This window comes from Plecotus auritus (assembly GCF_963455305.1).
Source record: "Plecotus auritus genome assembly, chromosome: 8".
In the NCBI taxonomy this organism is placed as follows: Eukaryota; Metazoa; Chordata; class Mammalia; order Chiroptera; family Vespertilionidae; genus Plecotus; species Plecotus auritus.
This window is the reverse complement of record NC_137782.1, coordinates 111,304,486-111,410,194: the sequence shown is the minus strand read 5'-3', so window position 1 is coordinate 111,410,194 and position 105,709 is coordinate 111,304,486. Positions and strand designations below refer to the sequence as shown.

The following is a 105,709-nucleotide window of genomic DNA, read 5'->3' as shown; positions in this document are numbered from 1 at the left end:
GAATTACACACAGAGAGCACTGCTTAACAATTTGACGAGCTTGCTCCCGAGAAATATTTAGTTACTTCATTTTGCCCTTCTTAGAGGCCAAAACCTTCATAACATTTAAAGTATATTTATTAATTTTTATTTGATAAGTCTCTTCACGCAATTTCAAGTATATTAGATCTATTAAATTTAAAAAGATTTCCTTTAAGAAGAGAGAATAGATTTCTTGTATTACTCCGGGCCCTTGGAGCTTTCCAAGAATCATCTCTGTTAGAGCCTTGAAATTTTAACATGGAAAAAAACCATAAAATTTATATATATCCATATATGATTTAAAGGTTATAATACTTTTTATAATTATCTTAAGATATCAATTAGATTTTAAACTAGTTTTTGCATAGAAAAATTTTGGTTGGGATCCGGAATTAATCCTCTTTTTTAATTAGACCAATAATAATCAACTTATTTTGAATTCCTAATTATTTTCAGAGAAACATTTGTTTTCAACAATTTTTTTATACTTTAGACATTTAATTATCACAACTATATAATTTCTCCCAATTTAATTTGCACTTTGAACTTTTAAAGCTGGCAGGTCAAATATATTTAGCATATCCTAGATTAATAACACTTTACATTTTTAAGAAAAATACAAAACATAATCAATTAATAGCTTCAATTCTGTCCTCTAGGTTTTTTATGAGGTAAATTTAAACTTTAATTTTTATTTGCCAGTGGCTCTGGAAAATCAGGTTTGGTTTATTTGAATGTAAATTACATTTTTCAAAGATGGTTCCTGGCAGGAAACTAGATTACCTGCCTGCTGGGGGAAGGGCGTCTACCCCTTCCTCCATTAATCAAAGGGCATAGTTACCTGGGCTATTTAGATCTTTATAATCAATACATTTTTTTATCTATATTTCAACAATTTTTTGAGATTCAAATCCAATTCCAATTATTTTAAGGCATTTACTTTGGATAAATTCTATAAGAGACAAATTTACTTATTTTCTTGAAGGCCTTAAAAGTTAACTTTTTAAACAAGGTTCATTAGCATTTTGAAAACTACTCTTTATTATGGAAATGCGAATCCTGTTGCTGGAATTAGCTTGAATTTCTTCCGAGAAGACTTTTTCTCCGTTTTTCTTAGGAAAAAGAACCAGTTCTGGGTTTCTCATTTTCTATAGCTTTTGCAGAGAGATTCCAGCTGAAGACAATCTAAATGTCTGAAATCAGACCATGCACGCATTCTGTCTTACAGCTAGGTTCTCTCCCCACGAGCACAGAAATTCCAGATACATTTCTAAGTTTTTAAGACTTTTTCATGGCGAGAAAGGAAACTTTCTGGGAGAGTGGGCGTCCATATTGGCTCGCCACGTGTTTCCCTTCCCCCACATCCTGCTTACTTTGGGGGAATTTTCAGCAACAGATCTGGCCGAATTTCTTTTAAAGACAGATCTTAAATTTTTTCTTTCTTTTTCGCTTTCTGAAGTAATAACTAACACCCAATTTGGCCAAGATTTGCATTTCCCTGCCACATTCCTCCACTCCCCTTCTGGAGTGGGCTCTAGGCAGTACCGAATCAGGGACCACAGACTGAAAGTAGAGGCAGGCATTTCCTCTGGACCTTCAGCTTTATAATGATCACGAAGTTGTTTTCCTACCTTCTCCCATGCCTCTATATTTACCTTTTCTTCCTCAGAAAACCATGGGCAGGTTTTACTCACAAAATCCAAAAAATCGAAAAGCTGTTCATACCTCACAGAACAGCCCCTTGCTTGGAGCATAGCCTTAAGCATGGATATGCATACATTCTTTTCCTGCGATCCTAAATTTCCCATGTTTTACACCTAGCTAGTACTACACCCCTTCCTTACTTACTGCATGCACACGCCTTGGGGCCTCCTTTCACCTGACAATTGCAGTTCCCTCACACTCAGGTCCGCATTGAGTGCCACTTGGGCTGAACTCAGCACCGCGTTGGGCGCCACTTGAGCTGCGCCAGCACAGCCAAGGATTTGGGGAGCCTGAGGGAGGGCCGGTGAAGGATGAAGAAAAAGACAGACAAAGAGAATAAGCTGGGTCTGGATCTTCTGTGCCTTGTTGAGGCCACAGAACAGATCCAGACTGCAAAGCTGATGCTTTATTTATAGTCAGGGGAAAACAAGGTAATTTACAATGTTCTTGTAAGTTTCACTTGTTTTGGCAGCACTTGCTGCCCCTCCCACAGCTCATTAGCTACCCAGGAAAGATCTAGGGAGCAGTCACAAGATCAAGCTTAATTATGCTTAGAGGACTGTGCCTTCCAAGCTGGGACTTGTTTGCGACTTTGCCAGCAGGTCAGTCCGAGGCTTAACCCTATAACTGCTCCCTACAGAGAAGGTGTTTGAAGAAATAATGGTAGGAAACTTCCCTAATCTGGTAAAGGAAAAAGTCACACAAGTTCAGGAGGCACAGAGAACCCCAAACAAGAAGAATCCAAACAGACCCACGCCCAGACACATCATAATTAAAATGCCAAAAATTAAAGACAGAGAATCTTAAAGGCAGCAAAAGAAAACTGTTACCTACAAAGGAGTTCCCATAATGCTGACACCTTATTTCTCATCAGAAACTCTACAGGCCAGAAGGAATGACATGAAGTACTCAAGGTAATGGAAAGCAAGGATCTGAGACCAAGATTACTATATCCAGCAAGGCTATCATTCAAAATAGACAGTCAAATAAAGAGCTTCCCAGACCAAAAAAAAAAAGCTAAAAGAGTTCATCACCACCAAGCCAGCATTACAAGAAATGCTAAAGGGATTACTGAGAAGAAGAAACAGAAAGAAATCTATCCATACAGAATTTAAACGGCTATAAATAAGTACCTCTCAATAATAACCCTAAATGTAAATAGATTACATGCTCCAATCAAAAGGTGCAGGGTACCTGAATGGATACAAAAACATGACCCAACTATATGCTGTCTACAAGAGACCCACCTCAAAACAAAAGACACACACAGGATGAAAGTGGAGGGATGGGAAAAAATTTTCCATGCAAGTGGAAAAAAAAAAAAGCTGTAGTAGCAATATTCATATTTGACAAAATACACTGAGTGGCCAGATTATTATGATCTCTGAATGCATAATAATCTGGCCACTCAGTGTGTATATGAATCATAATGTAAATATCTGTGTTTTCCGATGGTCTTAGGTGACCCTGCTATCGGTTCTCAACCTGTGGGTCGCGACCCACAGGTTGAGAACCGCTGCTGTAGAGCCTAAGACCATCAGAAAACACAGATATTTACATTACGATTCATTAACAGTAGCAAAGTTATGAAGTAGCAACAAAAATAATTTTATGGTTGGGGGGTCACCACAACATGAGGAACTGTATTAAAGGGTCATGGCATTAGAAAGGTTGAGAACCACTGGCCTAGAGGAAAGGTGGGGGTGGGAGTGGAGTTAGGCAGTGCAGAGAAAGGAGGCAATTCACAATTCTGAACTATTTCCAACTAACAGAAAGCCTTCTCCGTAGTGGGATGTTAAAACCATAGTGCCTGCCCTGCAATGGCAAGCATGATTCATTAATAACAGTCTACTCTCCCTCTGAACCCAGATGCAACTTCACAATCATTTTCTCCATCCAAGACATCCAATGGATTAGAGTTGGCCATCTCTTCTCTATAACACCTCTCCTTCCTCTGATATCCTGTAGGATACACTTGGCCTTCATTTATTCACAAATATTTCTTAAGTCCCTACTATGTGATATAAGTACTGTGCTAGGTGCTGAGGATATAGCCTACTTCTTTATAATCTACACTAGTGGCCCGGTGCACAGATTCATGCACATTGAAAGGAAATTAATTAGAAAAAATAAAAACATGATATGAAACATTAATATAACAACAACAAAGACATGATATAAAAACAACACAAACATGATATAAAAATAAAAACATGATATGAAACGCTGATAAAAACAATGACTGATAAATTGATTAAACTTATTCTAATCTCCTTGCATACCACATTAAGAGTAAAAACATTTTCAGAGTGCTTGACTAATTTCCCTTGTGATGAAGTATTTACAACTTTAATGTCACACATTCTTCAAACTCTAGAGAAAGCAACATATAACTATGTCTGAAAACAGGTTCAGGTAGGAATATTCCTACTTTGTCTAGATTGGCACCAGCAAGAGCTTTACTAGTTAGTATATGTATCATGCACATGTGAGTCAATGTTTATTTTTAAATTGCCAGTGCCATCATATGTGAGTCATATGTACCGGCCGGATGGTCGGTTGGACGGTCAGACGGTCAGTCACTTAGCCTTTTATATATATAGATAAATAATTATTTAATTTATAATTGTGATAGTAAGGGCTAACATTTAGAGAATACCAAATAAACTCTAAGTGACATAAATTATTTACTTCATTTAACCTTCTCAACTCCTAGATTCTATTGTAGTCATGTCCAGAGAGGTAAAGTATCTTTCCCAAGGTCACATAGCTAGTTAGTATCAAAGGCAGAACTGGTACCAGGCAGCATGGCTCCAGAACCTAGGCATTTAATCCCTCACAACTCCTATGGCAATAAGGAAAAGTACAAGGTAATGAAAGAGAGTAAAACAGTAATCCAGCCTCGGCTTGGGTGATGGGGAAGATGTCCCTGTGAAGGTGACATTGAAGCTGAAACCAACATCGGAGAATGAGTGACATGGTAGAAGCTGTGAGAAAAGCTCTCCAGGAGCAGAACAGCAAAGACAAAGGCAATGAGATATAAAGGAGCTTGATAACAACAACAACAAAAAAGGTGAGGACATTGTAGCTTGGAAGTAGTGGTCAGTGAATGGAGGAGTGGAGAGAGACGAAGTTGGAGAGACAGACTTAGACCAGAGCCTGCAGGGCCCTAGATGTTCCTGTAAGAACTGTGGTACCGGTCCTGGCTGGGTAGCTCAGTTGGTTAGAGTGTCGTCCCAATATGACAAGGTTGCAGGTTCCATCCCTGATCAGGGCATATACAAGAATCAGCCAATTAATGCATAAATGGTGGAACAACAAATCAATGTTTCTCTCTTGTTCAAATCAATAATTAAAAACAAAAGAATTTTGATATGACTATAGACTGCTTGTGTTAACTTTCCTTTTTGTTTTGTAAAGAGAGCATAAATCCTCAAAGTCAGTGATTCTTTGTGTCCTTCATGGAACATAGCTCAGGATATAGTGGCTGTTTCCTGTGTTGACTGATTAATGATTGATGAATTGGTTGACACCAACATGAGACATAGTTCAAGATGAAAAAAATAAATCTTTACTGCTTCACATACATTAAGATGGCTAAAAAATCATCTTCAACAACAACAAAAAATGATAAGTATTGGCAAGTATGTGGAGAAATTAAAATCCTTATATGGCCCTGGCCAGTGTGGCTCAGTTGGTTGGAGCATTATCCCATGCACCGAAGGGTGGCAGGTTTGATTCCCAGTTGGGGTGCATGTGGGAGGCAGCTGATCAATGTCTCTCTCTCTCTCTCTCTCTCTCTCTCTCTCTCTCTCTCTCTCTCTCTCTCCCTTTCTCTTTCTCTCTCTCCCTTCTTCTGAATAAAAGCAATTAAAAAAAATTGGGGGAGAAAAAAGAATGCCATACATTTTTTAAAAACCCTCATACGTTGCTGGTTGGATTGTAGAATGGTACAGCCACTTTGGAAAACAGTCTGGCAATGCCTCAAAAAGTTAAACATAGGGTTACCATATGACCCAGCAATTCCACTTCTAGGAATGTGCTCAAGATAATTAAAAACATATATCCAAGTATACAAATGTTCAGGGCAGCATTACTAATAATAACCAAAGATTGCTAACTACCTGAATGTCCATCAGCAGATGAATGGATAAACAAAATGTGGTATATTTATACAATGGATTTATTAAGCCATAAAAAGGAATGAAATGCTGGTACATGTTACAACATGGATGAACACTGAAAACATGCCAGTCACAAAGACCAGATATTGTGGCCCTGGCCAGGTAGCTCAGTTGGTTAGAGCATTGTCTGGATATGCCAAGGTTGTGGTTGATCTCCAATCAGGGCACATACAAGAAGCAACCAATGAATGCATAAAGTAGAACAACAAATCGATGTCTCTCTCTCTCTCTATGAAACCAATTAAAAATATTTTTAAATGACCATATATTGTATGATTCCATGTATATGAAGTGTCCAGATTAAACACATCTATAGAGACAAAAAGTGGATTCATGGTTTCCAGAGAGAAATGAGCAGTGACCACTGATGGATATGAAGTTTTATTTTCAGGGCAATGAAATATTTTAGAATTAAATAGTGGTGATAATTGCACAGCCTTGTGAATATATTAAAAGCCTGAATTATATAGTTTAAAAGACAGAATTTATGGTATGTGAATTATACCTTAGTACTGCTGCTCTGAAAGAAAAGAAAAAAAAAAGCTTTATTGTTTTGAGCCACTGAGGTTTTGGGTTTGTTTGTTTGTTACCTCAGCATAACAGAGTCCATCCTGACTGACACACCCAGCCAGATTATCAGTCAAATGTAAGGGCAGAATAAAGACACGTTCAGACCTGCAAAGGCTCAAATGGTTTCATCAACTAATGTGCATTTTTAAACATGCATTAATTTTCACACTAATCACTGACTGGATAAGATGTAACTTATATAATGTTCAAGCAGAAAAAGCCTTCACGTGGAAGACAAGAGCAAATGACACAACTCCATCCTCAGCCAAGAGGCCTTGAGAGCAGTCAAAATTGCAATGGCATTGAGACTTTTCTTTAACTTTACAAACCCAGAGGGCATAAGAGCTAATTTCTTTTGTTAAAGAGAGACTCATATCTGAACTTAGGATTCCTTCAGAAGAAAGAAGGCCTAAATGTTTGCTTACACATTAGGCAGGACTTCTACTAAAACATGATTGAAATAGTCTTTTACTTTCCTATCCCTTTGCTCAGATTGCCTCGCTTCCCTTATTTTCTCATCTAAATTGTAAGACCTTGGCAACGGTTCTCTGCAGATAACTTGCTTGTATAAAGAGAAAATATTATCCTTATATCTGATCTTGAAACCAGAAGAATAGAATAAAAGAATAAAGAAAAGAAAGAGGAAATGAAAAGTCATATTGTTTTGTTGCTAGGGGCCTAGTCACCTCAAGCCCCTGACTTCATGCCCTGATTTCTTCCTCCTCTCATTCCCCTTGATTCTTCCCCAGAACAGGGAACTATCCACCTTTGTGACATCACCTCTATTGCTAAGCAACAGACTCAGGCGTCCACTAGCCCCATAAGCCCTGGGGGAAGCTTTGGACAAAGGTGCTCGAAGAAGGAAGCTTTGGAGGAAAGAAGTCGCCAACATGTTGCGTGTTGTAGTGGAGTCGGCCAAGATTAACCCGCCCTTAACCCCCACACCCAGACCCTGTGTGTCTGTCTACTTCAGAGGTAAGCACCAGGATTCTGGATGGAAGAGAGACGCCCCAAGAGGCAACATGTATTCAATGAAAACAATAGGATTATTGGTGCCCTATTATGTGAAAGATGCTCTGTCTGACAGAAAACTAAGGTGGACACCCTCCAGTTCTTTCATAACTTATCATCTTTATTACCATTATTTCTTTTTTTTTAATCTTTATTGTTCAGATTATTACAGTTGTTCCTCTTTTTTTCCCCCATAGCTCCCCTCCACCCGGTTCCCACCCCACCCCATGCCCTTACCCCCCACCACTGTTCTCATCCATAGGTGTATGATTTTTGTCAAGTCTCTTTCTGAACCCCCACACCCCTTTCCTCCCCAAGGATTGTCAGTCCACTCCCTTCCTATGCCCCTGATTCTATTATATTCACCAGATTATTCTGTTCATAAGATTTTTTTATTCACTTGATTTTTAGATTTACTTGTTGATAGATATGTATTTGTTGTTTATAGCTTTTATCTTTACCCTTTTCTTCTTCTTCCTCTTCTTAAAGAATACCTTTCAACATTTCATATAATACTGGTTTGGCGGTGATGAACTCCTTTAGCTTTTTCTTATCTCTGAAGCTCTTTATCTGACCTTCAATTCTGAATGATAGCTTTGCTGGGTAGAGTAATCTTGGTTGTAGGTTCTTGCTATTCATCACTTTGAATATTTCTTGCCACTCCCTTCTGGCCTGCATCGTTTCTGTTGAGAAATCAGCTGAAAATCATATGGGTGCTCCCTTGTAGGTAACGGTTTTTCTCTTGCTGCTTTTAATATTCCCTCTTTGTCTTTTGCTCTTGGCATTTTAATTATGATGTGTCTTGGTGTGGTCCTGTTTGGATTCCTTTTGTTTGGGGTTCTCTACACTTCCTGGACTTGTAAGTCTATTTCTTTCACCAGGTCAGGGAAGTTTTCTGTCATTATTTCTTTAAATAGGTTTTCAGTATCTTGCTCTTTCTCTTCTTCTGGCACCCCCATAATTCGGATGTTGGTACGCTTGAAGTTGTCCCAGAGGTTCCTTAACCATCTTCATATTTTTGGATTCTTTCTTCTTTTTGCTTTTCCAGTTGAGTGTTTTTTGCTTCTTTGTATTTCAAATCTTTGACTTGATTCTTGCGATCCTCTAGTCTGCTGTTGGATCTCTGTATATTATTTTTTATTTCAGTCAGTGTATGCTTAATTTTTAATTGGTCCTTTTTCATATCCTCGAGGGTCTCGCTAAATTTATCGGCCTTTTCTTTTTTTTTTTTTTTTTAATATATTTTATTGATATTTTACAAAGAGGAAGGGAGAGGGATAGAGAGCTAGAAACATCGATGAGAGAGAAACATCGATCAGCTGCCTCCTGCACACCTCCCACTGGGGATGTGCCCGCAACCAAGGTACATGCCCTTAACCGGAATCGAACCCGGGACCCTTCAGTCCGCAGGCCGACGCTCTATCCACTGAGCCAAACCGGTTTCGGCAATTTATCGGCCTTTTCTAGAAAATTCTTAAAAAACCTTATAACCGTGGTTTTGAACTCTATATCCAGTCGTTTGCTTTCCTCCATTTCTTTCATTTGTGACCTGTTTCTTTATCTCCACATTTTGGCTGCTTCCCTGAGTTGACAGAGTGGCTTTATGTGCTAAGTGTCCTATAGGGCCCAGTGGCTCAGCCTCTCCAGTTACCTGAGGTGGACACTCTTGGTGCACCCCTTTGTGGGCTGTGTGCACAGCCTTGTTGTAGTTAAGCCTTGATTGTTGTTTGTATCACTGGGGGGAATTGACCTCCAGGCCAATTGGCTGTGAGGATCAGCTGTGTCTACGATGGGAGAACTTCTGTGCTGGAGACACCCTTATGAGGCAAGATTTGCTTCAGTGGGGCTTTGGTGCTCACTGAGTCTGCCCCCTGAGTGTGTCCCTTATGGATCTGAGGAGTTGTAATCTGGATGGTCCTACTCTGACCCCTGGGTACACTGGCTCTTGGATCTCCAAGGAGGTGCAAATTTAGCCTCTGCCTGAGGCCACCCAGCAGGAGCTACAGAGAGATCTGCAGATTCCTCTTCTTTGTTTGGGTTTTGGAGGTGCCCACATGAGGCCCAGCTGTAAAGCAATGCAAGCTCCTGTGGGGTCTTGGGCCTTCTTTTGGATGTTCTGGGTCTCTCTGACTCAGCTGCAGTTTGTTAGGTAAGTTTAGATTTCAAAGGACCAGGCCATTCATATGCAAAAGCCTCTGCGAACAGCTTGGATGGGGCGGAATCTCAGGGCCGAGGAAACAGCAATGGCTTCCTGTCAGCCCTGCCCTAAGAGGCCCCTGGGTCTCAGTGTCCCACGGTAATCGCTGCAAGCACCTCTGAGAGAAAGCTGCCCTTGAGTTTTGCCCGCTGCCAGACAGTCCAGTTTCTCCCTGTATGAGTCTGGGTCCTCAGAGTCTCGCCCGGAACTGGAGTTCAGAGCAGTAGGAAGCTTGTGTCTCCCTCCCTCTTGAAAAAGACAGCCACATACTCAGTTGCCAGCCCTCTCCGCGCACGCCTTCGTACCTCTGCACTTTACTTCCGCAGCTCCTCTGAGTCTCATTGTGCTTTTCTCTTTCCTTCTAGTTGTAGAATTTCCACTTAGCCAGCCTTCCTGTGGTTCTGGATGATGTCTGTTTTGTCTTTTAGTTGTAGTTTTAAAGTGGTTGTGCGAGGCAGCAAGTTCAGCTGTTTACCTATGCCACCATCTTGGTTTCTCTCACCATTATTTCTTTTATTCTGACATTTTTACTAAGGCATGGTTATGGAAAAAAGAGAAGGTTAATACTTTTCTCAAATTATTTATCTCAAGCTTCCGTGAAATAGGGTTACGCCACAAACTCAAGTTTAAAGAAAAAAAAAAGTACCTGCTTCATAGGATCAATGTGAGGATTTTATCTTATTATTTTTTAAATCATTTTTTATTTTCAATTACAGTTGACATACATTATTGTATTTGTTTCAGGTGTACACCCCAGTGATTAGACATTACATACTTAATAAGTGATCATCCTGATAAATCTCACATCTATCTGACAACATACATAGTTATTATACTACTAGGGGCCCAGTGCATGAATCTGTGCACCTTGAAAGGAACTGTGGGTCGTGAGGCTGCAGTGGGCACAGGGGCGGGTCTTGGCCCATCCTCTGCGCCCCTGCCTGGCCCCTCCCCCCTGGCCCCCGGTCCCCTGTCTGCCTGCAACCTGGCTCCCCGCAGCAGCGGGTGCGAGCACCCGGTGGGACTGCAGCATACAGGAGCAAAGAATTTTCAGTAAGCAACAGAGGCTCGCCCCGATGACACCGACCAGCATCCCGCCTTGGTCTGGTGCCCCCGCTCACTTGCTCCACCATCCTGCCGCCGATGCCCGCCACGTTCCGTGCACGCCCTCTGGTGGTCAGTGCATGTCATAGTGACCAGTTGTTCGGTTGTTCCACCGTTTGATCTATTTGCATATTAGGGTTTTATATATATAGATTATTGAATATATTCCCTATGCTTTACATTCCCATGACTATTCTGTAACAACTAATTTGTATTTCTTAATCCCTTCACCTTTTTCACCCATCCCCCCCACAACACTCCTCCCATCTGGCAACTGTCAAAACATTCTCTGTTTCTATGATTCTGTTTCTGTTCTGCTTGTTAGTTTATCTTGTTTTTTAGATTCAATTGTTGGTAGCTATATATTTATTGCCATTTTATTGTTCATATTTTTTTATCTTCTTCATCCTGTAACACAGACCCAGAGCCTCCTCTAGGCAAGTTACTGCCCAATAACTGAGCCAGAATGGGTCCAGTGGGTCCTACCAGAATGTTTCTCAGTTCTTCCTTCTCATCAATAATTTTTAACTCGAGGTTATCAAATGGGTCTTCTTCACACTCAAAGTGAGCAGGCTTGAAATCTGCCTTTGTGTGGCGTGGGCTGAGAACTTTCTGTTTCATGGCACTGCTGCTGACCCAAGTCGGGTGAGGCTGCTATTGTGCTGTGAGGTGGCAAGGATGGGGTTAATAGGAGGTGGCATTGTAGCTGTACTGTGAATGTTGGAGAAGCTCATTTTGTTATCGCCCGCTGGGGCCACTCTTAGAATTCACTTTAACTTCTGCTTCCTCAGCCTTACACGCTGCTTCCTGCTGGGTTTCTTGGATTTTCTTAATATCTGCAGCCCACTCAATGGTTTTCTTGTCCAAGGAGAAGTCATACTATACTTCTCTGACAACTGCAAACAATCAGGCAGGGAGAAGCTAATAGGTAGACCCACTTTAGCTGGTGTTTTGAATTTGTCTCCTATTTTAAATGGGACATCATTAAGGTAAACTGAAAGTCCCATGAAAATCCTCATCCAACTTTTTAGAAGCCATTTAGAACCTGAATGCCACTGCCACCACCGTCCCAGAAGCCAAAAGATGCTGGCACCACCAACCTCAGTTCTGGCTGATGGCTCTTAGGGAGAGTGAACACCACCACCTTCAACTCTGCCTGCCCCAGGCCAGGCTGTCACCTTAGCAGAAGCCAGTACCAGAGCCACCATGTTGAAGTCCTACTTCCCTCTCATTGAGCATTCTTATAGCCAGTGTTTTTAACTCTTCATCTAGTAGATTTCTTGCCTCCATTTTAGTTAATTGTTTTTCTGGAGTTTTGTTCTGTTCTTTCATTTGAGCCATGTTTCCTTGTCTCCTCATTTTGGCAGCCTCCCTGTGTTTGTTTTTATGTATTAGGTAGAGCTGCTACATCTCCCAGGCTTGGTAGAGTGGCCTAATGTGGTAGGTGTATGTTAGGGTCCAGTGGCACAGCCTCCTCGAAGCTGAGTACTTGAGGTGCACCCTGCCCCTGTGTGGGTTATACACCCTCCTCTTGTAGCTGAGCTCTGATTGTTATTGGCATGTCAATGTAAGGTATTTATCCAGGCTGATCAGCTGCAAGGACTGGCTGTGACTACTGACCACCGACTTCTACCCACCTTGCTGTGCAAGGGTCCACCCTACAGAACAAGACTTATTTCAGCAGGACACTGGTGCCCACTGAGTCTACCCCTTGGGTGTCTTCCTTGTGGAAGTGGTTGGTGATGGTGCTTCAATGTGATCTGAAGCTATCCACTGGGTGTGCTGGCTCTGGGCCCCCAGGATGTGCAGGCCAAGGTCAGCCACTGCCTGTGTCCTGCTTAGAGCCACTTGGCATGAGCTACAAAGCAATCTGCAAATGGCTGCCACTTGTGCTGGGCTTGGAGGTACCCAGGGGAGATCAAGCTGGGAACCAAGACTGGCTGCTGCTAGTGCCAGGCCTGGGGCCACTTAGCTAGAGGTACAGGGATCTTTGAGACCAGATGCTGCTTGTTTTAGAGAATTTAGGAAAATCTGAAGCATGAGCCAAGATAGGCCATTTGTATGGAAAAGCCACTGGAAATAGCATGGGTGGACCTGAAAGTTGGGTTGGGCAGGGCCTCAGGGAATCACCAGTATGTGTGTGGAGGGAGACAGTGTTAACAAGGTTGATCGAGTCTCAGATATGGCATCTGCCTGCTCTGTCGGGGGGAGGGCTCATCAAAGGAAAAGGCCTCTGCCAGCACTTCTGTTTGGAAGAAAGCTACCCCTTCAGCTCTCCCCCTGATACCAGACAATTAAGTTCCTCCCCATAAGTCTCTGGTGCCTTTCAAGCTGCTGCCTGCCACCCCACCCTACCACTTCTCCTGCCCCCAGCTCAGAGGAAGGAGTCTGAGTAAGGCAGTGCATGGGCCCTTTAAGAGGAATGCTGTGGACTCAAGCAGCCTCAGTCTCACTCAGCTTCAATCCCCACTGGTTTTTACAGTCAGAAGTTATGGGGACTTCTCTTCTCAGCACTGGAACCCTGGACTGAGGGGCCTGCTGTGGGGCTGGGACCCCTCGCTCCTCAGGGGTGACCTCCACAGCCAAGATATTCCTCCAGGTTTTTATCCACTACATTTGGGTGTGGGACCAGCCTGTTCTGTGTCTCTGGCCCTCGGATCAGTCTCGATGTGGCTTCTTTATATCCTTATCTGTAGGACTTCCATTCAGCTCAATTTCAGGTAGTTCTGAATGATGGCTGTTCTATAGTTTAGTTGTAAATTAATGTGGTTGTGGGACAAGGCAAGATTGTGTGTACTGGAAGTCCCAATGTAAAGACTTTAATAGATAATATATGAACTCTTTCTACAACTTCTGAAAATTGCCCAAGAATACTAATTATTTTTATAATCAACAAAAATTTATATTTTCATAAATATATTGATTTTTGCTCCTCAAAACAAATGCATGAGGCAAATAAGGGAAGTTTTATTGTCTCCATTTTTAATAGATAAGGGGAAAAGTCCAAGGAAGGTGGGAGGGAGGGGTTAAAGCATTTATGAGAGGGAATGAAAGAGTTTAAGTATCCTATATAATAAAAGAAAAACGTGTAAATTGACCATACCTCTGCTATGCTCACCAGCCAATCAGGAGTGAGTATGCAAATTAACCCAACAAAGATGGCAGGTTAAATTGCATACACAGGCGCTGGGCGGAGAGCAGAGCAGGAGAGCCAGCGGAGAGTGGAGCGGCTTGGGGAACTTGTCTCCCCAAGCTGCCAGATGGAGATCAGAGAGGGAGAGCTGGCAGTTTGGAGGACTTGGCAGAGCAGGAGGCTGTGGGACAGAGACAGAGCAGGAAGGGAAAACCCAGAGTGCAGGGAGCACCAGGAATTCTGGGAGTAGTAGTTCTGGTGGCAGCCCCAGGACCAGAAGCGGAAGCCCAAAGCGTGGGGAGCGCCAGGAATGCTGGGAATCATAGTTCTGGTGGCAGACAAATCTCCTAGACACTGAGCCTGGAGCAAGTTACTGTTGCAGTGGGGGATGGATGGAAAGCAAAGGTGAGAGACATAAGTAAAATCAGAGTGTCTAGGAAAAATTAAAGGGAAGATATTCTAAAACTTCCAAGAAATCTCCACCAATGAAGCAAAGAAAAAAAAAGCCTCTATTATTCTGTGAGCAACAAACCAAACTGGGTTGGGTTCTCAGACAATTCACTCACATGATTGCAAAGACAGACAGAAACTCCCGGATTGGAGAGGGCTCCCCTGAGGGCTCCCAGATTGGAGAGGGTACAGGTCAGGCTGAGGGACCCACCCCCCGTGCACGAATCTTTGTGCACCGGGCCCCTAGTCTACATATATAAAAGGCTAAGCGACCGTCTGACTGTCTGACTGGCCAGTAGGTATGATAAACACTGACCACCAGGGGGTAGACACTCAACGCAGGAGCTGTCAAGCTGTGGTGACTTGGCAGCGGCGGTTCTTGGGTGACACACCCCAGAACCAGAGAAGAGGGAGCCGGATTCTGGGGTGCGTCACCCAAGAACCGCCCTCTCGCATCCAGGACCCCTCGGAGGATGTCAGAGAGCCGGTTTCAGCCCAATCCCCACAGGCCAGGTTGAGGGACCCCACTTACTGGGGGGACCCCACTCACTCCACAGATGCCCTTCAAACTGCAGTGCTGCCCCAGGTGCAGCTTCCTGGGGAGGGACCGTGGGAGGTTAGCTCCAGGGTGTGTCCAGCCTGTCTTGCCTAGTCCTGCCCCGCTGGCCACCTTCTAATTAATTTCCTTTCCATGTGCACAAATCTGTGCACCAGGGCACTATATCTTCATAACAAAGAGCTGGGATTAAAAGGGAAAGAAGAAAAATAAAAATGAACCATTTATTGGTGAAGATTATGGAAAGGTAGCTACAGGCAAATGAGGTTTTCCAGGGTACATGGGGAGTGAGAAGACTTTCTACGAGAGACATGAGGCAAGCATGCGATTCCTTCCATTTCTCTCTCTCTCTCTCTCTCTCTCTCTCTCTCTCTCTCTCTCTCTCTCCCCCCCTCCCCCCCCCCCACCATGAGAAGAATATCAAAGTAATGTAACAAGTAATATAAGAATTTAGAGTTTCTTTGCAGGGCTACAGACTGTTCTTTGTTAAAGATATTTCTGGAGGAGGGGGATTTTAGCAGCTAAAGAGCTTTTAACCCATTATCAGTGTTTTGGGATGTCTCTTTGGGTACACTAGGCTTTGCTCTGAGAATAAATAAACCCTTGCATCTCAGTGCCAGAACACAATAAAAGTTAATTTCTTGCTTACATCAAGCCCTGTGTGGATGGCGCTGTCAGGCAGCTCTGCTGAGTGGTTTAGAGACCAGCTGCATGCTTCTGTGGCTGCAAAGTACCCCTGCCAGCAGGTCGTGAGTGTGGATTTGGGCAGTAGGGAGAAGGAGGATGGAGAACCTCATGGGAGATTTTAGGAGCCAGGCCTGGCAGTGGTGAATGTCCCTCCTATGCCCCTTTGGCCAGAACATGGCCCCACCTGGCTGCAAGATGGCTGGGAACTATGTACTCAGGAAGAAACAGAAACAAACACAAAACATAATCCGTCCCCAGGGCTGATGTCACACTTACAAAAAGTGAGAAATTCTGAAACCCTTGAGGAAGAAGGAATCAGTCCCATTTCACACCTGCCATTATAGATTTAAAGATTTATCTTTTGTGTGTTTTTTTAAATCCTCACCTGAGGACATGCTTTTATTAATGTTATAGAGAAAGGAAGGGAGAGGGAGATAGAGAGAAACATTGATATGAGAGCGAAACATCAATTGGTTGCTTCCCACATGTGCTGGACTAGGGATCCAACCAGCAACCTGGGTGTGTGCTATGACTGGAAATCAAACCCATGACTTTGTGGTGTACAGGACAACCCTCCAACCAACTAAGCCACACTGCCAGGGTGACTTGAAGTTTTTTAGAGCTTCCCACCTCTCTTTACCCCACTTGAACCTAGACTTTGAAATATTTCCTGTCCCCAATACCAGCCACTTCATGTCTTTGCAGATGTCAAGAAGAAAACTTCTGAGGGGGAAGGAAATAACCCCACATGGAACGAAGTAAGATGTATCAGGGCAAGCCCAGAAGAGGCAGTGACACCCAATAGTGAGGGAGAGGACATGGAGCCTCACAAGCTTTTCCCAAGGCTGGGCATCTTGGCCTGGGAGTAGCCTCTCAGCTGACAAGGCTGTGAAGGCCTGAGGGCTGCAGCAGCCACATTTGCCCACTGCTGCTCTGGCCCTTCTTCCCCACTCTGGGGATGGACCATGGTGTAGTCCGTCCTGTCCAACCTGGCCATTCTGATGTCCCCAGAAACCTGAAGCAGAGACAAGGCTCCCTGTGCAGGATCTCTGCTCACTTTCCATCCATCCATGTTCCCACTACCCCTTGGTCCCCAAACCTCTTAACTAACATGCCCACAACACTGCCGTTCAAGCTATGGAGACCCAGGGAGGATGCCCAGCACCCTGGTAGCAAATGCCATCCTCTGAGGAAATTAGACTTGACTGAGGGTCCTCAGGTTGAGAAAAACACTGTGCTAGCCTGTTGTCCTAGAAGGATGGGAAGGGGAGGGTAGAGAAGGGATGCTGACTTCTCTGTGCCTCCCACAGACCCTAATTTGGCACCTCTGGAACCACCCCCTACGGAATGACTCTTTCCTACAAGTCATCCTTCAGGACTTGTGCTCAGAAAAGAAAGAAAGGTAAGATAGAGAGAGGCACAGGAGCCTGACTCCCTAACAAAGCTACAGCAAGTCTCCTGGCTTTAATCCAAAATTCAATCACATGGACCTGAACCCACCCCAGCCAGCTACTTCAAAAAAGGAGCGGGGGCGGGGGACAGGGGACTTGTGGAAGGGCAGTGAGGCTAGGAGTGAAGATCAACTAGAACTAGGAACCTAGGAGCTCAGGAGCAGCCTGTCTCTTCTGAAGCCACAGGATTCCCAAATCTCTGCATCTCTCTGTCTATTCCTCAAGGCCCCATTCAGCTGAGACTGACATCCACTGAGATGGAAGCTATGGTATCATAGATCAATATTTCTACAAGAAAGAATCTAATTGGCCTAGTTTCAGTCAGGTGTCCACCCCCAGTCCAATCAGTTGCCCAATCAGCTGTTATTTGGCATAGTTCCCATTCAGGATGAGTGTGGGAGCAGAGCTTCTGGGAAGGGGCTTGGCAGGCAGAGCCAGTAACTAGGGTGCCCAATGCCCAGAGAGCCCCAAAGCCAATTCCCAGAGACTCAAGATCCTGTGTCCTCTCATGGCTGTTCCCCATCACTGTGTTCTTCCTTCGACCCCTCTATGGAAAACACAGCCTCTAGGAGAGAAAACCATCTCTAGATAAAGTCCTGCTTGGGACAGGGAAGGACACCCCTTCCCCTGGCTCAGGCTCCCATACCTGCTCCTTATCTCCCAGGTTCATTGGCTTGGTCACAATACTGCTCAAGCCCTTGGTAATAAAACCAAGAGAAGTTCTTTTTGTGAAGGACCTGACCCTCCTCAACCATTCCATGAAGCCCACAGATGTGAGTTGGGTCCCAGGAAGGGTAATTGGAAGATTGGGGACAACCCGAGAAACTGGGCTACTCTGCTTCAGCAGAGGGCCCGTGACCTCATCCAGAGACTGCATCCTGCCCTCAGGGGTCTCATCACAATGCCATCTTCTCCCGGACTTCCCTACTTGCCCGCCCACCCACTTAGACTATTTAGGTGATCATCCGCTGGATGTCTGCGACTGTGCTAGGCCTGGATACTATAGTGAATGAAACCCACAGTCTATTGGAATAGGCACCACTCACGATCACAAGTGCTCCAGCACAGTGCACAAGAGTGAAGAGAGCTAGGTCACTGAGGTCAAGAGGGGATGAATGATTCTGCTTGGAGGTTGAGGAAGGCTTTACAGAGGAGGTGGCTAAGCCATGTGGAAACAGATGAAGACCAACCAGATGAGAACCAGCAAAGGCTATGTATTCAGAATTGGCTATAGCAAGGGAGTCAGCCACCATCACGTGTGTTTGGCAGAGACTCGAAGGCAGGCAGAGGAGGGGGAAATCTCTACAGCAGAAAAAGGGGAGACTCCTGGTGCTTGTGGATGGGAGGTTGTTGGCCTGGGAAAGCTATAAGTGACGTCTCTAGAAGCTGGGCATCCTATGTGATTGGTTAGGGTGCACATTTGGCTTTCTCTGATTAGTCCTAAGCTGGAAGTGGGGACAAAAATTAGGGCAGTTGCAGTTATTAATCAAGTCCAGGCTATTTGGGGCTGATCACTATTGTTTGCTTCCTGGATTGTTGCTAGAGCTAGTGGTCTGGCTTCCTGTAAGTCTGATTTATAGCACACTGGCTTTCTGGGCTGGTTACTGTAGATACTGGTTTGGTTTCCTGGGCTGAGTGCTGCAGATTGTGGGGCAGAGTTCTATTTGCCTATATGCTCTGGCTATTGTCCATTTGCCTATTCCATTTCTCAGTTTATAGCCACCAGTTTATAACCTCCCTGCACCCTATACTGCACAAGGCCCCATGGTGTGGCATTGCATTATGTCCAGCACCACTCCAACCTGGAGAACTGGGCATGAGCCCACCAGGCTGGACTGGGTTTCAGTGCTGGGACTTGGCCAAGGATCACATGGTCTGGCGTATAGCCCCCTTGTCTTTGCCTTGTAGTGCACTATCACTCTACATGTGGCCCATATGACCAACCAGGATATTGAGAAGACAGGTATGGTTTTTCATGGAGCTTACCCCTACCTTTCCCCAAGCTATAGCTGGATGGGCATTTTGGGACCTTCAAGACCCAACCCTTGAGGCCTACAGAAGGATTGTGACCAGGTTAGGGTCTAGAGGCCAGATCCCCAGACACAGCTGAGGCTATCTGTCCCCTTAATATGTCCATTTGTCATCTCTACACATGCATCCTCTATGGGCTGCAGGGAGTGCTAAGGATGGCCATTTCCAAGAGCCCTCATGTGTGGAGAGTGGGGCCCAGGGTTACTAAGGATAGGTGGGGGTCCACGGAATGTTCTGGGGCAGACATGTGTCCCTATCAGGTCTTGGCCATATTTTCATTCAGAAACTAGTCTTTGTGGGTAGAATAATAAAATGGAGAAAATACCTCAATGTCCTGAGCCAGCCCTGAGAGCTCACCCTGGACTGTGTTTCCTCAGGGGATGAAGACCTCCTGGACGTAACTGCACTAGAAGCAGCCAGGCAGAAGCTGATGGTTCCCAGCTATGCTGTGCACAAGGAGCTGTCCTCAAAGCCGCAGCACTTTCAGGTTGAAAGCCCATGGAATTTGCATGACACCTCATGGTGTTCCCAAGTTATCCCACCTCTCCACAAGGTTGTGGCAGAGAGTTGGAGCTTCAGACCGGGCTACAGGTCCTCAGATTCTCACTGCATCCCTGCTCATCCAGGGGCCACTCTGGAGAACTTCTGCACATAGCTGAAGCTAGAGACAGTCCCAGTGGAGCAATAGGAGGCACTGATGGCTATGCACCAGCAGGTCTTGGCAGGTGCCGGGGAAACAGAGCAGAAAGCCTGGGCCCTGCCCTGCAGGAGTCCACGGGATTCTTGACAACATAGGGCTAGCCACATCCAAGGTCAAATTAGCTGAATGGGAGAGGTTGAAGGAAGTTTGAGTGGATCCGTGGGAAGGTCCATGGGTTCTACTGTGAATTCTGCAACCCCCAACTTCCCTTCAATCTGAAGCCTGTGACCTAACATTTCTGCCATGGTTTTGCCTGCCTCAGCCGGTTGAAGGAAGTTTGAGTGGATCCGTGGGAAGGTCCATGGGTTCTACTGTGAATTCTGCAACCCCCAACTTCCCTTCAATCTGAAGCCTGTGACCTAACATTTCTGCCATGGTTTTGCCTGCCTCAGCCTTCCACTTGCTCAGGAGGCTGGGATTCAACCTTGACTACTACTCTTCCTCACCCCACTCCCTGCATCCAGCCTCTGGCCAAGGCCAACGCTAACTAACTTAATGCCATCTGACTGCTCCTACTTCTCTGTATCCACTTCCATTCCTTGGCTTGAGCCATCACTTCCCTGGACCAAACACCAGTCTTCCAGCTCTCTCCTGTTCATTCTTCAGTCAAAGTGGTCTTTCAAAGATGTCATTCTCATCAGCCACCCACCTGCTTAAAAATGTCCTTAAAAATAAGTACACCCCAGTGTCCCCCGGACAAAATCCAAACTCCTTACAATGGCTTCCCAGGTCCTAGATACACCAAGCCTGCCCTTCCAAGCTACCCTCTCCCCTGCCCCTGCCACGCTGCTCTAACATCCTGGATAACTCACAGTCCCCATCTCAAGCCTCTCTCTAGCCGCCAGGCCTTTGCACGTGCTGCCTTTGAAATTCCTTCCTTCTCCCTGTTGGCCCCATCCTTTTTCACCAGGCTAGTTTACCACAGGAGAGAAGAATATCAGTGTGCCTATGTCACTCCCCTTACTATGGCATAGTGATAAGGACAAGATGCTGGCATGAGGACTGTTAGCCTGGTTTGGCCCACTCTTGTCTCTGGTGCTCAGGTAGCTGTGGATGTGTTAGTCTCTGAAAGGCTCCTGGAGTTGATGGAGACACAGGAGACCTCATGGAGAGTGATTGGACCCACAGCCTGGTCTGGGACTCCTGTATACTATTTACTACCTATAGTTAGGTGGCAAGCTCCCAAGACTGTGCACTGCTCTCCACTGCCATCACTATTTCCTCTCACCCCGCCTCAGCCAGCCTGGATCTTATGTGGCTCCAAGTTGCTCCTACCCCTCCTGCTTCTAATTCTAGGCTCAGATGTCACAGTCTCTTTACTGAATCTTGGTAAAGTACATAAAAGCAGAGATTACACCACAGATTCTAGATTCAACTACATGAAACTTAAAAATTTAAATTCCTTAAAAAGATCATAGATAAATAAAATCAGCCCTGGCCAGTGTGGCTCAGCTGGTTGAGCATTGTCCCATGCACTAAAGAGTCACCAGTTCGATTCCCAGGCAGGGCACATAATCCAGATTGTGGGTTAGATCCCTGGCCTGGGCGTGTATGGGAGGCAACCAATCAATGTTTCTCTTTTGCATTGATCTCTCTCTTTCTCTCTCTCTCTCTCTCTCTCTCTCTCTCTCTCTCTCTCTCTTCCTCCCTCCCTCCTTCCCTCCCTCTCCATCCTCTCTCTCTCTCTCTCTCAAATCAATAAAAAATTATAAAAAAGAAAAATAAATAAGTAAAAATCAACAAACAGAGCCCTAGCTGGTTTGGCGGTTTGGCTCAGTGGTTAGGGCATCAGCCTGCAGACCAAAGCGTCCCGGGTTTGATTACGGTCAAGGACACATACCTTGGTTACAGGCTCCTCCCTGGCCCGGGCCCTGGTTGGGACACGTGCAAGAGGCAACTAATCAATGTGTTTCTCTCACGTCAGTGTTTCGCTCTGTCTTTCCCTCTCTCTTCCACTCTCCCTAAAAATCAATGGAAAAATATCCTCGGGTGAGGATTAATGAAAAACAACAACAAACAGAAACATTAGACTTTTTTTCTTATTCTGTAACAAGCACATACCAGTGGAGAAGAAAAAGGAAAACACAAGATGACAACGACAAAGCAGTGGAGGTGACAGTACCCAGAAGGAAACAGAGTCACGGCCATCGCCAAGCTTGTCTCCAGGCAGGCGGGTCCAGCTCCTGCCAGCCTTCTCCCTGTGGGCTCTCCTTCTCTCCACAGCAGATGTTTCTCATCACAACATTTGGATCTTTCAGAGAGAATCCCTGTGGGAGAAGGGGAGCCCAAGTCCCCAACATCAGGGTCTCATTTTGTCCCCGGTAGGTGCAAGTGAAGGTGTTTGAAGCCCGCCAGCTCATGGGCAACGACCTCAAGCCATTGGTGAAGGTGGTCATTGGAGGCCATCAAAACCACACACGTACCAAGATGGGAAACAACCCTTTCTTCAACGAGGTGGGCTGCACGTGCCCTTCAGGGCTGAATGGGGCACTTTGGCCAATTGAGCCTGTCGAGCTGGGCATTTCCTGCAGGCAGGCAGCCAGCTTGCTCCTTGACTGGAGTGTTTTCATGTGTTCTACAAACACTTACTGAGCACCTACAGAGGGTGGAGTACTGTGCTTGGCACTGGGACCACAGATGGATAATTTGCAGGAATGATTGATAGAACTGTAGATGAGGGGAGGGAAGCCTGCACAATGCACTGGAGTCTGTCATGAATGGCACTTGGGAGCCACAGAGGGACTGAAGCAGGAGAGTGACAGAGCCAGGTTTGCATTTGGAAAGGAAGTTCTCACTGCAGCAGGGAGTGGTGGTGGAGAGGACTGACAGGGCAATCTAGAAGGAGACAGAGGCTCCACTGTTCACTCCAGGGCGCTAGCTGGGCCTCCAGCTGCTCACAACAGGTTCTCTGGAAATCCCCATCCCTGCCCTTTATCCAGGCAGAAAACTCTCCAGGAGCTGGCAGGCCTCTGCTTCCTGAGGAGGAGCGTGAGGGCAGTATATGCTGAGAGATATTGAAATGGGCACATGACAGGAAGAAGCCTACCACTCTGAGCCTTTGGGCTCACTGAGAACTAACTCCATCCCCATCCTGTCCTTCAGATCTTCTTCCAGAATTTCCATGAGGTTCCTGCAAAGTTCTTTGATTACACCATCTTAATCCAGGTAAAGAACCAGAAAAGATGGGTCCACTCTCTTGTCCCACCTCAATCCAGGGAAGCACTTCAGTTCCCCCAGCCCCACCCTTAGAGCCAGGGTCACCTCAGATGGTCTTTCTGACCCCAGGGCAGCATCTCCACCACCTTCTTCACTCTCCTGCAGTCCAGACCCACATTCATTCATTCATTCATTCAGCAAATATGGAATGCTAACCGCTAGGCCCTGACCTGGACACTGAGGTGAACAAAGCAACATCTCCCCATGTGCCAGGGCTCTCATGCCACCAAAGGACCCCCTAATATCCTCTCGAGGGGGCACATTCTACTCTTCTACCAGAGGGAGCCCAGGAACAGTGGTGAACATGTGTTTATCAGATGCCTCGTATGTCCCAGCACAGGGCTGAAGAGAAAGAGGAGGCCACCCCCTCAAAGAGTTTCCACATTTGTGGGAACACAGGCACATAGGAAACAACCAGGACAGCAGGTGGTGAGAGTCGAGTGCGACACTTGGCTTTGTGTTGATCTTTGGATTGAGCAAGTGAATTGGCCTCTTTAATCAATTTCCTCATCAGGAAAATGAAGCTAAAAACCGGAACCCTCACAGGGTTTCTCTGAGAACGAGAAGAAACATATGTGGATGTACAGAATCAGCTATTGGGATGTGCCCTTGCAGTTCCTGCCCTGGGTGCGGAGGAAACTGGGCTGTGTAAACTGAACTCTTTCTGGCCGTTCCCCTGCAGGTGCTGAATGCCTCAGTGATAAGAGCCAATTCGGAGATCGGCAGATTCCAAGTGAGCACTGGAGGAAGGGGGTGGTTTGGGGAAGGGTCATAGAGACCCACCTACCCTGGGCTCCACCCACAAGGCCAGGAAAGGACTGGGATTCTCAAGTGAAAGATCCAGCTTTGAATCCATCTACCTACTGGGTGACTTAGACAAGGCATTCTGAGTCTCTGCTTCCTGTAAATGAGGATGATAACTTACTCAGCCACAGGGTTGTTGTGAGGATTAAAGCACATAACATTCATGAGAACACTGGGTGCCATGTTGACGTCCCCACACTTATAATGAGATACAGTTCAAGCCTCTGTCTCCAGGAAATGGAAACAGAGCATCCAAAAAGGCCAACCTAATTGTCGGAGAAACCAGAAAGGCTGCTACCTGTGAGGACAGAGTGAAAGGTTTGCTTTGGAAAGACACAGGCTGAGATGAGGAAAGTTTACACATCACAAAGGGCTATGCAAAGATTCCCCAAATCCAGGAAGATCAGAAAAGGTAGGGTTGCCAGGTTAAAGACAGGATGCCCCATTAAATCTGAGTGTTAAACAGCAGGCACTTTGTAAATAGAAGTATGTCCCAAATACTGCATGGCTCCTCACAAAATATTGCAGGGGACAAACGTATACTGAAAAGTAGTCATTGTGTATGTGCAATTCAAATTTAAGCAGGCATCTATATTTTTATTCAAATTTAAGCAGGCATCTGTATTAAACCGGGCAACCCACAAAAAGCGCTTCACCTGTTAGTGTCGCTGCAGGAGGAACACATGAGGCCGAAAGTGGTAAAGATTCTAAATTTATTGTTACATTTGTGACAGAATGTGATATGCTGAGAACAAAATGCCATCAGCAGGCCAGAGTAAGGGGAGTGGGATATTTATGTCTACCGTAAAGGTCAGAGTAACTGGTAGGACCAGGTGCAGGTGGGAGGGCGGGTGTAGGTGGTCCATTGGAAACAGGGTAAGGCTACTGATGTCTTTCAAAATCTGTAATGAGAATAAGAGGAAAACAGCTGGGAAGGGCGAGAGCCGTAAGCTGGTTATAATGGAGCACAGAATAAAGAATGTGCCTAACATTCCAGCCGATCTTGTTTTTTCCTGTAAGCTGGGGTTCCTATAAGTTGGGCTTCCTATAAGCTGAGGTTGATGAAGGAAGCCGATCTCGTTCTTCTGTAACTTCTTCATGCTTAGGTGAGATGTACTAGTAGAAATGTCCCTATTTAATCGGTGATTGAGGAAGGGGATGATATCTAGTGTAGATCTGGAATAGCATCATTTCCCCTATAGATCTATTGGCAATTGTCTGAATGTGGTTTTGGAGGAAGGAGGAAAAGGCTCTTAGGATGCCTGGGCCAAAGATGAGTGCCAGCAAGAGCATTAAGAGGGGTCCAACTAGAGGGAGAAGCCAGGAGGTCCAGTTAAGGTTCTGTAGCCAGCTGCCCAGGATTCCAAAAGTTGCTGTCAGATTTTTGAGGCCCTGTCAACTAATTTCTTGGCTCCATCCCTTACTATGCTAGACCGGTTGGCATAAAAACAGCATTTTTTTTTTTTTATATAAATTTTGTGTTTTATTTTTTTCATCCGTCACTTAGGGAATTAGCACCTATAGGATTCTGAGCATATAATAGATACTTAATAAGTCTTTTAACATTTTTAATGCTGAGATTTTTAAAATATATATATTTTACAGAGAGGAAGGGAGAGGGATAGAGAGCTAGAAACATCGATCAGCTGCCTCCTGCACACCTCCCACTGGGGATGTGCCTGTAACAAAGGTACATGCCCTTGACCGGAATTGAACCCGGGACCCTTCAGTCCGCAGGCCGACACTCTATCCACTGAGCCAAACCGGTTTCAGCAAAAAAACCCAGCATTTTTAAAGTACTGAGTGCAGGGGAAAGGTAGAGAATATGCCCAACATCACCCTTGGAAAAGGCAAATTTAGGACAAATTAAAGTTAGGTTACTTTCTCACTACTTGTAATAAGGCAAGTCATGAATTGCCTCCCCCTGCCCCCCCCCCCCCCCCCCCCGTCTTACTCTCCAAGCCACAGTGCAGGCTTAGAAATTAAGATTCTAATCTAGAGAGTAACTAGCAGGAGATCAAAAACGTTGTGCTTTTGACAAAGGCCACTGTGAAATTTTCAGAGAATAACCAGTCATATGAATTGCTGAGTAAAATACAGAGGACGGAAAAAAACTGAGCTTTTAAAAAAAATACGTCACTTTTTTGGAAATTTTCAACATACACAGAAGTAGAGAGAATAGTATAAATTTCCACCTTCTCATCACTCAGCTTCACCAATTCATTGCAATCGGGTTTTTATCCACACCCAGCCTATTTCCCCAGCCCCACTGAATTACTTTGAATCAGATCTCAGACATGACAGTTTAATTTTAAATATTTCAGTGTGTAGTTCTAAAACATATCTTATTAAGCATAACAAATATGACTATCACATTTAATTAAAAACCTTTCTAATTCGGTGTTCAAATTCCCCTAATTGTCTTGTGAATTCCTTTTACAGTTTGCTCAAACCAGGAATCAAACTAGGTGCATACATTGCAGTTGCTTAAAATGTATTATCAGGACTCTTTTATTCTGTTGGTCCCATCCCCCTTTTTCCTTCCAATTTATTTATTAAAGAAACAAATTTGTCCTATAGAGTCCCCCTCCCGCTGCCCCATCTGGATTTTGCTGATTGCATCTCCCGAGGACCAGTTCTCAGGTCCCTCTGCCCAGGTATTTCATCTCGAGGAGGCTTCACCAGACTTGGGTCAATTATTTGGCAAGATGGCTTCAGCAGGAGGCACAGAATGTCTGTTTGTCTCTCTTTTTATGTTGGTAACAGCTATCGATGACCACTGCCCAGATCTACTGCTTCATTAGGGATGACTGAAGTTTTGGGTATTTTTTTTAGGGGTGACTGAGTTTTGTTTCCTTCCAGCTTTATTGAGGTATAATTGACATACAATGAATTATACACATTTAAAATATACACTTGATACATTAAAAAATACATATACACCCGTGAAACCACCATCATAATCAAGATAATGAACATACCTGTCATGTCAATCATCCCCAAAAGTTTCCTTGTGCCCCTTTGTAGTTTTTGCTTCTAACCCCCAACTCACCCCCTTCCATCCCCAGGCAACCAATGGTCTGCTTTCTGTAACTATAGATTGCTTTGTACTTTCTAGAACTTCATATAAATGGAATCATACAGCATGCACTTTTTTTTTGTTTGACTGCTTTCACTCAGCATAATTATTTTGAGATTCATCCATGCTGCATATATCAATAGTTCATTTCTTTTTAATGCTGAGTAGTATTCCATTGTATGGATATACCACAGTTTGTTTATCCATTCATCTGTTGATGAACATTTAGATTATTTTCAGTTTTTGGCTATTACAATAAAGCTGTTACAATATATATATATAAAAGTCTAAGTAACCGTTATGACCGGTCAACCGAACAACCAGTTGACCGGTCGCTATGCTATGATGCGCATTGACCACCAGGGGGCAGACGCTCAATGCAGGAGCTGCCCCCTGGTGGTCAGTGTGCTCCCACAGCCAACCTCCCGTGGTCCTTCCCTGGCTGGCCAGCCCAATCAGCCACAATCGGCCACAATCACTGGTCAGGCTGAGAGACCCCACCCATGCATGAATTCATGCACCGGGCCTCTAGTTGATGTATAAATCTTAGAGTGGATATATGCTTTAATTTCTCTGGAGTAGATATATAGAATTAGAATGACTAACTCTAATGGTAGGTGTAACCACCGTCATAATTAAGATAATGAATAGAGGGCGGAAAAAATCTGAGCTTTTAAAAAAATAACTTTGTTGTTGTTTTTGTTAATCCTGACCCAAGGATATTTTTCCATTGATTTTTAGAGAGAGTGGAAGGGAGGGGGAGAAACAGAGAGAGAAACATCATTGTGAGAGGACACATCGATTGGTTGCCTCTTATACATGCCCCAACTAGGGCTGCAATCGAGATATGTACACTTGACCGGGACCCTTCAGTCCACAGGCCAACGCTTTATCCACTGAGCCAAACTGGGTAGGGCTAAAGAAAATTCTTTATGGTGTTTTTCTAAAATTCCATTCAAGCTTTATCATTTTATATTCCCATCAGAGGTATATTAGAGTTCCAGTTGCTCCACATTCTCATCAACATTTGATATAGTCCATCTTATTTTATTTTAGTCATTCTAATTATGTGTGGTTGTATCTCATGGTGATACACTTCCCTGATGACTAATGATGTTGAGCATCTTTTCATGTGCTTATTTGCCTTGAATATATCTTCTTTATCTGTTCAAAATGTCTGTTCAAATTTTTTACTTGTTTTCATTGGGTTGTTTTCTTACTATTGAGTCTTGAAATTATCTTCTATGTTCTTAAGTCCATTATCAGATATATGACTTGGAAATATTTTCTGCCAGTATATGACTTGTCCTTTTATTTGATAGTGTCTTTCAGAGAGCAGAAGATTTTTAAATTTCAATGAAGCCCAATTTATCAGATTTCTTTTATGAATTGTGCTTTTGTTGTTGTATCTAAGAAATCTTTGCCTACTTGATCCAAGGGGGTATGGTTTTAAAGCAGGCCTAACATGCAGGATCTGGGGACTGCTCTGTGGACCCTTTAGATGTGAGCTCCAGGGGTGGCCTTGCTCCATAGTACATCAATGCTGTACCACATCCTCCAGCCTCAGTCAGAAACCTTCTCACAGGAAAAGGGAAAACTCATAGTCTCTCTGCCAACAACTCTCTTGACCATTCTCTTACCCAGACAAGAGGAGCCCTTCCCACACCCAGGGCCAATGCTGTGTTGCCAGGCAGTGCTGCTTGGTGGTTAAGTGTCCTTCCAATCCAGGCCTCCCCATTTACTAGCTGGAAGACTTTGAGCACTTCCCTCAAACTCACTATCTTCCTCTGTAGAATAGAGGAGACATGGACCAACTTCTAGCTTGTTGCAAAGACTTAAAAAGTTAGGGCAGGTCAAGTGGCTAATATTGTCATCAGCGTAGCTGGTATTACAAATCTTGGCTGGAGGTGCTAATTAATCTTTATTCCACTCTTGTCTTTTCAGACAGATATTGGTTTTATCTACCATTCTCCAGGTAGGTAAATAGTTGTTGCAAATATGTATGCCTTCCGAGTAAAACCAGGCCATGTGTCAAAACATCACAAAATCTCTGTATGTTCAACATATGGGGAGAGTAGTCAAGGGTGTGAATTATCTTCCATACTTGATAATATTTAATGGTACTTCATGGCATTTTATCTTGTTTTATAAGAACATCTTTCTCTTTAAAACTGAAGAAATCCTTTTGGGTCAAATGTTAATATTTTAATGCAGCCTTGGGCTGACTTTCTTTTTTTAATTTTTTTTTTTTTTATTTACTGAAGAGAGAGAGAAAGGAAGAGAGAGAGAGAGAGAGAGAGAGAGAGAGAGAGAGAGAGAAACATTGATTTGTTGTTCCACTTACTTATGTATTCATTGGTTGATTCTTATATGTGCCCCGACCAGGGATTGAACCTGCAAACTTGGAGTATCGGGATGATGCTCCAACCAACTGAGCTACCTGGCCAGGGCCAGCCTTGGACTGACTTTCTATTTTTTAGTTCATTGGGGAATTGAAGTTTGAGCAGAGATTTCCTCTGTGACCTGGCCATAACATAACAGGTTAATGTTGGGACTTAAAGTTGAGGAGAATTCTTGTCTTTCTCAGACCAGGATAGTAACAACTGTATGTTCCCAGAATGAGAAAGAGGGGTCCCTGTTTTCTAACGGCATTAGCTGGCAGCCTGGTGAGTGCACTATCTTGGCTTAATGATAGGAGTGACTCTCATTGTCCTACTACTGGATAGCAACCAATATATGAGACATGTTTGCACACCCCTCTCACACACAAACAAAGCCTGGTTTCAGGGGAGAATAATGGAGACTGGAAGCTGGTCTCCCATGGACCCTCTGCCTCTCCAGGTCACGCACTCCAGAGGAGGTGGTTAGGCCTCTGCCAGCCAAATGAACCCAACAGTGGTGTGAGAGGCTACCTGAAGGTCACCATCTGTGCTCTCGGTGTGGGAGACCAGGCCCTGGTGAGGCTGCCCCCCATACCCAAGTAACATTTCCTACCCTGACTGCTTCTGTGGGGCACCCCTGGGCCTTCACATCCTTTCATTTGTCCATGGTGTCACTTCAGAGTTGTCCACTTATTCCCCTCAGTAGCCTTGGCCGTGACCTCCCTGCAACTTTGACCCTGTCAGCTCTCTGGTCTCTCCAGGTAGATCAAAAGCTGCCCTATGATGCTGATGACACCAAAATTCACATCTTGAAGTCAACAATGGTCCCAATGAACCTGGCCTACTTACAGTTCTTCATCTACTGTGCAGAGGACCTTCACCTCAGTGAGAGTCAGGGTGGCAGGGAGGAAGCTACTCTGAGGTGCCCTACATGGTGGCACCCTAGGTCCCCATGGGGTTTGCCTGTTCCATATGGACACTAAGATCTGGGGTGAGGGAGAGGGTGAAGCTAAAATCCACCAAGAGTAGTTTTATGGAGGCCCTATCACACCCATTAAATTGGGCCGTATATTCCTGACCTGTCTTTGATGCTCAGGAGCAGAGGTTCACTATGCCAGCCCCATCCCTCTGCCTTTATGGGTCATGACATAGAATAGCACACACAGAGACAATGAAAATGGGAGAGGTCTTCCCAGGGGGTGCCAAACCACATTATGGGGGAGGGTTTTAAGTTGTTCTATCACCTCTCCATTTCCTTGTCCTCAAAAAAAAAAAAAAAAAAAAATGCTGTCTCAGAAATCTTTTAACTTCTTGTTTACAGAGAAACACCATTTAGTGAGTCCAATGTTGGAAGTGGAACTAATTGGGGAAAAGGTAAGTGTAGAAAGGGTGTGTGGCTTAGAGAAATGGTCACCTAGAAAAAAATAGTGTGGGGGTAAGACTCGGTTGGTAGGCAGGACCCCAGGAATCATCTCCCAGTTCTTCCATTAAAGGGCCATGTGATCCCACTGGACCAGGAACTCTGTGGAGGTGGAGCCATGGCTTAGCCACTGTCTCCCAGAGCTGTGCCCAGTGCCCAGCATGGAGAAGATGCCCCCTGAAAACCAAAGATACAAATGCCTGATGAGTGAGTGACTGAATGAAGCAACATGCTGCAAATGAACCTTACTGAACCTGGTGCCATCCCTTCTGAGCCTCTGTTCCTTCATTTATAAACTGAGGGTTTTAGCAAGAGAGTTTCTGACATTCCATGAACCTCTATGAACAGAGCAGCATTTTCCAAAGTGTGCTGATGGATGCTTTGTGCAAAAAGGATCCTATGTTCAAATTCGGTGAATGCTGGGCTAACAGGTTTGTCTCAGAATTTAAAAACCATCATTTCCACCATGTTCTACCTATTAGAAGTCATTAAATCCAGCCCATATATAAGGGAAGGGGTTAGTTAGTACTCACCTTTTGAAGGAAGTAGTGCCAAAAAACCGGTGGACATACCTTAGAACCACCACTCTGAGCAGGGTTTGGATTCAGGATCTAGATAAGATGATCTTGAGCGATAGATGAAACATATTTTTCAAAATCTTTAATATGTCAGTGTTTTTCTGAGTGTGTATTACAAAGTTTAACCAGTCCCACTACCCTTTGAGTTCTCTGACGTGACTGCTTAGATTAAGACTAGATTTTAAAGTGATGCTTTGAGAAGAGGTGCCACGTGTGCTGCTGCGGTTGGAGCTGTTTTGATCACTTTTCTGTTGGGATCTTAGAGTTTATCTAACACAATCTAATGTGTTAGGAGTCGGAACCTGGGTAGGTGCACAAAGGACTAAAGTTGTAGCTGATGAGAAGTTGTCCAAGTGTCTTTAGGCCAAGGGAGTCCCATGATTAGCCCTGGGCTACAGACAGCGTCCTTCTGTGGGCAGACCCGAAGGGCTGGAAGGTGAGGCCTGTGGAGGGAGCAGGGGACAGACGGGCACTGACACTGCTTTGGGATATTCCCAGCTGAAGACACAGGTGAAGATTCAAACCGAGAACCCGATCTGGAACCAGATCCTGACCTTACAGATTCAGGTATTACCATCCCATCATGCCTGCCCTCCTCCCCTGCCCCACAAACGGAAAGGATGTTTGGGTGTTGGTGTGTGTATCATTGTGGTGGGAGGGGGGGCCAAGAAGCACCTGAGGGAAGAAGGGCTCTGCCTGATAGGGAGCACGAGGAAGCCCAGGACTATTGTGGAAAACCTTACTACATTCAGGATTAATAAGTGGGCCATTCAACTGACCATTCCAGAAAACTTAAATGTGTCCTTTCATTTACATTAAATAACAAAACAATCACTTTAAAGACTCGTTCTAAATTGTAGTATGAATTATCTCCTAGGCCAAATGCTCAGAATAGAATGTCGGCTCTTTGTTGATGGCCTAGAGCAGTGGTCGGCAAACTGCGGCTCGCAAGCCACATACGGCTAGCGAGCCATGGTTTGCCGCTCTGTTGACTAATGAGTTTGCCGACCACTGGCCTAGAGGTACCATGGGCCCATATTCTGGGCTACATGTGGTTGGGCTATTGGTTCCTACACTAAATGCCCAAGAGGCTCTTCAGTGTGGGGTTCTGAGGCCTGCTTTTTATAGCCTTGCAGTCTTTCTCAGTCACTTGTCAATGGTGTGGATGCCGGTTCTCTTCAAGCCCTGGCAGCCAGGCTTCCAAGAGCCGTGTGCACAACGAGAGGAGGCAAGTCTGAGAGAACTTGAGCACTCTCATGAGCGCAAGGCACAGAACTCTGGGTGCCATCTATTCGGCCACCCAGAGAGTGTTTGGGTTCCTTATCTTACATTTGTGAGACATGAAATTAACTAAAGAGCTCCCTTCTTCCCTCCTTTGGAACCTCCTGGCTCTCTTAGAAGCTTCCCCAGTCTGCCTCCTAGTGAGTCATCATTTTTAACCATTCCACATAATCCCTACCTCCTTAGGTGATTTTATAGACAAAGTAGGATGAGAGTTTAGAGGGCCAAGTTCATCCCCCACCCTTGTCAAGCTCACCCTCACTTGTGATGAAGCAGGACCCTCAGATGCTCAGCTGCCATTAGGCTCAGAACCAGTGGCTCAGGACAGGCCTCCTCCATCCCTGAAGAAGCCTTCCAACAGTTAAAGGCATCCGTGCATCCCCTGGGCCCTCACCCATTTCTAACAGGACACAATGTCCAGGACTGGGACCACTTGGATACAGGCCTGATTATTACTGGTCCTCTGGAAATGCAGCAGAAAGATGTGAGCCTCACTGTGATGTGGCAGGATGTAGTCACCTTACACAAACGGTAGCATCTGAGGCCAGCTGGTCAGGGCCCCAGCAAGGCAGACAGCAGGGGGAGTGCTACTGAAATGGGGGTATGCCACTTTATAGTCCAGGGGCCCCAGGACAGGAGGGGAGCCAAGGCAAGGAAGTGAAAGGAGAATTTCCAACAGGGAAGATGGAAAGGTGGTTTCCCATGAATTTGAATTTGGTGGATTCATAACTTTGGAACACCTGGGTGCCTGCTGGTGCTCATGTCTCCACTTCCAATGTCCTTCCTTAACCTGGGTAATTTCCTCATTTCTTAATATCCAGCCATTCAACTGGAAAGCCTTTCCCTACCTCCCCTTGGCCCCCAGCCTGCACAGCAAGGGAGGAATGAACGGGGAGAATGGAGAACTGGAAGGATCCCAGCAGGGCTCCATGAACTGCTATGAGGGAAGAGGAGGCCCTGGCTGAGAAGATAGGGGACCTACTCAGGCCTCAACCTGACAGCTGTTTTAAACATGGACTTTTTTGTTCTCTTAATTAAAGGAACCCTGTAGCAGAGTAGAGCTATGACTCAGAAGCATGGGTTCCAATCCTGACTCCACCCCTTACTGTGTGACCTTGAACAAGTCCCTCTGCTTCTCTGGGCCTCATTTCCTGTCTGCAAATAGGGACAGTCCCAGCCCTCACCGGACTTTGGCAATGTTGTTAGGAGCTCTGAGGCTGCCTCAGCCCTCGCACCTAACATGAGAACTTCAGGAACTCAACTTCTCTGTGCCTCAGTTTTCCTGTCTGAAAATGGGACTAGTAATAGCACCTAGCTAATAGGATTGTTGGGACTCAGTTGGTACAGGAGGTCATTCAGGACAGGTTGGGGACATGGGACACCTCTCCCCCCACCCCCTCCTCCATGCATAGCCATTGTTGTTTACTCTTTTTTTTGTGTGTGTTTTTTTTTTTTTGTTTACTCTTTATGGAGATAGATGACCCACTGGTTGAAGTTAACTGCTGACATGATGGAGACATTATAGGCTCAAGACTTCCCCCATGAGAGGGTTTGGTATTTAGACTATGCCGGGCTGTGTGAGGACTGTAGTCATGAAATCCACAGTCCCAGAGGACCCAGGTCTCACGGGTCCTGAGCTTATGCAATTAGGGGGCCATTTGAAGAACAATAATACAAAATTATCATGAGACACATCCCTAGCCTCTCCCAGGGCTTTGCAAGGACCCATGCAAGTAGGGGTCCTAAAGCTTAGGGTCCAGAAGCTCCCATGGTAAATCCATCTTGGCTGTAGTTAATGGCTTGTTGGTAACTAAGCCAGGCCTTGGACCTGGACCCAGGACTTCCAAGTGCTTGTGGTCTCTGTGAGGACTGGGACCCTCCAAGCATGAACACACACCCACTGTATCTCTCGCCTCCTCCTGCAGCTGCCCTGCCTCTCCAGCTACATCAAGTTCAGAGTCTGGGACTGGTGAGCAAGCGGGTGGAGGCTGGAAAACATGCCGGGGAGGGGAAAATTGGAGCTGGGTCATGGGCTCAGCGAGCAGTATGCGTTTCTCTCCAGCCCCAAGGGCAAATTCTGGAGTGAAATCGGGACTGTCAGCCTGGTACTCAACCAGATCTCGTCCACTGGAGCAGAAATGGAAGGCAAGCAACCCCCTAACCCCTCTCCAGTGCTTCTCGCACCTGGCCGCCCTCTCACCTTCTCTTCTTACAGGAATGTACTCTGGTTTCCTACCCTGCTTTGGCCCCAGCTTTCTGACTCTCCATGGGGGTAAAAAGGCCCCTTTCCAGATCCAAGAAGAAGGCGCTGTAAGCCTCTCATGTCAACTCTAGGGAACAGAGGAGGTAAAACCAACCATGTGTGAGGCACTGGGGCCTGGGAGATGCCTAGGGAGGATGCAGCCCTGGTTTCTGTCCACCACATGCTGGTAGAGAACATGAAGCTATATGTAAATGGCCGTGAATGTGTGGGACGCGTGCCATGGCACAAGAAAGGAACAGATGGAGGGCATTGAAATGGGACCCTGGGTAAGATTTTCAACAGGTGGAAAGGACCTATGAGATAAAAGAAGCAGCAAAGGTAAATGTAGAAAAGCACTGGGGTTATTTAGGCCTGGTGACAAACGCCAGAAAACCAAGTCCAATTGACTTACAAGAGGGAATGGAGCTGGGAAGGCCTCTGAGTGAGGAAAAGGCAGGCGCCAGAACTTCAATGCCATCAGAAGACTCTCACGCTCTCTCCATCTCTCATCTCTGCTGCTGTCTAGCCCTGGCCTCATTCTTTCCCACTGCAGTCGGGTTTCCATGCTGGTATTGTGTTCCCAGGACTCTCTAACAGGGCCAGGGAAGCATTCTCATTGGTGTCCTTAGGTCACATGTGCTTCCCTTGGGCCAATCACTGTGGCCAAGGCGTGGGACATGCTCTGATTGGCCAGGCAGGGAGAACACACACTAGTTATCACAGTGCCCTCCCAGCAGGAAGCATTTATGGGATCTGCAGGCCAAATGCATGAGGGGAAGGAGCAAGCTGAAGGGTGCAGAAGAGTCAGGGCCTAGAGCAAGCATGTCAAACTCGCGGCCAGCAGGCCACATACTGCCCATAACAAATATTTTTTGTGGCCCAGCCAATATAACAGTATGTAAGAAATGTTTTAACAAAAAATTCATAACTTAATTTTTACAATATCCTGTTATCATTATTAATAACGAACTACAACGTTCATGAATGACTGATTACTATAATCGTGTTGCATTCATTTCCCTTACGCATCTTACACACAGGCACACCATTTCTCTCCACTAATACTAGCAGTGAATATTTTAGCAGCTGATGGCCATGTCATTAGTCTTAGACTGACTTGTTTGGTGTGCGCAACAGGAAATATTTTGCTTTCGGAGAACAAGAAAAATGTGTTTATTTGCCTTACACTTATTAATCTGTGCAATTATTCAGTGTCTGGTAAGTTAATGTTCAAGAAAAAAATGTTAATTTTTATTAAAATGTTCTATGATTTTATTTTAATGGTTACTCATTTATTGCAGCCCTTTGTATTCAGCATGTCTCTATCAAAATAAACCTACATTACTATGAAAATTGAAGCTTTTGCTTTTTTGTGGCCCACATAAACTTCAACCTTGTTTATTTGGCCCATGTTAGCCTTTGAGTTTGACATGCTTGGCCTAGAGGTTTCCAGGAACACTGTGTCTGGGGTCTGGAATTCCTCCCTGGGGTTGAAGTTACCGGACAATTCTGTCTTTACTGCAGAGGTGTTGGGAGATTGGCCTCCTCTGTTTCTCTCATCCCCTTTCTCCCCACTTTCCTCTCTCTTATCTTAGAGTATCCCCAGCTCTGTTAAGGACGGTTTGGAGTATCGAGGCCGGGTCTTCCTGGAGTTAGTCACCAACATCAAGTCCCACCCAGACACTAGGATAAAGGATCTCTCCCAGGAAGTGACCAGTGTAGAGGTAACCCAGGAAGAAAGGGGCCCTCTGCTCACCCCAATCAGTGGCCACAAGCTGAATGTGGTAATGGGTGCGTGAGGATGGTGATCAATCCACCTGAGTCTTTCCTGAGCCTCTAGACTAGAGCATCCTGCTGTGCCAAATCCCAGGTGGCCAGGAGACCTAGTAAAGACAAGATAAGGCTTTGGCTTGAGAAAGTGTCATCTAGTTAAGCAGGAAGATTCTAAGAAGTATTCTAAGAAGCTTGGATTTCTTTCTGAAGGCGGAGGAAGGCCATTGAAGCAGCAAAGTGTTGAGAATAGTCAGGAGGGAGTAAGGTGAGTCACTCACTCACTTAAGAGAAATGGTCTAGTTACAGGGGAAGAGAGCTTTACAGGAGAGAGCTGATTCCAAAGGAACTCTGAATGATCAGAGCCACCAACTAACAGGACATAAGAAGTGAAACCCATTCCCCTGAGCTGATGTCCATTTTCTACCTCAGGTGGGAGAGAGAAGTTGCAGATGGTGCATGGAGACAAGTGCATAGCAACTTGGCTGGAAAGTGGAGGGAGACAAGATCAGGTGGTAGCTGAGGGGAGAAAGAGGGCTATGTTTAAGACAGGGGAGACCCGAGCTAGGGAACAGACTGGGAATATGCAAGAGTAGGGCAGAGATTGGCAACAGAAACAATAGAGGAGCTAAGATGATAGAAAGAGGCCCCTGAGCAGATGGGAGGCTTGGTGGGAGGAGGGGGCTTGAGAAGGGTCAAGAAAGGATGTATGTGTGCAACCTCTACCATGCAGCCCTGCCCATACTCAGTCTCATCTGAGAAGAGCATTTAGGCCAAAAGGAGAAGAGTGGTGTGGTCCAACACAGGTGTAGGTAGGTGGCCCAACCACAGCCTCACCTGACCATCAAGAAGACCATCCTGCCCAGTTTCAGGAAGGGAAGGAACCAGGGTTGTCTGGGTGGGGGAGGGGGCAGGTGATGGAGGTCCTGGAAGGAACTGCCTCCTTGATCAGCCAGGTGAGTAGGAGTCAAGGCAAGGCATTGAGTGGGGGTGGGTTTCAGGGATGGTCTAGCTCACCTCATCCTTGCCCCTTTCTGTCTTTATAGCCTTGTTCATCTTGGCTTATGTGCTGGGGGTATGGGGGTTATTGTTTTAGAAGCACAAGAACCGCCTAAAGTATGGGCTGTGCATCATCTTCCTTTCCTGTACCATGATGCCCAACTTTAAGGACCTGATCCAATTCGAGGTCAGCATCGGCCACTATGGAAACAAGATGGACCAGAATTACAAGCCTCTCATCTCAACTACACAGTACAGCCCAGTGATATATGATGGTAATAGTCAAATGCAGCCAAGAGGTGGAGAGCATCCACTGCATGCCAGGCTCTGTACCCTTGTAAGGGTATTAGCTCATGGAACATTCACAGGCATTGTTCACCCATGTTTCACACATTAGGAAAGTGAGCTTCAAGGAGGTGAAGTCACCTGCCAAACATTGCACAACTACTGAATGGTGAGCCCACAAGAGTTGAAACCAGGTCATGGCTTCAAGTTCTCCTCCACACTACAACTCCCCCAACCCCATTTTCTCCCCCACTACCCTGAACCACCCCCGTCCATCCATGCAACTTCCACCCACTGCTCATCTGCATGCCTGCTATCCATCCATTTCTCTTCATCCAATATCTACGTATTGGACACCCATTTTGGGCACTAGAGAGAAATGGTCCTCAAAATGCTGTGCCTAGACAGCAGCATCAGTATTGCCTGGGAAGTGTGAGAAATGCAGATTCTTGGCCCACCCCAGTCCTAAAGAATCAGAATATCTGGGGATGCAGCCCCACAATCTGATTTAGCAAGCCCTCCAGGCAATTCAGATGCTAATGTTTGAGAATCGCTGCTCTGGAGGAATATGGGCTCCCTTTCACCTTCATCAGCTTCATCATCTCGTCACCCATTGAGAGGCTTCCCTCTCAGCTAACAGTCACTGTATTCCTCTTCTCTGCCTGTTCTTTTAAGAACAGCTTTATCGCCCTAACCGGTTTGGCTCAGTGGATAGAGCGTCGGCCTGCGGACTGAAGGGTCCCAGGTTCGATTCCGGTCAAGGGCATGTACCTTGGTTGCGGGCATATCTCCAGTGGGGGGTGTGCAGGAGGCAGCTGATCGATGTCTCTCTCTCATCGATGTTTCTAACTATCCCTCTCCCTTCCTCTCTGTAAAAAATCAATAAAATATATTAAAAAAAAAAAAAAAAAAAAAAAAAAACAAAAACTTCTCATAAAAAAAAAAAAAAAAAAAAAGAACAGCTTTATCTATATATATAAAAGGCTAATATGCAAAGTGTCCCTGCAGGAGTTTAACTGGGAGACCGGGAGTTTTATCACTCACTATGATGTGCTCTGACCACCAGGGGGTGGCATGGAAAGAAGGAAGGCCGACAGCAGCCGGCAGCCGGAGAAGGGAGGCTCCAGCCGGCAGCTAGAAGGCCCCAATCAGCCCTGATCACCAGCCAGGCCTAGAGACCCTACCTGTGCACGAATTTCATGCACTGGTCCTCTAGTTGAAATATAATTCAGAATACTATACAAAGTATCCATGTAAAGTAGACCATTCAGTGGTTTTTCGTATGTTCACAGAACTGTGCACCATCACCATGGTCAATTTTAGAGCATTCATCACCCCAAAAAGAAATCCTGTACCCACTAGCCGTCACTTTCTATTCTCCTATCTCCCCAACCTTAGGCAACCACTAATCTATTTTCTGTCTCTATAGAGTTTCCTATTCTGGACCATTTCCCCACCCCACCCCCACCCCCAACCTGGACCTTTTATATACATGAAATCATACAATATGAAGAAAGACTGGTTTCTTTAATATAGTATAATGTTCTACTTTTTATTTTTTATTTGTATCCACTTTTAGTAATGATATGCTATGAAAAAACTTGTCATACCATCATAGTCATTTTATTTTTAATTGAATTTTAAAATAATCTTTATTATTGAGAGTATTTAAGATGTTCTCCTCCTCCCCCCCCCCCAATACCCCCACCACTACCTGGTTCCTGCCCCATCCCAGACCTTCACCATCCTATTGTCTGTGTCCATGGGTAATGCATGTATGCATATAAGTTCTTTGGTTAATCTCTTCCCCTCTCTTTCCTTCTGAGTTTAGTCAGTCTGTTCCATGTTTCCATGCCTCTGGTTCTACTATATTCATCAGTTTATTTTGTTCATTAGATTCCATGTTTGGTTATTTTTATTTTTAGGTTCAGTTGTTGATAGATATATATATTTATTGCCATTTATTGCTCTTATTTTTAATCTTTTTTCTTCTTCTTAAAGAAGCCCTTTAACATTTCATGTAATACTGGTTTGGTGGTGATGAACCCCTTTAGCTTTTTTTTTTGTCTGTGAAGCTCTTTATCTGACCTTTAGTTCTAAATGATAGCTTTGCTGGGTAGAATAATCTTTGTTGTAGGTATTTGCTTTTCATCACTTTGAATATTTCTATCACTCCCTTCTGGCTTGCAAAGTTTCTGTTGATAAATCAGCTGACAGTCATATGGGTACTATCAGCTTTTCTCTTGCTGCTTTTAAGATTCTTTGTCTTTAACCTTTTTCATTTTAATTATGATGTGTCTTGGTGAAGGCCTCTTTGGGTTCATCTTGTTTGGGACACTCTGTGCTTCTTGGACTTGTATGTCTATTTCTTTCACCAGGGAAGGGAAGTTTTCTGTCATTATTTTTTCAAATAGGTTATCAATTTATTGCTCCCTCTCTTTTCCTTCTGGCACCCCATGATGCAAATGTTGGTACACTTGAAATTGTCCCAGATGCTCCTTACACTATCTTCATATTTTTTAATTCTTTTTGCTGTTCTGATTGGGTGTTTTTTTTTTTTAAGTCACTAATTTGATTCTCAGAGCCCTCTATTCTACTGTTTTGTTTTTTTTTTTTTACATTTTATTTATTTATTTATTTATTATTTTTTTTTTTTCAAATTTTTATTAAGGTATTATATGTGTACATATCTTACCATTGCCCCCCACCCCCACCCCACTCCCATACATGCCCTCACCCCCCAATGTTTTGCATCCGTTGGTTACTCTTATATACATGCATATAAGTCCTTCAGTTGATCTCTTATTTCCCCCACCTCTCCCTAACCTTACCACTGTAATTTGACAGTCTGTTTGATGCTTTACTGCCTCTGTAACTATCTTTTTGTTCATCAGTTTATAATGTTTTTCATTATCCCCAAATGAGTGGGATCATGTGGTATTTTTCTTTCATTGACTGGCTTATTTCACTTAGCATAATGTTCTCTAATTCCATCCAAGTGCCTACAAATGGTAGTAATTCCTTCTTTTTTACGGCAGCATAGTATTCCATTGTGTAGATGTACCATAGTTTTCTGATCCAGTCATCTGCTGATGGGCACCTAGGCTGTTTCCAAATCTTAGCTATTGTAAATTGTGCTGCTATGAACATAGGGGTGCATATATCCTTTCTGATTGGTGTTTCTGGTTTCTTAGGATATATTCCTAGGAGTGGGATTACTGGGTCAAATGGGAGTTCCATTTTCAGTTTTTTGAGGAAACTCCATGCTGTTCTCCACAGTGGCTGCACCAGTCTGCATTCCCACCAGCAGTGCACGAGGGTTCCTTTTTCTCCGCATCCTCGCCAACACTTGTCGTTTGTTGATTTGTTGATGATAGCCATTCTGACAGGTGTGAGATGGTATCGCATTGTCGTTTTGATTTGCATCTCTCGGATAATTAGTGACTTTGAGCATGTTTTCATGTGTCTCTTGGCCTTCCTTCTGTCTTCTTTCGAAAAGCTTCTATTTAGGTCCGTTGCCCATTTTTTTATTGGATCATTTATCTTCCTTTTATTAAGTTGTATAAGCTGCCTGTAGATGTTGGAAATTAAACCTTTATCAGTGATACCATTTGCAAATATGTTCTCCCATACAGTGGGGTTTCTTGTTGTTTTGTTGATGGTTTCTTTTGCTGTGCAAAAGCTTTTTATTTTGATGTAGTCCCATTTGTTTATTTTCTGTTTGGCTTCCATTGCCCTAGGGGCAGTATCACTGAAAAAGTTCTTTTGGCATATGTCTGAGATTTTGCTGCCTGTGGATTCCTCTAGTATTTTTATGGTTTCCCGTCTTATATTTAAGTCCTGTACCCATTTTGAGTTTATTTTTGTGTATGGTGTAAGTTGGTGATCTAGTTTCATTTTTTTGCATGTATCTGTCCAATTTTCCCAACACCATTTATTAAAGAGACTGTCTTGACTCCATTGTATGCTCATGCCTCCTTTGTCAAATATTAAATGTGCATATTGGTTTGGGTCGATATCTGGATTCTCTATTCTGTTCCATTGATCTATATGTCTGTTCTTGTGCCAGTACCAGGCTGTTTTGATGACAGTGGCTTTGTAATACAGCTTGAAATCTGGTATTGAGATCCCTCCTACTTTATTCTTCTTTCTCAGGATTGCTGTGGCTATTCGGGGTCTTTTTTTATTCCAGATGAATTTTTGGAGAGTTCTTTCTAGGTCTGTGAAATACGCCGTTGGTATTTTAATGGGGAGTGCATTGAATCTATAGATTGCTTTGGGTAGTATGGACATTTTAATGATGTTGATTCTACCAATCCATGAACATGGTATGTTCTTCCATCTGTTTACATCTTCCTCTATCTCTTTTTTCAGTGTCCTGTAGTTTTCCGCATATAGGTCTTTTACCTCCTTGGTTAGGTTTATTCCTAAGTATCTTAATTTTTTTGGTGCGATGGAAAATGGGATTGCTTTTTTAGTCTCTCTTTCTGTAAGTTCATTGTTGGTGTATAGAAATGCCATAGATTTCTTGGTGTTAATTTTGTATCCTGCTACATTGCAGAATTCATTTATTAAGTCTGTTAGTTTTTTGATGGAGTCTTTCGGGTTTTTTATGTACAATATCATGTCATCTGCAAATAAGGACAGCTTTACTTCTTCTTTTCCAATTTGGATGCCTTTTATTTCTTCTTCTTGTCTAATTGCAGTGGCTAATACTTCCAGTACTATGTCAAACAGGAGTGGTGAGAGTGGGCATCCCTGTCTTGTTCCTGTTCTTAGGGGAAATGGTTTTAGTTTTTGCCCATTGAGTATGATGTTAGCTGTGGGTTTATCATATATAGCTTTTATGATGTTGAGGTATGATCCTTCTATTCCCACCTTGTTGAGAGTTTTTATCAAGAAAGGATGTTGGATTTTGTCAAATGCTTTTTCTGCATCAATTGATATGACTATGTGATTTTTATCTCTCAATTTGTTTATGTGATGTATCACATTTATTGATTTGCGGATATTGAACCATCCTTGCATTCCTGGGATAAACCCTACTTGGTCATGGTGTATGATCTTTCTGATGTACTTCTGGATCCTATTTGCTAGAATTTTGTTGAGGATTTTGGCATCTACATTCATGAGGGATATTGGCCTGTAATTCTCTTTCATTGTGTTGTCTTTATCTGGTTTTGGTATTAGGGTGATGCTGGCTTCATAGAAGGAGCTTGGAAGTGTTCCTTCCTCTTGAATTTTTTGGAATAGTCTGAGGAGGATAGGTTTTAGTTCTTCCTTGAATGTTTGGTAGAACTCTCCTGTGAAGCCGTCTGGCCCCGGGCTTTTGTTTGCCGGAAGCTCTTTGATGACTGCTTCAATTTCTTCCATAGTTACTGGCATGTTGAGCTGTTTAGATTCTTCCTGATTGAGTTTTGGAAGGTTATATTTTTCTAGGAATATGTCCATTTCCTCCAGGTTGTCCAGTTTGTTGGAATAGAGTTGTTCGTAGTATTTTTTAACAATCCTTTGTATTTCGGCGGGATCTGTTGTTATTTCACCTCTTTCATTTCTGATCTTGTTTATTTGGGTCCTCTCCCTTTGCTTCTTGGTGAGCCTGGCTAGAGGTTCATCAATCTTGTTTATCCTTTCAAAGAACCAGCTCTTGGTTTTGTTTATCTTTTGTATTGTTTCTTTGGTCTCTATGTCGTTTATCTGTGCTCTGATCTTTATTATTTCCTTCCTTCTGCTTACACTGGGCTTTTCTTGTTGCTCTTTTTCTAACTCGTTGAGTTGTTGGGTTAGGTAATTTATTACCCCTGTTTCTTGTTTTTTGCAGTAGGCTTGTAGAGCTATGAACTTCCCTCTCAAGACTGCTTTCGCTGTGTCCCATAGATTTTGGATTGTAGTGTTTTCATTGTCATTTGTTGTCATGATGTTTTTTATTTCTTCTTTGATCTCTCTGGTAACCCAGTCATGGTTTAATAGCATGCTGTTTAGTCTCCATGTGTTTGATTTCTTTGGGTTGTTTTTATTGTAGTTGATTTCCAGTTTTATGCCACTGTGGTCTGAGAAGATGCTTGATATGATTTCTATCTTCTTGAATTTGAAGAGACTTTGCCTATGTCCCAACATATGGTCTATCTTTGAAAATGACCCATGTGCGCTTGAGAAGAATGTATATTCTGTGGCTTTGGGGTGAAATGTTCTGAAGATGTCAATTAATTCCATCTGGTCTAGTGAGTCATTTAGGATTGATGCTTCTTTGCTGATGTTTTGTTTAGAGGATTTGTCCAATGGTGATAGTGGGGTATTAAAGTCTCCTACTATGATTGTATTGCTGTCAATGTCTCCCTTGATATCCTCCAGGAGTTTTTTTATGTATTTGGGTGCTCCTGTATTGGGTGCATATATGTTTACCAGAGTTATTTCTTCTTGTTGGATTGCTCCCTTTAGTATTATGAAATGGCCTTCCTTATCTCTTGTTATGTCCTTCAGTTTGAGATCTAATTTGTCAGAAATAAGTATTGCTACCCCAGCTTTTTTTTCAGTTCCATTTGCCTGGAAAACCTTTTTCCATCCCTTCACCCTCAGTCTGTGTGCGTCTTTTTTTCTGAGGTGGGTTTCTTGTAGACAGCAGATATATGGGTCGTGTTTTCTTATCCAATCTGTTACCCTATGTCTTTTGATTGGGGCATTTAATCCATTTACATTTAAAGTTATTATTGATAGGTACTTATTTGTCGCCATTCCTATTCTTTACCCCTGTGTTACTTCTTCGCTTCCTGTTTCTTTCTTTCTTTCTTTCTTTCTTTCTTTCTTTCTTTCTTTTTTTTTTTTTTTTTTTACAGTAGACCCTTTAGCATTTCTTGCATTGCTGGTTTGGTGGTAATAAATTCCCTTAGTCCTTTTTTGTCTGTGAAGCTCCTGATTTCACCTTCAATTTTGATTGACAGCCTTGCTGGGTACAGTATTCTTGGATTCAGCCCCTTCCTTTGCATGACTTTGTATATTTCATTCCATTGCCTTCTGGCCTGATGAGTTTCTGTTGAGAAATCAGTTGCTAGTCTGATGGGGGTTCCTTTGTATGTAACTTTCTGTCTCTCTCTTGCTGCTTTTAAGATTCTTACTTTGTCGTTGGTGTTTGCCAATTTAATTATAATGTGCCTTGGCGTCGGTCTTTTGGGGTTCATTTTCCTTGGGACTCTGTGAGCTTCTTGGATTTGTGTGGGTTTTTTCTTCCCTATATCTGGGAAATTTTCTGTCATTATTTCTTCAAAGAGGTTTTCTATTCCTTGCTCAGCTTCCTTTCCTTCTGGAACCCCTATTATGCGGATGTTGTTTTGTTTCGTGTTGTCCCAAAGTTCCCTTAGACTCTCCTCCTGCCTTTTAATTTTTTTTTCTAGAAGTTGCTTTTCTTGGGTATTTTTTTCCATCTTGTCTTCTAGCTCACTGATGCGGTCCTCTGCTTCTTCTAGTCTACTCTTGATGCTTTCTATTGAGTTCTTTACAGCAGCGATGTCATTTTTCATTTCTTCTTGGTTTTTCTTCATTTCCTCTTGGTTCTTGCTCATATTGTCGAATTTGTCTTCCATTCTTTTCAGCCACCTTATGACCATTTCTCTGAATTCTTTTTCTGGAAGGTTGCTTGCCTCCATTTCGTTTACTTCCTTTTCTGGTGATGCCTGCTTTTCTTTCATATGCGGGCTGCTTCTTTGTCTCCCCATGGTCTCTCTTCTCTGGGTGTCTGGTTATGTAGTTCTCTCTCTCCTGGGTTGATTTAAAGGCACAAAATACAGCACTACCAGGTACAACTCACAAGGCACTGAACAGGAATGTATTCACGATATTAATAACCTCCAATAAAGGTGACCACCAGAGAAAGGCAAATTAGGTGATAGGAGAGAAAGAAGAAGAGGAAAAAAGAAAGAAAGAAAGAAAAAAAGAAAAAAGGAGTGTGAAAATGAAACTGGGAAAAGGGAAAGTAAAGAGAAAAAAAAAAAGTAAGAGAGACAAGAAATTGACTAAGAGAGAAAGGGGAACAGACTATATATATTGGGGATAAAACTCCAATAGAACAATCACTAATCCCAGCAAATGCCAGCAACAAGTGCCTGGGTATTAGTACAAACTACCACACCAACTAATATGGAGTGAGGCAAGGGAAAGCTGAAGCACAAAACAAACAAAAAAATAAACAAAAGAAGAATAAGCAAAACAATCTCACAAAAAAAGCATAAAAATTGGATATAATCTACATTCAAGCAAACAACAACAAAAGGACAGAGATAAGGACAAGTTTATGGATAACTCAGACAGCGAAGGGAGAGGTGTATGTGGACTTGGAGCAGGGGATTGGAGATTAGATATGTAAGTAGGGTGAAATTTTAACAAGGGGTAAACAGAAAGAATAGGGAAAATCTAAAGCAGTAAAAGGGTAAGACAAACAGGACACTGAAAAGGGGGAGGTTAGGAAGAGAGTGATGGCCTAAAGGTAGAGTTGAGATAGAGTAAAACGATGCTAAAGGAAAGATAAAAAATAGAATGTAGAACCCTAATCCCAAGATAAAATGAAGAGAAAATAAAATGACACTTTAAAAAAAAAAAAAAAGATAAAATAGCAGTAGTAATAATACGGATTGAAAATAAAAATGTAATCATTAAAAAGGTAAAATCAAGTGATGAAAAAAGAAAAAAAAAGTTTCTTGATTAAAAGATGCAAAAAATGAAAATTAAAAAAAAATAAAAAAATAAAAAAAATAAAAGGTAAAAATAAAATGTGGAGTAGTGAAGGTCATTCACTTCCTCTGTTTTTCTGTTTGGCACGCCTGTTTCTCAGTCCAGACAGTATTGCAGTTCCCTGCGATCCACTGCTCTTCGGTGTTGTAAGCCAGTCCTGATTTTAAGCAGGCGGTGTGTCTTAATTTCTCGTATTCCTTTATTTTTGATTACACAAGAGTCAATTTGTGATTCAGCCCCTGGGTGGCAGTGTTTCTGGATTGACTTCCGGGTCTATCTATGGCCTCTCTAGGCAGTGTTAGAGCCTTCTTTCCCTGTGGCAATCGCCACTGGCCTGTGGGAGTGGTCTGCCTCAGAGCTGACTCTCTGATGGTCACTCCCGATCCCCAGGTTCCAGAAAAACAACCTTCCCCTGCAGTCTCCCAGGGTGTCCCCAACTGGGTGATCCTATGTATTGGGCTTAGTAATCAGAAGCAAGGATTTGAAGAGGAAAAAGTCCAAGTGTGCGAACTCCGGGACTGCGAGTAAGCCCAGGCACCCAGGGAAAGCAGGGGCTGCGCGTAAGTCTGGACTGCCTGAAATTCTTAGGGTGTCCCTGCACTTCAGATCAAAATGGGTTGCTTTTTAGAGTGCCCTTCTCTTAGCAGCTCTGAGGACCCCTTTCCACAGTCACAGATCACGCCAGCCCCTACAGCCACGGATTTTTCTAGGCACAGACTTCCCTGGTCCTCCAGCTCCCGCAAAACGCGCGTTCCTCTCTCCCGCCGGGACCAGAGACCTCACCTTATCCCAGGCGAAATCTGACCTTTCCGTGGTGGAGTGTAGAGCTTCTCTGAACCCGTGTGCTTGCGCCAGTTGGGGAGCGTTGTTCTGGGGCTCGCAGCTGTTCCTGGGGTGCCGCAGTTGTGGATTCTCAGGCTTCAGATAAGCTCCACTTTCCGGATCAAGATGGCGCAGACTCCGCGTCCAAGCCCGCAGCTCCGGGAGGGGACCCAGCCGCAGTTCGTGCTGCCAGGTCAGGGGAACCCCGTTCAGCAGTCCCCCACCTCCTTCTGGAATTCAGCTGTCTCCCAACCAGCCAACAAACACTCCTTGCGTGACCCTCAGCTGTTCTTTCTTTCTGCTCCGGGACAAGGCTCGGAACACGTCTGTCTATTCCGCCGCCATTATTCCCTCCCCCTCTATTCTACTGTTGATTCCATATAAATTATTCTTCATTTCAGTTAGTGTAGCCTTCATATCTGACTGGTCCTTTTTTGTGTCATTGATGTTCTCACTTAAGTTCTTTAAAATTCTCACTAGTTTCCTTGAGGTTCTCACTAAGTTCCTTGAAGTTCTTATTAAGTTCCTTGAGCATCCTTATAACCATTGTTTTGAACTCTGAATCTAGTAGTCTACTTGCTTCCATTTGCTTTAGTTCTTTTTTTGGAGATTTCTTCTGTTCTTTCATTTGCAACATGTTTCTTTGTCTCTGCATTTTGGCTGCTTCCCTTCTCTGTTTCTATGTATTAGGTAGAGTTGCTCTGTCTCTTTGAATTGGTAGAGTGGCCTTATGCAATAGGTGTCCCTTAGGGCCCAGTGGCTCAGCCTCCCTTGTCACCTGAGCTGGGCACTTTAGACGGGCCCCTTGTGGGCTGTGTGCATCGTCCTGTGGTGGTTGAGACTTGATTGCTGTTGGCATCACTGGGAGGGATTAAGCCCCAGGCCAATTGGCTGTGCAGACCAGCTGTGACTACAGCAGAAGAACTGCTGTGCAGGAGATGCCTATGGAGTAGGACTTGCCTCAGTGGGACTTTGCAGCTCTCCAAGTCTGCCCCTTACATTGTGTCTCAAATGGATGTGGTAGGGTTGTAATCTGGCATGGTCTGAAGCTGACCACCAGATGCACTGGCTCTGGAGCCTTCCAGGAGGTGCAAAGTCAGCCACTTCTATGCCCTGCCTGGGGCCACCCAACATAAGCTACAGAACAATCTGCAGATGGCTGCTATGTGTGTTGGGTTTGGAGGTGCCAGGAGAGGCCAAGCTATGAACCAAGGGAGGCTGCTGCTAGTGCTAGGCCTGGGGCTCCTTATTGAGAGGTATGGGGCATGCTGAGGTTAGCTGCTGCTTGTTTGAGAATTCTTAGTAGAGTCTGAAATCTGAGCTAGGACAGGCCATTCATATGAAAAAGCTGCTGCAAATAGCTTGGGTGGGGCTGCAAATTAGGTGGGGTGGACCATGTGAGCCAGGTTGATTCAGATATGGTGACAGCTTATGGCAGGGGGAAGGGGATAGGGGGAGGGGAGCGGGAGAAGGTGAGGCTCTCAGCAAAGGAATAAAGGCCTTGCCAGCACTTTTGTATGGGAGAAAGCTGCCCCTCAGTTCTTGCCCTGATGCCAGACAATTTAGTTCCTCACTGTATGTCCCTGGATCCTTTCAAGCTGCTGCCCCAGCACTGGAGCTCATAAGGAGTGGGTCTGAGTAAGTCCGTGTGCGGGCCCTTTAAGAGGAACTGCCTGGGACTCCAGCAACCCTCTATGTCACTCAGCCACAATCCCTACTGGTTTTTACAGCCTAAAGTTATAGGGATTTCTTTCTGGAACGTTGGGCTGAGGGGTCTGGTGTGGGGCTGGAACCTGTTGCTCCTCACAGGGGACCACCACAGCCAAGGTATCCCTCCCAATTAAAAAACCACACACGTGGGTGTCAGACCAGCCTGTTCTGCGCCCCCCACCTCTCCTACCAGTCTCAGTGTGGCTTCTTTAATTCTCTAGTTATAGGACTTTTGTTCAGCCAGATTTCAGGCAGTTCTGAATGATGGTGGTTCTGTGGTTTAGTTGTAATTTTGCTTGTCCCATCATAGCCATTTTAAAGGAACGATTTTACTTTTGTGTGTTGTCTGGCTGTGTAAGCTACTGGTAAAAAGAACACAGTATTCGACCATGCCTTCTACTTGTTTTTACATTATAAAATAAATATACAAAAAGTATATAAATGCATATATAGTGTAAAGAAGAATAAAAGTAGTACCCACCAGCTCACACTAAGATTAAAAGAGAGAAAATTGTCAGCCTCTTAGAAGGCCTCCCATGTATTCTTCCAAGATTCATTTACTCAAAAATAACCACGATCCTGACTCTTGTGATACTGACACCCCTGCTTTTTTAAAAATATTTTTTATTAATTATTGATTTTTAGAAAGAGAGGAAGGGAGAGGGAGAGAAAAAAAAGTTGATGTGAGAGAGAAACATCAGTTAGCTGCTTCCTGCATGCCCCCAAAAACCAAGCCTGCACCCTTTTAGTGCACTGGACAATGCCCAACCAACTGAGCCACACCAGCCAGGGCCACACCCTTGCTTTAAAATTTTTTTTTATCACTTATGTGTGCAGCCCTAAAGAGCATACCATTGTTTCATTTTATATCAGTGGAACTTTTCAATCTGAATTCATCTTTTTTTGCACCTTCTGCTCAATATTAATTTTTTATATTGGTATTTGTAGCTGAAGTTAATGTTTATTTCTGTATATACCTTGCTGTATGATTATAACCTTCCCTGTAAGTATGGTAGAAGTCATCTCTAATTATGTGGTATATGTACACATTTAGGTTGTATCTTTTTTTCTACTATAATAATTTTGTTATAAACATTCTTATACATGTCTCCTAGTCACAAGAGCGAGACTTCCTCTAAATTACAAACCCAGGAGTGGAAGAGAAATTTAAAGCAAAAGCAATTATAACAAATTACACTTTCATCAGCGTGGTATGAGAATTCCTACTACTATGCATTCTCACCAGTACTTGATCATGCCCAGTTTGAACTTTTTGCCAATCTGGTGAATGTATGTTATAATTGAATTTATTAGAGTGTAAATTATATAGGTTTCAGGTGTACAATCCTATAATACATCATCTGTATATTGTATTGTGTGTTCACCACCCCAAGTAATCTGGTGGATGTAAAATGATCTTATAAGACCTTGATTTGCATTTTCCTGATTACAAACGAAGGCTGAGGATCTTTTCACATATTTACAAACGTTTGTTCTTCCTCATCAGTAAAAGCCTATATACCTTTTATCCATTATTCTATTTGGCTGTATTTTTCTTACAGACTTATATATTACTAGAGGCCTGGTGCACGAAATTCATGCACTGGGGTGGGGGGTGTGTCCCTCAGCCCAGCCTACACCCTCTCCAATCTGGGACCCCTGGGGGATGTCTGACTGCCAGCTTAGGCCCAATTGTGGGATCAGGCCTAAACCAGCAGCCGGACATCCCTCTCACAATCCGGGACTGCTGGCTCCAAACTGCTCGCCTGCCTGCCTGCCTGATTGCCCCTAACCGCCTCTGCCTGCCAGCTTGATCACCTCCTAACCACTCTCCTGCCAGCCCAGTCACCCCTAACTGACCTTCCCTCCTGACCTGGTCACCCCTAACTGCCCTCTCCTGCCGGACTGGTCACTCCCGACTGTCCTCCCCTGCAGGCCTGGTCCCCCCCAACTGCCCTCCCCTGCAGGCCTGGTCCCCCCCCCAACTGCCCTCCCCTGCTGGCCCGGTTGCCCCTAACTGCCCTTCCCTGCCAGCCTGGTCGCCCCCAACTGCCCTCCCCGGCCAGCCCGGTCACACCTAAGTGCCCTATTCTGCCGGCCTGGTCCCCCCCAACTGACCTCCCCTGCTGGCCTGGTTGCCCCCAACTGCCCTCCCCTGCCAGCCCAGTCACCCCTACCTGCCCTCCCCTGCCGGCCTGGTCGCTCCCAACTGCCCTCTTCTGCCGGCCTGGTCCCCCCCAACTGACCTATCCTGCCAGCCTGGTTGCCCCTAACTGTCCTCCCCTGCTGGCCTGGTTGCCCACAACTGCCCTCCCCTGCCGGCCATCTTGTGGTGGCCATCTTTGACCACATGGGGATGGCCATCTTGACCACATGGGGGTGGCCATCTTGTGTGAGGGTGTGATGGTCAATTTACATATTACCTCTTTATTATATAGGATTACTTGCAAATAGTCTGTGACTTCTTTTTTTTTTTCTTCAGGTTTATAACTTTATTAGGCAGTCAGCAGTTAATTCTCATCCACATTAACTGTTTGCAGATTTTTATGCATTCATTGGTTGATTCTTGTATGTGCCCTGACCAGGGAATGAACCCGCAACCTTCACACATCTGGACAATGCTCTAACCAACTGAGCTACCTGGCTAGGGCACTTTTCATTTTCTTAATGGTATCTTTTGATGTGCAAACATTTAATTTGGAAAAAGTCCATTTTTTTTCTCTTATGGTGTCATATCCAATCCAAAAATTGTTTGCCTAAACCAAGGTCATGTAGGTTTCCTCCTCTTTCTTCTTCTAAAAGTTTTACAGTTTTAGTCTTACATTTAGCACTATGATCCATTTTGAATTCCTTTGCAATTTTTCCCAGCACCATTTGTTAAAAAGATTATCCTCCCATTGTTCTATTGTTTAGGTTTTCTACTCAGGGGCCCCGTTTGGGTTCCACAGCTCTTGGTTTTCTTCTGTATCTGTCCTTTTCTCCACAGTCCTTCTTGACGCTTTCCATTTCCTTTGGCCACTTTTCTTGTTTCTATGCTTCTGACTGCATTATCTGCAAGGTCTACTCTCCCCGGTGCTGCCTTTTCTACTCTGCTTCCTTTCTGTGATGCTTTTGTTTTCCTTTCACTTGTTTTCTGAGTTTTGCTGGTTCCCATTTCCTCGTCTGACTCCCCAATTCCTTCTGGGAGTGTGTTTTTGCTGGCACTTTCTGCTCTCTGCTCTGTCAAGCTGGGCTCCCTGCTGTCTGTCTTGGTCCTCAGGTCTCCACAGGTGACTTCTGCTGAACTTCACCCCTTGGGGCTCCTAGAGCAATCACAGTTGCTTTTGGCAGTCCTTGGGTGTATTTTGAGTCTGAAGATTATATCTGTCTCCTTGTTTTGCTGAAAATGGAGTTATTTTCCTTCTCCTTGTTGCTTTTGTATGCCATCCAAGAATAGAAGAAGAAAATTGCCGTTTTGTGTCCTCATGCTCCTATCTGAAAACCCCAGCCTGGGATCTCTGCTTGTTTATCGTCCTAATCATTCCCTCAGTGCCAGGGTCTAAAGCTGGTGCCTTCCAACAATTCTGAAAAATTATACGATACTTTTCTTTGAAAATAACCACCCCCCTTGTCTCTTGTATCTCCTTCTCAAATTCACTCTACCATCTGTGGAAGTTCTCATTTTATTCTTCATATTTTTAATCTCTCTTTCATATTTGTCTTATCTCTGGGCTGCATTCTACATCATTTCTTCTAGGGCTTCTAGAAAAGGCTGTAGGTGGCCATTTGATTGACCACTTTTTGGCAGCTCTTGTCCTCCTCTCCCCTCTTCTTCCACATAGCATTCTCCACTGTTTGACACACTGCATTTTATGTATTTATTTTGTCTCCTTTGCCCCAACTTTTTTAAATTCTTAAGTAAACTTTGTATGTGAGTATAACATGTCTATGGAAAAGTACAAAAACCAAAGTGTCCAGCTCAGCAAAGCAGACGTACCCCTGTCACAACATCCAGACCGTGAAAGAGTCCCGACATCCCAGAGGCCCCTGGACCCCCTAACCCCAAAGGCAGTCGCTCGCCTAGCCTCCAGTTTGTTTTGTCTGGTTTTTAACTTTATATCAAAGAAATCATATAGTATGTATTCTCATGTGTCTGGCACCTTTTGCCCATTATTTTGTTTGTGAAATGCATTCACAGACCCAGATGTTGCTGGGAGTAGTCATAGCTCATTCTCATTGCTGTGTAGTGTTCCATTATGCAAATATACCATCATTTATTTTTTTATATTGTATTGATTTTTTATAGAGAGGAAGGGAGAGGGATAGACAGTTAGAAACATCAATGAGAGAGAAATATCATGAGAGAGAAACATTGATCAGCTGCCTCCTGCACACCCCCTACTGGGAATGTGCCCGCAACCAAGGCATATGCCCTTGACCGGAATCGAACCTGGGACCCTTCAGTCCACAGGCTGACGCTCTATCCACTAAGCCAAACCGGTTAGGGCTATACCATCATTTATTTGTCCTTCTACTTCTGAGGGAGATTTCAGTGGTTTCCAATTCGGGGCTATGACGAATGGAGCTGTGATGAACATTTTGTCTTTTGATAATGCTGTGTGCGCCTTGCAGTTGGGTGTACACCAAGGAGCTGAACTGCTGAGTTAGAGAGTGTGCACCGGTTCTAAGCTGCTCATTTTCTTGGAGCTTTACTTGTGGAACCCTTTGGGACTTGGATAAAGCTTCATGCCCCAGAGAGGGTTTGTCTTTTTTTCCTCTGGTTACTTGGGGCATTGCCAACCAGAGACCATTTTAAATTTTCCACAGACCCTACAGGTGGCCTGAATGCAAAATGCAACCTGCATGAGGGCCCGCTTGTGGTAACAAATTTGGGGGAAATTTCCCTGTCCCCTTGCCCCAGAGCCATGCTGGAGGCAGGTATGTTTCCTTGCCGTGTTCTTCTGTGCGGTGGGTTATTTTTCATTGACTGAGGGTTTAGGTTCTGAGGTGCCAGCTTTGCGTGGCTTATTACTTTGCTGGGGCTGCCATGACCAAGCACCACAGACTGGGTGGCTGATAGCATCCCAGTCCTGGAAGCTAGACATCTGAAACCAAGGTGTCGGCAGGAGCGGCTCCTTCTGATGAGTCTAAGGGGCAGGCTCCAGGCCTCTCCCAGCCTCTGGTGGCTGCCTGCATGTTCGGTGTGCCTTGGCGTGTAGACACAGCACTCCATCTCTGCCTCTGTCTCCCTCTGTCTCTGTGTCTTCACAAGGCCACCATCTCCTTCTGTCTCTCCTCCTCTTATAAACACACAAGTCATATTGGGTTAAGGACCCAGCCCACTGCAGTATGACCTCATCTAAACTAATTACAGCTACAATGAATGACCCTATTTCCAAATGAGGCTGCATCCTGAGGTTCTGGAGGTTAGGACTTCAACATATCTTTGTAGGGGACACAATTCAACCTATACCACATGGAGTCTCCTGCTAGACTGCCCACTGTGACAGCGCTAGGCTTTCTCTCCTGACACATGGGCCCAGGCAGTTGCCAAAAAGAAGTACAAGTTCTCCAAGATTTGCCAGAAACTCAGAGGACAGGAGCCAGCTTGCTTCCACTTGCCTCCGACATTCTGCTTTATTTTTGGCTTCTGTGGTTTTCTTCCTTTTGCGTCAACTCAACAACACACCTCAGAAAAAGATCCCTAACGTTTCATCTAGGTTTCTCCCCTCATTTCAATAAGAAAATCGCCAGGAACCCAATCATCGTGGGTTTAATCCATGCTTGCCCCAACCCCCTCCTCCACACTGGCAAGATCTTTATGTTAGATGTCTGCCCATCCCAGCCAAACCCTGGGTCTCCTCCTGAGCCCAGGGCCCACTCCTCCCCGGCCTTGAAGGCCACCCAGAGGTAGACCTGCCTCCAGTCATGCCTCTTGCCTCAATATCTTGCTTGAAGTTAAGGGCATGGGGCTGTGCAGCTAGATGCCTGCATTATGGCCACCTGGTGGTGCCACCTCAGGCAAACTACTTCCCAGCCATAGCCTGGGTTGTCCCCCCTGCACACTGGGGCCTTTGAAAAGGCTGTGTGACACCCCTGAGCATGATGAGTACTTGATCAGGCGGCCCACTGTCTGGTGGGAGGACTCCAGTTAGAATTCTTAGCAGATGGCATCCTGCAGGAATGAAGTAGCTCAATGAAGGTCCTCTGAGGGTCACACTGAGAGGAGACCTCCCAGAGACACTCAGACACTGCCCCCGCCCCTTATCTTTGTGTCTCAGGGAACATCTACAATTATGTGCCCTGGTACAACACCAAGCCGGTTGTGGCCCTGACCTCCTACTGGGAGGATGTCAGCTTCCGCGTGGACTGCCTCAACCTTCTGCACTTCACTCGGGACCGCCTGGTGAGTGGTGCTGGCTGGGTGCGGGGAGGACCTGTCACTGAGGGGAGATTTAGGATAAGGAGTCACAGTCAGAGGAAACTGGTCCCTTAGCTCACACATGCCCTCCACACCGAGTGAGATGGAAGTGCCTGACATGGGCTGGGCTCTGAGGACACCAAGATGAGTCAACACAGCTGCTGTCCTCGGCCTCGGGGAAGTCAGAGGTGCACGTAGTCCTCCGCAGTGCAGCCAGGGCTTCAGAGGCTGTGCAGGCACCTGGCCACAGGGGCAGAGACTGGGCAGGGGAGGGGAGATGAAGAGCAGATAGTGGAGGAGGTGTTCGAAAAGAAGGTGATACTTGAGCAGAGCCCTCAAGAATGAGGAGTTTGCTGGGGGCATCGGGGGTTTAGAGAAGGGAACAATGTGCAAAGCCATGGTGATGTGAAGGTCGAGGGTGGTGGGGGCATGGGGATGAGTGCGAATAAGGCCAGAAAAGCTGGGAGAGGTCAGATCACAAAAGGTCTTAGGTGTCTGTTAAGAAAATAAGCCACTGCAGTTTTAGACAGGAGAGCCACATGGTGCCTCCACCTCAGATATGACTTTCTTGCACATGCGAACAAAAGCCGAGCATCGGGATCTGTGCCCCTCCTCAATCCGCCTTTCCTGGCCCATTCCTGCTCCCCCTTCTCCTGTGGGGTAGTGGGAAGGGTGTGTGGGATCCTCACCCCGCAAGGGCCTGTGACAGCCTTGGACTGGCATCCCCAGGTTGCCCCTCACAGGTTTCCAAGTCTTGACTGGAAATGTCGGGCAAATCAGCCCTGTAGCTGCCTGAGTGCCCCATGTTCACCTGCTCTCTTTCTCCTACTGGGCAGAAAGCCAATCTGGACACCCTGAAATCTATGCGGAACCCAAGGGACCCCGCCCTACTCACCCAGTGGAGGAAACTGCTGAGGGACCTGGTGGAGGACTGCAAGTAGGACCAAGGCGCCTCATCTGAGCTGGGGCTCCTGACGGCACCCTCCCCACCCTGACCCCACCTCCTCAGATCTCTCCCTGGCTTGAGATCCAAACAACAGAGCAGCTTCTCCTCCCCCTCCCCCATCAGGCCTTGCAGAAAATGGCCCTCACCTTCCCCACCTCCCCCGACCCCACCCTGAGCACTGTCCTTGCTGTCCCCACTCCACACCTCGTGCTCCCACCAAACCAAGCCTCTCAGTGTTTCCAGACAAGCCCTGCCCGGCCCCACCCCTTTGCCCTGCTGCTCCTCTCCACAATGCCTTCTTCAGGGCTCTAAATGTTCCAGAAGATTCCTTGTAAGGCCTCTGCCTGCCCTGCACCCCATTTGGATCCCCACGGCTACACCTCGGGGTTTGGTTGCCTCACACCCCTCTCCAAGAGGTGTGAGCATAGGCCTGGCTCACTGCAGGGACTGGGAAGGGTGGGTGAGGGTGGGAGGATGGGGGGATGAGAAACTGGGAGCCAGGCCTGCGGTGAGCAGGCTTCTCAGGAGGGGTGGGACGGGCTCCCTGTGTCAAGCCAGCAGGGGCTGGGCAGGATCGCGAATCCAGGAAAGGCACATTGGTCTAAAACAGGGCCAGAGGCCATGAATGGCCCAGCCCTCTCCTTCCTGGTCCTGGCCACAGGCACCCTCTGCCTTGCATGATCGATCAGCCAAAAGCCACGGAACTGGACAGGAAGAGGTGGCAGCTCCGTAGCCTCCTCCTCAAGGAACTGGCACAAAAGGCCAAGGAAGTCCAGCCTAGGGACATGGTGGCCACCGTGGAGGGCTGGCTATACCGCCTCAACGCCGTGCTCCCTGAGGTGGGCACGGAACCCCTGGCCGGGTGCAGGCCACGGAGCCTGTGCGTGGGCCTGACTCTCCTGCCACGGCAGCCCCAGGTGAGCATCCCGGACGTGATGATCTGGCTGATGGCCAAGGAGCAGAGAGTGGCCTACGCACAGGTGCCTGCCCACAGTGTCCTGTTCTCCCCGACGGGGGCTCTGCACTGCGGCAAGTTCTGTGGGAAGACACAGACCCTGCTCCTGCAGGTGCGGAAGTGGGAGTCCTTGGGCAGCTCCGGTCCCGATCTGGGGGAGGCCTAGAAACACCCCAGGGAGACTCCCTGAGCTCTGGGGGGCTCCCATGAGCCTCCCCGAGGGCTGGCCCCTGCCTGCTCCCAGGCCCTTTACCGGGCGAATGGGGTGGAAGTCTCCAAAGGAAGAAAAGCCCATCAGCATGAGGCTGATGCCCAGTCTGTGACCCTAACAATGTCCCCAGATTGCCTCCTCCACCATCTTCACACCACACGTAGTTAGTCCTGTTCTGTCTCCCCTGGACCACAGTTGGGTACAGTCCAAAATATTCAAAGACTATAAGGTTTGGGCACCAGCCCATCACATCAGATATAAGCCATAAATAAGGCTACCACCACCCTGACCAGAGCCCCTGCTTCCAGCCCGCCCCCAGCCCCGGAGGCAGGTGAGACACGTACCTGGCTTCCCACTGCGTCCTAGAGAAGGTTCAACCTCTCTGGTCTGACCCCAGTCACCTCTCCTCCTCCGCCCTCTCAGGCCCCATCCTCTCAACAGTCTGGCCATGCTGGGCTCCCCCCCTACACCTGCCTGTCCTCTGCCCTCCTGCCATCTCGAGGCCTCTCTTGTGCCCTCTGAGTCCTTCTCATCCTGCAAGAAGCACTGACACTTGATCCCTGGCTGTACCACTTGCTGGATTGTATGTCCTCAGCCACTCCTGGTTGTGCCCAGCCTCAGTTTGTTCCTCTGTAGAATGGTCTGGTGACCATGACACCTGCTCACGGTGGTGTGTGAGGGTCAGAGCACACGCTGCACACTAGCACTGAGCACTGTGCCAGCACACGGTGAGAACGCAATCAGTGATCGCTAGGACCACTGTCAATGTCCCTGCTTCTCCCCGGGCAGCACTGCCCCTTTCCCCTCAGCCCCAACTAGTGTGGGGTCACGTGTACAACCATCAGCTAGCTCAGCTCAGTGTGGGGCCCCTACTCCCGGGGCTCAGGGTGAAGGAGCAGGTGTGTGTGTGCCTCTCCCTCACCTGCACCACTGCCTCCGGGGGGCTCACACCCCTGTGGGCTTGACCTGCCTCTGACTCAGTACCCAGAGGGTGAAGGGCGGAAGGACTTGCTCCCGGCCCATCTCCGGGTCTGCATGTGGCTGGGCAACGTCACAGACAGCTGGGACCTGCAGCTGCTCCGAGAGGGTGAGGTGGTCGTGTACGCGGAGACGGTGAGCAGCCGGGGTGGGGGGCAAGAGGGACAGAAGGGAGGGAACTGCAATGGCCCAGCATCGAGAAAACGTTCCCAGAGAATCAGATTCTGAAGGGGGTCTGATGGAGAAAGGCAGCAGGCATTAGAGTGACTGCAGACACTGCCCGCTTGGGGTCCCTGGTTGACAAGCCACAGGCATGTGGTCACTGAGTGGTCCCCTGGGGCCAGTCACTCTCTCCCTAGTGCAGAGTTATGGGGAATTTCTCCCTGTTAGTTCAGAGCATGTGAGTGAACGAGGCTCCAGCTTGCAGGGGCCTGTCCATCACCAGCCAGGCAGCCTGGGGCCCCACACCCCCCAGCTGGGTCTTTCAGGCCAGGCTGGTGGTCGCAGGGAGGGGGAGGCCTGGCACTGTCAGAGGGATAGGAAACGGCGCCTTCCTACAGGGCAATGAACCCAGGGGGTGGGTGAGCAGGGCTTAGGCTAAGCTGTGAAAGCAGAAGGGAAGTGGGTTTTGAGTTTCAGGCTTTGTAATTTACTGAATTAAACCACATTTCATGGTTCCTAAGTTGTGTGTGGCAGGTGGATATATAACATGCGTAACCAGCTCCTTTGTAGGGCTTGGAGATGCTGAGATGGGGACCCTGGAGGAAGTGCAGGGACCGCACACCCAGCAGGGGAACCTGGAAGAAAGGCCCAGAGGTTGCAAAGAGGAGGCAAATAGTGGAGCAGGAGGGGACCCTCGGGGTCAGCAGTGACAAGGCAGACAGGCCCCATGACAGGCACCACCAGGCTCTATGCTGTCCCACTGTGTGCTGGGGAGGCAGCAGATACTGACAGCCTGCTCTCTGCTCCCATCCCCAGTATGAGAACCAGGCCAAGTACAAAGACCAGTGGGGGCAACAGGGGCTGTACCAGTGCCCCAACTTCTCTGACGTCCTGGGCCACAAGGCTCTCCCCAAGGAGGATTTCAAGGAGCCCTCGGGATGGCACTGGGAGGGGAAGTGGACGGTGGAGCCGCAGAGGAGGTAAGTCTTGGGTGCAGGGCCTGGAGCCTGTGTGCTCTGGCCATGCAGCCTAGAGCCAACACTTCTTTCTTCCGGGACGCCGGTCAGCAGCAGCCTAGACAGGCAGGCACACAGCCACTGAAGCCCAGCCCTAGGGTTGGGGTGCCCAGGCAGAAGCCCTGCCCACCACCTTGCCCTGCATGCGGGCCCACTGCCCAGCCTTGCCAGAGCAGGCGGGGCTCGCAAGGAGGGAGCACTCGGCCAGCAGAGGAGGACCCCAGGGGTCTGGAATGGGGAGACGTGTTGGGAACTCAAGGTGTTGCTGCCCCCAGACTCCTCCTGGACACAGACATCAACAAAAGCCAGGTGCTGGAGGAGGTGTATGAGAACCAGCAGCGGGACCTCGCGGGAGCCTGGGTGCCGGCAGCCACCCCCAACACTGACGTGGTGAGCAGGGCGAAACCACCTCGGGGCGCAGGGCATGCAGCCAGATGGCCACCTTGGAAGCTGGGTTGTGCAAGTGGAAAGAGCACTAGACCAGGGGTTGCTATCTGAGCCCATCTCCCCTGTGTGGACCCTGGGCTAGCACTGATGATGGCTCCAATGAGACGGCCTCCTCAGTGGGAGGAGGGACGGGGGCTGGGGCTGCTCTAAGCAGAAGTTGCTGTCCAGCAGAACTTGATGTGACGATGGGAACGGCCTATATCTGCGCTGCCCACGTGTGGCTATTGAGGACTTGAAACGTGGCGTTGTGAGGGGGACGAACTGAACTGAGTTTTGTTTCATTTAATTGATTTATCTGTAAGCCCGGGGAGGCTGACGACTGCTGCATGTGACAGGGCGGTCTACCCCCTCACGCTGGGCTCCCTGGGCAGGCAGCCACTGGGCTGGGGCAGGCGGCAGCATCCAGGTGGCAGCCACACTCAAGTTTGCTTTCGGTCATTGCCATAGTTATTTCCTATTTATGGGGAGTGATGCTGATTTTCCACTGAGAGTGGACATACAGTTTCCTTTAAAAAAATATTTATTTATAGTTTAAAAAGGCAAGTCGGTAAAGGCATATTCAGTGACTGAGTGGCATTAGACATAGCAAGTGCCGTCTGCTCCCGGTCGAGCAAATGTGCAGGCAGATGAGTAAAGGCGGCCCCTAGCACACCCCTCAGCCCGCCCACCTCTTCACCCACAGAACGGACAGCCTGTGGAGGCGCGGGAGAATGTGAAGTGCCCCCAAGGCTGGCACGTGAAGAAGAACTGGACTGTGGAGCTGAACCACGCGGTGGACAATGAGGGTCAGTCCTCTGCTCACAGGCCGCGGGCAGGAGGGCCTGGAGCTGCCAGAGTCCGCCACTGCCCACAGCCTGAAAACAGCCAAGCTCCCGGGTGGGATGGGCCTGAATTCCTGGGGGTCCCCCAGCCTCCGGAGAGCAGGGCTTGACCCTTCCCACAGACCTGGGCCCAGTTCTGAGACAGGGCGGGCTGGAAGGACCTCTCAGTGCCTGAGCAAGGATCTGGCTCTGGAGCCGGGGTTCCCCCCGGGGGCTGCAGGGAGGTGCCCTCAGCAGGCAGTCTGAAGACCTGGGCTCAAGACACAAACCCTGCTACTTATGAGTGGTGGGACCTTGTATGGGTCACATGACATCTAAGCCTCACCTTCCTCATCTGTGAGATGGGCAGCTGGGCCCAGGCCACCGAGGTGACACAGTGACCATACCTTCTAGGGCCAGAGAGACCTGGACACGAGGGCAGTGCTGCCCCTGTAGCCTACCCTCTGGGGCCCATCTCTCAGGCTCCTCCAAGCCTCCCAGCCTGTGGGACCTGGGCACCCACGCCACGGCCCTGCTCCTGCAGGCTGGGAGTACGGCGTGGGGATCCAGCCCTCTGGCCTACCTCCAGTCTGGAACTCAGTGGAGAAGACCTACTACTCCTGCCGCCGGCGGCGCTGGGCGCGTGTGCGCTGCCGGAACCACGGGAAGCTGAACCTGGAGCAGGAGACCCTGACCTTCCTGCAGCTGGTGAGGGGGCCACCTGGGCAGGAACATGGCAGGACAGCTGGCAGGGTCCACCCCTGGCCATGGCAGGAGGCTGTCCTTGCTGTCCTCCCTGCAGGACCACCCCGGCCCAACCCAGGAGGAGGAGGGCTGGGAATACGGCACCATGAGCTCCAAGTTCAACCTGAACCCTCAGCCCCAGAGCCGGTTCCGCCGCCGCTGCTGGCACCGCAGGCTGGCCCCCAATAAGGACAAGGGCATCGCACCCATATTCCTCCTAGAGGGATCCTTGGTAAAGCTCAGAGGGCCCAGTACCTCCTCCCAGCACCCCACCCCCTGGAGCCCGGGCCCATGGAGGCGTGGCAACAGCAGATGCCCTAGGTTGGGGCACTGAGAGCTGAAGGGTGGGCAGTCTGCGTCTTGACTCCACATTGTCAGGCGTTGCAGGTTGGAGCCCAGAAAGGCAAAAGGGGGACCTAGGCATGGGCACCCAAGAGCCTCAGGGAGACTGTGGTGGGCAGGGGAAGGATCTGAAAAAGCAGGCTGAGAAGGAAGAGAACAGGCCGCCATCACGGGGTCTCAGCAGAACACTCAGGGGCTCCTGGAAGCCTGCCCCAGAGGACACCCCGCCGCCGCCCCACCTGCCTTTCATCTACTGCATCTTCAACAGTGAGCACTTATCTGAGGGCAGGGAGAGGGGAGGGCTGGGGTGGAGTCCTGGGGGCAGGTGACAGACTCCATTCCTCTCTTACCCAGAGCCCCACTACTACCAGCTTTTCTGCTACATCTACCAGGCCCGGAACCTGATGGGCAACCAGATCCAGACATTCCAGGGTAGGTGGCAGCACCTCTTCTCCCCCAGCTCCCCAGGGGCCCATGATGTGCTCACTCATAGTATAAAAAATATGGCAAAGGAAGAGGGTGACGGATATGCAGACCACCCCCCATCCCAGCAGCTCATAGCCCCAGTTTGGGGAAAAGACACAAAAACAAGGAATACAAGGCAAGGCTGTACTTGAGGTGTGTCCCCAATGCTGTGCAATTAAGACGGGGAGTTGGGGAGGCATCACTTTGTGGGACCACTTAGCTGGCCTTGAACAGGGAGGAGTTCAGGAGAGCAAAAGAGAGTGACCATTTGGAAACCACATGTCCCTTGTGCTGGACAGATGAGGGGTAGGGAGGAGGGGTGGCGATTTCTGGTCCTGTGCAGGAGGAGCCTATCCTTTGTCCTGTGAGGAGGACCCACGGAAGGTTCCAGGTGGGTCAGTGCTCCGTCCTGTCCTGTTGGTGGCTCTGTGTAGGGAGCCAGGTTGCTGGAGGAGGGGCTGAGCCGGGCAGGGTCCATTGGGCATCAGCACCTGTATTGAGAAAGGCCACTTGCTGATGCTGTGAAAAGGCAGCCACGTGTAGCCTGGTCCTCAGAACTCCTCCGGAGGAGCCACTGGCCCTCCTCCTCTGTGCCACCCAGGCCTCAACCATAGCAGTGTAAAACAGATGTGGGTGGGACCAATGACCCTTGGCCTCTGCTTATGTCCCTTTGCTCTGTGGCTTACACTGAGGCTCTGTGGCTTCTGCACAGCGGGCAGTGGTGGGCTGCCCTGCCTGGGCCTCCCTGGGAGACGCGCTAGGTTGGGGCCCTGACAGGTGGCCCGATGGCGGCCGGAGAGGAGAGCTTCATTCAGCTCAACAGTGAGATCGCTCCCCTCCTCCACCCTCCAGAGCCCTTCGTCCGGTTGGTCTTCTTGAACCACAGCCAGTGCACCCAAACCCTGAGGAGCTCTGCAGCCCCCACGTGGGCCCAGACGCTCATCTTCCAGCACCTCCCCCTGTACGAGAGCCCTCGTGACACCAGGGAGAGCCCGCCGCTCGTGGTGCTGGAACTGTGGCAGCGGGACTCCCGGGTACGCGGGCTGGGCTGGGCAGAGGGGAACGCGCTCCAATGGGCCTGGCTCGCAGGCCATTGTGTACACATACCTGTTAGCCCTTTCCCTCGACTCATGCGGATCCCAGGGGAGGAGCTAGAAGCCAGAATCCGCTAGCTTGGCACCTTGTTCTGCAAATTTCCCTCCCTCTAGGGCAAGGAGAGCTTCCGGGGACGGAGCATGTGGCCCCCAGTGGTCTGGCTGGATGTCCAACATCGGGTCTTGCCCCCCATGAGGTGGCATCCCTTTGCAAAAGAGTTGGGGAAGGAAGAGGGTGAGATCTTGGCGTCCTGTGAGCTGATCCTTGAGACTGAGGTACTGGGAGAGAGGGCCCTGCTGGGAGGTGTAGTACTCAGTGCCCCACCTTGCCCACGCCCCTGCGACATGTTCCCACAACCAGTAGTCCCTGACTCCACCCACCCCCCTGTTTTCCTCCCCCCGCCGCCCCACCTCAGAAAGGCCTAAGGCCTGGAACCAGAACTCGGGACCTGGGGAACCCAGCCAGCCTGCCCCTCTAACCTAGCTCTCCAGGCAGCATCTGCCCATGGACTTGGGGGCCGCCTCAGTTGAGTTCTCTTAGGGACCTGCTTGAGTTGCAGATGGAGATCAGTAGGACCAGCCCAGTGGAGTCTCATGCTCCCTGGTCTCCCACCTCATCCCTTCAGAGTCTCAGAAGGAAGCTGCCAATCTTAAGTGTTCCCTGGAAGAATGGGGTCTTCACACTCCCCAAGAGCATGCAGCCCACGCTAAGGAAAATGGCGGTGGAGGTGATGATGGCTGGGGTGGGGAGCGGGGCAAGGAACGTGGAGCTCTCTGCTGACCCTCCTGGGGTGGTCATGACCCCCTGATCCAAAGCTGAGATGAAGGGAGATGAGAGAATGAAGAGCAGAAGCTCTGAGAGGACATGTTCAATTATTTTATTGCACACTTGCTGCAGGGAGTAGACAGGGACTCACTCCCCATGGTGGCATCTGAGCCGCGTTGCTGCCCCTGTGGCAGGGCTGCTCTCAGAGAAGGAAACGGGGCTTTGAGAGACAGTGACATGGGCCCAGTGGCAGACCAGAATTGGGCCAGGCCCTGACTCCAAGGCCAGACGAGTCTCCTTTCTTTGAGAGTAGCATGGAAATCCCTACGTGGGAACCTATGCACCCGCCACAAACCTGGCAAAGAGCAAAAGATGGTCAGGCCTGCAGGCACTGGATTCTTCCCCCAGGTGAGGCCCCAGGCTGGTTCTGAGGGCCTGACCAGGAGGGGCATGGACATTTCCTGGGTGCTCAGTGTCTGCCAGTTGAGAGCAATCACAGGGTGTGGGCCACTGAATGGCATGGCGCTCTATGGAAGACAGGTCAGCAATGAGCTAGCTGACATTAGGGAACCTGAGAAATCTGGGTACCCCCTGCTTGCGGGGGCCTTCGAGGTAGCCAGCCTCAGGAATTTCCTCCTCAGAGAAATGATGGAAGGCCAGACAGGGCAGCTGGTGAGGAAGGACAATGCCTAAGGGCAGTGGAGGGCAGTGAAGGACAGTCACAGTGGCCAGAGGGCACCTCCCTCAGGAGGGAGGAGTATCCAGGCTGAGGACAAGCACTGACCCCCTGGCCCTGCGTGCTCCCTGATGCACCATCACTGCCAGCACTGGAACCCCTCACAGAGGTGCTGTCGCCCCTCCCCCTCTGGCAGATCCTGGTCTGGGGGCTTCGGAACATGAAGCAGGTGCGTTCCCCCCAGCTGCTGGTGGAGTGCTGGGAAGAGGCCCGGCAGACAGAGCCCATCAGGGACTTCCAGACCAACCCCAACTTTGCCCAGTCGGTCCTCTTCCTCACACTGGTAAGAAGGCCCCGGGCAAGGGCTGGGCAGCCCACTCCTCAAGCGTGGCCTCACGGGGCCTCTCTCTGGGCTGCAGTTCATGCCCACGGAGGAGGCCTACGCACTGCCCCTCGTATTGAAGGTGGTGGACAATAAGGACTTCGGCCAGCAGACCCTGGTGGGTCAGGCCAACATTGACTCCCTGCAGCCCTACTTCTGTGACCCCTGGGCCTCGGACTACGTACCCCCACGGCTTCCAAGTACGTCCTTACTCAGCCCTCCCCAGGCCTCACCAATAAGCAGGCACAGGGAGGGACAGGGCCCTCCCCTCGCCCCTCCTGACATGCACGTTTTCTCCACAGAGTTGTCAGTGAACAAGCACCAGGTAAGTGATGCGCTTGAGGCCCCACCTTCTCCCACACCATTTCCAGGACCCAGCCCTTGTCCCTGAGGGGCTCTGCTACCTGCGCCCCTGGTGAGGCTAACTGTACATGAGAATTCTAAAGCAGTGAGTCTCACCTGGACTGCATATTCGAATTGCCCATGAGTTTTAAAAAATTCTGAGCCAGGCCACTGACCAACTCCATCAGAAATGCTGGGGGCAGGGCGTAGGGTCAGCATTTTTGTCAAGACTCCCACTCCCCCGCCTCCCCCCCCCCCCCGCAGTGATTACAATGTTCTCGGGGTTCAGAACCACTGCTCTAGAGCAATGCTTGTCACCTGAATGCACAGGAATCCTTGGGACCTCTGGCGCAAAAGCAGACTCTGGGGCAGTAGATGTGGGGTGGGCGCTGAGGTCCTGCTATTCTGAGCCCTTCAAATTCAGTCTGAAGCTGTGGGCAATGAGAATAGGAACTGGGCACACCCCCCTCCTTGCCCCAATCCTACGTCTGACGACCTCAGAATGAAAGACCTGTGTGAGGTCAGCCCTGACCTCCACCCACTCCTCTCAGGAGGCCGGTGGTGGGTGGGCTGTGGGATGCCCGGCTTTGCCTGACTCACCCCCTCTCCTTTCACAGCTCCTAGATGACCTTGTTGAAAAGTTCTGGTTCAAGTCCAGCAAAGCCGAGGTGATGTGGGCTCAGCCCAGGGGAACAGGAGAAATCCCAGGTAGCTTCGGAGGTGGGGGGAGCATGAGCCTGGGCAGAGGAAGGCCAGCTGCCCCTCTTCCTCAGGATGAAGACGAGTATGAGGTGGACTGGTGGAGCAAGCTGTTCTGGGCCACAGGGGACGGCAAGTCCCTGAAGTACAAGGACAAAGACTACCACACCCTGGAGGTCTGGAAGCCCCAGGAGGGGGACTGCTTAGGTCTGCAGCCAGCAGACCTAGCCCTGACCTCTGGGAACCACGTTGTAGGGGGGGTTTCCTCATTGCCACCCACTCCAGGCCACACCTCTACCAGCCTCACCCGTTCAGGGACCAAGGCTGCCCTGGGAACACTGAGTGGGCAGACGCTTGGGGACAAGACCGGCAGCTGGTGGTACCTCAACCCCCGATCCCAGGAAAGGCCCTCTGGTCAAGCCCAGGCCTGCTCCCCAGCAGCCTGGTTCCCATGCACCCTCCTGCAGGTGTATGACTGTGAGCTGGAGGCTGTGCCAGCCTTCGAAGGCCTGCAGGACTTCTGCCAGACCTTCAAACTCTACCAGGAACAGCCCAAGTCAGACAGCCCTGTGGTCGGAGAGTTCAAGGTGGGTGTCTAGCCCGGCTTAGCTGCCCCTTCTCCTCATGCCCATCTGTCCACAGAAGACTCTAGTAAAAGCCCTGGCTCTATATGCTCTTTGTAGGATGGGGCAGGGAGGGCTTGAAAAACAATTTCGCAAGTGGGGAAGCAGAGACTGACCTATGCAGGGTTCAGAGTGGCCTCCACTTAACACAGGAAGGGTAAGGGCTGTCTCATCCCAGCTCTGGCCTATGCACTTTCCCAAGGAGGAGCTTTAGAGAAGCTCAGACCTGAAGGGATGGGGCTGAGATGGGAGTTCCCATCAGCAGATACTGGCAAGCACAATCCCTTTGCCCAGTGCCTCCTAAAAACAAGTGGTCCCTATACAGCATCTCTGCTGTGCCTGCCTCTACCCAACCACGTGACCCGTCCCTGCCACCCTCACATGCTCACTCTCCTGAGCTCAGCAAGGGCACCTCTTAGAGGGTTCTACAGAGCTAGCTGCCAACACTAATCTCCCAAAACACACACAGGGCCTTTTCCGTGTCTACCCCTTTCCTGAGAACCCAAAAGCTCCCCAGCCCCCCCGCCAGTTCTTGGTTTGGCCTCATAAAGAAGACTTCCCTCAGCAATGCCTGGTGCGGGTGTACGTGGTACGAGCAATCAATCTGCAGCCCCAAGACTACAATGGCCTGGTAAGAAGCAGCCCAAACCTGCAGTGCCCATCTTCCAGGGCCCCACCCAGCCCTGACACCTTCCACACCTGCCTACACCCCATGTCCTAGAGCTCCCTCAGGCTGCTACCACCCAGACTGCCACCTCCCCACAAGCTCTGTCTGTGCAAGGGGCTCATTTCTGCCCCACTCCTGCCCTCCCTGGCCTGACTCTCCATTTCCTGTCCTTCCCTCACTTGTGCCTTACCCCCAGTGTGACCCTTATGTGATCCTGAAGCTGGGACAGACAAAACTTGGCAGCCGAGACATGTACCAGCCCAACACTCTGAATCCCATCTTTGGCACGTGAGCTGCCCCAACTTGCCCAACCCCACTCCTCCATTCCCAACCATGCAGCGCCAGGAGAAAGCCAGAAGTAAAGAACTTGCACTCCCTTCTAGCCGCCCAATTCCTACCATGGAGCCTTACGCACTAAAGGTGCTCACCAGATGGGAGATGAACGGGTGGGTGGCCCAGTTCTATCCTCCCTCTCACACGCTGTTTGGGAAGGGAGCCAAGTCCCATACCCAGACCTATCAACACTTGTTTCCTGCCATACTTGGCAATGGTTATTAGCAGACAATAGCCATCTGGGCTCTGTTCTCCACGGTCACAGGACCAAACCAGGGGCTGGAGCATAACCCGAGGGGCAGAGATGCTAGAGGGGAAGCATGTAGGTAACATGGTCGCGGTCTCTGCGGTCTCCAACGCCACCCCACCAGGATGTTTGAACTGAGCTGCACCATCCCCCTGGAGAAGGACTTAGAGATTGAGCTGTATGACTTTGACCTGTTTTCACCTGATGATAAGATTGGCACCACAGTCATCGACCTCGAAAACCGACTCCTGTCTGGCTTTGGAGCTCGCTGTGGGCTCTCCCAATCATACTGCCAGTAAGAGCGGGCCTGACCAAAGGCCAGGGCATAGAGAAGGGTGGAGGAGGGAGCCCATAGCTGGGAGCCAGGGCCTGAACCTGTCTCTCCCGGCCCCCACTACTGGTCATCCTGCAGCCGAAAGCTCTCCAGGCCCCACACCTTTTCCTCCCACACATCCCCACAGGACAGGACCCTTTAGGTGGCGGGATCAGGTGCCCCCAAGCTTCCTCCTGGAACACCTTGCCAAGCGGAAAGGATTGCTTCCACCTCTGTTCAACCCTGATGGTGACTCTGTTTTTTACAATGGGAAAAAATTCAATCTGCAGCGCTTTGGTGAGTACTGCATGTGGCCAGAAAGCACAAGCCCAGGCCTCAGAAACCAGGGAGGATCCAGGATGGAAGAGCTGCCAGAGGGCACATCTTTCCCCTTCCTCCTGTAGAGGGCAACTATGGCTATCATTCAGGCTGGGAATGAGGAAGGTGGGGGCCTACCTGGGAGAAGGGAAGACTACTGACCTCAGGATCCCCTCCTGTCCCTTCTAATCTAGAGCCCCAGTCCCCTACTGCTCGTTACTTGGGCCCAAAAAAGGAGCGCCTTGCACTGTACCTCCTGCACGCCCAGGGGCTGGTACCCGAGCACCTAGAGACCCGCATGCTGTATAGCAGCAGCCAGCCAGGCATTGACCAGGTATGAGGCCGGAGGGTCTGGAGTGGGAGATAGAGGCACACCCATCTAGGAGACAGCCCAGGAGGGAAAGGAGAGGCTGGGCTTTCAAAGATGCACAGGGGCAGAAGACATGCATGCCTGCACGTTAGTAAGCAAGAAGTTCCAGTGATGCCACTTAGAACTGAGAGGGTCAGAGCTGGAAAAGTCATGTACAGGAAACTGAGGCTGTGCGTCCACTGTAGGAAGTGCTGAGGAGCCCTGGAAGCTAAGGCCAACCCTGCCACAGTCTCTCCTGAGGGAGGGCAGGGCAGCAGCACCAGGTTTGGTGTGCAGACATGACAAATCTGGTTTGGCTATTAGTTGCAGGAACCCAGAGCAGAAGGAATAAAAATCCCAGGGACCCTATTACCATCCATCCTCTAGCCACCAGAATGGCTCCCTTCACTCTTTACATTTCTCAAGCTGATACCACATTCTAGGCAAAGTGCTCTGAGCATTTTTTAAAAAGCATTCTCAATAAACCTGTTTATAAAAAAAAAAAAAAATTAGGTCAACTTCAAAAAAATAAAAATGAGGTCAGACAGTTTGAAAGAATATGTTTATCTTTCTTCCAGTGTTGGCAGTTCCATCTCTTCCTTTCCCCCACCAGTTTCATCCCTCTTAGACCTCTGTGCTTTGTGATAGCTTCATAACCTCAGGATGTGGTTGCACATCCTAAAACAATCTGGAAATCTGGCCTGGCAATCTAGATTACTCTGACTCAGGGCCACTAAGCTGGCTAATAAATAAAAGCCCAATGCCATTCCGGAGCTTTCCAGAAGCTTCTAGCATCACCTGCTAAATGGCATTAACCTTCAAGACCTGTTACAAGTGACGTCCCAGCCCCATGACCATCAGCCTCAAAGTCATCATACCTACCAACCTGACTGCATCTTCTCCTGGCTAAAAAAAAGGAAAAGGAGGAAGCTGATGGGCAGTTGCCTGACTTCCTGTCTGAAGTCTTACCACCTCAGATACTGTACCCCACCTCTCAGTGCTGGGAACATGGCCTCCACAGACCTAAGAACCTGGAACAGGGCTCCCCAGGCCAGCACAGAGGACAGAGGCTAGGAACCCCTGCCAGCTAACCCATCTCTGCTCCAGGGAAAGATACAAATGTGGGTGGACATCTTCCCCAAGAAACTGGGGCCTCCTGGCCCTCCAGTCAATATCAGGCCCAGGCAGCCTAAAAGGTGAGTGTGGGTGTACTTCCCTATCTCCGCACTTCCTGGGGGCAGGGCACCAGGGCTCCCAGTACTGAGCAGCCAGCATCTTCCCTCTGCTGGGGATCCTGGGGACTCCCTTCCCACCAGTGCAGCATCAGTGTGGGCATGGAGGGTGGCCACCCAGGCCAGTCTCCCTCACCGAGGCTGCCGCTGGGCAGCGAGTCCTTGGCAAAGCCTCTGGGTGCCACGGCCGCAGGTATGAGCTGCGCTGCATTATCTGGAAAACTGCCCACGTGGACCTGAAGAGCGTCAATTTGAGTAACGAGAAGATGAGTGACATCTACGTCAAAGGGTGAGGCAGAGGCGCAGGGCTTCAGCACAGCTCCCCAAGCCCTGTTCTAGCTTTCCTGTGGGTCCTTCTCATACTGGGGTGACATCTCTCCACTTCCACTGGCGTCCACTGGGCAGCCCTTCTCAAAAGGCTCCAGCTTGGGACTGGGGACAGTACATATGAGCCCCAGGTGAGAGGACTCTGACCCCAGGTGGCTATTCGGGCTAGAGAAGGACATGCAGAAGACAGACATCCACTACCAATCCCTGACTGGCGAGGGCATCTTCAACTGGCGGTTCATCTTCACCCTGGACTACCTGGTGGCTGAGCAAATGTGCGTCCTGAGCGAGAAGGTAATGAACGTGGAGGTGGGCTTCTCTTCCTGCCCCTCCCTTCAAAGACTTGCAGTTGCACCAGAACACTTGGAATGAGGCCTCGGCAGAAGCCCTTTTCCTGGACAGTCCATCATGCTAGGTGTGGGCTCCTCAGAGGGCCAAGGGGACTCTCCTAAGAGAGTGGCAGTGACACGCTCCTTTGCCATCCTTCAGGACTACATATGGAGCTTAGACCCCATGGTGATGAAGTTTCCGGCCCGGCTCATCATCCAGATCTGGGACAATGACATCTTCACTACTGATGACTTCCTAGGTGAGCTCCTGGCCTAGGGCTCATGACTGCAGGACAGGGAGCTCCTTTGTGCTGACTGCATTTCTCTGGGCTCAGGGGTCCTAGAGCTGGATCTGTCTGACATGCCCTTCCCGGCCCAGCACGCAAGCATGTGCTCCATCAGGATGATGGATACTGACCCCAAGTGGCCCCACTTCCTCCAGCACAAGCGCTTCTCCCTCTTTAAGAAGAGGACTGCAACCGGCTGGTGGCCTTGCCAGGTCCTCGAGGACAGCAAGTGGCGCTTGTCGGTAGGAGCTGGGGAAGGTGTCTACCGCACAGGACTGCTGTGTCCCATCCCTGGCTCTAAATCCCTGGGGGCCTTACCTAAATCCCTCTTCCTTTGTGGGTCCTGGGAAGAGGCTCCTGTGACCATAACGCAGCCTCCAACCCCCTGCGGTGTTTCTAGGGTAAAGTGAAGATGACACTGGAGATTCTGTCTGAGGAGGAAGCCTTAATCAGGGCAGCAGGACGTGGCCAGTCAGAGCCCAACCAATACCCTACACTCCACCCTCCCCCGTAAGGCTCCCTATTCAGAAAGCTGAGCTGCTGAGCCTGGCAATATACCCAGGGTGGTGACCAGTAGCCACAAGTGGAGGGATAGTTACTTCCCACCACCTCAGCTCAGTGCTGTCACAATCGGGAGAGAACAGCCAAGGGGAGAGGGGGGAGATGGGGCAGAACTTGCTTTTAAAAAAAGAAAGGTCTTTGCCTTGGAAAACTTGATCTGAAGGTCCCCTCTGTCCTCCATTCTCGAACTCAACTCTGCTCATGGACAGGCGCACCAACACCTTGCTCTCATGGTTTCAGTCACCTGTTAGAAACTTCTGCTATGTTTTCTGGAAACGCTACCGCTTTAAAATCATAGTCATCTCAATCATATTGATTGTCGGGCTTATGCTGTTCAGCTTCATGTACTCAGCTCCGGTGAGTGATGCCCCTGGGGACAGGGACAGAAGCACTGGTTGCTCTTGACTGCCTCTGGAGAGAGCCTCCGGTTGCTACCTTCAGCTGACTGTTGCCTGTTCTCTCTAGGGCTATTTGGCCATGAGCTGGGTCAAACCTGAGCTTCGGCTGACTGCACCTAAGGATATGTTCACCAATATCATCAATTCACTGAACACCAGCAAGGCCAGCTCTTCCAACCTCACTACCCCACGTCCTACCCTAGAGTCTACAACAGGCCATCAGCTGAAACTCCTGCAGGGACACATGAATCACCTGAGACATATTTTTCCAGAACTCCCAGCCCCACAAGGCTAATTTGGCCAGGTTTGCCTGGCTTCTCTTTGCCCCGTCAACCCTATCCTAGAGCTTCTTGCCAATTCCTTATTTCTATCTTCTAGGACAGCAAGGGGTTAGGGATATTCTGGCCATTCTGCTGAGAAACCACTTCCAGCAAGAAATGCAAAGTTGTAATTTTCCACTAAAATAAACAAGCTTTGTAACAAAGCTGCTTTGTAATTTGCGGGGTAGGAGGATTTGAAGACCATATGAAAGGCCAGCCTTTCAGACAAGACTCCCAGGGACAGGAAGCAGTGTCACCTTTGGCACTACCTCCGTCTCCTGTCTCTTCCACGCAAAGAGGCTCTTAAGTCAGAGGGAAACAGAAGGAAAGGGTGGCAGTGAGGAGAGAATGGCCCCGTGGGGTGAGCTGCTAGAGCCATACCATGAACCCTCCTCCAGGACACACCTGCGGTGCAGTGGCCAGAACAATATCCAGGCCCATTTACAGGGGCAAACATTTGTTTCCAGGACAAAATACAAGAGCTAGGACAGAACACACCATGTCTAGTCAGATGGCGTCCCTGGGCCTGAGCTGAAATCACACAAATCTGCACTCACACTCACATGCTTCCCAAGAGCCGACCTAGGTCCTACACCACAGGGGCCTATCCAATCTCCCCTTGACCTCAAAGAAGACAAAAGAACCATTTGCTTTTTCAGTTCTACCTGGTCCTAAGGCCAAGCTCTCGATTGGTTGGTCCCCTGGCACTTTGGAGCTGCTCTACTGTGGTGGGGAAGGGTTAGGCAGATCCCACCTTAATCCCGCCTACAGGAGAGTATTACTGCCCATGATGCCTAATTAAGCACCTGGAAGGCTATAAGCAAGCCCAAGAGGATAGAGACCATACCCAGTCAAGGTGACCCTCCTTTCCTTCTGGGTTGAACTGAGGATTTCACAATGGAGGAAAGGCAGAGCAAGGACTGACGGGCTCAGCAAAAAGGCCTGGAGCCTTCCTAAACCCACACCTGAAAGGAAGAACACGAGTCAGAAGCTCGTGTTGGGTTTCCATCAGCCATTTTATGAATTTCCCTTAGGCTACAGAAGCACAGGCTAGGAGAGCTCAGCTCTGGGCCCTCTATCAACCAATCTCATCACAGGCAGATAGGTGAGTAGAGCGGTGTGTGACTCCTTGTCCAATAGGCAGTGAATAAGGGCTGACCCTTGGAGGATGACACTCAGGCTTTACTGCTCAATGACAACAAACTCTTCCAGGCACAGATGACGAGAGCCTATTGACTCCAGAGAACAGCAACTTTCTTATCCATTAAGAAAAAGAAGCCCGATTTCCTCCTGGGGAGTATCCAGGCCAAGGCTGTAAGAAAAAGTTTTCTTACATTTTGAACACTCAAAGTAAGATTCCAAAGACCATGACAGACACAAAACATGCAGCTAAGCAGGCTCCAGTTGGTCCAGAAACATCTCTATGTGGTCGGGTCACTCAGCAAATGTTGCTTCTGGTGTCAAAACCTGGAGCAGGTCTGTGTCAGTTAATCCCACTCATCCACGAGATCTTCCAAGCTTCTCTTGACTTGCACACCAACTTCCAGCCAAACAAGACTGAGGGCCGAATGGAAGAGCCTCATTGGGAAGATCACAAACACACCAACAGAAACAGGATCCACGCTGACAAGCAAAGGCTAGAGCAGCAGGCCAAAGCAGAAAGCCTTCCCTGCAGACACCTAATGAGGATCAGTGCAACATGTTTGTTCTTCAGCCCTGGCTCCAACAGACAGGCATGGAAGGTCTTCTCGATCTCAGGCTGCATGTGAAGAGGACAGCAAAAGGAGGGAGAAGTTTCCACCCTGATTTCCAAGGAGAGCTGCTCAGGTGGACAGAGGCTTAGACCAAAAGCAAAAACCAATGAATGGATGGCACGAAGGTATGAGGAGTGTTCCATTCTTTGCAGATTTAATCGAGAAGCATGGGGGTCCTGAGTCCAACACCAAGGCATCCTGGGCTACGAAGTTCTTTTCTGTGATTTTGACATCATACCAGGAGATCCTATCTCCACCCTCTGAGCTCCCAGTGGACGGACTGCAGGGAAAGGCACATCACAGCAGCATTGCCCTGCGGTGGGTGGGCTTCCTGAACCAGAGTCAGAGGTCCTCACAAATGACCATGGGAATACAGTGTCCCTGAACTCAAAGCTCCAGTGACAGAACATAGTCCCTGACCAGCTGCTGGAGAATGGAGAAGACCACTGGACTGTGTGGTCAGGCCAGCGCCTGTTCCTCCCACACCTCATGGAAACAGCCACAGCGGGGGTGGCGGCAGGAGGGCTCAGTAGAAACGCTTTCGGCTCTGTTCCTGCCACTTGTTGTATAGTATGATCCCAATGACAATGGCAAACACGGAAAACACCAGAGAGAAGAAGACAATGAGGAAGAGGGCCAGGCCACTTAGGGGCGGCAGCGGGGCTGTCACTGAGGAAGCAAGAGAGAAGCAAGTCAGCCCCTGGAAGCCTACCCGTTAGGAAAGACCACAAACAAGCTAAAGCCCCAGGTTCCAGTGCCCATTCTGGGAGACAGAACTCAGACTCTCCCTTTCCAGATGATGTAATCCAAAAATGAAGCTGCCTCCTCCTGCTCATCTGTAATCTGAAGACAAGTGACAAGAGGTGCCAGTGCTCCATATCCCTCCGGGGAAGGACAAAGGAGACAGCCCTGTGAGCTGTGGGTGAGGTCCCTTGGCCTGCCCTAGCATTGCGACCCTCCCACCGTGGGCCGTTTCCCAGGGTCCCCATGCTCACGCTCAGGCAGCTTCATGTTGTCCACCGAGGGCAAGAACACATCTCGATGCAGCTTCTCCTCTTCTGGGGTTCTCTCCACTGTCAGCTCAAATAGCTTCAGGGAAATGATGTCATGGTTGTCTAAAGGAAAAAGTACTGCTCAAGCCCCCTCAAAATGAGGTATCTTGGAGTATCTTGGCTCAAGCTTCCGACTCCACAGCTAACTAGCAGTGACCTTGAAAAAAATAATTGCAACCTCTGTTTCTCATCTAAAAATAAGGAAGGATAAGAAACAGGAATATTCTATATTATTCTACAATATTATACATATATACATATATATGTGTGTGTGTGTGTGTGTGTATATATATATATTTTTTTTTCAGAGATATATAAACATCAATGATGAGATTCATTGATTGGCTCCTCCTGTACGCCCACACTGGGGATTGAGCTCACAACTCAGACATGTGCCCTGACTGGGAATTGAACCCTGACCTCCTGGTTCATAGGTCGACATTCAACCATTGAGCCATGCTGTGTGAGCTCTCTCTTTTTAAAGCATTATTATAAACTCATCAATTCAAACACATTTGACATGTTTCAATACACTGAGATTGTACATCTTACTGATGCTCAACTCCACCCATTTAGTTCCAGTGGGAGCCTATGCAAGTTAGTTTCTGAGTCTTTTTTCATGAATCCAGAAGTGTTTTTTTTCTTTTGACTTTTTTTTTTCTTTCTTTCTTTCTTTTTTTTTTTTTTAAGAGAGAGAGGAAAGGAGAGGCAGGGAGAGAAACAGATGTTAGAGCATACCCTCTACAGGGGATCGAGCCTACAACCCAGGCATGTGCCTTGACTGGGAATCGAACCAGCAACCTTATAGTGCACAGGATGATGTTCAACCAACTGAGCCACACTGGCCAGGGCCCAGTAATTCTTGATATCTTCCTTGCTTTTCTGGAAAGTTCCCACTTGTACACTTCTTGCCATAGATCTGCCATTTCTTCAAGAAGCTCATGTTCCTCTCAGTGGATATTCGTATTAAGAGACCACAAATCGCCCTAACTGGTTTGGCTCAGTGGATAGAGCGTCGGCCTGCGGACTCAAGGATCCCAGGTTCGATTCCGGCCAAGGGCATGTACCTTGGTTGCGGGCACATCCCCAGTGGGGAGTGTGCAGGAGGCAGCTGATCAATGTTTCTCTCTCATCGATGTTTCTAACTCTCTATCCTTCTCCCTTCCTCTCTGTTAAAAATCAATAAAATATATTTAAAAAAAAAAAAAAAAAAAAAAAAGAGACCACAAATCTGAATGCCATGGAGGTTATGGCTACTTGGTTGGATTTCTTGCCATTTCTATTACTAGGATGGCACCTACACCTGCTTAGATTTAGAATGTTAAGCAGACCCTTAGCAAACGCTGAAAAACTGGATTTGCCTTCAATGAGGTGTTTTTCTGTCAGGACTGAGTGGGAGCCATGGACAGAATAAAAGGCAGGGCACTGCTCCTCACAATGTGGGGCACCAATGACTGGGACGGCTGGAGTGTACCCCACTTTCTCAGCCATTTCAATACCCACTGCCTAACAGTAAGAAGGTATCAACAAGAAAGACCTTAAGAGAAAGACACAATTGCCAAAACCGGTTTGGCTCAGTGGATAGAGCGTCGGCCTGCGGACTGAAAGGTCCCGGGTTCGATTCCGGTCAAGGGCATGTACCTTGGTTGCGGGCACATCCTCAGTGGGAGGTGTGCAGGAGGCAGCTGATCGATGTTTCTCTCTCATCGATGTTTCTAGCTCTCTATCCCTCTCCCTTCCTCTCTGTGAAATATCAATAAAATATATTAAAAAAAAAAAAAAAAGAGAGAAAGACACAATTTCTATTTAGGGACATTCTATGGGCAGAGTACACAGACTCACTAATGTAGGTATTACCACCAAAAACCTAGAGCAAAGGATTCCTTAGGATAAACAAAACATGACTGTATTCTCTTTGGTCATTTCTAACAGTTGAGAACAACTTCCCATTGAAAAGTGTACCAGGAAGTTAACTGACAGGTCCTAGAAACATGTAAGCTTAAAAATGCAAAGAAGACATTTCAACTTGAAACACATACCAAGATTACCTAGCAAAGATCTAAAGCTTGTGCCTCTGTGCCTGGGCCCAGGGGAGCTCTGCCCACAGCCTCAGCCTTCTGCACAGTACTCAGCCCCTGGTTGCCAGGGCAGAGCAGGTGAGGGCCAAGTGCTGCAAAGGGGCACCAGACTTCTCACAGTGACAGAAACGTTATGTGTCTTGACTATGGAGGTCATGACACAGGTGTAGTCAAAACTCTTGCCCAGCCAGGTGTAGCTCAGTGGTTGAGCGTCGACCCAGGAACCAAGAGGTTACCAGTTCGATTCCCGGTCAGGGCATATGCCCAGGTTGCGGGCTCAATCCCCAGTGGGGGGCGTGCAGGAGGCAGCCAATCAATGATTCTCTCTCATCATTGATGTTTCTATCTCTCTCTCCCTTCCTCTCTGAAATCAATAATAAAAATATATTTAAAAAAAAAACTCTTCCAACTATGTATTTCTGTTGTATGGAAAGCACATCTCAATAAAGTTGATTTTTTTTAAAAAAAAAAGCCATGATTTTAAAAATCAGATTTCGTTTTAAAAATCCAGACTCCCAGCTTCTCTTGAAAAACTGACAGCATGGCCATATTGAGCCCACATTTGCTCTTGGCCACGATGCTGGAACCGAGCAGCTGTTGCCCATTTCAGATGGGTGTTTCCCTTTTCCTATTAGCTTTATTCATAATAAATTATGTCAAAAAATCCCAAGAGTTTGGTTCTTTACATCTTCTCAAATGACGTTATGATTAGGACTGGAGCCAAGAGGAGAACAAATGGGGACAAGGAGAAAGAAAGTCAGAGGAGCCAGGAAAGACAAGCAGCGGGTACTGTCAGTGGTACAGACCTTCAGGGCACATGGTCAAAAGAGCTGACAAGAGGACGCAGAGCCAGGACTAAGAACAGAGTGTCACGCAGGCAGGGACACAGAGTCACTCTCACTAGGAGAGCGCTAATGCACAGTCGAGACATGGGTCCCGGGCAGTGTGTTCAGAGCAGAATGGCTGGAAACGGGAGCATCTCTACACATGAAACCCAGAAGTCTGAGCACAAAGCAGGGCCTTGGGGGACGGCAGAGTCAAGGGGGACGGCAGAGTCACGGAGAAGCCTTGTTCAGAGAAGGGGAACTAAGTACATTAGGAGTGGGAGGGAGGAAGCGGACTAGAAAGGTGGCACCAGAGGCAGAAAAGTGCAGAGCTCAAAACACAGCTGGAGAGCTGGCACCTTGAACGGGCAAACACTACTTTCCCGTAGCTCCAACCATCTCCTAGGACAGCTGTCCGAGGCCAGCCTACACCTGGGGTCTTAAGGAATCTGGGTACGAGAATGCAGGAAGATAAGCACTCCCAGGGCACCTGCTTCCCAGAGTCCTGCTTGTCTGGCTCTCACCTCTGAGAAGCTTCACCACGGCCTGGCCACTGAGACCTGACCTCAGTCAGGGCAAATGAGAAGTGCAGTGGTAGTACCTGAGAGATCCCCGGTGATGGAGGAGGTGCCAAAGTAGTAGCCCCGGGGCAGGCGGACCCCAGGCACCTCAATGCAGTCCCTCCACTCATGCTTGCCATCGATGTCCATCATTATCTTGAATAAAAAGAAGAAAGAAATCAGGACCAGGCCCCGGGAGCAGGAGCCAGACAGCCGATACTGCCAACTGGTCCAGAACAGGGACTCACCGTCAAATGCCTCTTGACATAGCGAATCACAAGGAAAGTGTCATAATGGAGATTGCGGACAATGGCCGTACAGCCCCCCAGCTCTGTTGGCCGCCCATCCCGCTCATGATCATAGCTGAGGGAGCCATTGTTCACCATGGCTGAGATGTAGGGGAACACCCGCTAGGAAGGCAGGGAAGGAAAAGCAGAGGACAATGAGGAAGTACTCTCAGGAGCACCTGTGCAAAGAGCAACAAGAACTGTGCACATACAAGCTGAGCACCTTACAGCGACCAGACAATAGCCCAGCCTCATCATTAACAACCCGCTAGAACCCACACTCAAGTGATATGGCCCAGGAAGCAACTAACTCTGTCCTTGTCTTCAGGAATCCTCCTTGCTACAAGTCTGGGTGGGTCCGACATGATCCCTCTAACGCTCTAACCTCCTCCCCAAGAACACCATTTTGCACTGTTCTTCTGCCCCACACTAGTGGCTTTTTGTGTTTATGTACCTATCTACCCAACTGCTATGTAAACTCCTTTAAGAAAAAATAATTTGTTATGCTTTTTTGCATGTCTCCACATTAGCCCGTTCTCCCCCTACACCACCCCCCCCACCCCCGAGTGTTTTGCACACAACAGGTATCCTGAAAATACCTTTTGATCAGGAAAATCTTTCCATTCAGGATAGTTCCTTTCAAATTCTAAAATCCTATAAGCACATGATGCCAAATGGACGAGGACTCAAAAAGAATCAGGCTGCTGGTTGGTGTTTTAGCCAAAAAACCTTCCAGCCCAGTTAAGCTTCAGCCACAACTTCTCCCAATAACACACAGAGCAAGGTTCTCCCACTGCAAGTTTCCCGAGATCCCACCCATTTTCCCACCCTACTTCAGAGGCCCTCTCTCTTCAACAAAATTGTAGGAGCACATCTTCCTTAGAAATGATGAGCTACCATTTAGAGCAAGCCCAGTGCTAGGCAGTGCAGGTGGAAGGAGAGGTCACATGACACATGCCACTTGGTGAGTTCCACACTGTCCCCAATATCAACATGCAAGGTGAAGATGCACTCACAATCAGAGACTGGTGACTCTTGAGACAAGAGCCACATGGATTCTAAACAGTAGCAAATGTCGGATGAGCACACAGGGAATAAAGGATGGCCATGGTGGGTCAAGAATTAAATACCTGGACTCCTGGAGAATATCGCCTCTTCTGGGCCTGAGAGGGTCCAAGAGGTTTGAAAACAAGAGAGGGCACAGAAGACAGAGACCAAGTCAGAAAGAAACAGCCATCGGAGAGCTAAGACCCAGCAGTGGTGGGTGAGCAAACCAGTCTCAATACCCAAACAGAAATTTAGGGTCCATGGAGGGCACTCAAGTCCTTGTGCCTCTCAAAATTATAGGCAAAACTATATGCACAGGTGCTTGTTCATTATGAGGAGAGGAGGTGTTACTATCACCAGATCTGCAAAGAAGTCCTCTGGGAAGACCTCTCTAAGATCCTGAAGCTTTATAAAACACACAGCACTACACCATCCAAGCAGGCCCCACTTATGTCTCTGAGAGTCAGGAGGTCAGGCCAAAGTTTGTACCCAGACTGCAGTATCTCTATAGCAAGGGGAGAGACAGGGCTAAGTTCTTCCAAATTCAAGATGCTGTTTACTGCCCAGGATCTCAGAATATAGCTAGTGCCCAGAAGACAAAAAGCCCAGCACGTGAGAGGCTGTGAAATCAACATAAATCAAAGGGATCATTTACCCTCTAATTGAACCTGTGGACATATATTTCCAAATATATAACCTTTAACATGTGGGCAAGGCAAAGCTCCATGGGAGTGTTGAAACATGGCCCGTGATTCAAGGATAGTTTTGCTACAGTACTAGCAACAAGAGATACCTACACTGGCTCAGTTCAGCCCTACCCTATGAGAAGGGTGTGTAAGGGTGTAGAGCACAAAGCATTCCTTCCTCTGATGCTTCCTGAGACCTGTTACCAGCCAGACACTATTCCAGATGCTTTAAGTTCAATGGGAAACAACATAGACAGGTACCTGCTCTCATGGAGATGACAATGAAGTGGAAGAGACAAATTCTAAGTAAATAAAATTTCAGACTATGATAAATACTGTGATGAAAACAGAAGAGGTGATACAATAGGAACCAATAAGGAGACAACAGCTGAGACCCATGTAGTTAGAGGCAGTCCCCCAAAGCAGCATGAGTTTGGCATATTCGTGGACTAGAAGACACAGGTGTTTGAAACTCAGCTAGTGAGGAAGGGGCTGGTGTGAGCTGAGGCAGGAGCCAGATCCCACAGTAAGGAGTTTAGCACATCTTCCTTAGAAATGATGAGCTACCATTTAGAGCAAGCCCAGTGCTAGGCAGTGCAGATGGAAGGAGAGGTCACATGACACATGCCAGAGCAGCTCCCAACTGTTAAATGTGTACAGGGCTACAACAGGAGAGGAAATGAATCAGTGACGATAAACTTCCAAAATGTACTCTTCTACAACTGTCATCTAGAACAGCGATTTTCAACCTTGTGCCACAAAGATTTTTAAAACATGCAATACCTGACTATTTAGTCAGGGACATTGACCTCTTTTCCCTTAGACTGTCAAATAAAAAAATGACAACAGCCCTAGTTGGTTTGGCTCAGTGGATAGAGCATCGGCCTGTGGAGTAAAGGTTCCTGGGTTTGATTCCAGGCAAGGGCACATGCCCAGGTTGCAGGCTCGACCCCCAGTAGGGGGTGTGCAGAAGGCAGCCAGTCAATGATTCTCTCTCATCATTGATGTTTCTCTCTCTCTCCCCCGCTCCCCTCCTCTCTGAAATCAATAAAAATATATTTTTAAAAAAGACAACAGCTAACACAGCAATAGTTGTCTGGTGCGAATCAAAATTATACCTTCTGGCCTGGCCAGTGTGGCTCAGTTATTGAGTGTAGACCTATGAACCAGGAGGTCACGGTTCAATTCCTGTTCAGGACACTTGCCCAGGTTGTGAGCTCGATCCCATGTGGGGCATGCAGGAGGCAACCAATCAATGATTCTCTCTCATCATTGATGTCTCTATCTCTCTCTTCCATTCCTTTCCTCTCTGAAATCAATAAAAATACATTTTTTTTGCCCTAGTTTTGGCTCAATAGATTGAGCATTAGCCTGCGGACTGAAGGGTCCCGGGTTTGATTCCAGTCAAGGGCACATACCCAGGTTGCAGGCTCGATCCCCAGTAGGGGACATGCAAGAGGCAGCCAATCAATGATTCTCTCTCATCATTGATATTTCTTTCTCTTTCTCTCTCTCTCTCCCCCCCTCTCCCTTCCTCTCTGAAGTCAATAAAAATAAGTTTAAAAAAATACATATATACTTATTTTTAAATTATACCTTCTGATTTTTTGGTCAGATTGGCAAAAAGTATATATTTTTGGTGTGCTGCAGAATTTTAGTAATTTATGTGCCATGAGATGAAAAAGGCTGGAAATCGCTGCTCTAGAACAACAGATTTGTAAGTATGTCACCAAACACTTCACAGAAATGGGCTTGACAAGAAATTCCTAAGTGAACAGTTAGGGAAAGGAAGGGATGAAAAATGCCCCAGGGGCTCCGATGATCCTAAGGCTTGCTTCATTTACCAACTCCAGAGTGCCTAGAACCGTCCTCCACGTTAGGGGGCCTTATTGGTCCCAGGCTGGTGAGGCACCCAATTATCCCAACAGAGGTGACTGAGGGAGCTTTAAGCTGCACCTACATGTGTTCCTCAGTTAGAGTCGCCTCAGCAGGTCTAGAGTAGGGAACAGGTTTATTATTTTTTTAAAGCACCACAGATGGCTACAATGTACAGCCAAATTTAAGAAACACTGCACTGGACAGAGCCCCACAGCTTTAGAGCTGACCTCTGTCTCCTTCAGTAACTCATGTCTTTGGCCTCCAACTTTGCCCATCACATGAATAGTAAATATTTAAATGCACCTTATTTTCCATGCCCAGTCAGAGTCCATGAAGTGTCTCTTGGGTACCCAATAACATCACAAAGCAGTCGTTCCTTTCCTTGAAAGGCAGCCTTAATGGAGCTGGGACCAGAGGCTAAAGAATCACAATGACTCGGGCAAAGGTGGCAGTTTCAATCCTAACTGAAGAGTCACCAAAAAATGAGGAACTCCTGCCTTGTGTAAATCGCTGTCTGGAGGGCGAAGAACTGCTTTCACGTTTTTGTACTGCAAGGCCACTTTTTAAAAAAGGGCACCTACATATAATTGTACCTTCAACATATCGTGATTGAAAGGAGACCTGTGAACTTGTGGGTTTACGAACCCTGTGCTAAAACTCCCCAGACCCGAAGCACACGAGCTGTGAACCACTGAACAGAAAAGAGCAAACATGGCCTGTCAGCAGGGAGAGCTGTTCTAATTGCGGCCACGCCACTCCCAGCTTCATAACTTGGGGTGAGCTCCACCAGCCGAGACTCCCTCTCCTTGCTGGAAGCAGGGAGAACACACGGCACACAGGGTTAATTATGAAGACGAAATGAGACGTGTAAAGCATCTGGTACAGTGTCCAGCATTCAGGAAGGAGTCAATAAATAATAAATGTTCATTCAATCCATGACTAAATGAATGAATTCCAGGTAGAAACATTGTTTACAGGTACTCATATATACCCACAATGCTAAACACATAGTTTAGAGCAGTAATTCCCAGACCACTGGCTTGTCATGGACCAGTAAAATCTCCAAAAATATTTTGGAGGTTAACAGGTTTACCCTTTGGTTTTCTGACCTACTAAATACATTAAAATACAATAATGACAAGACAACCATCTTTATAAACATCACTTTTTTATAAATATCATTTTTTAAAAGAACATTTTAATACCATAGATAGAAATATGTAAAGTCATAATAAAACATTTAGCATCTATGAAGTCACCTCACTGTTCTTAGTCTCAGACCAGTGAAACTGTCTCCAACCAACAGGAGCTCATAAACTTGGGAGCCACTCTTTAGGGCAGTTTTTCCAACTAAACCATCCTGCAGCTGAGTAAACCGGCCGAGTTTGCTCTCTGAACCTAGACAGATATGAAGAAAAACAGGGTAGGAGAGAACAGAGCCACAACGGCTACTGTGCAGACACCTGCAGGATGGCCCTTGTGAGTGTCAGTTAGTGGTGAGAACAGCTAGCACTTTCTGAGAGCTTACTCTGTGCCAGGCACTGTATCAGTAATGAGCACATATGCATTCCTTTAATTATCACAACCCATTCGGTTACAGTATTGGCATTCCCATTTCACAGGTAAGAAAACTTGTTTAAGAGGACAGAACTTGTTTAATAGGTTTTGCCTTGGCCGGTGTGACTCGGTTGGAGCATCATCCCATACCCCAAAAAGGTTGTGAATTTGATTCCCACTCAAGGCACATACCTAGATTGTGGGTTTGATCCTAGTCGGGTTGCGTACAAGAAGCAACCAACCAATGTTCTTTCTTACCTTTCTCTCTCTCTCTCTCTCATTCCCTCTCTCTAAAATCTAGAAGCATATCCTCGGGAGAGGATTAAAAAAAAGAGAGAGTGAGAACACAGGAATTGAGTAGTGAAAGCAGGATTTGAAACAGGCAGCAGGAGCCTAGAGTCCTGGCTCACTCAGTGAGAGCTACACGGCTCTCAATATCTACCAATATGAAAAAATGCTTAGTATATACTGAGATACAAAAACAAAAAAACTAGGTCTCTACCCTGAAACACAAATACTGGGGAATGGTTCCAGGTCGAAGGAAGGACAACTAAATGCAACATGGCACCTGGGCTTTTCTTTTGCCATAAAGGACATATTTGACAACTAGTGAAATCTGAATAAGGTCTGTAAATTAGGTAATAGTATTGATATCAATATTAAGTGCCTGATTTTGATCACTATGCTGCGGTTATGTAAGAGAATTCCTTGTGTTTAGGAAAAACAAGTGAAGTATTTAGAATAAAGGGAGCATCTTAAAAAAAGGCAATTTGCTCCTTAGTTCAGGAAAATATACAGACAGACAGAGAGACACAGACACACACATACAGAGGTAAAAGAAAAGGCAAAGTGCTCTGCCAGGATGAGTCAGTGGTTAGAGCATCGGCCTGTGAATGGAAGGATCTTGGGTTTGATTCCCAGTCAAGGGCATATACCTGGGTTGTAGGTTTGCTCTCCCAGGGCGCATGCAGGAGGCAACCAATCGATGTTTCTCTCTCTCTCCCTCCCTTCCATCCTCTCTCAATGGAAAAAAATATCCTTTGGTGAGGATTAACAACAACAACAAAAAAGGCAAAGCAAATGTAATAAGACATTAACATTTTGGGGAATCTGCGTAAAGAGCACCCTGAATTCTTTATTATATTATAATTTATCTGTAAGTCTGAAATTATGTCAAAATTTTTAAAAGATTAGTCTGAATCTAGTATTTGCCATCTTCTCAATTTTTCTATATATCTAAAAAACTTAAAATGAAAAATTTTAAAAAATGGTATTTCATGTGATGCAATGTTTTGTTTTTAAAAAGTTGTTTGTATGTTTTGTTTTAGCCTTTTCTGATTTTTCTATGAGCTTTAATATAAAAAGAAGAACAAACAAATGCCCCGTCTGCAGCATCTCCCTTCACACCTCCGTCTGACCCTCCCTTTGGACATTGGTGGAACACACAGAAGACATTTTTCAGGCTTAGAAAACTTTGTAAGCCCTAACCGGTTTGGCTCAGTGGATAGAGCGTCGGCTTGCGGACTGAAAGGTCCCAGGTTCGATTCCGGTCAAAGGCATGTACCTTGGTTGCGGGCACATCCCCAGTAGGAGGTGTGCAGGAGGCAGCTGATCGATGTTTCTCTCTCATCGATGTTTCTAACTCTCTATCCCTCTCCCTTCCTCTCTGTAAAAAAGCAATAAAATATATTAAAAAAAAAAAAAGAAAGAAAAGAAAAGAAAACTTTGTAAGTCACTGGTCCTACAGTAATCTTCATCCAACTAACTCTTTATGCAGGAATCTGGTACAAAGGTGACAGGATAACTCAGCAACATCCATCTTACATAGAGTGACATCAGTGAGGTTCTCACATCATTGGGCAGCATAAGAAGGCCCCGGAGCCCCAAGCTCCCAAACTACTACCAAGCTATACTAGGGACTGTCCCCAAGTCTTAAAGCTCAACTGAGGACACTCCAGCCAGCTAACTGCCTGGAAGACTTTCACATCTGTGAACATTACCATGATCTTTTAAACTCATGGGATGATTTTAATCCCATTTATGTTAGTTGTGACCCCACTAGAACAAACCAAAATAATGTAATTTGAGGACTTCAATAGAGTGCACTAAAACCAGAGAGCATTAAAACTGATGTATGCCCAAACACCGAACACTGAAGTTCATGACTCGTCTACCCCAATTAAAATTGCCAAGATTCAGAACACTGCCTAATGCGCATGTCTCCAGTTCACGGCTGCCCATTATTCTGATAGTATGTGAACAGGTCTCGTTAATGAGAAGATCTTGTCTACAGTTCTACTTTGAGGAATTCATGAACTTCCTAAAATTGAATGCAAAATCCTGTGTAACTGCATCTTTCATCATATTCTCAAAAAGGTCAAAACCCAAATAAAGTAAAGAACTAACCCAGAGCTAAGAGCAGGCTCTTGCCTTTTTTCTCCTTCCTCTCTTTCATTGTCTCAAAAAACCCACATTATTTCCTCCTCACCTTCACTCAATTCCAGCAGAAAGCCATACATTTCTACTTCCCTCAAAAACCAGCTCTCAGCAATGAAACAGCCTCACTACCTACTCACATCAGAATTTGCCAATACTCCACACACCTATTCTCCAAAAGAGCATCTTTTTTTTAACATATTTTATTGATTGTTTACAGAGAGGAAGGGAGAGAGATAGAGTTAGAAACATCGATGAGAGAGAAACATCGATCAGCTGCCTCCCGCACACCCCCTATTGGGGATGTGCCCGCAACCAAGGTACATGCCCTTGACCGGAATCGAACCTGGGACCCTTGAGTCCGCAGGCCAATGCTCTATCCACTGAGCCAAACCGGTTATAGCCAAAAGAGTATCTTGAAAAACACTACCTCACCTGGGACCAAAACAAAACCCCTAAGTCACATCCATGTTGGGTGATAACAAGAGAATTTAAGAAGGATGAAGTTCCCTTAATAATGTAAAAATTCTTTCTGCCGACAACAAAGAGGCCAAGAGGGATTGGTGTCTTTATCAAGGGAATGTGTTGTTGGTTTTTTTAAAAATAGAGGAGTATTTTTAAAAAATATATTTTCATTGATTTCAGAGGAAGGGAGAGGGAGAGAGATAGAAATATCAATGATGAGAATCATTGATTGGCTGCTTCCTGCATGCCCCCAACTGGGGATCAAGCCCACAACCCGGGCATGCGCCCTTGACCGGAACTGAACCTGGGACCCTTCAGTCCGCAGTCTGACGCTCTATCCACTGAGCCAAACCAGCTAGGGCAAGGGAATGTGTTTTTAACCTGGATGGCACAGTACTGTTAATTTTCTTCCAGTTTCAAAGGAGGAAAAACAATGATCTCATTATAAAACACGGGGAGTGCCTCAAACTCAGCTTCCAAGCTGGCCGGACCTGGGACCCTGAGATTTCTCCCCACTCTCCCACCTGCGGTCTCATCTCATGGAGGGAGGCCCAATGTCTCCCGGGAATTATGAGGTCAAAGATGCAAAGGGCTGCACTTCTGTGCTCTCCTTCCAGAAGGCCTCTTGTCATCATACTGATTTCAACTAAAAAAAGACACTCCCATTCCCAGAGTTCCCTGCAACTTCTCACCAACATCTGGGCTGTCATGAGGAACCAAGATTGTCAGCTGATGATTTCATAATGCTAAGATGATCAAGTCATGCTTGAATCAACATTTTAACAAAATAGCAATACTAAGATATAGTTCACACAATATTTCCATTCACCTATTTAAAGTCTGTAATTCAGTGGCTTTTAGTATATTCAGAGTTAAGACTGTGATTACCACAACAAATTTTAGAACATTTCACTGCCCCAAAAAGAAACCCTTTGCCCACTAGCAGTCACTCTCTCCACTCCCACCCTAGCTCAGCTTCAGGCAACTACTCATCTGCTTTCTGCCCTATTGATCAACCTGTCTGGACAGTTGGTACATATGGGATCATAAAATCCGTCTTTTGTGACTGGCTTCTTTCACTTAGCATGTTTTCAAGGGTCATCCACATTGGAGAACATATCAATGCTTCACTTCTTAATACTGAATGATGTTCCATTGTAAGGATACATTATATTTGTTTATCCACTCATTATTTGAGTTGTATTTATTTTTTGGCTATGATCATAATGCTACTATGGACATTTACGTAAAAGTTTTTTATGTAGATATGTTTTCATTTCTCTTGAGTATACACCTAGGAATGGAATTGCTGGATTAGGTGAACTCTAAGTTTAAGCATTTGAAGACCCACCCAATTGTTTTCTAAAACAACTGCTCCATTTACATTCCCACCAGCAGTGCATGAGGGTTCCAATTACTCCACAGCCTTAACACTTGTTATCATCTGTCTTTTCCATTTTAGCCATACAAGTAGTGTGAGGTGACATCTCACTGTGGGTTTTAATGCTTATATTGACTTTTTTAGAGAGGGAGAGTGGGAAAGAGAAACATTGATGTGAGAGAAACATCAATTGGTTGCCTCCCATACCCACCCTGACTGGGGATTGAACCCACAACCGGATATATGCCTTGACTAGGAATCAAACCCGAAACTTTTTGGCACATGGAACAATGCTCAACAGGGCTGTGGTTTTCATCTGTATGTCCTTAATGGCTACAGATGTTGAATATCTTTAAATGTGTTTATTGGCAATCCATATATCTTCTTGGGGTCAATATCTATTCAGATGCTTTGGCCATTTTTTAATTGGGTTGTCTTTTTCATTATTGAGTTGTAAAGAATTATCACAAGTCCCTTATCAGATATATAATTTACATTTATTTTCTTGCAGTCTGTGGGTTGTCTTATCACTTTCTTGATGGTATCCTTTGAAGCACAAGTTTCTACTTTATGTATTTTTTTTTCTTTTGTGGCTTTTGTTTTTGGTATTGTATCTAAGAAACCACTGCCTAATCCAAGGTCATGAAAAATTAATCCTGTTTTCTTCTATGAGTTTTATAGTTTTAGCTTTTACCTTTAGTTCTTTGATCTATTTTGAGTTAAAATTTGTGTATGGTGAGGTTGGAAAAACTTCATTTTTCTCCCTGAGGAAATCCAGTTGTCCTAGTACCATTTGTTTAAAAGACAATTCTTTCTCCATTGAACTGTCTTGGCACCCTTACCAAAAATCAATTGCTCATGGATGAAGGAGGCAAAAAGGGAGGTAATGGAGGACTTGTGTAATAATGTCAATAATTGTGAGTCCTCCAAAGTTTGCTCTTCTTTATCAAGATTATTTTGCCTATTCTGATTCTCTTGAATTTTTTATTTTAGGATTAGCTTGTCAATTTCTGCATAGCCAGCTAGATTTTTGATAGACAGAGAATGCATCAAATCTGTAGATCAATGTGGGGCGTATCACCATCTTAACAATACTAAGTTTTCCAATTCATGACACAGAATGTCTTTCCACTTATTTAATCTTTAAATTTTTTCAACAATATATTATAGCTTTCAGAGTATAAGTTTTCTTAAACTTATTTCTAAGCATTTTGTTTCTAGTTAAATTATGTCTACGTATTTTATTCCTTTTTGATGATAGTGTAAATGGAATTTCTTACTTTCATGTTCTGATTGTTCAATGCAAATATATAGAAATACAACTGATTTTTGTATGTTGATCTTGTGTCCTACAACCTTGCTGAATTCATTTATTAGTTCTAATAGTTTGTGGATTCTTTAGAATTTTCTATATATAAGATAATGTCATCTGCTAATAGAAATAGTTTTACTTCTACCTTTCCAATCTTGATGTTTTTATTTTCTTACCTAACTGTCCTGACTAGAACATCCAGGATTGTGTTAAATACAAGTGGCAAACGCAGAATCCTTGTCTTGTTCCTGACCTTAGGGGGAAAGATTTCAGTCTTTTACAATTAAGTACGTTATCTGAGAGTCCTTCACAGATGCCCTCTATCAGGTTGAGGAATTCCATTCTATTCCTGATTTGTTGAGTGCTTTTATATCACAAAGAGGTATTATATCTTGTCAAATACTTATTTCTACATCTATTGCTATGATCAAATTTTTTTGTCCTTTATTCTATTAATATGGTCTATCATATTAATTTTCAGATATTAAACCAAACATTCATTTCTAGGATAAATACATTCAGTCATGATGTATAATCCTTTTCATATGTTAATGGATTTGGTTTGCTAGTATTTTGTTGATAATTTTTACATCTGTATTCATAAAGATATTGGTCTGTAGTTTTCTTGTGATGTCCTAACCTAGTGTTAATATCAGGGTAATACCAACTCAAAGAATGAGTTAGTAGTGTCCCTTCCTTTTATATTTTGTAAGGGGTTGAGAAGAATTCCATATTAATTCTACTTTACGTATTTGGTAGAATTTATCAGTGAAACCATCTAGTCCTGGGCTTTTCTTTGTGAGTTTTTTTTTTTAATATGTTTTTATTGATTTCAGAGAGGAAGGGAAAGGGAGAGATAGAAACATCAATGATGAGAGAGAACCATTCATCGGCTGCCTCCTGAATACCCCCTACCAGGGATTGAGCCCGCAACCTGTGCCCTTGACTGGAATCGAACCCAGGACCCTTCAGTCTGCAGGCCGACGCTCTATCCACTGAGCCGAACCAGCTAGGGCTGAGTTACTGTTAATTACTAATTCTATCTCTTTACTTATCTATCCAGATTTTCTATTTCTTCAGCTGTTATTTCAACAACGATTTATGATCTGGCAACCTCACTATAGCACAGGTAGTACCCTGCACTCACAAATAGGCAAGCTCTTGACCTACTTACTAAACTGCAATCCCTAAATCGCTGGTGAGGAAATTATGTTACTTTGGACAACCTGTCCTGATGCAGATAGCCAAGCCTAAACCCCTTCTCAGGTGCATTAATGGTTGCTAGCATTTTCCCAGTATATCCTGGTGGACAAATGTGGTAGGAAGTGAGCTGAGCAACAAGGCCATGTGTACTCTGGTGACAAGGTAACAAGAAACCAGAGAAACGTTTTCACTGCAGCAACTTAAGAAATTTGACGAACTGTTCAAAACCCCTCCTGCAGCCTCCTTGTCCTCCTCATCCAGCACATCTTTACACATGACATTTGCAAGCTTTTAAAAGGCACCATATTTGTCACTCTATCCTTATGTGCTCAAAATAACAAATCAAAATAATGAGACTGTGGTCTCTGATTTCAAACCCACTACCTGGCCCGGCTGGCGTGGCTCAGTGGTTCAGCATTGACTTATAAACCAGGAGTTCAAGGTTTGATTCCCAGTGAGGGCACATGCCCAGGTTACAGGCTTGATCTCCAGTATGGGGCATTCAGGAGGCAGCCAATCAATAATTCTCTCTCATCATTGATGTTTCTATCTTTCTCTCCCTCTTCCTCTTTGAAATCAAAAATATATTTTTTTTAAAAACACAAACCCATTCATTACCTGTGTGTCATTAACAAGTTTTTTGGGTTTTTTTAAGCCTTTCTGGACTTCAGTTTCTTACCTATAATGTAGGGATAAAAATAACATACACCCCAAAGTACCGTTTTGATAAGTAAATAATACATATAAAAATGCATGGAACAATGGCTGACACCTTTACATATCGTATCATATAGTAAACCATGCTGCTAACAAAACACATCTGATCTTACCCTCTAAGGTAGTTCCAGGTTGTTGGGAGGTAGAAGGAGTGCACTTCCTATACTCTCTGCAGGGAGTAGAAGATCTATGTACTGCAACTGCACAGCTCACGAGAACAATGAGTTTCTCCATTCTCAAGGAAATCCACCCGGCAGAAGAACACAGTGCTGGGAGGTAACAACCAGAACTAAAATCACAGCCTCGGGAATCAGGTGGACCTATGCTCAAAATCTGACTCCAACTTATATTGGCTGTTACCTTGAGCAAGACACTTACCTTCTTTGAGCTTCTCATTGGTAAAATGGGAAAAATAATACTGACTACAAGGAGATTTGATGAAGATTAAGACTATCTGTAAAATGGCAAGCATGAGTAAACAAAAACTTGCTTTTATTAGTTTTTTAAATTTTATTTTAATTTTAAAATTTGTTTAATAAATAAATAAATATATAAATAAGAAAACAAGGACTCGATGGTGGTCCAGGGCTTCTCAATCCTGGCTATACATGTAACTCACCTGGAGAGGTTTGAAAAGTAAGGTTGGCTAAACTTTACCTAAGACAAATGGCATGAGACTCTCTGAGGTTGGGCCTGGACATCAGCATTCTAAATGCTCTCTAGGGAATTCCAATGTGCAGTTGGGAGTGAGAACCATAATAGCTAGACAGAAAAGAAGTCCTATTTTTTACCATCTGCAACTGATTTTTCTGATTAATGGCTACTCTCCTTACAAAATAAACCCATATATCCCCTCTCAAATCAGAATTAATAGTACCTCATGGTGAAATGGAAGCTAACACAATTTGAACAATTCACAGAGAGGCAGGTTTAAAACCCTAGTCAGGCCCTGCAGCCCAGACCTCTTATTCGAATGCATTTCTACCGACCACTATTTCCTCAGCACAACAGCAAACCTAGTCAAGACATGCCCCTCATTAAAATCCTTTAATGCACTTATCGCCTTAGAACACAGTACAGACTCCTTAATGGGAACACAACCCTTCAGAACCTGGCCCCACAGTGAGCACGGTGAGGATGAGTCACACACACCCGTGCTCTGGTGCTGATCTAAACAGCCAAACCACCAACCACCCAAGGAGACAGTGCTCAATCTCACTGTCCAGTTAACATGCCCAAGAGACAACAGTATTAATACAAAAGAATGCAATATGAATGGTAGCCCCTGGAATTGTGCAACGTGGCAAGGCTGCTGGCCCCATTTCTCTTTCTAGCCTCATCTCTCTCTGATGCCCCTTTGTGCCCTCACACTCACTGTCTCTTCTCTCACTTCATCACCTTAACACATGCTTTTCCCTCAGCATGAAGCATTGGTTCCTCATTTTGCAGACTTTAATGTAAATGTCATTTCCTGGAAAAAATCTTCCCCACCGCCACCTCCACCACTGCTATAGCTTCACTTTTACATCCCCTAGTTCCCCCACCAGGACTCTCACACATCAGTGCTACTGAGTGCAAGGACCATGTTGGTCTTGCTCAAGATTCCCAGGGTGTGGCGCCTGAACAGGGTTTGATGATGGTGGTGTTAAGAGGGGCCCACAAACAACTCTGTAATTGACTCACAACAAAAGGTTATTCTCCTAGCTCAGGTCTCACTTTCCACATCCTCTAAGGTGAACTCTGTGGGAAATGTTAAAAACTGTTGAATCTGGTTGTTGAATATACAATGATCTGTTCTTCCAATTTTTTATAAGTTTGAAATATTTCATAAACTTTTGGGGTAAAAATAAAGCGAGTTCTACTTCCATTCCTAATCCTTTCTTTCCTGCTAAATATTATTTAGCTACAGGATGCCTAGCAACAACCTTTCATAACCATGTTCCCACCACCTGATGATAGGGCCATCAGGCAGAGAGTACCAACCTGCTGTTAGCCTAAGAAAATACTACAGAAACCTTAGGGTCTGCTAACAAAAAGCAAGAAGCTTCCTGAGGAGAGGAAGAAGAAAAGGATGCTGGAAAGGGTGAACAAACTGCAGGAGGACATGGCAGTGATATATTAAGTCACCAGGTGAGTGACATACATCAGCTTGCTCTGGTGCTGGCCTAGTAGCCAAACCACCAACCAGCCAAGTATGCTCACTTCCAGGAACCACCTAATGTGCACAAGACAGAACACTGTTAACGCTAAAGAGAAAGCCCCCATTCAGGTGGCCATTCCCACAGGACTGTGCCCCATAAACAGCTCTCTCTGGAGAAAAAGCCCTGAGAAATGCATTAACTGCTAAAGTTCAATAGATGAAAGTAGAAGTGAACCCCTCACGTCCTAGCCCCTCTGTTCCCTCCTGAACAGCATTCCTGAGGCAGAGGACGGGAACGTCCATGCGGCTGTCCTAAGCTCTGACACTTGCCATTACCTCTTGCTGCTTCTCCTCATTGGGGTAGGTGTCTACAAATACTCCCAGCCCCACAAATTTGTCCATGTTTCCAAACACAGGCCCTAGAGAGAGAGAACAGATGATGAACAATGAAATAAAGCCAAGATAAAGGAATAATATTCACTATGATGGAGGAAAAGGTAAAATTCAAATGACTCTCAGGCCTCAATTAAGACAAGAAAACATGTAAAAGCACCCAGCAAAGTGCATGGCCTGTAACAAGCACCCAGTACACAGCTGTAGTTGTTATGAAGGCAGGGGAAAGAGATAAGGCCACTGCAACCTTGTTTAGCACTACAGCTGCTCCCTGATCCCGACTGGTTGCTAAGGCGCCCCTAAAGAATTCTGCCTTACAAACACTTGTTGATGACCATGTCACTAAGAGAGATCCAAATTCCCAAGTTTGACTTCTTATTGCAAAGGAGATCAGGTTCAATGAGGTGGAGTTTGCCATTTGCTTTGGGCAATGGCTCCCACACAACGGGGGGAAATAGACACTCTTCTCCCAACTCAGGAGTGCTGAATGGGTCACTGTGAAGGCCGAGAAGAAATCTGCTCACCCAATCATCAGTGTTCAGGAGAGCCAGTGCTTTCACCTCGTCAACAGGCCAGGTGGGTTCACAGGGAAATAAGAAGGAACTAATAAGCAAGAAATCAGCCCAGGAGGAGTCAAGTTCAGCTCCTTCTGAGGACTCAGACCCCATTCTAAAGACTAGACAGGGCCAGTCTTCATCCACAGACATCAAGGGAGAGGGGAAACTGCTGATATGTAGGGACATACCCTTCTCAAAAAGAGGACACATGAAAAAGCATGTCAGTCACACTCTACATAAGAGCAACCCAGGGTCCCAATACCTGGCTGCATCCGATCCTTTGTGTACCAGATTGCCAAGCCATCCCCATGTAGATTCTTCTTCCCTTGTCCATGGATTTTGAAGTGCACCTGCAACTCCCAGTCTCTCTGGAAACAAGGCTGAAGTGAGAAAAACACACAACACATATTGGGATCAATGAGGAGTATGAAATGCAAAACGACTGAAGCCCTCAGCAGCAGTCTACAGACTAGGAAAACATAAATGCATGTAACACGAGGCTACAGGTTAAAACTGAAATCTAAGTCTTGCTAAGTGTTTGTGTCATAAAATTAAATAAATAGAGCCATTCAACTGTATATGAGATTTAATATAAAAAGTGAATAAACCTCCAAATTTTCTTCAACATCTCCCAATAGAAATAGGATAGTACTCCAAAACGCCATGTGAGATTGCTATCGTCAGACACCCATCCAGCAAAGCATCTCAGCCTGTAGAGTACAGGTGGCTGAATCACCTATAGCTTAAGATCACCCCTCTGATAGAAAGACTCTAAAAAGCTTAGATTTACAATGGGGGAAAAGGAGACATATGTAATACTTTCAATAATAAAGAATTTTAAAAATAAATAAGTAAGTAGCTTAGACTTTAAAGGAAGGTCAAAACCTCATTCATTGTGAAAGAGTAAGAAAAATGAAGTCATTAGGCAAAGGTTTCCAGAAATAATTAGCAGATGCTATACACAACACTAATTAATTGGACATGGCCCCATACCAAGCTGAGGGAGGGACAAGCTGGAGTTCCCTTGAGAAAGGGTAAGTTACAATCCCCCCAAACTTCATGCCCATGGCCAGGAAGCATAAATGCACCAAAGGAGACCACTCCCAACCTCACCACAGGGATAGCCTCTGGTGGAAAAATTTTAAGGAGGTGGGTGTGAATCAGACTCCTATTTCTTTTTCTGAATTGTGTAGCAAACCTTGGGAAAATGGAGGAGTAAGTGCTCTAAATAGTTGAACATGCCCGGCCAGTGTGGCTCAGAGGTTAAGCATCAACCCATGCACTAGGAGGTTGCCAGTTCAATTCCCAGTTGGGACACATGCCAGGGTTTCAGGCTGGATCCCCGGTAGGGGACATGTAGAAGGTAGCCGATTGATGTTGATGATTCTCTCATTAATGTCACTAATGTTTCTGCCTCTCTCACCCTCTCCCTTCCTCTCTCTCTAAGTCAATAAAAACATTTTTTTAAAAAAATAGTTGAACACTTTCAAGTAGAAAGCAAAGTGGGTATTTGATTTAGAGAGGCTCCTGGTTAAAGTTCACCATGAAGAAAGAAGAGGAGGAGCAGACAGACCAATGGGGTTCAGCCAAAGGCTCTCCAAATAGACTGTTCTGGCTCTCAAGCAACATATCGCTAGATCATTTTCAGTTTAATTTCTGGGAAATCTTCCAAAAGTGTTAGTATTAGGAGTACATATTCCAAATGAAAGGGGTGTGGATACTTCTAAATTTTCCAACAGCTAACCCTACTCTGATGAACCCAGTCTCTGGGTTATCATCTTTCTGGTGTTACATTTAGCTTTCAGGGCAAGAGTGAAATTCAGTGGCAGAAAGCTGTACCATAGCCAGAGGGTAGGTATTATGTCCCTGGGAAGAGGGCAAGGCCCGAGAGGTTCATACTGAGCCAAGAGGTGTCTGCCACTTATCTTTGGCCTCCTGTAGCACAATGCTCTACAGTTTTGATCAGGACTATGTCTAACAGTGGTTCTGAAACTTTGCTGCACATTAAATTCACCTAGAGGGCTTTAAGGAAAAATCCCAATGCCCAAGCCATACCCAATTCCAATTAAGCCAGAATCTCTGGAGGTGGAATCCAGGCACTGACTCCAATAGACAGCCAAACTTGAGAACCCACTGCTCAAACCAATGCTTCCTATCCAAATACGTAACTCAGAAACAACTCCAAGGCTCTTTCTGATAGCCAGTTGTAAAAAAAATACAGGTAGCCCGGCCCATGAAGCTCAGAGGTTAGTGTAGACCTATGAACCAAGATTCCATCAGGGCATATGCCCAGGTCTTGGGCCTGATCCCCAGAAGGGGGCATGCAGGAAGCAGCCAATCAATGATTCTCATCATTGATGTTTCAATCTCTCTCTCTCCCTTTCCCTTCTTCTCTGAAATCAATAAAAATATTTTTTTAAAAAATAGAAGTAGCAGAGAATCTGATAAAGGGCAGGAAAACCAGAGACTAGAATTGCTGCTATGAGTTATGTAGAGACAGCTAGCAAGACAGCAGCAAAGTTTTGAACCCTGGATAGAATAATTTAGTAACCCAGAGACCTCCATCAATGCACCTTATAACAGATGTAGGGCATAACAACGTACATTTCTGTAACTACTTTAGCTTTCCAAAACTTTTTCATGTCTATCCTCACAAAAATTCTGGTAGGCGTGTAGAATAGGTATTATGAAGTGCATATGACAGATGGAAAAACTAAAAACGGAGACGTTAACTAACCGCCTAGGGCTCACAGTGGGTGTATAATACAGCTACATCTGGGACCCGAGTCTTTCAACTGGTAGCCCTTCACCTCTTCTTCCAAAACACACTACCATACACTGTCCAGGAACAAGCTCAGCACTACAATCTGGAGCAAGGGGCCAGCTTGTGCAGATGGCTCATGTAGAAATTTCTCTTCTCCCTCTGCTCCTTTCGAATTCTCTGCACATAAAAATGAGCAGGAAGAAGAAATAGTGCTCTTTTCTGGGGTTCACTTATCTAAAACTAATGATTAAAAAAACATGAAAAAGTGAGGTCTTAGCTTATGTGAACCCAAAAGTATTCAAGGATGCCAAAGCCATTCCCAAAAGTAAAGCAGTCATAAAAGATTTTGAAAAAGCCCTGGAAACCAAAAAGAAAGCATCATCTTACACTTGTACAAAATCAGCCACACCAGGAATACTGCATTCACTTCTTGCCACCATACCTCAAAGGAAGACAATGTAGCTAGAAAAGGTCCAGAGAAGGGCAGATAAAATGACCAAGGGCTCAAAGTGGCTTTCACATGACAATAAAACTTAAAATTAGACTCCTTAAAGTGAATTAACATGGGAGGGGGTGAAACTAGGATGAAGTTTCAGATAAATTTAAAAGGCTAGTCTTCTACTTTACAAAGCAAAGTAACTAAACATAAGTTATTAACCTCCAAGAAGTCATACTACCAAGTCTGAATTAAATGTCTGAATTAAAGACATTTCAGAAAAGAGAATAAAAATGAATTCTTTGCTATAATTAGGGCAATAGAGAGCATTTCTCTAAATATCTGATTTCATTATGAAGGGCATCATAACCTCTGAAATGAAAACCTTTAATAACCACAGAAAACAAACAGACAGTAAAACTAAGACAATATGCCTCTGGCGAACTTTTTGGGTCACCAACACAGGAGGGAGGAAGATTCTTACCACCCGGTTCCAGAGAGCACCCTGTTTACTTTGCATATCTGGAGTAAGGCGGATATATTGCGTCATCACCATGGCGTTGCCCATCAGATTCCACAATGCAGAACTGCTAGTGCCCACACCTACAGGGAGGAAGTAGATCTGTTCGTACTCTTCAACACCAACCCATTCAGAAAGCCACCACAAGGCCCTCCAAAAGCTACAGTCATCTTTTTCCCCCTTTCATGTCAATTTCCCACCTATCACTCATAAATCTTAAATCCTTACCATTTTTACAGCTTCTTTTCACAAAGCCCTTAAGTGAAGATCCCAAAGCACATTAGAGCTATCACATTATCCAACACTTTATCTATGCCAGAGTAACCATAGCTCAGATCTATTCTTCCCTTTTTGTGAGTAAATTGTAGCTCCACGAAAGAAAAAAAATCCCCAGTTAAACCAAAAAGAGCTTGATCCTCAGGCTTCTGGGGCTTAATCACATTCTTTAAATAATCCAAGCATGGCTTTAGCAGATACATTAGACTATAATTGAGAGTGAGAGCTGTGTCTATAACCCACAGCATTAGCAGGGACACACACAATGGTGACACCCCGTGCATCTCCCCGTGTATCGGCTAAGTGAACAAATAATCACCCTTAGCAGTAGTGAATGTGCTCTTCCACTTGGAGTCTGTGTTTGCTTGTTTGCTGTCCCCCTACCTACACTCCAATGGGAAAACAGGCTTGTGTTAGTTAAGCCAACTGCACTGATTTGGTCCTCTTTGAAACCTACATAAATGTTCTAGCTGATAAGCTGTGCCTAGAAATCTATGAACCCTAACAGAGCAAAGCTGACAGCTCCTTTCATCAACAGGACTCCTGAATTGGAGAAGAACGGGTGTTTCAATGGGCAACAGAATTTTGTCTTCTTTCTCCGTTGGGCCAAGTTCTGCCCCAGCTCTGCCTCCTGCTTTATTTCTAGCACCTCTATAACTCCATCCGGAGACTGGCTCATTGCTAGTGGCCCTCCATCACTCGCCCCCATTCGCAGTTCTCTCTCCTCCCCTGCGTTCAGGCCTAGCCCTGGCGGCATCCGAGGGCCCAGGGACGACCTGCTGGAAACCTCCAGCGCTACTGCGGCGCCGGGAGTGGGAGGGAGGCTGACCCCTGCCCTTCGGACCCGTAGTTCCCAAACTCTGCGGGAGTCCCCGTGGGCCCCTACCCATCGCCGGCAGTGGCCGGGCCACGAAGCCCGTCGCACCCCGCCTCTACCGAGGATCTCAGGTCCCGAAGCCCTCCCCATGCACGATCACCTCGTCCCGGGCGCCTCACCCTGGTAGGGCTTCGACAGCGAGTGTTCCCGCTTCAAGTACTCGAACGTCTGACCCGCCCCGACTTTTCGGGGCCCCTGCCCAGACCCCAACAAAAGGAGAAGGAGCAACATCCTAGACCCATCCCAAGCAGACAGACGCCGCCGCCACCGCCACAACCACCCAGAGGGGCCCAGAGTCGCCGCCATCTTTCTCACCACTGTCCCTTCACCAAAAGCCCGCCCCATCTCACAAGCCATTGGCCCATAGAACTACCTGCCCCGTGTCCCATTGGCTCTCATAGATTCTCCGCCCCCGCAGGTGAGCATCTCACTGATTGGCTGGCTTGGTATCAGTTGCCTTGCCAACCCAGGAAGGGGGCGTGGTCAAGTGCCTGGACTCCCTTATTTGCATTTGTCCTGAGTTCCGCTAGGCCTGCTGGGATAGGTAGTGATTTCCATTTTTCCCTGCAAGCTAAAGAAAATTTAAAAAGATAAAATGTTTCTTTGGTGATCTAAAGTAGATTTAAAGATATAAGATGTTTCTTTCTGTTGCACACAAACGTTCTAACCTCTGTGCCATAGTACCCTCTCTTCTGTGCAGAACTAACCATCAATCAGGATGATATAGAACTGAAAGGAGAAATAGACAAATACACAGTTGAAGTAGCTGGAAATTTGTCAGGAAAATTAGCAAATTTATAAAAGACTTGAACAGCACTTTAGGACAACTTGACCTGATGACATTAATAGAGACCACACACAACAACAGCAGAAGACATACTCTTAAAGTGCAAAAGAAACATTTGCCAAGATATTGTGGGTCAAAACAACAAAACTCCACAAAAACCTTCACAAATTTTAAAGAATTGAAAGCACATAAAGCACATGGCAGAATTTGACTAGAAATCAATAACAGAATATTTCGGAGAAATCCCTAAATATTTGGAAATTGAACAACTAATCTATAATAATAAAAGCGTAATATGCTAATTAGACCGGACATCCTTCCTGAGGACCTTCCAGACAAGCCAGGGCTACGAGGGAAGCCCAGGTCCGGGTGCTGGAAGGAAGCTGGTGCCGGCTGCCAGGGAAAGGAAGACCTAACCTTGCACGAATTTTGTGCCTCGGGCCACTAGTTTTTATATAACCCAGGAGGGGGTAGGAGGTAACTAGAGGATTTAAGCAAGTCCTCTAAGAAATGGAACAGAGTAACCAATGCTTTACCTGGGTAAGCGCAATAATACACTCAGTTCCCAAATCCAAAAATGTGACAGTCATCCCAGTTTCTCCTTTACTCACCAATTCCACCATGCAACCAATAATTAATCAGGCCTTGATGACTTTATTCCTATTCTGCAAAGCCATCACATCCTGTCCATCCTCTAATTTATCTGGAACCACAAAATGTTTCCCTAGTGTTGTTCTAGCCACCATCATCCACGTGCCCACCAAACTTACCTAAGCAATCTAAAATTAAAGCTGTCACCGTCACTGATCTTTTACACACTTCACACAGAGCAGATGTCTGGTGATAAAACACGAGGAATTGCAGAGAATCTATTCCATGCCATTTCCTCAGTGTCGATGTTAAATAAGTTGAAACTGGTAAAGCTCTTAGAGCAGTGCCTGGCACGTAGTAAGCACTATATCATTATCATCATCGTTATTAACAGAGCCCTTTTAGGGTAACCATCATGTAGGGAAAAGATTCAGGCCCTATACAAAGCCCTCTGCCATTGGCTCTGGCCCTCCTCTGGCCTTATTGCCCTCCCTTCATCTATATGCTCCAGCTTCCCCCCTTCCCTCTCTTTTTCCGCAGCCCATTCCTCCTGGAGCAGGTGCTCCATTCTGAGCAGTCAACGTGCCCCGAGCACTTTGCCAAATCTATGTTTCTATCCTTGCAATAGACTTAACCAAAGTTAACTTTTTTTTTCCTAAGCATAAATATATTTAATAAGAGAAACTTTGAATGCAAGCCTGTTTTACAGGGGGTCAACTTTTTAAAATTAAAGCTGTCACTGTCATTGATCTTTTACACACTTCACACAGAGCAGATGTCTGGTGATAAAACACAAGGAATTGCAGAGAATCTATTCCATGTCACACCCTCACTTTAAAACCATTCATGGCTCCCAATTACCATAGAATAAAATCCAAACTCCTTAGTGTAGTATTCAAGGCCCTTGAATCACAACCTGGCTCAAATCAGGTTGTACACGTGTCTATTACAATGTGTCACCTAGAATAATGTAGCTCAATTAGCAGATTATGTTTGTCTCCCAGGCAAGGCTGGGAGCTTCTGGACCACAGGAAGCAGGTCTTACTCATTCCAGGCCCTGCCCACTTCCCCCTCTGTCTAACCCATTACCCAGCACATGGAAGCGGTTCTAATTGTTTTGGATAAAATTATTTCCATTGTATTTCTATGTCAGCTGGAATTTTTATTGTGGTAAAATATACATTATTTAAAATTTCCATTTTAACTTCCCCCCTCCCCCAGTCTTCACCCATGGATACATTTTCACTGCTTTCTAGAGAGAGAAGAAGGCAGAGACAGAGAGAGACATAGATCAGTTGCCACGCCCAAAACTTAGGTATGTGCCCTGATCAGGAATCGAACCTGTATTTGGTGTACCAAACAACATTCCAACCAACTGAGCCACCCAGCCGGGGCCCATTTAACCATTTTTAAGTATACATTTCAGAGGCTTTAGTGCATTTATACTGTCAGCTGGATATTTGATAGATTATCTCAGCAGCTCTCTCATTGTAAAATTCATCATGATGAGGAAAAGGGGAATAAAGGAGAGCGTGTGAAAGACAAAATGCGCAGGACAATAAATTCAATGACTGTTCAGATTCTTGCAATAGGGAGAGTGCTCATTAATGAGGAACATATTAAAGAAAAGGAAGGTGGCCTGGTAAGGAGGTGACCAACAAGGTCTTATCTGAGTCATCGAAGCAAGGTGGATGTGGATCTTATCTTGGAATATTCTTTTAAAGTCAGCCATTTCTTAGAATTCAAAATGGGGTGCTGGGGAGTCACAAGAGGGTGGGGGTGATTCCTTGACTGTAGCTGCTCTCCAGAAGTATGGGGTTCAGTTAAAGCTCTACACTGTCAAGGTGTTGAGGGGAGGTGAAGGGAAAGAGAAAAAGGAGCCAGGCCCCTCCAACACTGCTCTACACGTGCCTAGAACCTTCTGAAAGCCTGGTGAGGTCTTGACCTACCATCCTTTCAGCTGCTTAATATTCCTCTTTGTCTTGGTGGAATCATCTCCCATGACCTAGGGCTGCACACCTTCAGGGCATGGGGCTTTCATGCACAATGTGATTTGTGTGTTCCAGCAGTTCTGGGTGATTCCTCTACTTTCCTGTCTTCAAAGCCAAACAGGTACCTTTACTTAGGAGCTCCTTGAAGCCTGGCGCCCATGCTACCCTCCATGACAGAGACTCCAAGGCAGTCTCGTGACCCCATCCTTTCCTCTCCCTCCCACTTTTCACTTTTTATTTTCCAATTAGCAATAATAGTGCCTCGGATAAACCTCATTGGCTACGATACTGCCACTGCGCAAAGCTAGCACTCTTCACTTTAAACCATGTCATTCCATTTAAACCCACTCTGACCCCAAACCTAGGACCCAAAGCAGAGCCTGCCAGAAGCCCTCCCACCGCCAGGTACATCATTCCTCCCTCCTCAGGGACGCAGATTGGGCTCTGAGGTTGGGCCTATCTTCAGCCCAAGTCGAAGTTGGCCTAGCCCAGCCGTGGGCAAACTACGGCCCCGGGCCAGATCCGGCCCGTTCGGCTGTTCTATCCGGCCAGTGGAGCAAGAGCAGAGGGTTCTCTTGCTCTCCCCTCCGCTCCTTCACCAGCAGCAGTGTTAACATGGCAACTTCGGGAAACACGGCCGCAGCTCCTTCTTCTGAGTGGGCGGATTTATATCCACCCATTCAGTAGAAGGAACAACCTCTCAATCTTCCAGAGGCTCCTTGTAATGCCCGCAGACGCGTCCCCCAACATTACCCTGGGAATGCGTAGACATGTTATCGTGGTGATGTAGGGAGACACGCCCTTGGAGAGCACAGTATCAGAGCATTAGCTAAAAAGGAGACCAACAACACTGTTGCCACTGAAGTTGATGTTTTAAAGACCAAAAACCTTTCAACCCAGTCTACATTGCCATCTATATCTACATCCCGGGCATAATTTGGAAGTTGCACTAAAGAAAATGTTTAATTTACTGTTTACACATTTTGTTCTTTTCTATTTGTTTTAGTTTTAAATTATTTTATTATATTTAAGTTTAATTTGAAAGGCTTTTGTACCTTTCCTTTGTTAGGCAATTTTATTTTGCCTTTGCCATCTTCAATATAAGGTATGTTATTGTGCTATGATTCCTCCATTTTTTGAAGTTTCAAATTATAATAATTAGTGTTTACATTCTTCTTGTTAAAATGTTTGAAATGAATAAAACTATTGAAATAAAAAAAAAAAGACCAGCCAAAACCGGTTTGGCTCAGTGGATAGAGCGTCGGCCTGCGGACTGAAAGGTCCCAGGTTCGATTCCGGTCAAGGGCATGTAACTTGGTTGCGGGCACATCCCCAGTAGGAGGTGTGCAGGAGGCAGCTGATCGATGTTTCTCTCTCATCGATGTTTCTGACTATCTATCCCTCTTCCTTCCTCTCTGTAAAAAAATCAATAAAATATATTTAAAAAAAAAAAAAAAGACCATACCTTTTATGTAATGATGTTTACTTTGAATTTATATTAGTTCACACAAACACTCCATCCATGCTTTTGTTCCGGCCCTCTGGTCCAGTTTAAGAACCCATTGTGGCCCTCGAGTCAAAAAGTTTGCCCACCCCTTGCCTAGCCCCTCCCTTCAGTTCTCTGAGCAGACCCTGGAGCATAGAATGGGACACTGACTAGCTCCTTTCCAGTGGTGACTTAAAAATTCTGGCCTCCTAAACAAGCCTCAATTAAATAGCCAGGAGTGAATTAGGCATCCCCAGATTCCTGGATCCCACTTCCAGACACCTAATTCATCGGTCTGGGTAGGACCCAGGGGTTTGGTTTTGAAAATATCTCCCCAGAGTTTGATATGCGGCCAATTTCCAGAACCACGGCCCTCTCACCTCTAGGATCTCATTGTGATGTCACGATGTCTTGGTGTGGTGGGCATTTAAACTCAGTTCAGAGAGTGAATTTCAAACAGGATACAGCATCTGAATTGAGAGATAACATTTAGAGATTTGCTTTAAAATAGTCTGGGGGAAATTGTGTGCATGTTGCGGGGAGGGTGGGATAGATGAAAAAAGCAGGATGTTGATGGATGTTGAAGCTGTATTATGGGTATGTGCAGAGTCCCTCTAGCTCTATAATAAAAAGCTTTTAAAAATCTCCCGTGGAGATAGTTAGGAAATATGCTGGGTATGCATTTATATTGTTTTCTAAGTTTTCTCCAAGGAATGAAAACTGTAATTAACTATAATCTAGTAAAGTTCATTGTGGCCCATCCAATACAGTGTTTTTATAACTAAAAAGAAAGAGTCTGCAATCTAGAGGAACAGGCA

At 46.5% G+C, this 105,709-nt stretch overlaps 2 protein-coding genes across 8 annotated transcripts; one reads left to right on the top strand and one right to left on the bottom strand.

The window, feature by feature from the left end:
- Positions 1 to 7,369: 7,369 nt before the first annotated feature.
- On the top strand, positions 7,370 to 72,811 carry FER1L5 (fer-1 like family member 5; the record flags this gene model as incomplete). Its single annotated transcript, XM_080684939.1, has 53 exons — positions 7,370 to 7,454; positions 16,323 to 16,375; positions 16,928 to 17,019; positions 17,733 to 17,841; positions 18,977 to 19,031; positions 19,477 to 19,586; positions 22,125 to 22,253; positions 22,902 to 22,964; positions 23,698 to 23,748; positions 28,843 to 28,873; positions 29,740 to 29,855; positions 30,041 to 30,164; positions 30,601 to 30,653; positions 31,776 to 31,844; positions 34,484 to 34,527; positions 34,621 to 34,703; positions 34,774 to 34,868; positions 36,396 to 36,524; positions 37,667 to 37,844; positions 55,368 to 55,492; positions 56,344 to 56,444; positions 57,115 to 57,292; positions 57,365 to 57,520; positions 58,601 to 58,732; positions 59,576 to 59,739; positions 60,051 to 60,165; positions 60,905 to 61,007; positions 61,567 to 61,730; positions 61,825 to 61,998; positions 62,228 to 62,375; positions 62,463 to 62,540; positions 63,426 to 63,607; positions 63,782 to 63,943; positions 64,294 to 64,395; positions 65,306 to 65,452; positions 65,529 to 65,868; positions 66,385 to 66,398; positions 66,451 to 66,501; positions 66,607 to 66,708; positions 67,000 to 67,119; positions 67,625 to 67,786; positions 68,019 to 68,110; positions 68,527 to 68,697; positions 68,864 to 69,012; positions 69,228 to 69,367; positions 70,490 to 70,578; positions 70,808 to 70,903; positions 71,094 to 71,235; positions 71,431 to 71,530; positions 71,606 to 71,799; positions 71,958 to 72,067; positions 72,328 to 72,475; positions 72,584 to 72,811. The coding sequence occupies 53 exons, from the start codon at positions 7,370 to 7,372 to the stop codon at positions 72,809 to 72,811; spliced, it is 6,348 nt and encodes a 2,115-aa protein (XP_080541065.1).
- LMAN2L (lectin, mannose binding 2 like) lies at positions 69,389 to 100,384 on the bottom strand (the record flags this gene model as incomplete). Of its 7 annotated transcripts, none has more annotated exons than XR_013961471.1 (9): positions 69,389 to 75,259; positions 75,586 to 75,833; positions 79,146 to 79,260; positions 79,353 to 79,514; positions 80,522 to 80,554; positions 94,550 to 94,632; positions 95,426 to 95,543; positions 98,848 to 98,966; positions 100,156 to 100,360. XR_013961471.1 is itself a non-coding variant. In XM_080685066.1 (9 exons), the coding sequence occupies 8 exons, from the start codon at positions 98,929 to 98,931 to the stop codon at positions 75,117 to 75,119; spliced, it is 858 nt and encodes a 285-aa protein (XP_080541192.1). In that variant the 3' UTR covers positions 73,816 to 75,116. The 7 variants fall into 7 exon arrangements, 6 of the variants coding, with proteins under 6 accessions (XP_080541193.1, XP_080541192.1, XP_080541191.1 ...); XM_080685066.1 differs by having other exon boundaries at positions 73,816 to 75,259; positions 75,586 to 75,705; positions 100,352 to 100,384; XM_080685064.1 differs by having other exon boundaries at positions 73,821 to 75,259; positions 75,586 to 75,705.
- Between the last annotated feature and the right edge of the window lie 5,325 nt (positions 100,385 to 105,709).